Here is a 144,179-nt window from a genome sequence, read left to right on the forward strand (position 1 = left end):
AAAGACTTTGTTTCCATTTTTTCATTTTCTCAGCTTAATTCCATTCCCTTCTTTCCTTTCCCTTACCCCTCCCACTTCTCCTTCCCCTTGGCCCCTTTTCTTCCTATTTCACATTATCTATTATACCTTTTAGCCCTTATTTACACTTTCAGTTTCTCACACTAGAGAAACTATTTAGTATTTACACATGTGTGTCCTATTTATTTCACTTCAGAGTATCGCATCAATGTGCATCTCTTTAGCTATCAGTGTCTCTAATTTCTCATTTTTATGGCTCAGTAGTACTCCATTTTATATATATAAAAAAAAAAACACATTTGCTTTATCCAGTTTCCAGTTGATGGGCAATTGACCTGCTTCCAAGTTTTAGCTATTATAAATTGTGCTGCTATGAACATGGGTACACATATATCACAGTGGTATGATTCTTTTAATTCTTTGGGGAAGATACCCAGGAGGGGAATACCTCGGTCCAATGGGACTTCCAGTCCTAGTTCTTTGAGGTATGTCCATACTGACCTCCACAGTGGTTGCACCAGTCTACACTCCCACCAGCAGGGGAGCACTGTTCCTCTTTCCCCACTGTCCCCCCAGCATTTGTTATTGGTTGATTTCTAGATAGCAGCCATTCTTTCTGGGGTGAGGTGGAATCTCAGCATTGTTTTCATTTGCGTCTCTCGAATGACCATTGATGTTGAACATTTTTTCATATGTTCATTTGCTATTTTTTCTTTGTCTGAGAAATGTCTGTTCATTTCAGATGCCTATTTTTGGAATGGGTCTTTAAATTTGGGAGGTCTGATTTTTTTAAGTTCTGTATAGATTCAAAATAGTAGACCTTTATCTGAGGGACAGCTGGTGAAAATTTTTTCCCACATTGTGGGTTGTCTCTTCATACTGTTGGTAGTTTCTCTTGCAGTGCAGAAGCTTTTTAATAAGAAGAGATCCCACTTGTTGATTGTGCAAGTTTACAGGCAACTGAGGTTTTGTTCATAAAATCTTTTCTCGCACCAATGTCTTCAAGTGTTCTTCCTAAACTCTCTTCCAGCCAGTTTAGTGTTTCTGTTTTAATATTTAGATCTTTAATCCATTTAGATTTTAATTTAGTGCATAGTGAGAGATATAGGTCTAATTGTAGTCTTTGCCAAATTGAAACTCAGTTTTTCCAGCACCATTTGTTGAAGAGGCTATCTTTCCTCCAGTGAGGGTGTTTGGCTCCTTTGTCAAAGAATAGGTGGCTGAGTGTGTCTGGAGTTGTTTTTGTGTCTTCTAATCTGTTCCACTGTTTTTCAGGTCTGTTTCTTTGCCATTACCATGCTGTTTTTATCACAGTAGCTTTGTAGTATAATTTTAAGTTGGTGGTTGTGATACTCCCTGTCATTTCTCTGTTACCTAGAATTGCTTTTGCTATTCTAGGTCTCTTCTTGTTCCAAATGAATTTTTGGATTGTTTTCTCCATGTCTGTGAAGAATGTTGCTGGGATTTCAATTGGGATTGCATTGAATCTATATGGCAGTTTTGGAAGTATGGCCCTTTTCACTACATTGATCATTCCTACCCAGGAGCAAGGGATGTCTTTCCATGTTCTGATACCAACTTCAATCTTTCTTTTCAGAGTGCTATAGTTTTCAGAAAAGAGGTCTTTGATTTCTTTTGTTAGCTTGATTTCTAGGTATTTCAGTTTTTTGGATGCTATTGTGAAAGGAATTGTTTGTCCTATTTCTCTCTCAGTGAGTGTTGTTCATGTAGAGGAAATCTATTGATTTTTGTGTGTTGACCTTGTATCCAGCTACTTTACTGAATTTTGTTATTAAGTCTAGAAGAAGACTTTTGGTGGAGTTCTTGGGGTCTTCTATATAGAGTATCATGTCATCTGCAAATAACGACAATTTGACTTCTCAATTTCCTATCTTTATTCCTTTCATTTCTTTCTTTTGCCTAATTGGCATGGCTAATTTTTCCAAAAGTATGTTGAACAGTAGTGGTCATAATGGACATCCTTGTCTTGTTCCTGATTTTAGTGTGAAGGATTTCAATTTTTTGACCATTTAAGATGATATTGGCTGCTAGCTTTTCATAGATGGGTTTTATCAGATTGAGGTAGAGACAGTCTATTCCAATTTTTTTGTCAGGGTTTATCATAAATGCATGTTGGATTTTGTGAAATGCTTTCTCTGCATCTGTGGAGAGAATCATATGGTTTTTGTCCTTGGCTCTATTGATATAGTGTATTACTTTGGTTGATTTGCGTATATTGAACCATCCCTGCATCCCTGGGATGAATCCCACTTGACCAGGGTGTATGATCTTCTTGATGATCTTCTGCATTCTGTTTGCCAGTATCTTATTAAGGATTTTTGCATCTATGTTCATTAGTGAGATTGGCCTATAGTTCTCTTTTTTGGTTGGGTCTTTCTCTGCTTTGGGCATCAAGGTGATGCTTGCTTCCAGGAATGAATTTGGAAGCACTGGTTCTCTTTCAATTTCACTGAACAGTTTAAACAGTAGTGGGAGTAGTTCTTCTCTAAATTTCTTGTAGAATTCAGCAGTGAAGCTATCAGGAGCAGGGCTTTTATTAGTTGTTAAGTTTTTAATTACATTTGCAATTTTATTGATTGATATTGGATTGTTCAGAATTTTTAGGTCTTCTTTGTTCCACTTTGTTAATTCATATGTATCTAGGAATCTGTCCATTTCTTTTTAACTGGAAGTATTTATAGATCCAATTAATTGTTTATGGCCATATATTTCAGTGCAAACCCAAAACAGTAAAAAATTGATCAGTATAATTTGGCTCATTGTCCCCATAGCCAAGTGTTTAACATGGAGTTTGTTCAATGATGAGTTACATTGTGGCCATTGTAGTTAAGAACAAATGGTTCAAGTGAATTAATTTTGTTATCCTGTTGGACAAATGTTAACTGGTTTATTTTTGAATAGCTCATTATGAGTGTAGACTAGCTGCCCATGTATATGATTAAGAATCTAAAATTTCTTGATAGCAAAAGAGATTGAAAGGGTGAGAAGTGTTAGTTCTAGTGTTAGTTCCCCATACTCTGGAGATATATTTAATAACAAAGGAATATTAGTCTTGGAGAGAGGCATACCTGGTTAAGTTTGGTTCATAATTAAGGTAAACAGTGGTTTGAAGCACAGGGAGATCAGTCTTGATAGATTCTTTAAACAAGGAGGGTGAATAATTCTAGTTTCAGACCTCGAAGTCAGGTTTCCTGAATATGAGAATGGAAAGTTCAGAGACAACCTAGAATCCAAAAGGATTCTTTTCTTATTGTTCAAGGTGGTGGGCTGGCCTGCAGAGATGACTGATTTTCTGGAGAGGAAAAAGTAATTAATTATCCCTTTTGTATATATGCTGAGACTTCTAAATGTTATTTTCTTGAGCCAAGATTTCCCCAGGGTTCGTTTCTCTCCAGTCTCATTCCCACTTGCTTACATGTATTTTCTTTTTTTTTTTTTTTGGTACTGGGGATCAAACTCAGGTCCTTGGACTTGCACAGCAGGTGGTGAAACCACTGAGCTAAATCCCCGGCCAACTTACATGTATTTTCACTGGGATGTCCAATAGGCAGAGCAACATGGACACTGCTTTTGTCACAGTCAGGGTCTCAGCATGGAATAGCTGCATACTCAAATGGATTAACTGGAAGTTTAATGAGGTACAATTTCAAGTGTGAATAGAATTAGAGAAGCCAAATCAGAAACCTAAAGTACTGTGGGATTAACACATAGGATAACACTGGAAAGCTGCTGTCTCCTTTAATCCTGTAGGGAAAAGGAGGAAGAAGCCCAGAGAAAGCACAGAGCTGTGGAATGAGTTCCACAGGATTGAAGCAGTCATCCCAGCAATGCATCACTGGCAGAACTGGAGGAATCAGAAGGAATACATTGAATCCGTCGTCTCTTCTCTCTCCTCCTGCTGGTCCTACCTACTCCTTCCTTAATTCAAATGAAAGTCGCTTGTTAGGAGTATTCCTGGTCTTAACACAGGGCAGGAAATAGATTTGCTTTTTCAACAAATGCACCCACCTGTGTGTGTGTGTGTGTGTGTGTGTGTGTGTGTGTGTGTGTGTGCTTGTTGTGGTAGGGAATGACTCTTCAATTATCAATCCCGATTCTTACAAATTAACACACAGCCTATTCTTTCCTTATCCTATTCCACTAAAAGTACCACTATATACCTGTCTTCTCACATGAAAGAAAAAAAGAGAATCTTTATTCTTCCCACTTTTTCTTGTTTCACTCATTCAAACTGTTACCAAACTCAGTCGCTTTTTTCCATTTGAGAGGCCACAAATCTCACTCAAACCACCTTTACCTCACCCTTGGACCATGGTGGGAACTGCCTAACTCTTTCCCTGTCTCTTGCCCCTATTCTTCTCCAATCTACCTCCCCAATTTTATTTGGAGACTTTCAGGTGATGACAAGAAGTGTTCACAACACAAACAGCTGTCAATAAAGCAATATCTCACTTCATCATTTTATTTCATGTTCATCTCCTGGGACTAGGCCACTGTAATAACTGTTTGTTCACATGTCTAAGCCTTGCAGACCTATCTGTGAACAAAACAAAGGCCCTCCTCTAATGGAGCTTTCCATTCTTGTAGGAGGAAACAGACAACAAACAAGTATAAAATATACCAGGTGTTCAAGTTATACTATGAAGAAAATAAGACAAGCAGCTAGACGGTAACAGAGCTGCTATTTTGGTCAAGAGTCCTTGCTAATGAGATATTTGAACAGAGCTGTGAATGAAATGACAGGGAACCATGTATCCAGAGTTCTAAGCAGAGGAAGAGCAAGTGTTAAGGCCTGGATGCAGAGTTATGCTTCAAAATTTTGAGGAATTGTGAGCAGGTATCTGGCAAGGCAGAGTGAGGAAGGAGGAAAGTGAGAGGAAGCCAGGTCAGAAAAGAAGCAAGGGGCTAGATCATGGATTCTTCATGCTGGTGATAGCAATTTAAACTAGGTGTGTGATGGATGTGAAGTATCAGCATAGCAGGAGCTGAGTTACTTTTCTAAATCGTCACTGCTGCTATTATATGGTTAATTGTTAAGAACTTGAAGACTAGAGTAGGGATAAGCTGAGAAGTAGAGAGACTAATGAGAAGATTGTGTTTATAATCTAGGAAAGACATAGAATGTAGGGGAAACAGTGGGGTGTTGTAAATTCTTAGGATTTGGGGTATATTTTGAAGTAGAATTTGCTAATGAATTTACAGGTTATAAAAACAACCAAGTTGTGTGAACTCTGAAATGTGGCCTGAATGTCAGCTGCCTCAAAATATCTGTGTCTTTTATGAATTGTTTGCAATTTACTAATTTAAGGTAAGGACTGTTGGCAGCCTTCCCTTTATAACATTTAGTATTTTCTTAATGTTTTATGTTTTCTTACCTAATATATTAAAGTATTTTAATATAGCTTTTCTCTTTGACTCATTAAGAATGAAATAATTATATTTTGATTAAGAAAATAAAATTCAGTAAATTGTAGCATCTTAAAAGTTGTCTGCTAACTTTTGTGTGTTAGAATCCTGAGTGATTAATCACACTGACTCTAAAGCTAAGGGGTCCTTCTTAAAACACATGTTTTTCTCAGGTAAACTTATCCTGACCCAAACAAACTTCCCTTCCACTCTGCTTTGCTTTTAAAAGTCAAAGTCAGCTTAAAAGTAGAAATGTCTTCTTTATATCAATTATGCAAAATACTTTTGGGTAAAGAAAACACATGGGATCAAAAGAATGTTATTAAGAACCTGAAAATTGTGAATGGTTAGAAAATTTGCAGTTTATTGGTGAAGCCAGGAACCCAGAAAAACACTATCTCTCCTTTGTTATTTTGGAACTATGTTATTGGGCTATATAGCAGAAACTCAATAAGATTGTGTCTTTGAATTAAGAAAATACAATAAATTGGGAGGCAAATAAAGAAGTTATAACTTGGAGGGAAAGGATATAATTTATAAAAGCTATAGGAAAAAATTAATTCCCTTTTGTATGATGCTAGGACTTAAAATATCATTGCTACAAAAGGAAACAAAGAAGCTCATATTTTGGTGGGTCCAGGAAAGACCTAAAATTAGCCACTCACTTCCAGATTACACAGGTAGGTCGATATGTTTTAGTAATGTTGATATCAGGTATATATTCTAAACAGTAGTCCTTTGTCTGAGGTACAGCTGCAAAAATTTTTTTCCCATATTGTAGGTTGTCTGTTAGCTCTGTTGGTGGTTTCTTTTGCAGTGCAGAAGCTTTTTAAAAAGATGAGATCCCAGTTGTTGATTCTTTCTGCTAGTTCTCATGCTGCTGAGGTTTTGTTCATGAAGTCTTTTCCTATGGCAATGTCTTCAAGAGTTCTACCTAACTTATCTTCTGCAAGTTTAATGTTTCTGTCTTAATATTTATATCTTTAATCCACTTCAATCTTCGTTTAGTGCATGGTGATAGGTATGGGTCTAGGTTTTATCTTTGGCAGGTTGAAATACAGTTTTTCCAACACCATTTATTAAATAGGCTATCTTTCCTCCCATGAGGGTGGTTGGCTCCTTTGTCAAAGATGAGGTTGGCTGAGCATGTCTGGAGTTGTTTCTGCATCTTCTAATCTATTCCACTGATCCTCAGGTCTGCTCCTTTGCCAGTACCATGCTGATTTTATCACAGTAGCTTTGTAGTATAGTTTCAAGTTGAGGATTTTGATACCCCCAGCCATGTCTCTGTTGCTTAGAATTGCTTTAGCTATTCTAGGTCTCTTATGGTTCCAAATGAATTTTTGGATTGTTTTCTCTAGTTCTGTGAAGTATATTGTTGGAATTTCAATTGGCATTGCATTGAATCTATATAGTAGTTTTGGAAGTATGGCCATTTTCACTATATTGGTTCTTCCCACCCAGGAGCAAGGGATGTCTTTCCATTTTCTTGTATCCTCTTCCATCTCTTTTTTCAGAGTGCTGTAGTTTTCAGTGTAGAGGTCTTTTGCTTCCTTTGTTAGATTGATTCCTAGATATTTCATTTTTTTGGATGCTATTGTGAAAGGAATTATTTCCCTAATTTCTCTCTCAGTGACTCTATTATTTGCATACAAGAAAATCAGACCCTGCAAATTGAAAGACCCAATTCAAAAATGGGCATCTGAAATGAACAGACATTTCTCAGACAAGGAAGTAAAAGCAGCAAACAAATATATGAAAAAATGTTCAACATCACTCATCATTCGAGAGATGCAGATGAAAACAACACTGAGATTCCACCTCACCCCAGAAAGAATGGCTGCTATCAAGAAATCAACAAATAACAAATGCCGGCAGGGTTGTGGGGAGAAAGGAACCCTTCTCCATTGCTGGTGGTAGTGTAGACTGGTGCAACCACTGTGGAAGTCAGTATGGAGATACCTCAAAGAACTAGGACTAGAGGTTCCATTTGATCCAGCTATTCCCCTGCTGGGTATCTTCCCAAAAGAATTAAAAGAATCATACCACAGTGATATATGCGCACCCATGTTCATAGTGGCACAGTTTGTAATAGCTAAAGCTTGGAAGCAGCCCAAGTGCCCATCAACTGGAAACTGGATAAAGAAAATGTGGGTTTTTTTATAAAATGGAGTACTACTCACCATAAAGAACAAGAAACTAGAGACATTTATAGCTAAGTGGATACATATTGAGGCCATACTCTTAAGTGAAAAAAATAGGACACACATGTGTAAATACCGAAGTTTCACTAGTGTGAGAAACTGATAGTGTAAACAAGGGTTAAAATGATTAAAATGAATAATTGATAATTTGAAATAGGAGAAAAGGTCCAAAGATGAAGGAGTGAAGGGAGGGGAAGGGGAAAGGAAAAGAGGGAAAGGAAAAACTCTGAGAAAAGAAAAAAAAATGGAAATAAAATCTAAGTAAATAGGGAAGGGCGGGGGTGAGGGTGAAGGGTGCACAGGTAATGGGGAAAAAAAATAAGAACCAAGATATATCATGTACAGGTACAAACACCCAATGATAAATGTAAATGAATTGTGTACCTAAAATGTACCAATAAAAGAACTAAAAAAAAAATAAAAAAATAAAAAGATATCAGGTAAATTTAATTTTAAAGAGTTAAATTATATTTTTTCTATGTAGGATTAAAAATATAAAAATACTCAACCTGGATCATAAAGAGAAATGAAATTAAAACTACAATAAGAATATTTCTTACCAATAGATTTCCAAAAAAAAAAAAGTACAACTTCATATTTTTTGGATAGGGCTGGTGGAGGTTAGGGAAAATAATCCTTTTTTATATTGCTGGTAGAAACTAAAATAGTACACTCTATAAGAAAAAGAGTTTGGTACTATTTGACAAAATCACACATTCATTTCCACTATGATAGGCAATCTCACTGTTAGAAATCTATCCCAATGATTCATTGTAGCAAGGTGACTCATTGTAACAAGGCAATTCATTGTAATATTACTCCTCTAATATCAAAATGCTTGCTATCTAGGTCAATAGAACAGTGATGCAGCAGGAAGATAGTGTGGCTAAAACTAGCTGGGATAGGAGATGTGACAAGATCCTCGAACACATGCTTAGAACAGCTCTCAGAACCAGGCATGTGGACTTCTTGCAACAACTCCAACATGTTTTGGATAGGACGACCTAATTGAGAGCCACTGTGGGAAACATGAGGAGGTAGTAGCTATTAAGTGTTTGCTATTGTGGCTCTTCAGGATAGGCCACCCTACACTGTAGGGTGTATTTTTATTTTTTCCTCCTTTTTTTTACCCTGCCCAAACTTGTTCTGCAGTGCACATTTTTATCCTTCCCTTCTGTTATTTTTTCCTCCACCTTTAGTAATTGTGAAATTTTTCCACTGTTTATGTATGTTTTATTCAGTTCTTTGCCTGGGAAAGAATAAACCTAGAAATCACCTTTAAAAGGAGACTCCCACAGCCCAGAGCATGGTAACAGTGACATACATACTTACTTTTCTTCAGGTTGTTTTTCAGTAGGACCGTCTAAAGATTCCTTCAAAGTGCAGTGTTTGGATTTGTGTGGGGAAAGAGAGATATTGATACAGAGTCAGAGATAAAGACAGAGAGACTCTTCATTTCTATATATTTTTGATCAAGGCTATTTGGAGTCCAATATGCGTCACTTATCTGTATGTCAAGCTCTTTTCCCCTGCTTGGGAAGTTTTCTGCCATTATTTCTGTGAAGAGATTTTTTATGTCATCGCCACTCTCTCCTGTTTCTTCATTGACTCCAGTCAGTCTTATGTTATTCTTCTTTGCATCATCAAGCAGCTGCTGGATTGATTTCTCATGTTCCCTTATAATTTTGAAGCAATTTTTCTTTTCCTGGTCACCAATTGCAATCTTATCTTCTATATCTGAAGTTCTGTTCTCACATTGGCTCATTCTGCTGTGTAGACTTTCTATGGAGTTTTTCATGTCCTGGAAATCTATTTACATCTGTTTTATGGATTCCATTTGTTTCCTATGTTGGGATACCATCATGTTCCTGAGCTCCTCTCTAGATTTATTAATCGTGTCTTGCACTAGGGGCACAATTTCTCCTGTTATCTGAGAAATTATTTCTGATTTCATTTTTTCCAGGTCCCCTTTTGTTGCCAGTTCAGTGGGTCCAGGTGGTTTAGTATCAGAGTATTCCATCTCATTTCCCTTTGGGGTTGCTGTAGGTAATCTGGAAGTCTGGTCTTGAGACTTATTTACATGTTTTCTCATTTCGACTGGGGTGGGGTGCTGTTAGTGCCTGCACGGATTACCTCCTCTGAGCTGGGAGAGGTGGGACAGGGGCTGGGAGCAGAGGTAGGGATGGTGGCCCAAAAGCCCTTTCCTGTGGGCTGGGAGCAGCGGGAGGGATGGTGGCTGGGAAGCCCCTTCCTCTGGTCCAGAAGCAGTGGGATGGCAGCTCAGAATCCCCTACCTCTGGGCTGGGAGCAACAGGACTCAATACCGTGGTCTGTTGGTCCAGTGTCCTCTGAGTCTTTGTAGTGTGGAACCAGGTGGCTGCCTGTCTGTAGCAGGCTGATTCGGCGTGTTCCACACAACTCGCAACCTCAGTAGGGTGTCCGCAGACCTGCCTGTCTGCAACGGGCTCATTTCTATATACTTTATATACATGTGTATATATATATATATATGTGTGTGTGTGTGTGTGTGTGTGTGTGTGTGTGTGTGTGTGTGTGTGTGTGTGTGTGTGTGTACGTCATTTTTGTTCTGTATTTCCAGTAAAAATGAGAATCAATATTTTTAACTAGTTAATTTAGACATCTGAGCTGGATAATCATTGTATGAGCCAAGTGACTTTGAACTCTTGCTTATCCTACGGTTCCTCTCTCTCTTGAATTGTGAATATCCTCACAGGCTTAGTGCTCAGTGCTGTGGCTCCTTCTAATTACAGTCTATTCTCAGAATTCAACCATTGCTTGTGGGGTCTGCCCTGAGGACACAAGAAATAATTCACTGAGAGGACATAAGATGAGAATTGCAGAATTAAAAAAGAGTTCTCTTTTTTGCTATAAAAACATGAAATTAAAAATTAAAGAAGACCACTTATTCACTTTCTTGATTAAAATTGAAACAACCTAAATAGAAATAAACAAAAAAAAGGGGCAAGCAGTCCATCAAGTTAACAGTAAGGCGTCTAAGTCTAAATTACACTTGTAACACTAGACTCTTTTTCTGCAATCATATGTAATCCTTGATCTAATGTGGTTTAAGTCAAAGTAACCCAAATGTTTCCAGAACTCACTAGCTATAACTCTTGGGAAAAAAATCATCAAAAGATTTTTTTTCAAGTCTCTCAGTACAATGTTTGTCCCATATAAAACTGACTCTCTCCCTTCCATGTTTGAGAATCACTGATTTTGCAATAACTGGCCTTCTGCAGAAGCCTCTTGACTACTAATTAGTGGATGACCACCTCTAGAAATGCCTTGTTGGCAGATTCCTCCTGACAAGCACCAGAACAGTGGGAGCTGCCACTTCTGGGATGACCATCTTTGGAAATGCCTGGATTGCAGATTCTCAAATGACCATCTCAAGAAATTTCAGGGCTACAGATTTCTCTCTGATCATCTCCAAATTTCTTGGGCAGCCAATTCCCAGATGACCATCTCCAGGAGTGCCTGGACTGCACATTTGCAGGTGACTATCACCAGAAATGCCAGGAATGTAGATTAGCGGATGCCCATCCCCAGAGTTCCTGACTCTTGTCTCATATAACCTTCTCTAGAATTGTCTCCACTGAAGACTCCTGGCTGACTATCCCTGGAAGTGTAAGGTGCAGATTTGCAGATGATGATCTCCAGATGTGCCTAGACTGCTGAGTTCTGATGACCATCTCTGGAAATACTGGAACTTCAGATTTCTGGGTGACCAAAGTTCCTACAATGTTCATTCCCAGATGAACATATTTGGAAGTGCCTAGATTGTAGAATCCCAAATGATGATCTCTATAACTGGTGGCACTACAGATTCCCAGATGATCATCTCCAAAGTGCCTAAACTGAAGATTCTTGGATGACCATCTGTGAAATTGCCTACACTTCAGATTCCTAAATGACCTTCTATAAAGTTCTTGTACTGCCAATTCTTGGTGATCTCCAAGAATGCTGGCACTACAGATTCCACTTGACCATCTTCAGAACTCCCCAGGTTGCACCTTCTTGGATGATCATCTCTGGAAGTGTCTGTACGATGGATTCCTAGATGACCATCTCCAGAAGTACCTGTACTGCAGATTCCTGGAAGACCATCTGGGGGAACAACTTGTGCAGCAGATTCCAGGTCCTTACTCGAGCTGTTCACATGATAATATTGATCAACCACTGACAAGTAAACCTCCATCACCAATTCCCTTTGCCAATAGGAAATTGCCCTAGCCTTTCACATCCCATTCTCATTCCAGTGGCTGAGTGCCTGTTTCCCCTATTGTAAGCTGGTTTTAATACATACCCCAATTATGTAGGATCCTTTGGTTGAGGGGGTTTCAGAAAAATCTCAGAGCATGCAAGAGCTCTCCTCCCTCACAAAATCAGAATTCTTCATGACTTTTGTTAGTGATTTCTGCCCCTCTTGTCAGTGTCTTTCTTATCATTTATCTCCCTACTGTGAGTGGAATTCAATTTTCTTTTTTAGGTTAATGGATCTCCCACAAATCTGGGAAGCATGGCCATGTCTACTAGTTTGGAATGTTCAGAGCAGAAAGTTTAAGGAAGAATAAATGACCTCTTTTTCTCTGAAGGCAGGGGGTGTGTTTTGGTAGTTCCATATAAGGTGGGACTGGAGTATGTGTGGGAGGCAAGGGCTTGAGAGGTTAGAGGTATGTGGGAAGGGAGCTACCATCTGCCCTCCATGTAGTATATCCAGTCCTACACTCTGACCTTAATATACCTTGAGAGACGCATTCTGTCAACTACACAAAGACTGTCATTTATTATAATAAATAGTTAATTCCATTTAATATATTTTCATGTATGGCTAAAATTTCAACTCTTAGTAGTTATAGAAAGTGATAAAATTTGTCCTGAACGTTCCATCTCAAAATTGTATTGAGTGGATTCATAAAGGTTGATTTTTGAAGCTTCTTAAATCTCTTATAAAAGTATCACTGTCTATTAGTCTACTCCCTGCTATTTCCATTCACCATTCCTCACTTATTTTACCATTATAACTTTGGGAATTTGTTGTTGCTCTTGTTAGAAGGCCACCAGCTTGACAAAAGTTAGCAATATAGCAGAAGTCATGTTGACATATGATTTATTTTCAAGGCTCTATGGGAAACAAAGGTAACATTGGTGTAATTCTTGGATTTGGGGCTTGTTAAAAAATCCATTTTTGCTGCATTGGGGGCTTTGAAAATATGAAGCAAGAAGAACTGCAGTCAATTTCATGCTCAATACAAAATATTATGAGCTGGAAAATTCTGTCCCAGAGGCTTTAAATAAAATAAAAATAAAAAACTATATACCTCATTTTAAAAGCATAAAGCTTACTTGTTCCATTAGGTAATTTGGAGAGTCTAAATGGCTTCAACCATTGCTGTGCTGTCTCTACAATTTTCTGCAGAAAGTTCCTCTTCAAACTATAACTGCTGTTCAATAAAAAGAAAAGATGTTTTGATCATGATATTTGTGCAATATTTCTGCATTATCAAGTTTTGATTCAAAAAAGGGGAAAAATACACCCTTAGTTTCCCCAAGGAAAATCTGTACCAATCCATTAATGAAGCTAACATTGCACCTTCCTGAGAGTTCAGAAATAGTTTCACAGAAAAATTGCATTGCTTTTATTTACAGCTTCGTAGGTTATCTCCAGAATCTGACTGCTGTACAGCAAAATATAGAAATCCCTTAGCGTTGCTGCACACCACCCTTTCTTTGTTTTTTTCTTTAGGACTTACAGAACAAAGGTGCTAGATTAACAATGAAGATATTTCAAGAGCTTTCTTCTACTTTGATTTTGAGAAGTGTTACACAAAGTATGAAAACCACCTATGGACAAACACAGGAGCCTTGCAACAAATTAGGGCTCTGAATTTTGGTTGTATAGTATGATTTTAAATGCACACACGTACACACACGCACACATGCACACTTACATGGGTACAAGACACTGCTTTGTGTAGTCTGGTTTATCTTCTGAAAAACTTTAATTGAAAACCTTTCAGACATAAGCCAGGTCTTCTTGTACAATCTCTTGTGAGTACAATGTCAAGATGGTAGGATAATCAGACCATGAAATCGGTTACCTTTGCTGAGAACCTAACATAATAAATGCAAAAGGGAATAACTTCTTGAGTCAGGGAGGAATATCTTCCAGTTAAGTTTGTGCAGTTGTACTTTCTACTAGAATCTCCAAGTAAGATTTTAAAAGTCAATTTTGTGCCATAATAAACTTAAAGATTGGGAATGAGTAGTACTCTATCCTCACTCTAGAACCTAGGTTCCCCACTAGATTTCAAAGAGATGATAAGAATTAGGTATGGCTTTCCCCATTGTGTATAAGACTCAGCCCTCAGTAGGCAGGCGGTAAAAACTAGTTGGTAGTCTATTCTCTTCCCCAGTTATTCCCTTACTACTGGCAATTGTACCATGGAGGTAATTATTTGACGTTTTAAAAATAAACTTCTTCTGTGATAATGAGAAATACTTCAGATAAAATTCTGGCTATTGCACTAATCAATTCAAGCTGCCAACATAAGATATCACAGACCTAATCACTTAAAAAAACAGGTACTTATTTCACCACAGTTATGGAGGCTGGAAGTTCAAGATCAAGATGCCACTAAAGTTGACTTCAGGTGAGGTTTTTCTTCCTGGCTTGTGAAGTGCTGCCTTCTCACTATGTCCTCACATAGCCTTTTCTCTGCTCACACAGAGAAGGGTGGGGGGGGGAGAATGAATCTCTTGTCTCTTCCTAAAAGGAGCTCAGTTTTAATAGATTAGGGCTTCACCTTTATAACCTCATTTGCCCCAATGGCTTCCTCAGAGGTCCTGCGTCCAAATATACAGTGGTACCTCAGTTCACGAACACTTTCATTTGTGAACAATTTGGTTTGCAAACAGAAGTGTTTGGCAAAATTTTATTTTTGTGAACTCTGCGTTAGGTGATGAACATGAAACTATGGTCATCTTTCCCACATGAACACGAATGTGACCATCTTTTTCAGAATTGTAGAATGAATCAAATTCATGAACCGAGGTACCACTGTAGTTACATTGTGAGGTAGGGCTTCACTGTATGGATTTTTTTGGGGTGGGGCACAATTCAGCTCATAACATTCTGCTCTCATAGCCCTTAAGTTATGAACTATCAAGGAGAAGAATAAACTTCCCTCAAGGACTTTGTATCCTCCTCTGAGGAGTTAGTATGTTCTTGGTTGTAGGCAGGATAATTTTATCATGTGGAGGTAGTATGACTTTCTTATTTTCCTCTTGTGGAGGTTATACATGTTTTAAGGAGGTGTGTAAGGTACCAAGTCGAAAAGGGTGGGTTTAGAATGATTGATTTGTGTTTCGTTTGACCTGGCCGTTGAATGGTCACACATTATTCTAGATGTTTCTGCAACAATGTTTTTGACTGAGATTAACATTTGAACTGGTGGACTGAGTAAAGCAACTTGTCCTCCATAATGTAACCACTTAGCACCTGCAATAAATTCAAGATCTAACTTGAACAAAAGACTATCTTTCCCTCAAGTGAAAGAGGTTTCTTTTGCCAGGTATCATTTAAACTGAAAACAGTCAGTTTTCACCTGAAAGCCTTTGAATTGAGACACATAGTGTCTTCCTGGCAGCCTCTCAGCCTTCAACCACAAACTGGGTTTAGGCTCCACACATTTTGCAGAATCCTTTTGATTCTATTTTTCTGAAGAACTCTGACTAACGCATACATGCATTTCAAAGGCTGGCTATCTCCCACATGTCACTTAATTATGTGTATTGTGAATGTCTTCTATTTAGTGAAGGAATCTGACTGACTCCACCATCCTGATCAGACCACTTCCTCCCAGCACAGCTGCACCTGGGCACTCTTAACATTAACAGCCCTGCTACTGACAGCATCTGCTACTCCCTGGACTTCCCCAAGCCTCGTCCTGGGCAACATTATCACTTGTGCTCTCGAAAGCCTTGTTCCTAGCAAGTAGCCACAACCCCCTTTCACTGAACTTCTCCTTCCCCCATGACCTTACAAAGACCCCATAGGCTGTAGGAGATGCCAGAGCAGTCCCTCTCAGGTTTGTTCTGAAATAAACCCTTTCTGTTGAGCTCATACTCTGTTTCTTCTTTTCCTTTTTCCTAATATTCAGGAATGTTTGCATTTCCTTGTTGCAAAATTTAGGAATCAGAAAATCTCAGTCATAGTTCATACAGTTTTCTGATTCCTAATGTGAGTCAGAAGCTTGAGTGATTACAAAATATTTAAATGACAGTAAAGTATTTCCTAAATTCTCTAGCATACTAGCTGCATGACCTCTGGTGAATCACTCATCTGCTGTGAAATCCAGTTCCTTATTTGTCACATGGGGATCAAAATGCATCCTCTTTTTACCTCATATAATCACTTTCAGATCTCATGAGATGGCATATGTAAAAGTTTTTTTAAATGTACAAAATCCCATCATGTGATTTAGTTTAGTACAATTATTGTGTAGTATACACATGCATTCGTTACTATCATTTTATCTTGAATTAAAAATTTTCAAACCTGGACTGGGGGTGGAGCTCAATGGTAAAGCACTTGCCTACCATATATAAGACTCTGAGTTTGATTTCTAACACTCCCAAAACAAATATAAGCAAACAGTTCTAAACTTTAGGAAAAAGATCTTTTGATGACACATTCCTTAGGTTAAATCCTGGATGACAATTAAGAGCATACATGCAGCAATTGTCCCTTTCTACTGCCCTGGCAAACATCTGAAATCCACTAAGGAGACCCTTCCCAATGAGATGTCAAGGACTTTGGAATCCTGCCAATGCCAACTGTTCCTGGCAACCACCACCAGTAGGCACACACGTTGATATATTGTTGCCATCTCTAAATTACGTAGTAACTGATCAATTTATTTTTTATTTTATTTATTTATTTTTTTGGTACCTGAGATCAAACTCAGGTCCTTGTGCTTGCAAGGCAGGTGGCAGGTGACAGCACCACTGAGCTAAATCCCAGGCCCCAACTGATCAATTTAGTAAGTCAGTCTGTTCTGTCAAAGTAAAGTCTAAATTACTATTAACTGAGTACCCAGAAGCAAGCTCCCCCACCGCCATCCCATGCTCCTAGGGCAGAGAAGGTGAGCCATGCAGGCGGTAGAAGCACCACCCCGCCGTGGAAATGAGAAGACATGTAAACAAGCCTCAAAAACAGACTTCCGGATCACCTACAGCAACCCCAAAGGGAAATGAGATGGAACAATCTGATACTCAACCACCTGGACTCTCTGAACTGGCAACAAAAGAGGATCTGGGAAAAATGAAATGAGAAATAATTACTCAGATAATGGCAAAGATTGTGCTCATGGTGCAAGACATGATTAATAAATCTAGACAGATCACAGATAAAAAAATAGAGGAGCTGAGGAACATGATGGAATCCCAACACTAATGGAATCCATAAAACATATGCAAACAGATTTCCAGGAGAGTAAAAACACCATCAAACGTCTGCGCAGCAGAATGAACCAATGTGAGGATAGAATTTCAGATATAGAAGATAAGATTGCAATTAGTGACCAGAAATAGAAAAATTGCTTTAAAATTGTAAGGGAACATGAGAAATCAATCCAGCAGCTGCTAGATGATGCAAAGAAGAATAACATAAGACTGATTGGAGTCAATGAAGAAACAGGAGAGAGTGCAGATGACATAAAAAAACTGTTCACAGAAGTGATGGCAGAAAACTTCCCAAGGAGGGGAAAAGAACTTGACATACAGATAAGTGAGGCATATAGGACTCCAGCTAGCCTTGATCAAAAAATATCTACACATAGGCATATAATAGTTAGGATTCCAGAAATCCAACAGAAGAACAAAATTCTACAAGCAGTGAGAGAACAGAAACAAATCATATACAAAGGAAAGCCCATCAGAATCACAGCAGACTTCTCAGTGCAAACCCTCAAGGCAAGAAGAGCTTGGAGTGATGTATTTCAAGCCCTAAATAAAAACAGCCTCCAACCCAGACTGATGTACCCTGCAAAACTATCTTTCAAAATTGATGGAGAAGTAAGATACTTTCATGATAAAGAGCACCTCAGGAACTTCATGAATACCAAATCGGCACTCTAAAAAGTTTAGACAATACCCTAAGAAAAGACAATGAGGTTCACAACCCCAGGAAGCCCCGTAGAATGAATCCATTGGGTGTGACAAATTAAACGCAAAGGGGGAGAATCCAACAAAAAGAAAAAGTCATGACAAGGCTTTTAAAACTTTTAACTTCATCTCCCTAATGAGTATATAATTCAATCTTGTTATTATACTGATTAGTATTTTTCTGATTCTAGAGTTGCACACCTTTCCTTGTACTATACTGCCTATTTATCATCTTCTTATGTCTACTTTTTAATTGGGTATTCTATTAATGATCTGTAAGAGTTCTTTATATATTCTGGTCATAGGTTATATGCATTGTGAATATGGTCTGTTTAAGGACTACTTTTCAGTTTAATGATGTCATTTAAAGTTCTAAATTTTGATGGAATCTCATTTATCAATTTTTTGTTTCTTTTATACATGTTTTCCTTATCCTAGGTAGTTCTTGCCTACCCTGAATTCACAAACATTTTCCCTTATAATTTCTTCTTAAAGGTTTATACTTCTATGCTTTCATATTTAGGTTCATAGATCCCTTCAAGTTATTTTCATGTATAGAAATAAGGGATTGAAATTAATTTTTTATATATGGATACCAGGTGTTCTAGTGCCATTTGCTGAAAACACTATTGCTTCCTTGACTCTTGAATTTAGTTTATATTCTATAAAATGCTAGTGTTAACTAATCTTTCAAAACTCAGTGGACCATATATGTGTGATTTTACTTCTAGATTCTCTGTTTTATTCAAATGATCTATATGTCTTTCCTTATACCAACACTGCCTTGATTATTGTAGCTTTAGAAGAAGTCTTAAAATTAGATACTAAATGTTTTCCAACACTGTTTTTGTTTTTTTCTTATTAACTTTTCTAGGTCCTTTGTACTCTTACATAACTTTTAAATTTCAATATCCAATTCTTCATTTATAGCAAGTATACATAGACCTGAATTTTTATATATACCTTATGTTTTCTAATCCTGCTAAATTCAAATACAAGTTCTAGGGGTTCCTAGAGATTTCTTAGCATTTTCTCTGTAGATGATCATTTCATCTACATATAAAGATTTTGCTTCTACCTTGCCAATCCTATCCTAATTGTGTCATCTTATTGCCAGACTATTTTGGTTGGGCCTAGGTTTCAAAGTTTAATGGACAGATAAAAAGTAAGCATATCTGCCTTTGTTCCCCACCTTAAGGAGAAAGGTGCCTTCCATATAAGGCATTCTCACTGGAAATATAGAGTACATGTCTTAATCTGCTGAGAAGGTTCTGTTCTACTTCTAGTCGTCTCCTGATAGCTCTTACCATGAACAGCTGTAGAATTTAGTCCAATACTTTTTCTCCAACTAGTGACAAGATCATATGGCTTTTTCCTTTCCTCTGTTAAAACAATGACTTTTAGGGGTGGATCTTCCAAAACTGAACCAACACTGCCATCCCTATAACAAAACCACTTTCTACATACTGCCAGATATGACTTCTAATAGTTTGTTTCGTTAAACCAATTTTTATCTATGTTCATACTTTTTTCTTCTATTTTCTTTATCCAGTTTTAGAATTAGCACAGTGTTGATTTCCTAAAATGAGGGGAGAAGTGTTCCTTCTTTTTTCTCCTTTAAATGTTTGATGTAATTTATCAGTTAAAATGTATATGAGCCTGCTGTTGTCATATAGGTAGTTTTTCAAGCTAGGAATATACTTTCTTTAGTAGGTGCTATTCAAATGTTATATTTCCTCCAGAGTTAGTTTCATTAATTTGTCTTCCAAGGTACTTCTTAGAAGTTGTCAAATTTATTTCAGAAAAGATTTTTGTAATATGCTTTCTATACCCTTTTAAATTCTGTAAAATCTGTGATAATGTCTCCTAGATCTTGATATTATAATTTAAAAAATGTATAATTGATAATGTGTAATAGGAAGAAAGGTCTAAAGGAGCAGGGGAAGTCGGAAGGGTAGGGGAAAGGAAAAAAGGGAAAAGAAAAAATATGAGAAAAGAAAAAAATGGAAACAAAGTCTTTGCAAATCGGGAAGAGTGGAGCGGGTGAAGGGAGGGCAAGGAAAGGGGAATAAAATAAGAACCAAGTTACTCATGTAATGGTACAAGATCCCAATGATGAATGTAACTGTATTTTATACCTAAAATGAACCAATAAACTTAATGGGGAAAAAATTACTGTTAACTTATGTAATGCAACACCAACATGTGAATGTGGTAGAGAACAAATGTACAGTCTTAACTGAAACAGTTATCAGTGGAAATCATGACTTCCTCCTCATCAAACTTTTAAAATCATGTCCAACAAATTTCAGCATTTTAGATATTTGTGGTCAGAAATATAGACATTTCTTCTATGCTTTGAAAATTCCCATGAACTCTAGTTTCTGAGAGTTGCCTCTGCAAAAGAGAGTGATTTGAAAGGAGATAAAAAAATCAGAAAGACCGCGTGCCAAGAGAAGAAAATCGGCTAAATTATCTACCTTCTCCATCTCCCTTTTCCACCTTCCTCCCACCAAAATGGGCACAACTAGTCCTTCTGAGAACATTGTCTTCATTCTCAGGTTACTTAGAAGAAACCAGAGTTCTCTGATTCAAGTAAGCAGAAGGTTTTATGTTTCCTTTTGTCACTGAGTCATAAAAACGAAACAAAACAAAACACATTCAGCTCAATCAAAATCTAACCAATCACATAGCTTTATTAAACATAGCATCCCAGAAAGAAAATATGTAGTTCTTGCCCAGTAAGGATGGATGCCAAGAACAGAGTAATTTTCTGGCTTTGTCTTTGATATCTATAAATTTTATTCTTTGTGCAACTCACTATGTTACTGAATAGCTGTTGATATTAAACATGAGGAGAAACTCACAAATGGACAGTGAAATTCATTAGAGATCACCAGATGTTAACTAGCCACACTCCATGAAGACCCTACTTACATCTGCTTTGGGCTGCAGAATGCATAAGGCATTTTCGTTTCTCATCTATTATTCTCTTTCCTTATTTTTTTGTGGCCAAGTATATATTGGATAGAAAACTTGTTCAGACCAAAACTTGGCATGTGAACTCTTGATTTGGCTGCAGTTGGGTTACCACCAATTTGCAAAATAAAGTATGAATAATAATCTAAACTGTAAGAGTGCAAAGTAAAATAAATCTTTACCATCTTATCAGGGAGTATAAATCAATCCGGCATGTAAGTCAACCTTAATTTCTATGTAAAAGTTCCAGATGTAGTTATGATTCTATTTTATAAATATAACCAGCATGTTAGACATAATGAGAATTAAAGACACCATGGATCTCATAAATGGTCTTTTCTTCATAAACTTAATCCAAGCCTAGGGACCTGGAATTCAATTGAGTACACTTGACAACTCTGCCTCTATCCAGGTTCTCCTCATTTAATCATTCCCTTCCCTTACTCAATTCAACTTCTTTCTGCTCTATTTTCTGTCACATATTTGCCTCCTTCCTACCTAAAGGCAATAGGTTGGCTCTTTATGGAGCAGTGGAGTTGGTTTTAGAACACATATCTATAGTAGTGATTTGGGACAATGATTTCTATCATTTGTTGTTCTCAAAGCACGCTACAAAATTAGACTTGCTATTATTTCAAGCCTCATGGAAGCCCGTAGCCGTACCAGACCCCCATTGTTGCCCTGCCTATTTGGTATGAGGGTGCCTTTAGCCCTCTTACCACAGTGTGAAGGCCTCACATAGCCTATCAAAACCATCCAGGACCCTCAGCCACAAAATTGAGAACAAGCCACTGGCTCTCATTTATTACATGCCTACCACACACTATGGTATCCTTACACTACTCAATCTTAATGCCATAGCAGCCTGTTAAAATGAGATAAGGGGTGCTTAGAGGCATTAATGTACTTGTTTATGGTTGCATAATCCTGTCAACCTGATACCAAAGCCTATACCTGGTGTAGCTGTTCTTCCTGCCGTATTAAAGGCCACCTACTCCAATCATTTATCTCATTGTGTGATCCGTGGTCACTAAACAGAAGGCTTCCCTACCCCATCTCTGTTCACTGGTGTGCTTTCATCCTTTACTGCTTTGCAATTCTGCACCTCTAATGACTCCAATATCCCAGGATGAATTTATTCTCTTGGCGCTCAATTGAGCTCCTTCCTTTTTCTAAGTGTGTCCTCTTTTGAAGTCGGTGGCATCTGGCTTTAATATCCTGTACTTCTCTTTAGCCCTCAGATATCTCCTTTTATTCAAAGCTTTGCAAAAAAAATTTAACAGCTTAGTTTCAAGAGAGTTTTACTTTTCCATAGTCTTATAGAGGCACTCAATTTCTTGTCTCTATTTTCTTTGAGTTTGTTTACTTCCTCCTTTTCCTTTTTGCCCTGCCCCTCCAAGACTTTCCAGCTGATATTGGGACAATTGATACCCGCATCTTTGGCTGCCCTAGATTCTCATACTGTGCTGACTCTGCCTGAGAAGAGAGAATCCTCAGAGAATGCTACAGTCTACTTTCTCTACAATTGGATAGCTGAAGGCTGCTGGAGGAAATGGCATATTCTCACACTTTGGTGCTAACTCCAGCTCAGAATTGCTCAGCAGCCTTTTATTTGCTTTTGCTTAGTTTTTACTCTCTTTTCTCTGAAAGACAGGACCAAATCATTGTTACTCTCCACAAGTTTTTCACCCAATACCCACCCCTCACTCTCACTGCATGGCCTCATAACCTACTTTGCTGTGATGACTGAGGTCATCAGGTCTGATCCATGACAATTTCCTGTCTCCCTTTAGCCCTTACCTTATCTAATTTCACACCCTTCCTTCCTCACTGCAATCTCAGAGCACAAGATGCCTGTCTCCTGCCTAGTATCCTTTCCCCTGTCTCTCCATTGGCTAACCCCTCACTCATCCTTTAAGGCCCCTCAAGTGGTCAGTCTTCTAGGAAGGATCCCTTAAATTCAGTCTCACAGTTGGATTATGCACCTCTCTTTGTAGCTAAAGACAGGCAGTTATTTACCTTCTAGACCAGACTGTGAGGTCCTCAAAGTGAGAGAAGATCATGCTTACCTGCAAATCCTAAATACCTAGGACAGACTCTCTACTTATGTTTTTGTGATTGACCTTTCTTCCTTAACTGAGCCTGATATATATATTTTTAACCACCTAGATCAAAAAGAGAAAGAAAATAAAACAACCCACAAAAAGAGAAACTAGCTGGAAGGTGGTGCTCAGTGATACAACACTTGTGTAGCATGTGGGAGATCCAGAGTCAGTCCCTAGCAACACACACACACACACACACACACACACACACAAATCCAGACCAATAGATCCACAAAACAAAATGTCTTATGCTTTTACATTTCTATTAAAGATATACATATGTGTTCATATATATGGATTCATATACACAATGTACTATATATATATGTTTATATATATATATGTTTTCCTACTATTTTATGTGCAATAAAAATATCCTTTGTTTCATATTCATTTTGTTTGCTTTGTTTTTTGAGATAGTGTCTTACTATGTAGTTCAGGCTGGCCTTGAAGTCACTATGTAGTCAGGCTTGTCTCAAACTCCCAGAAATCTTCCTGCCTCAGCCTCCTGAGTGCTGGGACTATAGGCATGCACCACCACTCGTGGATCTTTGTTTCATGTTCTTAAAGTTATCAGAAACCAAATAGATTATGACTATACAAATCATCTGCCCTTTCTGGGCCTCAGTTTGTAAAGTCAGAAGGCTACACTAGGTGCATTAATTCCTTCCCTTGTATTTCTAAAAGATTTTAATTTATAAATTGCTTTTGAGTGAAGTGAAATTACCAAATAAAATCTTATATGATTGGCCCTTCACATCCATGGGTTTATCATCTGTGGATTGAACAAAGTATGGATGAAAAATAATTTTGAAAAACTCCAGAACATTCTTCAAGGCAAATGTTGAAGTTTCCACATGCCAAGCACTATGCTTGGAAGGAAGGAAGTGATGTGTAGCAGACCCTGCTTTAGCTTCCTGTTGTGTCACAGATCCTTTAGTTTCTCTCCCAACTTGTGAGGGCGTTGTTTGATTCACATCTCTTCTTATACCATGAGGTTGTGCCTACCATAGTTGCATCTGTGCTAACCATGACAGACATTTTTTCTTGTCATTCCATAAATAACACCACAATCATTCACATAGTATTTACATTATATTAGGTGTCATAAGTAATCTAGACATATTTTAAAAATATATGAGAGGATATTTTTCTTAGTTACTTTCTCTTTGCTGAGACAAATACTCAACACCCACAAGTTAAAGGAGGAAAGGTTCATTTCAGTTCACAGTTTGTAGAGGTTTCAGTCCATAATGGGCTGTCTCCAAGGCAGGGTACCACGGCAGAGGGGCATCACAGAGGAGAAATGGTCCATGGCAGAACAGGCATGAGGCAGTGAAGCAGCGAAGAGGCAAGCTTCCCTTTACCATTTATCTCTTTGGGCTACAAGCCTTTTGAGTGTTGCCACCCATACCCAGTGTAGGGCCTCCAGTATCCACACCCAGATCTATGCTAAACCAATTTAACTGTCACACATCCTTAATCCCAGTATCACAAGCCTAATCCAGCATCACACATCCATGATCCAGCCACCTCCCCAAAGCCCCACCTATGATCACATGAGGCTCTGGGGAGACATCTAGGTACAAGCCATAACAATTTTAATCAGTTATATGCAAACATAGTTATATGCAAACAATAATGTACTATATTATTTAAAGGAACTTAAGCATACAGGGGTTTTGGTTCCCCTGTCCTGGAACCCATCCTTTGTGGATATAAAGACAACTGTGTTTATATATCAATTTACTTTTTAGAAAATTAAACCTTTTAATTTTATAATAGCTTTAAATTTATAAAATTTGAGAAAATAGTAGAGAGTTCCTATATATCTACACTCTTTTTCTTTTGCTTACATCCTATATTACTATGTTACAATTGTCACAAATATGAAATGAACATACTATTATTATATGAACCAAATTCTAGATTTGTTTTGGATTTCCACATTTTTACACTGACATCCTCTTGGAGGGCATCAAAGATAGCAAAGTACATTGACTCATTATGTCTCCTCAGATTCTTCTGATCCCAAATATTTCTCAGTCCTTGCTTGTTTTTTATGACCTTGATGATTTTGAAGAGTACTTGTCAGATATCCAGAAAAAATGGCCTTCAATTTAATCTGTGTTTTCCTCATGGTTTGACTGAGGTTTTAGATTTTTGAGAGGAAGCTCACAGAGGTAGAGTGGCATTCTCTAAGCATCATAGCACAGGTACATACCACCAATATGACCCATCTCTGGTGATATTAACCTTGACCTCAAGGTATAAAGCATTTTCATATTTATTTTTCATCTGAGTCTTTTAATGATCATGAAATAGATAAGACTGGCATCCTCAGATCTATTTTGCACTAAGGAACCTTGAGCTAGGGCTAAAAGGCTGATTGCTCACCTCTGTTTTCTTTATAGCACTGTGACCACCTCTTCTAAATTATACATGAAAGAAGCATTTATAAGAAGCAACATCTTACAGTCTTTTCTAGTTTAAACTCATTGTAATGTTCCTGTGGTTAGCAATGTTCATGATTAAATGATACATGTTATCTTTATAGCTATAACCATAGGGTTTTTAAAAAATCACATTGAGATAAAAATGATAACCAATCAAGTAGCAAACAAAAAATTATACAAAATAAACATCGTGATTTAAGTTTATGTTTAAAATATACTTCATATTTTCAGACTGATTATGTTGTGTTAGTTATATATTATTTTCTTAGGAATCAAGTATTTTTCATGACCCCAAAAGTTACTTAAAAGTTTATTTCTTCATCTAGAAAGCAGAATTGTGACTACAGAAAGACACAATATTTTGGGTATGTGAGGATGTTGTTCACTTTTCAATAACATAGGGAGGGGCACTGATAACTGTCTCTGTGGATATGATTACAACACAATAATAATTGTTATAATTTTATTATATATATACATGTTATATGTACATTTCTACATTTTGAAATTTTACTTTAGCAATGATAATAGCTAATATATTTAGCCCTTACTGAGAAGCAGGCTTTATGCTAAGTGATGATCTCACTCCATCTTCTAAAACCTATAATAGGTTAAATCCCACTAATATCTTCATGCTTTGAGTGCAGAAACTGAGGCTCAGAGAGATTAGGAACCTCACTCAAGTTTGCATAGATCATGTGTTTAGAGATATATTAGTTTGCTAGCGCTGCAATAACAAAATACAAAGACAGAATGGCTTAATCAACAGAAATTCACTTTCTCACATTATGGGAGCTAAAGGTCCAAGATAAAGACGTTACAGGTTTGGTTTCCTTTGCAGGGGCCTCTCATTACTTTGCAGACAGCTGACTTCTCACTTTGTCCTCCATGGCCTTTTAACTATACACATCCCTAGCATCTGTCTGAGTATCAAATTTCCTCTTAAGGACACGTGTCAGCTGCCTGCCTTGCAAGCACAAGGTCCCAAGTTTGATCCTCGGTACCAAAAAAAAAAAAAAAAAAAAAAGGACACGTGTCAGATTGGAATAGGGCCTGACATAAGGATCTCTATGGCTTGAAAGTATACCTTCTGAGATTCAGGTATTGCTAATATAATAGTATTAAGATATGGAGCATTTATGCAGTGATTAGACCATGAGGACTCCTCTCTCATGAACAGAATTAAGTGGGCTGGTAAAAGGATTTGACTAAGAAGTTTCTTTTGCCTTTCTGCCTTCTGCTATTGGAGGACACTGTGTTCTCTCCTCAGGGAAACTCAGTATGCATCAGATAACCAAATCTGCCAGTGCCTTGATCTTGGATTTCTCTAGCCTCCAGAACAATGAGAAATACATTTCTGCTTTTTATACATAACCCATTATTGAGTTTACAAATTGACTGAGACAGGGGTCTCATTTTAAAGTTTTAAAGACCTTTTTCCTAAATTAGAGGTATGGTAAAGCAAAAATGACAGTGAATGATGCTACCAAGTGCCCTTCAATAGAAAGACAGGGATCAAGAACCTGAAAAGGGGCATGTTGAACCTCAGTAAGAGCAGATGAGAAGTTTAATCTTGTTTGGTGTGGTCATTTGGCTGTGACATAGGATCAAGAGGTGTGTTTTAAATCATGCTATAAATCATGGATGATGAACAACACATTAACATGAAATTTTGTCAACTTCATTGAGGTGGCACGATTGTGCTGCTTTGGATTCCAGTTTTTAAAGAAATTTCATCACAGGAGATAAAACCTGGTTCTACAGTTAAGATCCTGAGACCAGGTTTCAGAGTTCTAAATGAAAATCACTCTGGTGTCCTTATGTAAAAATGTGTCAATCAAGATCCAACATCAAGGTGATGTTGATAGTTTTTTACCTTAATGGAACTGTGTGAGCTGAGCTTGTAGCCAGGAACAATACAGTGAATTCTGAATATCATAAAGATTTTAGAGAGTTTAAGAAATGAAGTAGATAGAAAACAGCCTAAACCTTGGGAAAATGGTTTAATCCTCCATCATAAGAAAGCCCTGTGTCACACATCCCTTCTGCTATGACAATGTCTGTCAAATAAAACATTATAGTGTGCCCTCTGATCTTACCAGATCTGGCACTGTGCAACTTCTGCCTTTTCCTCAAAGTTAAAGTGACTTTGAAAGGAAAACATTCTGAACTGAATGAGAACATCAAGACAGCCACAACAATGCAACTAAAGACAAGAAAGAGAACTTCTAAAACTGCTTCACAAAGTGGCAAGAATTATAGGGTGAATGTGTTTGAAGTGAGGGGGGTATTTTGATGGGGATTAACAGCAATGTGTGTCTTACTGTAATTTTAAAAATTTAAGCATTCACTCTCATTTATGATCATACCTCATATAGTTACATTCTGAAATACAGTTAATGCCTCAGTTCACGAACATTTCTGTTTGCAAACAATTTAGTTTTCAAATAAAAGGATTCCACAAAATCTTCCTTCTGTCACAAACTCTTCACTGGGTGACAAATATGACCAAGGCTATCTTCCTCACACCAACACAAACACAACCATCTTTCCCCAAATCATAAAGCACATTAACTTCATAAACCAAAGCACCACTGTGCTGGGGGTTAGGACTTCAACGTATAATTAAGAAGAGGCACAATCAACCTACAACAGGGACCTTGGTTAAAATGAAGCCAGCCATATGACTCTAAGGCTAAAATTGTAACTCTTCTGCTATTCTGAGAGTGGAATCTCACACTATTCAGACCAGTAAAAACACTACCATTTTTAGTTGTCCTTACTATCACAGAAAATGAAGAAAGATTTCTACTGATCAATGATCTTCCTTCATATGATAAAAAAGGCATTGAGCTCACAGTAACAAAATTTATTAGCATTATTCTTTACTGTATCTGTTATAAGCAGCTGGCCTTAGAAGAAGACTCAGTGATGGGGAATTAATACATTTCTGTTTTGGATGTTGTTCATTCAAACCTCCCTTTTATATTTATTTATTTATTTAGCAAATATTTAAGGAGTGCCTGCCATATTCCAGACACTTTTCTAATCACTTTTGAATTGTCAGCAAATTTAATCCTAACAGTAGACTTTTTTTATATACGTGAGAAACCAAAACTTGAAAAATTACATAATCTGCCAACATTTACATCATTTAAGTAGAGCCAACACTGAAAGAAGGCAGCCTCCTCTAGGTCTTCTACATGTACTTTAGCTTTCTTTTCTGGCTTTTGTGATGTCTGAGATTGATAATTTCAGCTGACCTTTAAAGTTTTTTAAGGAGAGTGGTTACTACAGTTGCTGCTAGCTTAATAAATTTTTGTTTGCCTCCATTTTATATAGAATGTGAGATAGCTGTATTTACAGTTCCTATGTAAACTGCATATTTTATAAGAAAAATGAAATCTATGTTTTTTAATTGTTTGAACTAGAAGCTAAGACTCTTTGAAACAACAGAGAAGATTTTTAAAACCCAGGAGGATACATTAAAAGCAGTGATAGAAAACCTGAGTGATAGAAAACATGGGTGGGACAGGAATTTTGAGGAATTCCAGGAAGACAGAATACAGATAAAATTGGTCAATGGAAAAAATAGACCAGAAGAAAAGGGTGTGAGATAGCAGAGGTGAACACAGTTTCTTCTATGAGAGCCCCCCAAAAAGCTAGTCATAATGAACAAGCAGAAAGAACAATAATGCTCAAGTTATTTATTCTATATCAATATTGAGAACAGTAGAAATGGCTGGAGAATATCTCTGCTGCCTTATGGAGGTCTTTAGAAATAGTATTTCTCCTAAAAATAAAACCTGAGAGCTGTCCTTAAAGAGAGGAGTAGGGGAGAAGCTTCTATTAAGAGTGTAGTCAAAATCAGAGCACCACTGTGGGTAGATATCAATATTCACAGCAGCTAGAGCTGAGGAATGAGGTAGAGGAACTGAGTCAAAGCAGGTCTACCAGGGACTGAATGAGATGCACTAAGCACCCACCCTAAGAGGAACTTTCCTACCTCGACACCTCCATCTGCTCCTCCTTATTGGGTTCCACAGGGAATCTGATCTGACAAGTGTTCCATGCTCTGGTATTGAAAGACCACAGCCTGCTCACCAGACAAATAGCAACCTAGAACACCTACTTCAAATAAATCTTACAGTCAGGCTAGCTCTTGACTTGCAAGAGTGAATGGACAATAAAGAATCACCAGACTGTTTGAGGATCACTAGATTATAAACCCTGAGAGTCAAGGATACATTTGAATAAACTGAGCAACCAACACAATGAAAACAAATAATTCAGGAAGACAAAACAATTAAAAAGCTATAAATAATATTCATCAAGATAATTTAAAAGGTTCTTGTATCTACCAAAAACGACTTAGCTACTGTGAAAAAAATACAATATCCATAATTAAGCCTTATGGCAAAAAAAAAATTGGAGATCAACAATAAAATAATCCAAAGATTAACCTAGACATCTGGAAGATAAATTTAAGAAATGTTATCAGAACATAGATAAAAAAATGAAAAATATAAGGCATTCCAGAAGGAGAGAATGGAAACAATAGAGAAGAAATGATCAGAGAACTAGCAAAAGAAAATTTTACTCAATTAAATACAAACACAAGACTACTATGCTAGGGAGGGTGTATGTAAAGAAAAGTCTGATATCTAGACATAGTCAAATGATAAGCATTCTGTGATAAAGAAAAAAAATATTCCACACACTAAAATGTACTTAGCTATAAGGAGAAAACATTGAGACATATATAAATATCAGACTTATTAATAGTGCTGGATTCTAGAAAATAGTAGAAAAATGTTTCCTAAATTCAGAGGAAAACACAAGCTAAAAACACATTGAATAACAATTATATATTTAAGTCATTTATTCATCTTCAATGATTAGAATCAACCAATTAAAATGGTTTGTAATTAGAGCTAGAGAATAGAATGCTATTATGATAGTATGATTAACAGAGGTGGAGTGAGAAATAAAACATTATAGAATTAATAGATACCCTACATTTCAAACTGAGACTTCAAGTACTGCGAGTTGGTAAATCAAGAAGTGGAGGAATGTAAAATACATTTTTAAATTTATAGTTGTAACCAGCAGAAAAAACAAAAATGGAAGGTGAATAATTGTGAAAATTCCTCTAAGGACTACACCTGTACCTGCCTGTAGTGGTGGATTTTTCCATTCATTGTATTACACAAACATGAGCACAAATTCATGCACATACACACACATACACATGTATACACACACACACACACACACACAGAATAATGATGTCTGAATAGGATCAAAATGAATCTAAGAGGATTGATGATCACCAAAAGATTGTGGCTTCTGAGACCAACCTCTAGCTTTCCTGCTCTGTGGATGGAGGTGTGACTTTGGATTGCATCCCTGTTGTTAGGCCATAAGTAGATGCACAATTGCATGTTAGTTTTTAGAAGGCACTAGTCATAGCATGGATGTGTTCATGTCAACCCACAGCTGGCTGGTACTGGCTATGTCAGTCAATATGTCTGCCATCCTCATTCCTCTCCTTCTCAAACTTGTCTCCCCAGAGTCCCATGTTGAAGCATGGAAAAAGCAACACTGGTCTTTTCATGGGGACAGCCAAGGACCATGCTGCAGTCCATCCACAGCCACCTGTGCAGTGGCTCATGAAGTGACCTGGTATCTAAAGTTAATTTCTCTGGAATTGAAACTGTGTTTGGAGAAATCTAGCTAGAGGCTAACAGTGTGAGAGTTGCTCTGCAAAAAGCCATGAACTGCAAACATGAGATCCCTAGTGCCACTGAGTGCACAACTGGCCTCGAGCTCCAGTTGACTGTCGCCCTTTTATTATACTGCTGCTCATGATTCCAAGGGATTCCATGTCCATTTTTAGACCAAGCACTCCCTTCCAATATCTACTACTTTTATTTGTGCTAGCTTGAGAAGGTCTCCTTCTTGAGACCCAAATCACTGCAATGCAGAGAAGCCTGACAATGCATGATGTTCACCTTGTATTCAGAAGGGAAGAGAGGTCCAGTGACTGGTGGCCTCTGAGATAGTACTTCTGCTTTAGGGTAACCCAGCCTGTACCACAAGAACTGGTTGCATGTGACTGAGATTGCTTTTTCAACAAGAGTAGACTTTTCTTAATTGCTTATTTTTTTTCTTCTTTTTAAAAGATTATTGAGCTATTAGGTTGGAAGTCTCAAGATATTTCTCAAAGCCTCCAGTCTTTTTAAATGGACTTAGGAGAAAATTAAAAAGAAATAACCTTTAAATTCGCTTTAATCATCTTTGTTTTTCTGATTCTGAGACAAGAGAACCTATTCTGCATTTTAACCTTCAAAATATATAAAAACAATGATTTCTGGAAGATGTCAAATAGATCTCTCTACTTCTTCTAGGAAGCCCATCCTAATAGGCATGAGGAAGACCAAATCCGGACAGTAGGAAACTGATTTAGCACCATCCATCAGGACTTGGAAACCTTCTCTTGAACTTAAAAATGTCTCACAACACCAGGCAGGGTCAAGTCTATGATTGTGACAGATCAAGACACTAATAAGACTGCTTCATAGACATGTTTGAAAACAGTCAAAACATGAATATGGTACAAGACTCAAAAGTGTTCAAACATTTCTCTATCTAAATTAGATTTATCAAGACACCTAGTCATAAAATTCTTTCCAGTTTTTGATAGCATCAAATCTAAAGTCCCACTCTCTTGAACCTTGAGATGACCTAATCAAGGGCCGGGGATTTAGCTAAGGGGTTCCACTGCCTGCCCCAAAAGCACAAGTACCTGAGTTTGATCCCCGGTACAAAAAAAAAATTACCTGATCAAAGCTCAAATACTTTCTTGCAAGTAATTTCTAACATTTTTCTATAATACTTTCTTACTGTGATACCCTATGATTCCCCATGTCTCTGTGTCCCACTCCTTTAAAAAGTAGTAAATCCCACCTGTTTCTGATGTTAGGCTGGAGAGTTTGACAGGCCTTAGGAATGTCATGTTCTGTGGCTCCAACTCCTAATTTTTCTTCTCTCAGATCATCAAGAAAAACAGCAGCTCCTTGGACTGACTTTCTTGGGTCTAGCAATAATCATCAATGTCTACCAAATACTTCTTACTAGATACTTTACATGGATTAATCCATCTGATCCTCCAATGACCCCAGGAGTAGATAGGATTAATGCTCAATTTACACAGAGAAAATGGGTATAAAAGCCACAGCTTTATTTAGTGATGGAACTGAGTTAGCACTGGGGTTCTGACTACCCAGTGCTGCTGCCCCCTCTTCCTTTGTCCTCCAGGCTCTGCTCTTGGGGTGCACACAATGCTGTGTGATCACTGTGCCCTCTGTGGCATTCAAAGGCATTGTAATAAACTGCCCAGGAAGTGATTGCTGGGTTTCTTGTAATATGTGGGAGAATGCAGATTCTGACCAAGAAATACAAACAAATAAATCCTCCTGGGTCTCAGTACCAAAAACAACTTCTAAGCTTTTTTGGAGCAGTTAGATTTCTTTTTCACCTAATGGAGACAATCATATAACTCAGACTTTCAACTTGATTTCTAGAAGGTGAATAGACCTACCCAGGAAGACATTCTCTTTACATTTTGCTGTCAGTATTACTAATGTGGGCAAGATTCCTATTGGTAATAATGTGACTATCATTTCTTTAACTCCTTGTATAGCAAAAAAAGGGGAATCTGAGGCCCAGAGCTTTGGATGTGATAATAGCTAGTGAGAGTTCATTTTATTTTTATTACTTTTGTGATTAGCTTCCACCTATAGACAACTATACAGTCTTTGCATTTACAAATAATAGAAACTTTCTTTTAAAAACAAATTTGCTTCTGTAAAAACTTGAGTTCCTTTAGAGAAAATGATAGATAAATTGTAGTAGAGCTGGTATAGCACACCAAACAAGGAAACAAATGTCATGAAGATGATTTGGGAAACTGACTTCAGTCTCCTCTTACTTTAGATCTGGAAAGACCGGAGTTAAACTCATGGATCATTGATCTCATGGGTGTGGGCCCTTAACTGTGAATGCCACCTTCTAATTTTATTCATGAATTTATCTTCTGTCTCCTCCCTCACTTTCCCCTCTGTTCTGTGACTTGCTACCCTCATCTGGTCAGGGAGGGGGACAGTAGTGTAATGAAGGACACCTCTTTTAATAATACGGTGTCGGAAGACTAAAAATGAGTGATTCCATCTACCCATTCCTCGAGTGGGTAGCAAGAAAGTCTGGGAAAGCCCAGCTCCTCCGGCTCTGTCAGGTCTCGGAAAGTTTCAGTTCTTCAAATTGGGCAGGAACTGCGTTTCTAAAACTGCCTGGACAGCGGATTCCTTAGCTCCTTTGCCTCCCAGCTTCGAATCACCCGAGAGCGTGTTCCAGCGAAACGTGGGAGCGGATCAGAGAAAGTACTTGGGTGGGAAAGCGAGGAGGCGGTGCCTCAGGGGCGCTGCCCACCCCCCACCCCCCTTTCCTGGCTGCAACACCTTGACCTTCAGTCCACCTCCCTCCTCTTCGCCCCGGGAGTGGGGCAATTCTCGCAGACCCCGGGGGGTCTGAGGGAGGAGATAGCGCATGGTGATGGACACAGCCCGCGGGAGTGGGAGGGGGTAGGCAGGGCCCAGGAGCCTGGGAGGCACCGCTCCTGCCGCCCAGCAAAGCTCAGCAATCTGGAAAAGCTGGGTTTGGATTCCCCCCTCTTTAAAGAGTTCTCGGGAAGTTTGGGGGAGGGGCGAGCCAAGCTCTCCTGTCCTACGGGCGGCTGGGCAAGCAGGGAGGGCAGCAGCCTCGGGTCTTACGGCTGACAGGGTCCTGCCCTCGAGCGGGCTCCGAGTGCTGCTGGCAGGCGAGGGCCACGGGGCGCCGGCGAGGCGCGCTGGGCAGCGGGCCGCGCGGGACAGGCATGGAGGGTCTGGTCCTCTTCAATGCCCTGGTCACCCGGCTGCTTTTCCTGCTGCACTCGCTGGTCGGGGTCTGGCGAGTGGCCGTGGTGATGAAAGAGTCGCGGTACTGGCTGCTCGCGCTGCTCAACCTTTTGCTCGTCCTGGAGACTGCGCTCACTCTCAAGCTCAAGCGTGGCAGAGGCTACAAATGGTGAGAATGCCTCGGGAAAGGGAGGGTGCGCGGGGCCCTGGGCAGTGCTCCCAGTGGCACTCGGAAGCAGCTTTAGAGCTCATCTCACCGTAGCCCGCCGTTTCTGGGCTCCTCTCGGACCCTTTTGTCCTCCCAGGAGCTTGGAAGGAGCGTGAGAGAGATGCCCGCGCGTCCGCGGCGCGTCTGTGGTACCCGTGGGTCCCAGGGCGTCCCTGGGAAGCCGGGAGCCCTGTGGGCAGCCCTGCGTCACCCCTCCCCGTTCGGGAACTTGGAACACTGGGAAAAGAAGTGGGGGAGAGTTCATCTGCTTAGCAGAAAGCGCCCCCAGATAGGGGCTACAAGGGGCAAGGAGGCTGCTGTGTGCCTCGCTGGGGAAATGTAGGGTGTGTGGTGTGCCCGTGTTACTCCGCTTGCGCGCAGGTGTGGGAATGCTTTTCTCTGGGCATCAACTATCCTTGCAAGAGACGCGCGCGGTGGGCACCTTCGCCCAGAGAAGAGCTACTGGCCACGCATCTTTGGTTTCAGCGGCTTCCCTTCTGCCTAGCCCCTGGCTCATCTGGGTTTCTGCCACTTCTCAGCCTTCTAGCCGCAAGGATTGTGGTAGGGAACCAGCGCTTCAGGTGTCTGCATTGGTGGCTGAGGAACTTATCTTGGTTAAGATAAGTTGGTTGAGGAGCCTTAACCCCAAAGTGCAAGAGCTACAGGCTCTGACTGTGCTTTATTTCCTCCCCAGAGCCTTGAATGCCAGTAGAATAGAGAAAAAGACTAGCCATTTTCAAAGCCCCTCCCCCAAGCTCATCCATAAGCTCCCAGTGTATTTTCATCCAAAACTTCTCCAAGTTAGTCCCTTTCCCGTGTGAATTTAACAACAGCAAGGCTGTGTTTTCATATATTTCAATGCTTTAAAAATACCTAAGGCCAAAAGAAAGGAGGAATTCGTATTAGTCAATTTAAAAATTGCATTCTGATGTTACAGTTTACCATCAAATTCAGAGAAGAAAAAACCCCCAAACCTTCTACAGTTTTACATAGTAAACTACAAAAGGGTATGTATTTCGTGACAGACCATAGAAGAAAATGTGTTACCTCTGAAGATGATGGGAATCTCACCTAAATATTCCCCTGCTGAAAAATTTCATCAATGACCATTTAAGAGCAAATTCATCAATGCTCATTTAAGAGCAATATTAATGTAATACAATGAGATTGTATTTCATAAACAGCTCATTAAGCAAGGTACTCTCCAGTATACCTTCTGGAAAACTCAAAGGAAAATGCTATTAGCTTCCCAAATAAACCACAGAGTTCAAAAAACTAAAGAGAAGAAAAGTGTTTGTTCATCTGCCAGGTCCTGTAACATTTAGTTTTTACTGAATAGCTTTAGTACATTACATATAAATATCTTTCATAATAGGAAGATGAAGTTTGAGGTTGAAAACTGTTTTGTGTAAAGTAATCCTGCCACCAACCATCAGAGTTTCTAGGACAAATGTCAACTGCAGAAGAGGAGCCAGCTCAGCAGGACCTGAGATAACCCCCTCCACGCCAAGACCAGACCAGATTTATTCCAGTTGTGTAGAAGTACTATAGCCAAAGGAACTTTAGCTTCATGTCTGTGTCATTACTGACTGGTGATTCAAACTGACATGTAACTTATATCCAAGAATGTTTGGAGCCAAAATGGGTTATGGTCAATGAGTGAGTCAAATAGAGAATTAGATATGCCAGTATTTAGAGTACGGACCTCAAAATCAGACATAAATGGGACTTTCCTACTCACTTTCTGTGATACTTTGAACAAGTTACTCCATGTCTCTGATCCTCAGACTCTGATCTGTAAACACTTATTTCATAGGTTGTTGAAGAATTATATGAAATAATAACATTGATAGTCATGAATAAAAAGGGAATGGTCTTCTTTAGATCCCCTTGCTATCTTTAGCTTTGTTCTTATTAAAATATTATTGTAGCAACTAGACACATTTTATGCCTGTACCAGTCAAACAACTTTGCTTGAGAGACTAATCAATAAGTCATTGGTTTAGAATAAAAAAAATCTTATTTCATAAAACAGACTTACTGTAGCACTAATTCAAGTAAAGTCTTACTGTCTCAATACAGTAACTCAGCATATATTTGAAAATAATCAGAGAAGTTGATAGATATGGGTTATTACAAAACTTCAAGAACAAATGTAAGTGGTCTAAATAGAAGTGTGACTAGCAATGCTTTGTTCTACCAGACGTATTTGTAGTGCTTTGATGTTACCAGATACAAATAAATGTGCAATTATGGTAATTTGTACTGTAGATGAATCTCACACAGTATTGTTATAAATTTTAGAAAAAGCAATCAAAAGTTTCACTGCTAAAACATACAGTAAATTATCCTTGAAATAACACAGTAACAATGGAAATGAATTTTGATTTGGGGCATATTTCATTTCTCAGTTGAAGTTTTCTAAGTAAAAAAGGCATGGTTTGTTGCTCTTGAATATTAAGAACAATTTTCCATCAGAAAAATATAAACTGATAGAATCATTAAAATATACATTATGGCACTATTTCTACTACCTCTATGAAGAAAAATATTGATATAGATCTGTGTTTCCTAACTATATAATACTGATACATCTTTGACTCACAAGTCTTATATTTCATATTTAACCCCATGGAACCAAAATCCCCATATGAAAATATACATACAAAAATACTAACTCCATCATGTTCAGCAAAGCTGAAAACAATCTGGTTATCCATCAAAGCAATAGGTGAAAAATTACAATATAATCATATTATATAATATTGTGATGATTTTAAAATTAATGGCTAGATTTGAACCATTTGGTATGTCCACGATATATCATCAGCACAGAGTGATGTTACTATGGTTCCTTTTTAAAGAAATGGACTTGGAATAGAATTGTTCTTTGTGTCAATTAGAAATGATTTTTTCAACAATTTGAAAAATAAGAATGAGGAGAAGGAGGAGAGGGAGGAGAAGGAAAAGAAGGCAAAGGAGAAGAAGGGAAAGAAGAGCAGCACCAAAAGGAGGGGCAGGAGGTGGAGGGGAAGAACAAGGGAGCAGCAGCGGCAACAGTCACCTCCCACTTTGAAAATGGATAGAATAGAATGGCACTGGAATGATAGACTAAAATGTGTATGCATATGGGATGAAAAATCTCTTTTCCTTCAACATCAGATTCATGAACCTCCCTTGTACCATTTTGAGTTATTTTAAACATTGTTCTTTTTACTAAAATTTATACCTGGACCCAAGCAAATAAAATCCGTAGAAATAATGGCTCAAGAAACACTCCTATAAAGGAAAATGTGAACCAAATTTCTTGAAATGTAGCAAACATATTACATGTGCTCAAGGAATGTTTCTTTAGCTATCCTTTGGAAAGGAAAAATGGAACGAGAGTTGCTGAGCTCAGCTGTCCAGGGACAAGCAACATTACATCAACACTCTTAACTTGCCAGTTGGAGAAGTTGAATTTGCTGGAATCCTATAGGTTTGAGAGGGTGAGCCAATGACACAACTCTTGTTAGATTTAACAAATATACACAAGAAGAGTTTGCTCTTTTTCTACCTAGTATTTATTTCACCTGCATAATCACTTATGTTTCTGTAAGATGGAAATGAGTATTACTTAGCTTAATATTTTTCTTGATTTTATTTTCAGTTGTCTGGGCAACAATCCAATGGATCTGTGAATTACCATTTAGGTAAAGTAAAATGCAAGACAATATTTCAGTTGCTTTCCAGCCAATAGTGATAAAATATTCCTGAGAGGATAGAAAGATTACCAAGATTGTGACAAGCTTGAAGCCTATTCACTTGAAAGCAGGCGGTCTCTGAGAATAACTAGAAATATAAGTTGAATTTACTGGCAAAATCATAGAATATTAAGCACTGAACTTGTTCATCAATGTTTTAAAACTACAAGGATTAATTTTTTAATTAATGAGTAATAACTGACCTATTTGGTTATCTCTCTTTACTTTTTCCTTTATTACATTCAGTCAGGCGACTATATATTGAACTGATAAATAAGCAAACATACTATACCAAACATTGTGTGACCTGGCAGGAAAAAAAAACATAAACACAACTAAAATTTTAAAATAAAAGATAATATTTGGAGTGAGTGCTCACATGTATGGAAATAAGAATAATAATAAATAGCACTTACTATGTTCCTGGTTCTTCCAAGTGTTTCACATGGAAGTCTAGTTTGATCTTGACATTTGTAACCATTTTCTGCCTCTCCGTCCTTCCTATTTTTAGATAAGGAAAGAGAGGCACAGAGTTGTTAAAGCTTTTAACCCAGGATCATACAGTTAGCAAGAGGGAGAGAGAACAAAAAGACTCTAAATTCTTACTCATTGCATTCAGAGTGCTGGGTGGAGGAAAGGGGCTTCAGTTGGTAGCATTTCAATTGTAACAGAAAAATTGATGAGATCTGCATCTGGAGAGAGGCTGCACAGGCTGGAGACTGGAAGTAGATAAAATAGGTACATTCCTGTCTTCAAAAGAACCCTCATATTTTAAGCTAGGGACTCAGAAAATCACCAAAAAGGCAAATAATAAACAAATGGCCTAATATAGACCAATAAGAGAGTAAAGAAATGAATGAGGGCCTCAGCAGCATGGGTACTGAGCAAGGGAGCATGCAGAGAAAGGTTCCACTGCATGATCAGAGAGGCTGACTGGGAAGGTGACATTTGAGCTCAAGCTTTAGAAATGAGAAGGAGCTGAATATAGGAAGCATAGAAAAGAAAAAAGCCAGGGAGAAGAAAAAAGCCAGAGAAGGGGAAAAAGTTGATGTGCTTTGAGACGTTTCTGATATACTCCCAAATTATATATATTGATATATATAAATATATATATAGACTTTCTTTTCTGCTGTTTCTTCTTCTTTCACCTGTGTCCCCTGACTCCACATGAAACATTCTTCCTACTTTTACAAACTTTACCATATCTCATTTTAATCACTGCATGTTAGAAATTGTCTAGATGGCTCACAGCTGAGAACAGAAAAGACAAATTAGGAATCAGAAGCAATTGTATCTTAAATTGATCTCAAATTAGACCAATTTTGTAAAAAACCTCAAAGAAATCTATTTTGATTATTAAACTACATTTGGAGAGTTAAACAGCGAAATTAAAAAACCTTGATTTGACAGATACTTACTGTACGAAATCTGATCTTGATTGAGAAGTTTTGAGCAGTACAGGAGAACATGGTATGATATAATTCTGTAGAATTCGAAAATATGTACTTTCCTTCACTAAAAATGTTTTTAAAATGCCAGAGAAAAAGTTGGAAAATAATCACATACACCCCACCCCCACTGATCTCTTTGGTCCCTAGAGAGGAATTTGGAAGGGCATCCTAGAAATCCATATGGTCAACTGAGGCACTGGAAATTCTCCCAGAAGACAGACTATTTCTTTTCCTCTTCATGATTTCTTTCCAGATTTCCTGAAATCTAGCCTTTTTTTTAGTCATTCCAGTAACATTGTCCACTGTGCATGGCATTTATCAGCCCTGCTTGCGATATGTGTCTGTAGTTTTATAGTATTATCTTCCAGTAAGTTTGTAGATATGTGTGCTTTGTATCCTGAGCCTTTACCTCAGTGCAAAATGTGACTTGAGTTTGCATTTTTTGGGAAGCAAACTTTGAATGTTACCAGTAAATGTCTCTGTTTGAGTAATTAAAGTCATGGTTGAGAAAGAAGACTCTTGTCCTTAAATTAGTCTTATGCTACATTCTCAACAAGAAGTCTATGTTTTCTTCTTTTACTTCTCAATGGACTTGGGACCAATATAATTATTATATCTGGATTTAGCTTAGGCTCCCCAAGAAAATGAACTGTTGAGCAATAACCACGCTTTTTCTTCATGAGTATATTCAACGAAGTCCTTTAGAACTGAAAATTAAACTTAGTACTGTTTTACAGCTTTTTGCTCTTGACTGAGAAAAAAAAAAGTAAAAATTATTGTGAACAGCTCAAATAGATCAGTATAAATATATCCCTACCTCTAAGTTCCACACATTTCTCCTTCTCATGGCAGTGACACGATGTTGCATACAGTATCAGAATAAATGTGAGTTGTTTAATTTTTTTTCCAACAATGAAAAGTTTACATGTCCATCAAAGTTTATTCTCTCCTAGAGTCTGCCCCGTCTGCTCTGGAAGTTCCTATGAAGGGCTGTTATGTAGGAGAGTGAAGCCTCAGGTGTACAAATCACTTTGTTAAAGATACTTCTTAATGTATGTACCACAAAACATATTTTTTTGAAAATCACCCTGAAATAATATTAAGGACATAGGGATTATGAATATAAAAAGTCAAGGTGGGTACTGATTTTACTATTTTTCTCAGAGTATATACCTGCTACCCATAGGTATTTAAGGAAGGGGTTATATTTTATCTTCAGTTTATCTGATGGCCCTCAAAGAGTAGATAATATGGAACTGACTTAATATTATACACTTATTAGAATAATGATTAGTTATCCTTAAGAAAAGAGAGAAATCTGCTAACATCAGTTCTGCTGGCAGTCCAGGCTGGTTCTGCAGTGCAGTATTCCTTTGCTTTTTTATTTCCCATATTGAGCCTCCTGTTTTAGTTTACCTGGAATAACATGCTAATAAATTGGCTGTGTCATTGTTTGGCATTTTGCTGATAATAGTGATGAGCATGATGTTGAAGGTAATGGTAACTGTGATAATGATAATGGAATGGTAATATTTATCAATTACTGTGCACTGACAGTACTCCATGCCCACTTGATAGCCATTATCTTATGTCATCCTCATGATGACCCTTTGAATTAGTTCTCATGTGTGTATATTGCCATTTTAGGATGAGGACACTGATGCACAACAAGTCACTTAAAGTCACAACTACTAATAATAAATCATAAAAGCAATTCTAAGCATCTGGTGGGCACTGCCATTTATTGAGCCACACGTTTACATTGCATGTATGACCTTACTCTGTCTTCATGTAGGCCTGGTGGTGCTATTTCTCCTCTTTTCAGATAGGGAACCCAAGACTTAGGAGGCTTGGGCAAGGGTTTCCCTTCCTAGGATTGAAACCTTGATAATCCCATGTTGAGTCCTCCCCTTAGTGCATCACCGTATTTGTTGTGCTCTCCACTCAATAATCAAATTGGATTTTGTCTGTAGCTTAGAGTCAAGGATTTTCCTTGGTGGATAAATGGTCAAAAGTTTTGCTTTTCTTTCTCAAAATTTGGGTAGGTAAATCCCAGGTAAACTACTAATGGAAGACGAGGGTGGTTTTTTGAGGAAGATGAGGATAACATAGAAAACTTTATATAAACATGTGGCCCAGAGACATTCTTGCACAAGTAGATTTCCTTGTAAGAACAGAAGCAGGTTGTAAAGAAGCAGAAAAAAATGGAAAAATTCCAGACTGTCTTCACTTTGGGTCCCAGTGAAGAAACTACCTCTTCTCCAGAACAGAAATCAAAATATTGTCTTTATAAAAAAAGAAATAAAGCAAGGCATTACATAAATAACCTTCACAATGCATTTTATATTCTCAGAGAGACTTAAAATTCCTAGTCACCAGCAATGTAAGTTCACTTATTCAATGAACAAGTATGTATTATACTAGGTGCTCTGATGATGTTCTTGAAGGAACATAAAATGCATGCAGCTATATGAGAATAGTACAAAATAACATTCTGAGGTCAAAATAATTTTCCACAAGTTAAGTCCCAGAGTAAAGAAAAGCTGCAGCATGAAGATACAATCAGCAAGGTTGGTATTTTATACAAGGAGAATGTCAGAGGTAAGTAATTTCTGTACTAGTCTTTCTAGTAGCAGGAGGTATACAAGAGTAAAGACGTGGGTTTTTCAGGTTGAGAAAGTATCATGATAGGGATACTTAGGGTTTCCAGTGGAACCAATTCATTTAGGAAAATGTCATGACTTTTTTTGTCTCAGAAATATTTTATGAGAAAAATAGTACAGTAGATCTTAAAATTGATTCAGGTTTTCTCCCTATAACTACTGTAGTAGTGAAGCACACTGCTAACATTGAAATGGGAGCTTTTCAATTGTAGTAAAGCTTGTGCTGGTTTCAGACACATTCTTATGAAATTTTAGGTTAAGTAAGATATATGGAGTACAAAATTTGCTTTTGGCTTATATCATAATTTAAGAATATGGCTTTATTTTAAAAACTGATGACAACAACAACAAAAAAAAAACAATGAAAATTACACTAAAGAATCCTAACATTCGTCTTTAGAAGTATTTCTCTTTAAAATCACTAGATGTAAGCATTCCTTAGAGGCTTTGGAAGTACTAAGAATGATTGCATTGCAGTGGATATTCCTGACTCATTTGAAATTTCTCCCTGACTCTTGTGTTATTATTTGTCTACTTTCCCATAGGATCAATGAGAAAACATACTTATCATCTGATCTTGGCACCTGTTAAAACATACCCAGTCCATATCTAATTTTCCATTTCTTTGGGATTCTGATGAGCTTATGGCCATTTAGTAGTGGCCTCCCTTGAACATGGGCAGGCACGTACAAAGGGCTCTCAGAGGGCAGGTGGTGGTGAGGGAGCTGCTAATTAAGAAGATAAAAGGGTGGAGGCTGGGATCAGGCTAGTGCCTTTCTAGGCATCCAGAGACTATGTGTTCTACAGAAGTGTTTGGTTCACTGGGAGGAGTTCCAGAAAGGTAGGTGAAATTCAGAGGCTGTTATATTGGCCACCAGGTTGTCCCCGCACACAGACAGAGAAAAGCCTTTGCTGAGCAGCCTCCATAGAAATCGTGTATGCTAAAGCTAACTTAGAGAAACCACTCGATACATAAGGAGGACAGACAGTCTTGAATTCTTACACTGGGCTTAGGGCCTCAGGAGAGGGTATCTTGACTTCATTTCTTTATTTCTGTATAAAGAAACCCATACACATAGAATGTTGCAGAGAATATATTGAGGATACTTAAGGTGGTTTAAATGAGATTTTGAATCTTAGATCTAGCAACCCCACTGTTTTTTGTTTGTTTTTGTTTTGGTACCAGGGATCAAACTCAGAACCTTGTGCTTGCGAGGCAGGCGGTGGCACCACTGAGCTACATCCCTGGCCCCCAACTGTGTTTTGTAGAGTAGAAAATATTGAGGAATGAAATACAAATAAAATCTGGATTCATGTGGAAGGAACTTTTGAATATCATGTTTGCTTTACTTACATACTGTCCATTTTCAGGATTATATATAGTTAGAAATCAGAAAGAGAAAAACTAAACAGGGTAGTGGGTGATATAATGGTTAATTTTTTCTGTTTATTTACATTGTTATGTGTTTCTAAAAATGAATGTTACTTTTACAATAAGAAAATAACAATAATTGTAATTTTTACAAAGAACTAAATGGAAACTTAATTCTAGACCAATGGTGAATTGAAGTAAAATCCATTGCAAGACTAAATTGCTAAGTGTCATGACATAATTATTTTGTGAACACATAATTTGTTGTAAATAATAGTTATTTTGGGGTAAAATGAAATTAGAAAAAGTACAAGTATAGCTCTTAAAGAGCTCAGAGCAGCATTTGGTGTGTAGCAAGACCTATACACATTTAATTAATGAGCAGACAAAATAAAACAGATGAATTTAACAAATAAATACATAAACAAAGAAAATTACCTTTAAGATATTGCTTGTGTACCTTGGAAACAATTATTAGGTTTGATTAATGGTTGTAGAACTTAACACTCCCAGAATTAATGTGGAATGAAAGAATTATTTAGGAAGATTTTAATCTAGAGAAAGCAGCTGAGCAAAGTAATTTGGTATTAAAGTATTAACACTGGGCAACTTTAGTATTCTGATAGAGTAGTAATTGAAATTTTAATAAATCTGAATTTCTCAGGGCAGTTGGCTCATTAGTAATAGGTATTACCAGTTTTGCAAACATTTTCCACTTGGATGTGACCTATTCATTAAATATGTACACACACACACACACACACACACACACACACACATATATATATTTCCGAGTATCCAGAAAGCAGAGGTAAGTTATTTCTGAGTTGTCCAGATTCTTCTATGGTATTCACCTTCAAATAAGGTGCTTGGCATCTACTGACTCCTGATACCAACTAGACAAATACTGACGTGAAGTGATTTTTCCTAAGAAAAGGCTTGTAATTACACAGCAAAAGGTGAGAACAGAGGTGATTTACCAATTTTTGGAATTCATACTTTTCTTGGTTCATAAAATGAATCACATGGATAATAATCAAGAATACTATAAACCCTCAAAATAATAAATGTTAGTTATAATGTCAGAATGAAATATTAAAACTATCATAGGAGCAGAACAATATTAAATTAATTTACTTCAGTGAGACTTCCAATGAAAATCAACATATGATATTTCACGATAAGATTTCTAGTTAAACCAGCACAAAACATGGAGAAGGTGGACAGTGGTAGGTCAACTAGGGCCTTATTAAATCACAAGATATTTGTAGGAAGGAGAAAAGGCTATAATTATGAGCACACAGACACAGTTCCTGTGCTTATGTTGCTTAAAATTATTATAGGACAGCAATTCAATGGCAATAAATGTCCACACACTCATACATATACGTAATTTTAAATTTTGAAAATCTCTGGAATAAAAGTGAACAAGGAAAGATAATTTTGACTTGAGGGACAGGGAGAGTTCTCTACGGCAATCATATACCTGACCTGAATTGGCTGAGACTGGGGGAAAGGTATTTCTAGGAAGACAAATGTGTGTGTGAAGGTCTGAGCTAGGAGGCATTTAGCTTCTTTTCCAGAACTTGAAGAACACTCTTATGGGAGCACAGTGAGGAAAAGGGCAAGTAACACAGCCCAAGAGGTAGGCAGGCCCCTGGGCGTGCAGAATCTTGAAAGCTCTGATGGGCAAATGGCCCATGGAAACTGTGGCTGTATAATCGCCTTGCCATTGAATATGAAGTCAGATATAATGATGATCTCAGCATTGCAAACACCCCTTCTTTAAGTCATCTGAAATAGGTTTGGTATTGAGACTCACAGGTCAGAAACAGAATCTATCATAGGCCATTTGAAGAAATCATCTTTGAAGCTGGTATCTGTAGTCATCTTGAAGCATATACACCAAACCTGTTGTCATGAGTAAATTTGCAGATCTGAGCCCAGGAAAGGGAGCGACTACATCTATTGAGGACCCATAACATTGGCTACATGGTACACATGGTCTCATTTAATCTTCATATTATTTTCCTCCATTTTATAGGGAATACTAAGTCACAGGCAAGGTAGTGAAAGAAAGAGGAATAATTCAAATTTGAGTCTTTAAAGTTTGTGAAATTTCTACTAGGACATACGATTCTTTAATAGTCAAAGCACAATGAACATGTGTGATACTGGACCTCCTGAGATAAAAGTCCTTACAGGTACTAGTAGTCTTCACTTCTTTCATGGGTTCAGTCTGTCCTTTAGTCATAAATTTAGACATTTAAACATTCACTTAATAAACATTAACTGAAAGTTTAGTAAAACACTGTGATATTATGGGGAAGAAGAGATAAAGAAATAGAGAAAGGGAAGAGATATAAAGAAACATAAGACCCAGGGTCTGCCATCAAGGAACTTGCATGAGGGGAGCTTATATATACAAACTTATAAACTAATACAACACGTGTCTGGTCACTAGAGCAATGCAGGGTAAGAGTAATTCCTGCCATGCCCCGAAAATGCAAGTGGGATGTGGATGGGCAGTCATGGGCAAAGGATATTCCCCAAAAAGCCTTTAATGTGCAGAGATATTTGCTATAAAACCATTTCAGACACTTTCTTCTCACACTAGTCAAACTGGAAGAATATGGAGCATGCGCTTCTGAACAGGGACCCATGGTGAGTTCAAGAATGTTATGGATTGAGTGAAATATAATTCATTTCTGGAGTCTCCTAATTCCTTCTTCCTATCTCCTTCTTTGTTTACCTCAAATCTAATAATAAAGGATTGAAGTCAGATAATTCTATAATCCATTTTTTTTTGCAATACTAGAGCTCATACCAAACCCTCTACCACTGAGCTACAACCCTAGCATTCATTTTTGTTTTGTTTTAAATACACAGTCCAATTCACAGGACCAAGTTGCTCCGCTTGATAAGATGCCATAGGGGAAAAGGAAAAGGAAATGGAGATAAAACCAGATAATGGGTGCTTTGAATATCAAAGTACATAGTTTAGATTTTCTATACTAGATAACAGAAAATCTTGAGGCTTGTGCTGTATGTGTGTTTGTATATCCAGTTTCTTAGGAATAAACACATTGAAATGCGAGAGTATTTTTTCCAATTATAGAAATAAACCTTATGAATTGAACATATTTATGCTCATTGTTTTATTTCTAGTTTCTTTCAATAGCCAATATGTGTTCAGACTATTGTTTCCCCAGATTATTGTAGCACTACTGTTAGGGGAGTTAATTTCAAAATTAATCCTGAGAGTCAACAAAATTTCGTCCAGCCAACATTTGATGTGTCCAAACAAAAATTTGCATATTCCAACTGTCTCTCTGACTATAATTTACTTTCTTCTCAATTCCACACAGCAAATATTCTTTCCTAGTGTTTCCTTTGACATGTAAGGTCAAAGAGTTAATTATGCCTTTTTTAAAAAAGAGCTTGCTCAACATGGGCTTTTGATATTTCCCTACAGCCCAGTCATCTTCCAAGTCAGATTTTAATAATATTGACCCATAACCTTTATTTCAAAATTGATTTTGTCAAGAAATCAAAGGTTGGAGAGTAACTATATTAAATATTGATTTTTTTAAAGACTTTTTTTCCTCTTGCCCTTTCTCTCAGAAGCTGAAAGAAGATATTAATGAAAGGGTTAATAGCCTTTGAAAATCCACACTGATGTTTCCTTTTTCATTTATCTTCAGTAGTTTTATCTCAGGATTATAATATAGTTTTAGTAGCATTTCATTTTGAAAGTATTAGTGTGGCTTGACATGTGGCATAATCCTGTAATCCCAGCACTCTGGGAGACTGAGGCAGGAGGACCACAAGTTTGAGTCAGACTGACTTAGAGAGACCCTGTCTAAAACAAACAAACAAACAAACGAACAGCTGAGGATGAAGCTCATTGAAAAGGTCCTGGGTTCCATCTCCAGTACCACACACACACACACACACACACACACACACACACACATACACACAGTAGAGATGTGTCCTAAAAGCATTTTAATAAAATACATCTACTTACAATATTAACTTTAGCAGACTCTAGAGCACGATTTAAAATAAAATGGAAATTGAAGAAATAAATCCAGAAGGTATATTATTTTTATCTTATTTTAAATTTTAAGAATACATTTTAATTGCACAATGTCTCTTGATAATACCATCTGCCTTTTATTGAATGCTGTCCTCTGTCAGGTACTGCTTTACAGAAAGTGTAATAAAACCCCTATCAGATCAATGGGACTGAATGGTGGCCCCCTCCAGATTCATATAATGAAGACTTAACCTCAAATGAGACAGGATTTGGAGACTAATTTGGTAATTAACATTAACTGAAGTAATAATTGTAGGTTTCTAAAGCAGTAAAATTGGTGACCTTGGGAGGAGGAGGGGGAGGAGGAGGAGGGAGAAGAAGAAGAAGAAAGAAGAAGAAGAAGAGGAGGAGGAGGAGGAGGAGGAGGAGGAGGAGGAAGAAGAAGAAGAAGGAGAAGAAGAAGAAGAGGAAGAAGAAGAAGAAGAAGAAGAAGAAGAAGAAGAAGAAGAAAAGAAAGAGAGAGAGAGTGTTAGTTTCCCTGCACATGTGAGAACAAATGGAGAAGGTGTCATCAACAAGCTAATGAAGAGCCCTCACCAGGACTCCACCACCCCACCATCCTGATCTTGGACTCCCTCCAGAAATATGAGAACAGTCAGTTTCCCTTTTTAAGCCATGTAGACTATGGTACTTTGGATGGCAGCCCATGTTGACTGATATGGTGACTATACCCATTTACAATTAGGAAACAAATTAAGAGGTCAATGTTAGCATGGCATTTGAACCCCTGGGAGTCTGACCTCAAAATCCTGCTCTTAAGATTCCCCTGTGAATTTTGATCCAGAAAATAATGAATGGATAGTTATCCTTTTAAAAAAATCCAAAACCCTTCAGCCACCTTTTTGTATTTTTATTTTTCAGGTTTAGCAAATCAACACAAAACCAGTGAGCTTTCCTTATTTCTCATCCTTGTCATCTGATATTTTTGTGTTCTAGCAGGATGTTATTATTTAAGCTTTCTGAATTCCAGGTTAATGCAGAAAAATGTAGCCAATCTTTCTGAAATTACAATGTTGAAAAATCAGATATTTACTATTGCTGTATTTGCGTTTTGTAAAACATATTAAATACAAAATATTCACTGTTGTGCCTCTAACTAATTGGCAGTGTCCCATTAAACCATATTAAAATTAACATCTATTAATTGGATTAGTAATTCAGTGAGAATGACAGCTGCTAGTGCCTTTTACAGTTACTGTGTTTCTCTATAATCCATATGGCAGAAATCACATAATGCTTTCTTCCCCATGGAAATAAACAGTTAAGATAAAAAGGATTGATTTGATGTGATCAGGGTGTATGCATTTATTTTCTTTCTTTTCTTTTGTTCTTCAATTTTTTTTTTGTAAAAGTTGGATTATCTCTTTTTCTCCTTTCACAGGTTTTCACCAGCCATATTTTTATATCTGATCAGCATTGTTCCACCACTATGGCTCCTTGAAATGCATCGGAAGACCCAGGTACTTCCTTTTAGAAAAAAGGAAATTGGAATATTCAGCTATAAACTACTTCAACAATATGATTTGACTTATTGAAGAAATGTACTTTTCTAAGGGACTGGAGTCATCAAGAATTGAATAAATAAAAGGCCACTCACTGGCAAAAAGAAATGACTCCAAGATCTGTCAAAAAACTAAAATTATTCAATTTGTTTCAGACTTAGGATAACCTAATTAATTAATATTTTGTGTTAGTAATTTTGTTCCTAAGAATCCCTCCCCCACCTACAATATATTAATGTTTTCATAGGATTGTGGAAATTTGATTTTAACCTTTGCAGTTTCAATGAGTTCCTCTGTTGTGCTAAGAATGAGCAGGCCTCAATAATCTGAAATACTGTAAAATGACATTTTTAGAAACTATAAATAAAAAAAAACTTTATCTGTGCTATATAAATAATTTAAAACTCAAAATGACTATTTAAAATACAGGTTATGCAGTTTATAGGAGATTCATTTTTGGGAGTCTTGTGGGCTGTCTTAGTTAATGGGTAATGCTATTACAGAGCCCTGAAATTAAAGTTAAAGGAGAGAAGTTGGGGAAAGGTGGGCTTGTATGTATTAGCCTACATTGACTTAGAAAATAAACTGTGGCTTTCAATAAGTGTCTATAATTTTTATGTAGTGACTTTAATTGATCTTTTTCCTATATAGACAACGCTGCTTAGCAGGCTCTAGGCTGGGTTCAGCCCTTTCCGGTTATTCCTGCCCCTAAACAACTCCAGGGAGGCCAGTCAGCAGTCATTGCATTCCAGCTTGGACCTCAAGGTTGAGATTATAGGATGGTATTACAGATGATTGTAGTTATATAATATTTCTTACCATTGTTGATAAAATATTTAGGCAAAATCTATGGGAATTTGATCCTATACCATTTTTATAACAAACATAAGCCTTCGATATATGGCTTCTGCTTGCCCCAAATTTTAGGTAGAAAGAAGAAAAAATATTTTCTCAAGTCTCCTTCTGAAAAACATTAAAGTCAGGCTATTTCTACGTCTGTACCAAAAGTATTTTTGTAAGTGTAGACTGGTTGGTTTAAGTTATCATGACTTTTAAAGAAAGTGGCATGAGGAATTAGAGGACTGCTTCCACCTCCTAACTCTTACTACTTTTTGGGGTATGAAAATAAGCTCTAGTGATTTGGATCTAATTATTCCCCTGTACATTCCAGTCTATGATATGGCTATTATCCACAATAACAACTCATTTCCCCACATGCTTTTATAATATAACTGCATTGCACAGATAATTGATATACAGGTCAAATCCCATTACAACAAATCACATGCAACCAAGAGCTCCCTTTTTTAATAAAAAGAGATTTTTGAGCCCCGGGCAGTACTTCTCTAATTTTCATACTACAAAAGAAATTGAACCTTTAGTAGTAATGGATTTGACACTGAGAATTAAAATGAATGCTCAGAGATTGAAATGGGCAGGGTAAGCAGAGATAAAAGTAGAAAAAGTGAGAAAAACAAAAAAATATTGGGATTACACTTTAAAAAATAAGAAATGACAGAATAAAGTAAGGTAGAGCAATTCCCTTGGTCCATTAAGGAATTTTGGTTGTGATAATCAGTTTTCTTTCTATAGAATCCTGTATTTCAGAGTGCTTTCAGAAACATTTTCTCATATATAGACTCAACTCATTGTTAGTTATGGTGCATACATTTTTGTATGATAGAAGAGAACCTTAAGGTTTGGGAAGATAACTCCTTTTCTTAAGGCCACGCAGCTAATCAACTGCAGTGTTGGAGCTTAAAACCTAATAGACACCTAGTCCATCGAGCCATTGTGTCTTTCATATATACACACACACATGTGTGTGTGTGTGTGTGTGTGTGTGTGTTTTAGAGGAGTTTGTATTATCTGAATTTTTCATGATGGAAAAGAGTAATGTTCTTTTTTGCATTTGTTCTCCATCCTAAATGTTCTAAGCTATGACTTGGCATTAGGAAAACATCCTGACCTATTTCATGAAGACATTTCTCTTTGATGACCAGTTTGGTGTCTTAATTTCTGAATCTCCTAGAAGGCATGGGTCAAAATGGTTATGATGAGTGTAACCTTAAGCACTGAAGAGATCTGTTTATGAAATGGCACAATTAAAGTAGTGGAAATGTTCTGGTCTTGATGGTGTCATAGACTGGTTTGATCCAAAGAGACATTTTTGAAGGCATTGAAAATTTTAAAGACATAGCCCATGAAAAGTTTGCATATTGCTGCTCAAATCATCTTTAAAAAATTACATGCACACTGATGAACACAAACAATATAAGAAAAAAAAATACAAGTTGGGTTAGGTATAAGGAGTAAATCACCTGTTCATTACAATTCTAATGTAGTTGTCACAAAAAAGAAAGTTTATCAATTGATAAAAGAATAATAGTGGAGAGGAATTTGGATAAATCACACTATAAAAAGGACTGGAAAACTGTTTGCTCCCAAATTAGCTTATATTGCACTAAAATGATTTTTTTCCTAAATAATAAGATGCTGATGATTTTTTTTAGTAATAAAGATGCCAACAACTTATCAAAGTTACCATTGTCAATATACATCTGATTTCAAACCTTGGAACAAAGTGGTAAAAATGTGTTGCCTTTTGACCTTAAATTCTTAGCTAGGTCATAAAACTACTCGGCAACCAGTATTTGTGGTTTTGTTCAAAGATTTTTTTTAAAATCTTCATTTTCTTTATTGGAGCCTTAGCTGCACATACACACACAGCAAGTGTGCAAACAGCTGTATTTTCACTTGTAGAGATGTAGCACATGGCCATTTTTCTTAATTATTCTTGTCATTTCAGCCATAACCTAGTTATTTGGATGGAAAGTAGAAAAAAAATAGCTTCTTGCCAGACTTTATATCTTACCTTTTCAAGTAGTGCATAGAATGATCAATGAAATACCCAGAATAATTAAGATAAAATATTTATAGGTTTTTTCTTTTTAATAATTTCTCCCTAAAAACAAATGCGTGCATGTGGCTGCATGGTGGTTATGCTAGTGGCATATATGTATATGTGTATCGAAAATATATCAACACTGCAAATGTTTTAAAACTTCAACCATTTAAAAACTCAGTTTGTAAAATATGCCTTGGCTATAGCTACATTTTCAAGTTGCTGTTTCTATCCTCTCCTATATTCTGCTCCTTCTTCTACTCTGCCTCAGATTCCCAGCATCTAGCTTGAAAAACATAATGTAGAATTCATTTGTAGAAATTCATATGCCCAATGAGGAAAGGGAACAAAACATGTCATTTCTTTAAGTCAATTGTCAAAGTTTTTGTAAACCTAAATTGACTTGTGAACTGACTCTTAAATTTGTGTAATACCGAACATGCTAATTTTTTGCTTATTACACTGCTGGACAGCAAGATGGAAAGAAATTGGATTATTTATTTAAGCAGAATGGTATTTTAGATAATGAGGCTTCAGGGTAAGACAAATAAATGCTTTGGCCTAGATCATTAATATTCTATTGTTGTCACTGAGTGTTTCTTTTTATTACAATAGTTGCAGGGTTCAAAATGGAACCTCTACTGTCTATCTGTAAATTCTATAGTTCTTCATAATGATTGAGTGCATCTACATCCTCAGAGGGCAATGAAATGAGTCATGAATTGTTGACAGTCTTCTCACTTTAATTGAAAAGTACTTTGCTTTTTGTTTGTTTTACCTCCAGTCTATATTCTGATCCTGGTAAATACATATGTGCTCTATGTAAACTTCACATATTTGTTTATAATCTCTTGAGTAGACTGAAGCCTTATTGTAGTAATTTTTTGTCATACCTCCTCAATTCTTAGGATTGCAGCATACAGTCTGAAAGAATGTCACAGAATACCAGCAGAAAAGATGACTTCAAACAGTCACTGATGTTCAATGAAGAAACCAAAGGAGTGGAAGATATCATTGAGACAGTGAGAGCTATTCCCTTTCATGAACTGATTTAGCAAATTGGAGATTTGGTGAAGAAAATTTGCTTTACATCTCAGCTTATTCTTCCCTAAAGAAAATTTCTAATTTAACTGTTTGTTTCAGGAGTTCATAAAATAGTCATATTCTTATATATTAGTAAGTATATATTACTTGCATGACAGGTATTATATACAGATATTCTTTGTGTAACAACTGAGTTATAGTCTGACGACTAGATCATTAAATGAATTGGTTGCTAAATGAGGAACTGTATATAGTGTGTACAGTGCAATATTCAGAACAAATGGTCAAAGGAAATTCCAATTTGATAACTTTTGCTTTTATTTTCATTACTGTTACATGTAATACTTTAATGTATAATGAACATAAAAATATATCACTGTACTATACAGTACAATCAGCAAAACTATACTACTTTATAAACAAGGTGTACTGTACAAAAAAGACATTGAGGATCTATAAATAAGATGTACTGAACTGTAAAAGAAAAAAAGAAGACAGATAGTAAGTCCTAGTGGTGGGTTGTAAGACTGAACAGCACACCTTAGTCATAAATCTGAACTGTTGTTAAGCAGGTAGGTCACTAATCAAGGAATATCTGTATGTATGTATGTATGGTATTATATTTTAGTAAATATAGGTAACTTACAGTATTAAGAAACACAATTCAGATAATATGTGCATAGAGTACATACACTAAAATATATAATATTTCTTTTTTTTGAGACAAGGTCTCACCACATAGTTCAGGCTGGCCTTAAACTCACTATGTAGCTCAGGCTGACCTCAAACTCACAGAAATCCTCCTGCCTCAGCCTCCCAAGTGCTGGGATTACAGGCATGCACCACCACACTCTGCTATCAATACTTTAATTATATCATTCACAAATTTATGAGTTCTAAATATATATAAATATATGAATTATATATATGCATATGTAAACTGTGGACAATGGAATATTATTCAACATTAAAAAGAAATGAACTATAAAACCATGAAAATATGTGAAGAAACTTTAAATGTTTTTTACTAAGTAAAGGAATCCAGTTTTAGCTCCTCATGGTGGCTCACACCTGTAATCCCAGCACTTGGAGGCCAGGGGAGAATGATCACAACAAGTTGGAGGCCAGCCTGGCCACAGAATGAGTTCAAACCCAGTCTGAACTACAGCAAGACTGTGTCTCAAAAAAAAGTGTCTAGTACGAAATGAAAAAAATAAAGACTTTATATATAGTTTACATTCACAGAACAACTTGAGAGGAAGATCGAGATTTCTTGCATGCTCCATGTCCTCACAAGTGCATAGCTGCCCCTACCATTAGCATTTTGCATCAGAATTGTTAATTGGTTAAAAAAAACTGATGAATTTACATTGATTATCAATAAAAGTCTGTGGTTTACATTAAGGTTAATTCTTGGTATTGTACATTTTATAGGTTTTGACCAATGTATTATAACATGTACACATCATCATAATACCATGTAGAGTACCATGGAGAGTATTTTCACTGCTATAAAAAAGAAAACTGTGCTCACGTATTTGTCCCTCCTCATCCCCTCAGCCACTGGCAATTGTTGGTTCGTTTATTGTCTCTTTAGTTTTTTATCTTTTGCATTTATTACAATGGGGGAATCCTCAAGAGTATAGCTTTTTCAGACTGGATTCTTTTGCTTAGTAATATACATGAAGCTTCCTCCATGTCTTTTCATAGCTTGTAGTTCTTTTATTTTTAGTGCTGAATAACATTCCATTGTCCACAATTTGTTATTCTTCTGCCTATTAAATAATATCTTGGTTGCTTCCATGTTTTGGCAAATATGAATAAAGCTGCTATAAATACCCATGTGCATTTTTAAAAATGTGAACAGAAGTTTTCAATGCTGAGTAAATAGGAAGCAACATGATTGCTGGATTGTATGGCTAGACTATGGTTAAGTTTGTAAGAAACTGCCAACTGTCTTCCAAATTGGCTATATCAACTTATCTTTCTACCACCAGTGATCCAGATCTCCTCTGGCTTTACATCCTTACTAGCACTGGGTGTTGTCAGTGCTCTGGTTTCAGTCATCTAATGTGTGTGTAGGTAACAACTGACTGCTGTTTTAATTTGCATTTCCTTGATTACATATGAAATGGAGCATCTCTTTCTTATCTTCATTTGCTATTTTTATATCTTCTTTGGAGAGGTATCTGTTAAGACCTTGTCTCCTTTAGTAGATGTGTCATTTGCATCTTTTCTCCCAGTCCATGGTTGTCTTTTTCTTCTCTTGTCATTGTCTTTTGCAGAGCAGAAAATTTTAACTTAAATGAAGTCTAGTTTATTATTTTTTTAATGGGTCATTTCTCTGATATTCTATCTAAAAAGACATTGTCGTACACACAGTCATGATCATTTTCTTCTATATTATCTTCTAAGTTTTGCATCTTTCATTTAGTTCTATGATCTATTTTGATTTAACGTCTGTGAGGGGTAGGAGTTCTGGGGTGAGATTCATTATTTCCTTTCTACTTTTGGGTGTCCAGTTGTGCCAGCATCATTTGTTGAAAAAAAAATACTTCTTTTCCATTGTATTGCTTTTGATAATTTGTTAAAAATGAATTGTGGAAGGGCCAGGGATTTAGCTCAGTGGTTTCGCCGCCTGCTGGGCAAGCACAAGGACCCGAGTTCGATCCCCCGTACCAAAAAAAAAAAAAAAAAAGAAATTAAAAAGAAAATTAAAAATTAATTAAATTAAAAAACTGAATTGTGGGTTTATGTGAATCTATTTCAGGGCTGCTAATTCTGTTTTATGCATCTATTTGTCTATTCTTTCACTGTCTTATTTACTGTAGTTTATAGTAAATCTTGAAGTCAGGTAGAGTCAGTTCTGTGGCTTTTTCTCTGATATTGTGTGGCCTATTGCAGATCTTTTGCATTCCATATAAACTTCAGAATCACTTTGTCAATATCCACAAAATATCTTGCTGGGATTTTGAATGGGATTGCATCAAATTTACAGACAGACGAGGAAGAACTGACATCTTGACAATACTCAGTTTTGTTGTCCATGAACATGTAATATCTCTCATTCAATTTATTTTATTCTTTTGTAGTTTTCTTCATATGTTTTCCTCCATTTTTGAGGGTACAACTGTAAATAATACCGCATTTTTAATTTCCACTTCTTCACTAATATATAGGAAACAGGTTGACTTTTGTGTATCAACCTTTATTCTACAAACCTGCTTACTATTTCCAGGGTTTTGTTTTGTTTTTGTCAATTTTTTAGAATTTGCTACATGGTAATTATGTTATCTGTGAGCAAGAACAGTTTCATATCTTCCTTTCCCATTAGTATACCTTTTTTTATTTGTTTGTTTATTAAGCTAGCTAAACTTCTACTCTATATATTTTAGGTATTAATTGATAAAATAGAAAAAGTTTTAGCCAGAATAGAATGACTTTCTTTTTCTTCTCATGTGTGATATTGAACAGGCTGAGCATGACCTCTGTTAAAACATTGTACAAGAGAGATTGAAGGCAAGGCCCACATGTTTTCAAAAATGGATAGGCTATTGATTCTGTGAAGTAGAATAGATTGAATCTTCAGGTTTTTTTCAGGTTCTGGTCACAACTTATCTTTGTCATTTAATTCTCTTTCTCCGTGTTTTGTCCGACAGTTAAAATATTAATATTTATTTTACTAATGTGTTTCCTCTGTGAATTAAATAAGATATATATATATATATATATATATATATGAAGTTTCATAGAAGGAAGAAACATAAAGAAGTGTGGAAATGAAAGATCTGTGTATGGGTTGCATGTCTTTTATCCTTTTCTTCTTGTACTTGTGCATTTGATATCAGCAAATGGTCAAGTAGGGTAAATAGATTTGGCACAAATATAGTTAAGTCACTTGCATAAATGAATTGGAATCATTATCACACCCTCTTGAGATATAAGCCCTTGACTTTAAAAGGTTGTAGCCTATGGGTTCTGTAATATACTTTGAAATTTATTTAGAAGGTAAATGGACAAGAGATGTCATTGAGAATATATTAGTGGGATGTAAATTTTTCTCATAGTCCGAGAATGAAGGCAGAGAAAAATTTGCTTTTGAGATTATGAATTATTGGATATGTTGAACATTTGTAATAAAATGATAATTTTACAGTTATTATCTTTCTGTAGGTGAATGGGCAACCATGATTACATTTCCCATGGTTAGATATAACAGAATTTTAAGGCAATAATAAACAAAAGGAAAGATTGTTTCATGCTAAAAATAATCCCATTAGTAAATTTAGATTTAAAACCTACAAAGCACAAATATAGGATTGTTTTTTGTGCTTTTTATAGAGTTTATAAAATTTTGTTATGTGTTATACTTTGCTATAGCATATAATAAAATGAGTAATGATCTTTACAAGATTGTAAAATTGACTTTTTAAGTTTTGGGTGCAGTCTCACTAGCAAGTGTAAAGTTTAAATTACTTGCCAGTTGTAGCCCCATCTTAAGGATCAAATTAAAATTTTTTTAGAGTGTTCAGCTGAAAGAAGTGTTACTTTTGTTAATAATTGCAGAATAACTCTGGAAAACATCCACAGAAATAAACTCTTGATTGAAAGCCACGGTAAGGAAGGCATCTTTCTACAAGGTGGCAGCTCATAATCCTTCCTTCTCTGTAACACTTCTGTTAAACAGGCCAAAGTTTTTGTAAATAACCTGTCTACAGTGTGTGAGAAGTATTGGACTCTGGGACTCCATCAGACATTCCTGCTAATGCTAATCATTGGAAGATGGCTTCTCCCCATTGGGGGCACCATCACTCGAGACCAACTCTCAGAACTCCTCCTCATGTTTGTGGGGACAGCTGCTGACATCCTGGAATTCACCAGCGAGACTCTGGACTTGGAAAATGTGAGGTGAGCTCTGCAATGAAAAGACCTTTTCAGGGTCAGGACCACACACCTGTCTCTTTGTTCTGTTAATTATGTTTTGCATGAATAAACAACTTAGTGTAGCATATGCCAATTGTTAAGTCTGTAGCTTTGCTGCTGTTTAGACACATACTGGGAAACAGCACAGTCCTTATAATAAAAAAAAAAATGAATAAATGAGGTTGCTGTTAGAGAAAGGGACACATGATACCCCTTGGAGTGAGAACGGAAACGCTGTGCGTATTTGCATGACTACAGGTCAGGTGGGCCCATGGTTATCTGGAAATCTGCAGTGGGTTTCACACCTAGCTCCTCTACAACAGTCTCAAGTGTCATGAACAGAGACAATTGTGAAATCTTCTAGAGCACAACATAGCTACAATTTCAAGAGACATGGAGAAATCTCTCCTTTCTCCAGTTAGAGAATTTACACTCCCTGGTGTGAATGGAGAATGGAGCGGATGAAGTTTTATTTCATTAAAATTTACTTTTAGTCAGTTTTGTTCAAAGTACCCCAAGGCTTTTTGATGTAGATGCTTATAAATTAAAACTTATTGAGTTGGTACTTTTATTTTTGCCACTACCAAATAAACTCAGAATCCATGATCACATCTGTTTATGGAACTACTTTCTTCCCATTAGGGATTTAAGTTTCAGTGCCTGAATGTACTTTAAGCTTGAGTTGTTTTGCACTATGCTATAAAAATAAATTGGAATGAGGCTGCCTTTTAATGCTACAGTTTACTTTATGCCGTGTTTCTCAAACAACATAACATAAAGCTGAGCAAAATACATTAACTTATTGAGTAACCTTAATATCTCAATTATAGAATGAATTATATTTATAAACATGTGTTATCTCAACATGATCATTTCTTGTTTCATTCATACTAATTTTTCTTTTAGCTTATTAAGGTGACATTCTTTTAAAAATAATCAAATCTAAATTGATTCATTGTCTTCAAAATGTTTTAGTTTGTACTTTGAATGCCTTATCATTGATCAGTGTTTTATGTTGTATTATGTATTTTCAAATACTTTTATGATAATTATAATCCTATGCAATTACAATAAAATCATGAACAAATCATGACAGAGCACATAAAAATAATGAATATCTATAATAAGAAGGAATGATAATATAATCATAACAAATTACACTTCTCTATAAATAAATACATAACTGTTGAATACCTCAAGAGATGGAGGAAACTTAGGATAGTAAAATAGTGAGTAGGGTTATGTTCTATGGGTCTGGTCATAAAATGTGAGGTGTGCCAAACTTCGTTATCTTAATGAACTCTTTCTTCATCTATTCCATCCAGAAGTAACACCATGGGGAAGTTTATAGATCTATGTTTACCAACAAATGTTGATTATTAAATAATTTTAATTGCATAGCCAACAAAAAACAATAACAACAAAATACACACCCTTGAAAGTCATGAGGTATTCTTTCACTTGCCAACTATGAATTTGTTTTCTAATCTGGCCGGCACTCTTCTAGGCAGAGATTGGGGAACAAATATTGAGCAAATGAAGAACAAAAAGACATTCAGTTCTATCCCCCGCCAGAAATGATTATTCAATTCAGTAAGAAGTTAAAGAGCATTTAATGTTTCGAGACATCGTAAATCCCCATTTCTTCTGCCAACTACCAATTAATCTGAGTGCTTCATGAATATATATTATTAAAATTTTAAACTTATATCATATTCTAAGCAAGATTATACTTAAACAACAGTTGGCCCTATATATTTCTGGTTCTCTGTGCATAGATAGAAAGCACTACAAAAAACTCTCATGTACTGAACATATACAGAGCTTTCTCTTGTCATTTTCCCTAAGTAATATACTGAAGTTCATTTGGTTAGTTTGTATGAATTCACATCGGTATCAAAATCCTATGATTCTGCAATTCTTTCTTAATAGAATTAACAGACTTAAACAACAAAAAAACCCAAGTTTTGTGATTCTACAGTTAGTAAATTACTGATTATATTGATGTTTAGTAAATTATGGATTTGTGTCACCATAACTGTAACTGAGATTTAGAATATTCCCATCACTCCAAAAAGATTTCTTAAAACTATTTGTAGTCAATTTTCACTTCTGCCACCAACCCTAGACAACCAATATAGACTTTCTATATAAATTTTCTTTTTTTAGACATTCATGTAAATTCGCCTGTGCTATTACATGTTTCACTCCTTCTGATTTTTAAATAGTATTTCACTGAGCATATGAACCATACTTACTTTGTTTATAGTAGTAGATGCGTATGTGAATTACTTATAATTTTGTGTTATTAAAATGACGATGTAAGTAGCGTTCATTTACAATGGGTGGGTATGTTTTCATTTTTCTTGGGTAAATACCTAAGAGTATAATGGCTAGAATTATGTTAAGTACACATTTAACTTTTAAGAAACAGTCAGCCAAACTATTTCTAAAGTAGTTTTACCATTTTGTATTCCCAGCTAGCAATGTATGACTGTTAAAGTTTCTTCATATACTTACTAATACTTTTTCTTTTTTTAGTAGAGGATGTACAAGTGGTATCTCATTGTACATTTAATTTGCTTTGAATCCAAAAACCATATTAAACTTGTTTATTTGTTAATTTCAGTCACTATTTCTGTAAATCTTTTCTCTGCTGTGATTCCTTTCTTCTGAGGTTCCTATTTAAAAGTGTTGGATCATGTTCCATAGGTCTCTTAGGCACTATTGATTTTTCCTCAAACTTTTCTACTCACTGAACTTCAAATTATATAACTAGTATGTGGCTGGTGAATAATTTTGGCAGAAATTGTGATCAAATACTTTGAGACCTTTGGATTTCTATCCCATGATGATCTATGTATGGATTGAGTAGCACATTTAAAAGTTCAAGATGTTTTCATATATTTTTCAGTTATTAATTTAAATTAGGCCCTTTTGGGTCTTCTCTGCATATAATTTTCCAATCAGCCAAGCACACAAGAGAACTCACCCAGCCCCTCTGTAGTTCTCTCATTTTTAAAATCTCTCCATGAAATTTAAAATGAGTTCATCACTCACCCCAATTCAGATTGCAATCTCAAGTAGAAGCTGTGAATTTTCTCTTTCATTTCCAACTAGGTTTGTTACTTTTATTGACCGCATCTCTTAGTGTGAGATTCCATACTCCTTTCCAAATCAAGTCAGTAACTTTTCGCCACAAGAAGCCTTTGTTTTTCATCACCAAGCCCTTCCTAGTAAAACTGTCATGCTGACAGATCAAGATATCCCTAACATATTCATAACTTGAATAAACTTTAGACAGAGTTTTGTCTGACTCTTAGTCCTTGGTTTCCTTTTTCTTAGAACATATACTTTAGAAAATTTGAAATTATAAATTATTTATTTGGATCTTTGAGATGTAAATCTTTTGCCAGCCTCTTGTCTATTGACAACCCAAGAATATCTTTCTCAAAGGACCTATGAGCCGTATCTTTGAAACATAATTAAGAATGTAAGTAATATTAAGAATGTCATGAAGAAAGATAGGGTCTCTATCTTCCAGTCTCTTTTGGAGGGTAGATGTCTCACTTAGATCTGTGCCAATTACCAAACACAGATGACCTAATTACTTCCACCCTAAGATCCTTCAGTATTTTTCACCAGCTCACCCCAATGTTTAAATCTCTCCCATCTTTTGTTTTACAGAGTTGAGTTTTATCTTATTGCCTTATTGAAACAGTCTCTCTCCCATATTGCAATAGTCATGAATAAATTCTTCCTTACCTGTTTGAAATTCCTGATTCAGTGGAATTTTTAAGTTAAGGGCATAACAATATCCAGGTGAAAGAGTGCTGTAGACTCTTGCTGTGGTTACCAACTATTTTGGCAGCTTTCCATGAATAAATTTTACTCAATTTATTGTTTTCCTCTGCTTGATTTCTAGAGCATTGAATGGTTGTTTTTGACAATTTTTCCAGTGTTATATATGTTTGATGGGAGGAGTAGTTACTATTTCATTTTGTTATAGCTACCTTTCATGATTTCACAAGTCTGAATTTCAACATCACTGCTAGAAACAGTTTACTGGTTATCTGCATCTATGGAGATTACTCAGAGCAATATGTTTTCTGAGCCCAAATCATTTATTAAAAAGAAAAATCTGTTTCCATAGCATTAATGATATTTTATTGTATTTGACTACAAAAAAAGGGAATCTTTCTATGTTTTCATTTTGCTTGATGAAACTTTTCTTTCAGGATGGGTTAAAACTCTGTTTTCTTTTTTAAACTTATTTATCACTTTTTCTTTCTCTTAATGTGTTGATCAATATTTTTTAAAAAAATAGTTAGCTGAATTCTATTCACTGGTTATTTCTTCCAAAAAGAAATAGCCAAGCAAGTTGGCAAAGTGTGACTTTTTATTTTTAATTTTCACCCATCTGGTTGGGTGTGCTAATTCACCAAATGCCACAAGCATAAAAGTATTACATAGATAATCATATTTCTACTGATCTTTTGTCTCCTTATGAATAAAATCCACTTTCTACCATGTATCTCCTTTGACATTTGTGAAGGCAGATTTTACAAATGTCATACTGGTGCATAAACCACCCCAAAATTCCTTTGCATATCTTGACTGTTAGGCATTTAAGCTCAGTGATTTATTTTACATTCCAACATTTAACCTTCCTGAGTAATTCCACTGTCTAATTTAACAATTCATATTTGTCTGCTTCAAAATTTTGACCTAGTTTTATAAAACTATTTTTGTTCATTTTACCAGTATCTTTCCCAAAATACATATTCTTCTATAGTTTGTGTTTGGATAAACAATACTTAAATATAAAACACATATACATTCAGTATTGTATTTTAGAATTGGGGGCACCTAGGCTAGAGGTAGGCTATAATTTGCTCCTACTCTTTAAGAGGATGAAGCTGAGACACAAAAAATTTAAGGAGCATGTTAAAATTCATTAGTAACAATAGTTTTAGCTAATTTATTTATCACTTAATTCTGTATCAAATACTGTAATGCCTTCAATTTAATGAGTTGCTCTTTAACATTATAAAGCAGATACTATTATTATTACCATTTTATAATCAGAAGAGTTTTAGAAACTCTCAAGATTACATGTAACAAAAAGTAACTAACTTACAGTATTCTCCCATGTTTAGCCTGTGTCAGGTGCTTTTCCAACATCTTCATATGCTCAATAGATTAAAGTAACACACTCAGAATTGTCACATAAAATCCAATAAGTACTGTAATTTTCACTTCATAGTACAGATGGGTAAACTAAAGTATTCAGATGTTAAACTACTTGTTCCCTTTTTCTAGAGCTGGTAAATGATCAATCTGGGATTAGAGCTCCACATTCCATTTCTCTAGAGAGAGTGGGAGCTTGTTTTGGAATTCTGGTTACTTGGTACCTGATTGCATGCATTACTATTGCATTATACTGCCTTGCAGTCAAATAGCAAGTTGGTTTTTATTGAATTATTGAAGTTTCAGATCATAAGAAACATCACAAGTGGGTGTCTTAGGAAAAATCCATTTTATAAGTATTGGAAAATCCTCTCCAAAATATTAACAAGTTTTATTTTTTTGTGGGCAGGCTCTGTTTGAAAAATCCTAATAGAGGATATACCAAGTAAATACTTGTTGTGTTTTGAGGTAATATTATTAGAAAGTACTTTATTCTATTATGGAGAAATGTAGATGCTTACAAATGCAAGTAAAATCCTTTGAGCCTGAATTGGTCTTCTGAAGTCACAAGATACAAATGTAATTTCTTTTCCCCAATATAGCCATTTAAACACATAAAACAAAGCCTTTAAGGAATTTTCTCAGTTTTCAGTTTGTTGAGCTATCCCACATGTAATATGACTTTAGTCTCTGCCACAAATACATTTATAAAAGTGTCTCATAAACATAATATATAATATAATACATAACATTTCAGGTATGTTATGAACATTGTTGAATAGACTAGGCTAAAATTTTCCATTTCATTCTAGAAAATAGTACGGTGTAATGGTTGAAAAGATGTCTGCTGAAATCAGTCATTTCGTTTTGATTTCTGCTCCCAGTTCTTATAATCACATTACTTTGTACACATTTTCTCAGCTCCCTATGCCTCAGTTTCCTTTTTAGCCAACAAAAATAATAATTATGTCTAATTTGTCAAGTTGATAGGAAGACTATGTGTGATCATGGATTTAAACATTTAGAAAACTTCTTGTTACATAGATGGAGATCAGAAACTATAACATTATTTAAAATTCCAGACATCTATTCAAGGTCTACTGTGTATAGACATTGATATTGTAGAGAAAGAAAGGTATAGTCTTGAGACCCAAGACATTTTCATTAAAATTTCTAGACTTTATATTTCTCATGATCTATGATTGCACATGATTTTAGACAATCATTAATCATGTCACATTCTGGACTCATAGTTAGATAATAGGGAAAATCCTTGAGGCATCTTTACTATCTTACTGCATCCTAATTTATGATATCCAGCTTTCTGGAATCCACTTTCTGGAATCTTGATTGTGTTCTCCAGGTGCTGGTTTTCTATCCAAGCTTCACATCGTATGTGCATGAGAAGTCTTTGATGGTATTATTATCCAGTTCACTGATGAAATGTGAAGTAGAAGAGAATCATAGATAGAGCCTACAGCAATACATTAGACAACTCACTCCCCTTGATGAGTCACTCACACAGTTAGAAATCAACTTAGTATTCACACTCAGAATATTTCTTAATTTTCCTACTAAGGACGCTATAGAATTTTTTTCAGGAGGCTTATTTAAATTCATGTGTCTGTCATCAATTTATGTAGTATTACCTGCTTGGTAATCTCAATTCTGTTTTTAAAAGGGAAGAAGAAATAACCCTAGTTGAGTACAATTGTTCTTAGAAAACCTGTGCTGATTCTTAATAATTACTGCCTTCTTCCATAAGGACTCTCAGAAATCATTTGAAGAATCACTTATATACTCTGGGCATTAATAGTAATATATCTTTTGTACTTTCAGATATATTTCTGCTTCTTTTTGAAAGTTAAGACTTCATTTTTCTGTCTTCAATCTTGTGTCCACTGTTAACTGCCTAGACAGATAATGATGGCTTAGAAATCTCATTTACAAATTCTCTGAGGCTTGAGGTTTAATTTTTTAGGATCTGAACACTTGAAGCATTTACAGATATCCCTTACAATCTCTCCATTTAGTTTGGTTTCAATTACTCTGGCCTCATAGTTTCTGAGCCCTCTCCAGTTGAAAATCCCTCTTGACAGAAGATGGAAAAAGAAATCTGTTGTTGCACCACTGACCTCAAGTTGATTCCCTCCTTGGTATATTTACAAAAAATAAATGTGACTTTGGTAGTTATTTAATATCCTTTACATTTCTGTAACCTCTATGCCTTTGGACTTAGTATTCCAGACCCTTCTTTGAGATTTGTGACAATTGTATGCTTGCCCAAGCAACCATTCTTTCCATAAATGTATGTTGAGTACCCTGGTGTGGATGTAGATAAGAGAAGAGCACATGCCTAGCATTCAAGAGACCATGGGTTTGATCCCTAGTTTTCAAAAAGATGAAACCAAACAAAACAAAAAAAAACCCCAACCAAACATGAACACACTCACATGCACACAACAGCATAGTTTATCTAGTGTAAACTCTCTTTATTGCATTTATCTCTCCACTTTTTTTCCATTTAAGACGAGTTTTCTTTTGCATGCTGAGATTCTGATTTTGGAGTATCATCTTGCCCTTTTGAGATTTCTTTTCAATTAGTCTTGGATTCTGGGAAGAATTATCAGTCCTTCCTCCTACATATTTTGAAATTAGACTCTGAATATGCATGTCAATATCTAACTTTTTCCCCTAGTATTTCTCTCTTGTAATGTTTTTATTATTTTGGAAAACTGAAGAAAACAATATGAGACCAAGAAGCTTTGCTATAATTTATGCTTATCCTAGGCTTAAGTGTTTGATTTCTCGTGTTTCATTTCTTTTTCTTCACCTCACTAGGATCATGCATGGCTTATTTTCATGTATTTATTATGTCACTAAAATACTTTGCCAACTCACAAGAAATTTATTAAAAGTACACTCAAATATGGGTTGAGATTTCTCTCTTCTGAATATGATCATGCTTTTAATTACTAATTTAAAATGTGGTCCACATTCTAGGAACAACACTCCGCTAGTCTGTGCCATCCTTGTGATATGGACATGGAGCATGCTTCAGTTTCCACTTGACCTGGCAGGTAAATGGCTTCATATCTGTGCAAAGACGTGGGTGTGGTGGCACACACCTGTGATCCCAGCATTTGGGCGGCTGAGGCAGGAGGATCACCACAAATTCGACATCAGACTGTGCTACATAGTGAGCTCAAGGCCAGCCTGACCTATATAGTGAGACTCTGTCCCCAAACCAAACCACACCAAACCAAACACCAGATTCTCATGGACATAACCTGTGTCTTACAGATTCATCTTCAATATTTGTGCAAAGAAACAGAAAATTACAACTCTTGATTACAAATTATACTAAAGGTATAGAAGCAATTGAGGGGATTATCCTTTTTATATCCCCATGTTAGTTCCAATTCTTAGAGGGAAGAAAGACTGAAACTTAGGAAACCTTTGACTGGTTTCATTCTGGTGTAATCACCTCAAGATACTTGATTGGATAGTGTCATAGATATGAATTCACCTCAAACACTGGTTCTACCACTTATGACCTGTGAAACTTCCTGAGAATTAACATATCTGTGCCTCCATTGTTTCATCCATGCAATGGAATGGTAATCACAATAGCTAGGGTTGATGATTCAATAAGCTGTAATTTGGAAAAGGCTTACTAAATTTTTTCCCCTTCTCTTCCCTTCCCTTTCCTTCCCTTCCCTTTCTTTTCCTCCCCCCAACCCCCTGCCCCATGGTACCAGGGATTGAATCCTGTACTTTCACACTGACCTACAACCCCAAACTATTTAATTTTTATTTTGAGATAATGTCTTACTAAATAGCTAAATTGCCCATGCTGAGCTCCAATTTGCAATCCTCCTTCCTTAGCCTCCCAAGAAGCTGGAATTACAAGAGTGTGCCGACACATCCAATGTCTCTTGATGTTTATAAGTAATCATTTTTATTCCTTTATCAGACCATGTATTAAGGTAATAAGAGCAGTTTCAGGGCCCCATATGGAAAATTAAACTTTCCTTCAGAAGTAGCCATTGGAATCTCATTTGTTTTTACTTCAAAGATACAAATTTTTAAGACTTTCAAAGAAGTAAACTATTTCCTAGGAATTTCATACCAGTGATGCTCTACAGTTGCATTGCCCAGTATAGTACCCGCTAACCACATGTAACTTTTCAAATTCAAGTTAAAGCTAAATGAAACTAGAGGCTCAAATCCTCAGTCACACTAGTCACATGTGAAATGCTCAGTTGCCACTGATGACTACCATATCTGACAGGAAAGATATGTCACATTTTTACTTCCATAGAAAGTTCAACTGGACATTGTTGACCTAGAGCAATGGTGGCAAGCCTATGGCACACATGCTGCAGTGAGCTGTTTATATCATTGGATGCTCTAGAAGGTTCGCCCTCATTGACCTAGAGCTATACCATAGGTTCATGATATCCTGGAATTTTGATTTGCGAATTTTCCTGGGTGCCACTTTACTTTGATGAAATTTTAGACTTTAATTATTACATTTTTCTTGGTCTGGCTTACTTTTTGAGAACCTACATGCTGGGCTCAGGATTAGAATTAATCCTTGGGACAGGAATATTTAACATTTTTCTATATCTTTTTTGTTTCACTTCGATAGATTCAGAAATTTGAAACATTTTAAATCTTAGATTCCACTTTCTGAAACAAAATTGTCAACAGAAGTGACAGAAAGAGTCACTGTGGCTTTTTCAAAATACCAAAAACCTGATTACTGGTTACAAACAAATATAAGCTAATAATATATCATGAATTAGAAAATAAATCATACTCATTAGTCAACTGGTAGAATAATAATAGCTAGTTAGTGGTCCACTGATAAAATATTAGGTGTAATCCCTGTACATGTCACTTTATACCTTTGGGGGCCCTTTGTGAGCTCTTTCAGGCCCCTGACTTCTTAGGAAAAGCAGTTACCAATCCTAAAATGCTTTGCTGCTGTCATTCACTCTGCTGATTCTCACCCTCTGGTATCTTGTGGTTTATTGCTTTGCTAAGAAAATTTTTATTTAAGAAAGAAATTTTGTAAACTTTGAGGGGTGATAATGTTGTGCAGCTGTTTGAAAAACAAAGACCAAATGTTACTTCTGACTAAATCAGTATTATATTTTCCAACAAACAGTACATTATGTTCACCCATATCAAAGCAGCTTCATAATATTTTCAGGCTCCAGTGAGAAGAAGGCATTCTTTGTTTAAGAACTCCAAATGGAAGGCTTTATTATTATAAAAGGATTATTTTCTGCCCCTGACCTTGAATTAAATTTACATTTTAGAAATTTTAAAAAGTTTATCTGTTGATTAGACTTTCTTTTTGTTCAGCTGTAAAATCAGTAATTATATCCAGTCTTTCTTGTAAATTGTGAAACAAAGGCATAAGGAATTAGGGTAAAACAAATAACAATGATATTTATTTGGGGTTCCCCTCCCCACCATTAGAAAAAGAAACTTGACATGAATTGAATTTAAATTTGAATATAAGCATTTGGATTTACACAGCACAGTTAGCAAGCATGACTTAGTGAGTGAAGCACTAAGTACGTTGATCCTAAAGAGAGTATCTAGGAGGAGCTGGGCCAAGTGCATGTAGCTCCATCTGCCTCATTTAGCAGTCAAGCAAGTCACCGTTATCCCCAGGGAAGATTGAAAAGAAAGTGGAGAAAAGGGCGGAGTGTTATTCCAGTGGAAGGAAAAGGAGCCAATGAACTGAGAACCCTCGCCTCCCAGATATTTATATCACAGTCTTCAAAAGAAAAACCCGAGTCCTAGAGCAGTGAAGTCACATGGCACCTCCCTGCTAGATTTAAGGCATCTGGGGTCCCTGACTTCAGGCCTTGAGCCCACTTCTGTGCTGTCTCCCCACACCACAGACTCTAAAAGGCACCTGGCATCTCCCTTACTCTTTCTAATCTATTTAACAGTGTCCTCCCCAGAGTGAGAACGATCTGAAATGTTTTTAGTGGATGGAAAGCAGGTGGTAAGGAGGTGGGAAAGGTTTCACCTGTTCCCACCACTCAGGATCAGGGCCCCCAGGGTTAAGGACTTGTCCAATCTCATCTGTCTCGCATGTGCATGTGCAGATGAGAGTGTTAACTGGCCTGTCTGGCGCTTTCAGTGCAGCAGGTCGTGTGCCCCTCGTCGGTAACAGCCAGGGGATTCCCCAGCCTGTTCTTCTGCCAGTACAGCTCTGACCTGTGGAACATCGGGATCAGCATTTTCATCCAAGACGGCCCCTTCCTCACCGTGCGCCTCATCCTGATGACTCATTTCAGCGTCATCAATCAGATGCTGGTGTTCTTTGCCGTCAAGAACCTCCTCGTGGTGCTGCTGCACCTGTACCGCTTGGCGGTCCTGGCGTCGGCTTTCCGAGCTTCCCGGCGACGGCAGTCAGAAGGCCTCAAAGCAGAGCACGGCTGTCCGTGCGGACCCCCTCAGAGTGGGCCAGGGACCGGCGAGGGAACCGTGAGGGTGGGCCTGGCTATGCCTTTGCAAACCTCACCAGCCTCCTCTGATGCCTCGGAGCCCACACCATAGCCACTTATTCCCAGCAGGATGCAGCTGGAAGGATGAACTTTGTAGGCTCGTACACAGTTCTCCCTCTTTTTTTTTTTTTTCCTTTCCATCTTGGCATATAATAATTTTCAAAGAAACATCATGAAAAGATGATCTTAAACTAAAGCCAAGGAATTTCCTTTTGTCAGTGGAATGGAAGGAACTTTGATTAGTGGTGATGGCTACAATTTCTTTTTGATGGTGTAAGTTGTTATAGTCATTCAACAACCGATTTGTTTCTGCTTGGACAAGGTTGCCGTGACATGTCCCCCTCGAAAGATTCAGTGCGACCTGTCACGGCTGTTACCTGAAAATATAGACACTTTGACCTTTGGCTCCATTGTCTGACTGTCTCAACTGATCTTTTCTGCGATGTCCCTCCGACGACAAAAATGTACAGTCAGTGAATGCAGAACAAATGAGGGAAAAGTGTCTTTAAAATTACCTCACTGGGAGCTGGCAGCAGTGAACATACCTCCTCAGCTTCCAGATCACAGAGACCCCTCCCTCCCCCTCCGTTTACCACTGCATGGACCTTCCCAGGGAAACCTTTTTTCTGAGCAGATGTGGTATTCTGTCCTGGTGCATATGCTCTTACAGAAATTTTATTGTTTTTGGCTTGGGCACAACACTCACAGCAAACCATTCGGTTACCTGTCTATTGGTGGCAAGGCAGGAAACACTGGAGAAACGCTAGCAGTCAGTTTCATTTTGAATATGATTTGCGGTGTTCATCAACCCCACATGACCATTTTCTACATTGGCAAGTTAAATTGCCCTAGCTGATGCAGGGATGCTCTGGAGCATGGATGAAGGTGTTCACGCCCTTCAAGGTTACCACAGTTTCTGGTGTCTGCCAGCAACAGCAAACATAGGTGCATCTGCTCCAAACTGGTTCCCCTGGAACTGGCCCTTGGGTCTTGGGCCAGGAGAATGGATGAACCTCGGTGAGGGACGGAGGAGGTCGGAGCCAGCTTCTGCATCATGGGAATCAGGCAATGCGCTTCATCCTCCTGAGTTAAGACTTAATTTTCTCACAGTTTAGGTAGTCATTTTGTCCCCTTTACACACCTCTGTACTTTCAAGATGGAGGTGATTCTGAACCTTTTAAAGTGATTTTTGTTTTTAAAGATACAGTGGAAAAATTTGCTTGGTTGTGTAGCAGTAATTATATAGGAAGCAAAGAGTTTCAAAAATATAAGGGTCAAAGCATCATTCTTCCTATGTTAATAGGCTCAGGAATTCAATGGGGCATTTTCAGGCAGGAGTGCCTCTAATTGGTTGTGACCTATTGTCAACCATTTGGGACAGTTTTACCTATAAATTTCTGTGTAATATAATATCCACTCACAAATTTAATACAAAGTTTTACAAATACATTCTGCTTTTACATAGAGTAATGTATTTTTTCAATAAATCTTTCTTTTCTTCCTATGCTTCTTATTTTAACAATATAATGATTATAAAATTACACATGAAATGAGTAGAATACATTTATAATTATACATAATAATTTTATGCAAGTTAAGATCAGGAAATTCTATTTATATGAAATAAAGAACTTGACAACTTTTAAGGGCATGTTATTTCAAATGCTTAGCAATGGAAAGCAAAATAATAACTGCTATTTATAAAAATGCCTCCACAGAATCTGTTTTTATGCTGACTGTTTTATGTTGACTTTTTTCTTCCACAACATGTATGTGCTGCTTATTATTGCAGATTTGCTCATGGCATACTTTTCATGTTTGAATTTTTTTTCTTCCAGCAAAACAAACACTGAGCCTCTATTTTTAGTATAAAGTAGTAAGGCTGTTGCAAGGATATTTTAAAGTGCTTTTAAATCTGAGACTTGGCTTGGATTTGTGAATGAGTTTCTAGTGTTTAAGTGAAGTATTTTGTAATTAGCACTCTTCCAAAGGCCTGGGAAAGCAAAAGCTGTCCAAAATCTGGCTTTATTTAGAAAGCTAGGAAGTCAGAGAGTACCCGGGACCATCTTGGTAATTAATGGCAATAAAATAGACATATATTCTGTAAGATTTTCCAGAGAAAACTGCTAAGGGCAACGTTTTTTAATCTAACTGCCAGTACTTCCATTCTCTTAGACTGGCTGTTTTTATAGGTTTTTTTTTTTTAAATCTGGTTTTGTTTAGTTTACTTCAAAAGAACCCTAAGTACAGCTTGTATCCCTGATAAAAAATTTATAAACGTATTCAGTTAATTGTATATTTCTACTGTGAACACATAAACATTGTAATGTTTAAAAACATCCAAGAATTTGCTCTAAAGTGGTTAGAACATGAGTTATCTCCCGTATGTTGGGATCCTGGGACTTGCATTTTATTTGTAATAAGCTGAGTGATTCATATCGTCTGGATAATGTGATATACGCCATAGCCTCTAGGCCCACACCATCCAGCCCCCAGCTCTCAGACACAACACATGCCTATTTCCAACCACTAAAGAGAGTGGTTTATTTGTGATTATTGGATCTGTTTTATTGCTATCATTGTGATTTTATCATTTGATTAAAGCTCAATCAAATGTCATCCCTATAAACAGCATTCTATTTGTGAGAAAATACAGTGTTAATGATACTGTGTAGAAATACACTGTATTTCTTGTGACTATCTTATGTGTTTCATTTGCCCTAATTGGATGAGCCTCAGATGATATGACAACGTGGTAAAATGAGTTAACCATTCTTATCTTTGATTATTCTGTGAATTTTTAGTTAAACTGTGATAGCATAAGAAAATAAAAGCTTGAATGGGCAAATAGCATTCATTCAAATCTTTCAGTGAAGAGTCTCAGACAAATTTATCCACTGGATTAGTTGTACTTTCATTAACCCTTAATAGCTATATAGATATAGGGAAAAATTTTCAAGATTTGCTACCAATATTAACCATTAACTCATTTATTAATAAAAATTTTCAAAGCAATAAGATGTTCATGGTTTGGAATTTCCACCAGGTTTCAGAGTTGAGCATTGACTCTTTTCATCTTTGGTATTTAATAGTAATGTCTCTTAATAGTTATTCTATTAAAAGAGAAAAAGAATGGCAAAAGGCAGGCCTCTGTTTACCTTTGCTCTGCTCCAAAAAAGGCTACTTAAAATATGCTGCATAGGCTCAGAGACACAAGAGAAAAATCAAACAATCTTGAATTTTAGAGGAAAAAAAAGACCATTACTTTTTCTAATTCTACATTTTGCTTTTTACTTAAGGAATATTCTGGTCTACTCTTGGAAATATCTAATAAGGTTAAACCAGGCAACTAGAGGATGTTTACAGCTTTGAGACTTCAAATAACTTTCTGTATAATGAGAGTAACCAAAGAATATTTGAATAATTAACTGCTGCAACCTCATATTTTATAGGTGCTTATTTTCAGAATCTTTCTTACTAGAACATTGTATAAGACTATTTTTTGAAGTATTTGTATTCGCTATGATTCATCTATGTATTTCATTGTATATATTAAATAGTGAGTGAAAAATTTTATCTCAGTGTCTACTATTTTTTACCTACTTTTCATGTCTTTGTTCTCTGCTATAATTTTATTTCCTTTTAGGTTTTAACCTGTAAGTTGAAAAATAAAACTATTCCGCTTAGAATATGATTAAAGTGGCATTTCAAGCCAATGAGACAAGGATGACCAATTTTATAAATGATGTTGGGAAATTTTGCAATCCATCTGGAAAAAATAAAGTTAGATTATTATCTCATATAATATATAGAAATAAATTCCAGATGGATTAAAGACCTCAGTGTAAAATGAAAACTATAAATATTAGAAGAAAATATGGAATGTGTCTTAGGAGCATTTTGGGGTTGAGAAAGATCTTCTGAAGCAAGACATGAAACCCAGAAGCTAAAGAACAGATTGGCAGATTTTCCTACATCATCGTTTAATATTTCTGAAGAGCAAAACGTATCATAAATATATCACCACTATCTTCTTTACTGGAGCAAAAAGGTTAGTGAAATCAGACAAAAGAACTGAGAACTATAGAAATTGAAAGAAGAAGCCAAATTCATCATTTATTCACATAAGATTAGATATCTTACATATTAAAATTTAAGTAACTATTAATAGTTAACCTGAAATAACACAAAAGCAATAACTTTTCTATACACAAATATAACAGAATACATATTTGAAGAAGATATTTCTTTTATGATATAAACTAAAATTATAAAATACATAAGAATGAACTTAAAATGTACAAGATCTATGAGAAGAAAGCTATAAAATGATTTTGAGAATCATAAATAATTTAACAAATAAATATATTCTTTGCTTAGTGGTAAGACATCTTGATATTTTAAGAAGCAGCAACTTCTCCTAAATTGATCTAGAAATGTAACACAATCTCCATAATCAACAAGATACTAATTTTTAGTCACTACACAAGCAGATTCTAAATTTCATGCTAAAATAAATAGGAAAGAAAGCTGGAAAATATTAAAAGAAAGAAGAAAATGAGAGGGAGTTTTCAATATATTTAACTGTATTATACAGCTAAAATAACCAAGATAATTTAGTTCTAGCACATGAGCAGGCAGGCAAGAAGATGAGCAAAATAAAGTTAATAAATAGACTGAACTACATAAGAGATTCTGATATACAATAAATCATAAAGCAGGGGTAAAATATTATAAATAGTTTAGATTTTGGAAAATATTAAATTGGATTTCTACCTCAATTCTTATGTCCAAAATGGACATGATGTCCTTATGTCCAGATGGATCACATAATTAAACAATAAATGAAAAACAAGCATAGCAAGCATTGATTATATAATTGCAATGGTGAGAATGCTCTTTGAATAAGATATAAAACAAGAAAGCATAGAAGACTCATAAATTTTAGCTCATTGAATATTTTAGCATCATAAAAAAGCTATCAGAATTTCAAAAGTGGAACAATAAACAATAAATATAACAATAGAACAACAAACCAGATAAATATGTTACTAACAAATCTACACAAGCATTAGTATTTTAGTGAACAAACAGTTCTTTGAAGTAAGAATAAAGGTGAAAAGCCACAGGGAAAATGTGCAAAAGACATAAGTATATGATTCACTGCAAAAGAAATAAAAATGCAAATCAAGCAGCAATGCAATACCATTTTTCAAATGCAGACAAAACTACACTATAACTAAATTTCTCTTATTGAATTGACAAAGACGCAAAAGGGTTTTTAGAATGCTATACTAGAGGGGAATCAAAGGAAGTAGATATTCTTATTCATGGCCATCGAGGGTAAGGATTTGTGTAAGTCCTTTGGAGACAATTTAGCAATATCAGTTACAGATAAAAATGGATTTACTATTTGACCTAGTAAATCAGCTTCTAAGATTGTATTCTACAAATGCATGTGCACAAAAATGAGTGTATAAAGTTACTTAGTAATTTCTACAATATTAGTATAGTATTATCAACAAAGTCATGGTTAAATAATGGAATCTATTGCATAATACCATTTAGACATTCCTGCATTTTTTTACATTTATGCTTTGTATATCTTGGATCTTAAAAATTATGCATTTCTTTTGTAATGTATAAAGCAATTATCAATAACAAGAAGTCTCACTAACATATAAACTTTACTTGAACTTGTTGTCATGTATAGAAGCTTTAAAATAATTTTCATCTGAAGTGAAAACATCATTTATTTTTCATCCAAGAATATAGATTTTTCCTTACTTTAACTAAGGACGAACTGCTGAAGCTTGAGATAAATCAAGGCAAACTGTCTAATTGACCTGCATTATGAAACATCAGATGCTTGGGAAATGAAATCATGAGTAGGTCTGTAAGAGTACAAAAAAATCAAAAAGATTCATCTGGTCTTTCCTGATGAGTAATACACAGACTGTCTTAGAACTGTCATTCTGATACTTCTTTACTTGCTGACACTTATGGAGTCACCAAGCCCAAATGTTGAGGAATTTAACTCTGAACTGCATAGTCAAACTGATTTTCACAGGAAATATTGAGAACTGAATGGGCCCCTGAAAGAAAAAAAACAAAACTCAGAAAGAATCTGTGCATCCATTTCCAAATCCATATTCATAGCTCGTCTAATTTGTGTATATAAACGTTTTGAATTTTGTCAAGTCATTACTACTAAATGTACAATTGATTGTAGTAAATGATCAGATGGGTCATATGCAAATCTGATCAAATTACTGAGGAAAACAAAAATTCCTAAACCAACAATATGTCAACTATCATATAGTCTTCATATCCAAACTAAGAATTTTGGCCTAGGAATATTGGATCTAGAAGACAAAATATGTTTTCTCTGTGGATGCTGGTGTTCAGCTGCTGCCAAATGCATAGCTGGAGAGTTCAGATGGCTGTGGTTTTGAGATTTTGGGGTTGTTTCTACTTTCTGGCAAAAAATGTTCTCCATTATTTGAGGTTCCCATATGACTTGAACGACAGCTAACAACTGGGGTCAAAAACTATAATTATGGTTTCAACTAATCTCTATAACTAGTGGTTGCCATTGGTATCTCCAACCGCAATCTCTCTCTCTCTCTCTTTTCCTTTGAACTCTATGCCTGGATTTCCATCTCCACCTGTATATTTGCAAGTATCATAGACCCAATATATACATATATTTTACATGTAGAATATATTTGGTCTCCAGCCACTCAGGCACCATATATATCCATGACCCTGGCCTCTTCTTTCTTGTACTTCCAAAGCAACCCCCAAAGTCTTTGTTATGCTGCTTATACCTCTTTTCTATCTTTATTCTTCCATTTCCATTTCAAGTGGCACTTTCTTAATTTAGTGTTGCGATCTTTCTTAACTCAGGGATTATAATCATCTTCCAATTGGTCTTCCAACCTCCTGGGTTAATTCAACCATAATGATTTTCTAAACTGTATTGTGAGCTGGCTTTTTCAAAGCACATATTAGATCATGAATTTCCTCTTTTTCTTTTTTTATTAATTTTATTGGTACATTTTAGGTACACAATACAGTTACATCCATCACTGGAAATTTGCACCTTTACATAACCTATCTTGATTCTTATTTTTCCCCATTCCTCTGCCCTCCCTTCAACCCCTCCATCCCTCCCTAATTTCTTTTTCATGTGCTTCAGTTGATGATGCCAATAAGATCAAAATAAATTTCCAAGAAAATTATTTGAGACCTCAGTGTAACTCTTCAACTTTGTTTCCCATCACTGAAATGCCCCCTACAAAACACAAACACACAGAGCAGCCAGCACTGGAAACTACTCATTTTCCCTTAATCTGCCATTACACAGTGTATTTGCAAAGACTGTTTAGCAATACTCCCTCTTGCCACCACACCATTAGTGATTCCTTGTCTATTCATCCATCTTCTCTCATAGATAGCCCAATGTTCCCATCTAGAGTTGATGTCTTGGGGAGAAAGAACAATTCCAGCAGCCAAAATTATTCTACATCCTATAGGAACCCCAAGAGAATGAATATAAACATCTTTCAGTTCTGAGAGCAGAGACATCCATGGAGTTCTGATTTCTAGTATTTCCTTTGAAGCAACAATCCTGAGGAGAACATCAGGGAAGACAAAGTGGGTGGAGCACTTTATTACTTATCGTGGACCCCAACTGGAGTCTGCAGGAAAAGCAACAGATCAACTGACCCCAGAAGTTCCTTCTTCTTCTCATGTCTAGATAAACTATCTACTTTCTCTGGTATCTGACAGCTTCTACTTATATTGCCTTGGTGATGGCCTCCCCACCTCCTTACAAAGATCCAGCTTTCTACTATCTCGCTCTTAAAATTTCCATCCTTTATTTAAGGAAAAAAACTATAAAAACTTCAGAAAGTTTACCTCACATTTCACCTCTTTGCTTCTAGAACAGTGACTCATTTTTACTCTGTGTTTGTAACCTTCTGTATTTATACTTTATATATATGCCATCAGACTGAATGTCTGAGGAAATAGGCCATGTGTGATATTCAGTTATAAAAACCACAGGATTCTAGACAAACTGAAATTTTTTCATTTCCCAGAACTCATAAAGCTTTTTTCTCTCTGGGACTTGGTTTTGCTTGTGCTTCTTCTTGGAACGTTCCAGTCCCAAACCCCAGATTCCCCTAGCCAGCTCTTCATGTGAATTGCATTTTGGAGGCAAAGTTCTCAGACAACTTGTCATTTTTTTTCTTCCCCCAAAATGCTATCACATTGATCTTTATTTTTCTTTTCTATCATTTTGGCTAGTCAACATTACTTTTCCTTGATATGTTTATTTCTATCTCACTTATAATGATGATGTAAAGGCCAAGGATATCTATCTTGTTCACTGCTGTGATAGTAGGTGCTCAAAACTACTATTGGATGTGTTATGCCTTTCTGTACTTATTTGCACCATTAATTCTTTTATGAAATAAACTCACACCTCATATGTAAGTGTATATCATACTATGTTCATGTGTTACCATTGCTTGCTAAAGTTAACCATTCCTTGACAGCATAATGTTTACCTAGTTTGACAGGTGAACACAGAAAAAGACCTAATTACCAAGAAGTATACATTTCCCATACATCAACCTTCTGATGTACCACAGCCTTTTCATTGTGGTCTTCTTACTCCATAGTGATGTGAGAAACATCACATTCCCAGTCTCATGTTTTCTCACCATCAGCTCCTTCTGTACCTCTGGGTCTGTCTATCCTTTCTCTCTCTAAATGTACACACTCTGTCTTGCCTGTGTGGACCAAGTTCTCCCTTTTCAACTCCACTATCATAGATGACTCGTGCATTTGCATCTCCAGCTATCTCCAAAACTCCTCTTCCACATTTCCATGTAGTAGAAGCCTTTCAAGAACTCCTAGGTGTACAGTTGGATTAAAAACTTCTTTGAAATCTGTTCCTTTTCTTAATGCTTCCATTTCTGTTAACAGAAGTAGCAGATATTTCAGTTTGCATTAAGGAGTCACTTTTGACTAATGCTCCTCATTCACACATTTGCCGAATGCTTGATCTTGTTTTGCATAATGAATACATTACTTTTTCTGATTATATAAGTCATATGTAAATTCAATATAATGATTTCAAATATCCACAAAAGTAAGAGAAGCATGAGGAAAAGGGTAAAAATCACATGAAAGTCTGCCTTGTTATAATGTTCATCATCAACAAATTGGAGTTAATTCATATTTTTTCAATCTTTTATTGCAGGAAAAATAAATGATATAGACAGAGAGATAGATGCTATGTTGATAGAAATATGATAATGTTATTTTTAAAGACAAAAATGCAATGAAACAATACAGAAGTGATAGTTTAATTTAATTTTGTATTCTGAACAACTTTGGTTCTCATTCTTATTGGTATTGCCCCTATGAAGGCATATATAACTTCACTAGGTAAAAATGAAAAATGTTTCAGGTCTTTTGTGAATTTGAAAGCTGGACAAAATGGTATTCCCTGTGGTAAACACTGAAATTGAGACCTCATTTTATTTATATTTCTGTGCCCTATATTTTCATAGAATGTGCAGAATAATTTTTTACTCTCTGAATGATCAATAGCACCAACAAATATCTTTTAATACCAATCACCACATACAAGCCACTGCTAGCTATGAGAAGGATATACAAATGAATAAGATATTGCCCTTGCTTTTGAGGAGATTTATATCAATGGCCTTTTAAAAATGCTGCTCTAACCTCCGTAAACTTCATTCCCAACCACCCATCCTGCTGCCTGTGAAGGGCTCATTTTGGTTCCCTACAGGTGTGTAGAACTGGGAGCGCCTGGCCTTGCTCCCAGCATCGACTTTGAAATATGAACAGGAATGCAAAAAGGAAAGGAGATCTTAGAAGGCTGGTATAAAAGAGATGAAAGTTTTTTGTTTTTTGAAAACACATTTTTGTTGTTGATGGCACTTGATCTGTGTGGGATGGCCACTGTAGGACCTCAAACAGTGCAAGAACGCATCTTGGACCTATAACAATTTGGGCTATAATCTGCTATCTTCTTTTCAAAGGGTGCAGCTCTTCTGGAGAGGCTTCCATCTGAACTCAGCCATATTTCTATGCTCAAAGTGGTAAGGTGTCATTCATGTGAGAAAGCCTTATGGAAGACTTGAAAGCATTGTACAAACCTTCAGAATAATCTGAAATGTATGCTTGGTAGGTGTGCAGGGCAGATGATGCTCATTTGTTACATATGATTGAGTAAAAATTTATTTTTATAGGATAAAAAGAATATTAACAGAAATAATAAATAGTGGGGGTCATCACATTTTAGCAATCTCAGTTACAGCAAAACAATCTTATTTGAGAAGTAAAACCTCTTTCTTTAACTTTCTCCAATTACTTCTCAAAAAGGTTAAAATTATACTCGATGTGTGGCATAAAAATCTTAAGGAAACTACTAGTCTGGGGAACATGTCAGTCATTTATGCGGGCAGATGTCCATCATTTCTCTCTTTGGGGAAGCATCTCATTAAGCTGCATGCTGCTGAATTGAATATGATAAAAGTTGCTTGGCTCTGTTTATTTTGGCTTAGGAGTCAACAACAGAAGAGGCAATGGGTGATATTTCTGGGTCTGGTTTTCTTCCACTTGTGAGTCTACTGGATCAGACTTGACTGAACTCACAGACATCTGTGGTTCTGCTGCACACATACATCCTCACAGCCTGAGCACTGTTGGGTCTATAGCGTCTTAGTAATTTGTGTGTTAAAACTGCACACCTACCTGAACAGACGTGAAATCAGTACCAACTAAAATCAGCTCACCCTGGAGTCTTTGTGGTCTGTGCTCTTCCACAGAAGACTAAACATCCAGACACACATCCATTTACTATACCATACATAGCATCTCTGGGGTGACAGCCACATTCATCAAAGCTCCAGCCCCTCCAAAGGGGTAATGTTCAGGAAATATTTGAGCAGCTATCAGAGAATTCATTCCTGCCTTATGGCTTTTTTAAAACTTAATAAAAAATCCTCCTTTCAATCAGAACCTTCCAAAGAACACAGATCTCATTTCTCCAACTTCTTGGAGAAACCAAAGCAAACATAAACTATTATAACTTCTATTTTTTACTTTCAAGTCCTTCAAATATGCTGTTTCACTTAGTGTCAGGCTGTTGACTTCCTTTCAGAGGTTTCCTGCATGAGGATTTTACTCATGATAGATTTTGCTCTTTATTTGTCCTTTGAATTACATTCTTCTAGAGTGTGTGTACTTAAAAAGATGTTGGGTCTCCTTACTTTTTGGAAAAGAAAGAAACGAAAGCTAAAAGAAGAATAATCCTACACATTTGTGTCCTCTTCTAGATATACTTTAGTGAATGGCAAACTTATGACCAAAATGACCTATACACAAAGGCAAACTATAAACAAAAATATTCAACAAGGAACAATTAAGTGCCTTTATTTTACCACTCATAATTCATAATATTTATAATTTCTTGAAATAATCTTGGCTACCATTTTAGAGTTCACATACCACTTTCCATCTTTACTTGAATTTTCATAGTCACCTTAGAAGAAAATTCTAAACAGTAACAAGAAAATGAAAATTTGGAGAGTTGGGAAGCTTACATAAGATGATATTTGGGGGTCTGAGGAGCCTGAGTGCTAAGGTTTAGCTCCTGAGGTAGGAATGCTTTATGAAATCACTGTACTCCATTGGGAGCAGTAGTGAGTACAAACCAATCAGAAAACTAACAGATTTGCTTTTCCTATTGTTAAGAAATTTCTCAAACGTGGCTTTGCCTACCAAAGTTGCCCTGCTATCCTTGGGATTGGTGATGAAGCGACTTCTATAAAAGTGACAACTACACCTGCCAGCATAATCAGAATGGGATTAAATTACCATTCTAGCTCTTTGGCCTTGAACTGGTTTGCTCCCCGAAACTCCCATCCTCTGGAATAGTCTAATACTCATCAAAAATAAGAAAAGTGATTTGACTGGCTCTTACCTAACAGTGATTTGTATTGTGCACATTTCTTCAGAGAAAACCTTTGCTGTTGTTTCTGTGTTACTGGGATTAATTATGGCCTAACACTCTTTTGATTCCCTCCTTTTCCATATTTAGTGGAACTGGAAAAAATAAAGCTTATTTTTCCTTCTTTCCACAGTGAAATCCTTACCGCATTTTCTAAGACAGTTGAAAGAACATAAAAAAGACACAGGGCCAGGGAATATGTGGGGCTCTGTTACAGAAGATCTCTGGAGTCTCCCTGACACAGACTCCCCTTCCTTCCCTCCCTAGGTTTTCCTCGTTCCATATGAGCACTTCAGGTCAAAGGGACAGGAGTCTACAGCAGGTAAAAGTGAAAATGGAACAGCAAGTTTTTCTCTTCTTTCTCTGACTTCTTCATTTGCATAAATTAAAATCTGTTCTAAACTGGCTTTGTCTGTCTGCTTTGGCATGGAGCTCTTCAGTACTCATTAAATGGCTGGTCCTGGGGGTCTCACCTCATCGTGTCTTCCTCAACTTTTTGTCCCTCAACTTTTCCCAGACATCTCTTGTCAGACTGGTATAATTCTCTCTGTAAAACCTCAGTTGGTAACCTTGGAAAGTCTGAATCGCATCCAAAAGGAATTCATTACTGCATGGGGGTGACTTTGACTTTCATGAAAATGAATGCTCTGAAACCATCAGCTTTGGAAAATAATTCATTACACTTTTTTTGGTGAGGAGGGGGAAAAATGTCTTACATAAAAGCACCTCTTGTATGGGTATTCTGCATGACCTATCTCTTATGAAAGAAAATGTTAGGACAGTCAGCTATTTGGAAACATTATACATGTAAGCTTTTATGCTGACTTTCAGTGAGAACAAGATGAATCATGAATACTTTAAAAAATTTCCCCATGGTTTTGCTTAAATCCTAATTTAATTGTTTCAGAGTGTGCACTGGGGAGACTGTATACGACATGGTTATGGAGGTCTCAGCTTCCAAAAACTGTTCAGTTTAGTGGCCAGTGGGAATGCAGCCCCTAGAGCTTTTCATTTCAGTCCTCCCTTCTCTCATGATTTGGGTAGATACTTTCATATCTTTCTTTCTCCACTACTAAAAGAATACTTGACACTGTCCCTGATATTTGAAAATTGGCAAAATACCTTCAAAGACTTTTCCTTAATTTTGAAAAACTACAGAAAAGTATTTTTTAAAAGAAACATGAGCTTCATGTAACTAACTTCCAAATTTATTTATAATTTTTACTTTAAAATAAATTTTATTTTGTCCCATTCCTCCCTCCCTTTACACTTACACCCCTCCACTCCCTATGTACAAAAGCTTCATTTCTATTTTTTCCTGCTATTTCCACTTTTTTTTCTTGTCCCTCCCTTCCTTTCTCCCTCCATCCTCCCTTGTTCCCCTTCTCATTTGAACATTTTCTTCCCTAACATCCAAATTTAGAACTTTATTATTTTTCCCATTGGCTTCAATTCTTTTTTCCATATGAATATATAAATATAATAGAGACTAAGAGAAAATCTTCTTTGTACTCCTTCTTGACTATATTCCTCTCTCTTCCTCCCTAGAGGTACACACATTCATAAATTTGCTAAGTATTTCTGTCCACATTTTTATATCATTACTACATATCTTTAAATAATATGTAACTTTTGAGACAGACAGCTCTAACTGGACAACTTTTTTGTTCTTATTCCCTCTTCCATTCTATCAAAACCCTGGTCTTATTCAGGAAGCAGTGGCTCAGCAAGTTACACTTATTCCCCTCCCCAACTTTGTGGCTACAAGCTCAAGAGTAGTAAGGAACAATATAACCTAGTTTTGGTCAGGGAGCAATAAGCAGAAGAGTAAAAGTTGTGGCTTCTAGAAAACTATTGTTTTCTTGGAACAAGGCAGCAGGCTCAAATTCAGATTCCTCTTTTATCCTCTTTCTCTTTGGGTCTAAGCAAGGATGCATTGTTGGACGTAGGAGCTATCATCTTGTAAACCTGAACATGAGAAGATGGCAGAGAAGAAGATGGGATAAACTATGAATCTTGGGGATGGGACCCTGGTTATAGCTTTCAGTCTCTATGAAAATAAATGTTTGAATCCTCTAGATGAACTAATTAAATATATTTGTACATCTTACATCTGCTCCCCTTCAGGAACACCAGATAGGTTTAATTGCAAGAGCATCCCCTCCTTCACTTTGTCAGACCTATTTGATGGCTTCTGGAAGCCATCTTCATCTGGACCACCTTCAGCTGAGCTATGAAGGGACAAAATTGCAAACCCCTATTTGGTTAAGTCATGATCATTACATTTCTTTAAAGGCAGACAAACATAATCCTAAGTGGTAATGTGCTGTTTTATTTTTCAGATCTCTATAGACATGATGTTATCCTAGCAAGTTGTTCTGCAACTTGTCTTTTCTACTTAATATTGTTTGACTTCTATATCCCTTGATACATAAATAACTCATGAGCTTTCAGATTCATTTTTGCTGTCTACTTCTTTTTTATGAGTATTATACATAACATGTCACTGTCACCAATGATATTGCTCTGCAGGACCAGTACAAAGGTGGAAAGAAGTTTCTGTAATACGTTTGCTAGATGTGTACTCTGATGAATCCCTTTGAGATTCTTAACTTGGCTTTAACTGGCTTTTTTATTGACAGATAATAATTGTACATCTCTATGGAGTATAACGTGATGTTTCAGTACATTAATACATAGTATAATGATCAATTGAGAATATGTAGGTCATCCTTTATCTCAAACATTTATCATTTCTTCATGAAGAGAACATTCAAAATCCCTCCTTCTAACTATTTTGAATTATATAACACAATATTGCAGACGATAATCACCCTTGCATTTAATAGAACACCATTTCTTACTGCTTTTTTCTGTCCATGGCTTTTGTTCCCATTACCCAATCTCTATACTCTCTCTCCTCAGGTGGGTTTTAAAAAACGGAATTATTTGTGAATGTACAGGTAGGTGGGTAATGGTAGTTTCAGAACTCTTTAAACTATAATCTGTAAACTATTACCTTTTTTTTCCTACTGCATTTGTTAAGCTTCTCACAGAAATGGAACAAAACTCTGAGAAAAATAATCCATAAACAGCAGTACCTGAGTAAGAAAGATTTTTATTTCCACCAGTTTTATGACATTTTTTTTTCTGCAAGTAAAACTCTACATCAAGAAGTTTCAACTGTGGTGCTATTGACATTTTGGGCCAGGCTGCTATAGTATTTGGCTTAAGGAAACATATTTCTAACCTTTAAGTTAGAGGAATTAATCTAAGATAGTTGAGGAGCTTTGTAAAATAAAGATATAAAAGTAATAAAATATTGCATTTAGTCTGGGAATTTTCCTAAATGTGCTACATACGCCTACCTGTTTAACTCTCACAACCTAATTATGACATAAATACTACTTAATAGCCATTTTACTGATGAGAACATGGAGGGAGAGCAAGGTTATGGCTTGTTCTTCATGCAGATTCTCTTTAATTCTCACAACAAACCTTCAAGATATGTGCTATTGTCATCATTTTATAAATGAATAAATTCAAAGAGATGAAGAAACCTGACAAAGATCCCAAAGTTCACATTATGAAATAGTATTCAATGTGGATTAATATGGATCTATCCATGAATATAATGCAAATTAAAACTAATATTTACCTATCAAAGCTGTTTTTCCTTAGAGATAATAGATCCTTGAAGTGGAATTTAACTACCCTTTTATACATATGGAATAATTAGATCTTATGGTTTGCCGTAGATTATGTCTCAGTTTACAAGTTTCAACTTACTTCTTTCTCTCTCTTCTTCAACTCCTACATTTTTCCCAGTAAAGATTAAAGTAAGGCAGCTAAACAGATGCATAAAGCTAACAAAACATAATAAAACATGGTATATAAATACATGGTGAGTTCAGAAATAATGAGAAAAACACTTGTAAGGACCTGTATGCTACTATGAGAAGGGTATAAATTAGAATTTGGCCCTCTCACAGCCAGGGTGCAAAAGAAGACCTGGACAATCACACAGTTCCCATGCTCCCTGGCTCACTCAGAAGTCCTGAGCTCTTCTCATTGGGCCTGAAAACGTCACGTTACACACAGCATACTGAGCAGCATCCTCAGCAGCTTTCCAGAGTGTTCCAGAGTTCATACAGTAAATCCAGGGGTGAACTTCCCAAGACCCGAGGGGGTCGTAGGTACAATTCAAGAAAAGCATGATTAGTAAGTTTGAGATGTCCTTTCATAATGTTTGTAATTTGTTTCTCTCTTGAATACTAGAGTATTCTAGAGTCTTAAAAATATTAAATTTTGAGAATTTTACAAATTATACTAGTTTTTTGGTCTTTTGAGTCTTCACTTGACATTCTATATTTTGACATATTTACTTATTTTTGACTTGTTTTCACTCTTCTAGATTTTTAGAAATTTGATTTTGCCCCAACTTTCAAAACTATTGCATTGAACCATCGTAGGGTCACTGGTTGCACTATTAACTTAATAGTGATTTATGTAACTTCATTTTCCCTGCCTGCTCAGCTGCTTATATTCTGTAAGGCTCAGGGCACTTTATAAATTAATAATTTTTAAAAAAGCCTACGATAATAGTTGCAATACCAGCGAAACCCACACTGGGAAGATTTCATTTTCTGTTTTAAATTGCTAGCACAGGTCTATTAGCAACTAGAACAATGGTGAAGATTATAATGACTTTTCTTGCATTACATCCTTAAAAGAAGATTTGGAGAGTAGGTCCAGGTGTAAAAAGCTAAGATTTCTAGTTCCTGTTGTAATTCATAAAGTATTGATATTTATCATTATCATTATTATTATTATCATTATCATTACAAATATTAAAAGTAGGGATGCATAAATAAAGTCTGCCCTAGGGGCAGCCTGAAGCTATATTCCAGCAAGTTACTGTGCTACAGTATTATGAGAATTTTTATCCATCATCAATAAAAAATGAGCATAGCAGCTATTATGGCAGTTTCCACAGTGAAGACTGTTTCTGCTATTACATCTTTTAGTAAAAGGGTGGTGGACTTTCCATTATATGATGTCAACTCATCCACCTTTCCGACATTAAAGTACAATGTACAATCTTTACATGGATTCTTCCCTAGTGAAGTCACATTTCCATGAACCCGGGGCAAGGACACAATAGGACTAAATTAACTGTGGGCAGAAAGTAAGGCAAATTATATATATATATATATATATATATATATATATATATATATCAATAGTAGCAATGAGATATATCCATTTCTTTTTCAGAAAGGAATGGAGTTGAAATAAATTTGATAAAATGAATATTTTACAGAGTAGGCCTGTGCTCTCCAGTGGTGGAACAGGCTAGAGTGATACTCTTGAAGCTGGAGCCGGCACACTGTCTGGAACCACAAAAAAAGCACACATCTCCAAGCACCAGGCTCCCTAGGATCAGGGCTGTGAATAAGAGCAACAGCAAACTGGCTGCTGTAGTCATCTTCTGAGCAGCATGGAATTTGGGGCTGGATTCTCTGATTACTAAATTTCCATTTCTACATCCTTCTTTTCTTTTTCTTCCCCTCAACACTTTCATTTCATTTTGTCCTATTGTTTTAACCTAATTGCTCCTTGTGTTTGTCAAAAGGACTCCTGGTTTACTCGCTAGGGAGTAGGTGTGGGAAAATTGAAGAAGCCCAAGATTTGGAACAGAAAACTTCAGTTCAAGTACATTCCTTGCCCCTTCTTATATGTTTAGGTTTGGGCAAATTTCTTCTCCTCTTTTACTAGGTAGCTGGTATCTGACCAGCTCAAAATGATTTTCACTTCTCTAGGAAGCAATGCTGTCTGATTTTCATAGTCTTTACTTATAGTTAATTGGACTCTTCTAATAAGATTTTCTCAGAAGGGTAAGGAAACAGTTAGTTGTAAAAAGCTCCATTCTTCATTATGGACAAAGGAACGGAAAAAGCTAGTTTGCCGAGGATTTAGCTCAGTGGTTTCGCCACCTGCTGCTCAAGCACAAGGACCCGAGTTCGATCCCTGGTACCAAAAAAAAATAAAAGCTAATTTGCAAGGAAATAAAGAATGTAGATTAAAGGAAGAAAGGGGGAAATACAAGAAAAGTAAACATTAATGCATTTGTAAGCTATCCTGGGGGAAAAAGAAAGAATCATCCTGGCAGCTTTCCCATTCCATTTAGATCCCACCTGACGCTTCATTGCATACCTGTCCTCTGGTCCTATGAGACATGCAATGTCTTACTGCTGGAGTTCTCTCTGCTTCTTTTCTGGGTTTTTTTTTCCTCTAAGATAGTCTTTGAAGTCTTGGTTTCTAAGGACTAGACATTCCCCAGCCATTAGCCCATCATAGGCATATTGTGAAGGGAAAGTGAGTTGATGACAACAACATGCTTCATTATTAGCCTCTTACAAGCTCATTCATTTGGTCAACAAATGTGTACTGGGCATTTACTATGGGCCTTACACTGACCTAGATGTGAGAATAGGACACTGAATTTTTTAAAAAAGCAGTCAAATAGAATTTATACTATAGGAAAGGGAACAAAAAAGCAAAAACTTTTAGAAACAAAGAAATATATTGTATAATAGAAAATAAAAGGAAGGGGAAACAGTATTGTAAAGGTGGCAGAGAGGGTTGGAGGCCATGGGTTGCTGCTTTAAGTAGATTGGTGGGAGTATCCTCAATAGTCCAGTAGCATTCGCAACCTAAAGGAAATGAGGGGGAGAGATGGGAGGATTTCTGGAAAACAGTGAACCGGGAAGCAAAGAACAAGAGTCCTGAAGAAGGAGTGGACATTTCATGTTTGAAGAACAAAACAATCAGAGAGACATAGGAGAAGATCAACCATAGAGTGACCCATATATTATGGGGAAGACTTTACTCTGGATGAGATAGGAAATGTTGGAGATTCTTAAACAGCAATGCTACATGATTTGACTTCCATTTACAATATATTACTGAGGGGTTGTGTCAAGAATTGACAATAGAGGAAAGAGCTAAAGTAAAGAAACCAGTGAGGAAGCTACTATAGCAATCCAGGTGAGAGGTGGTCATGGTCTGAGTAAGAATGTTACCTCTAGAGGGGTAAAGAGGTGCCAGATTTTCATTTTATTTGAAGGCAGAAGCTATAGGGTTGGTTGATTTCAAGATGAGTTTCAATGTAGACAAGGATCAAGAAAGATTAAAAGCTTTGTCTAAATAGGAATTTAGACCTGTCATTGATGAAATGAGGAAGGTTACGTGTACATCAGTTATTTAAGTGGAAAAATTAAGAATTTAACTATGAATGTGGTAAATTTCAAGTGGTACAAGAGGTAGAAGTAGTCAAGTCTGATAAGATCTTGGATACATGAGTCTGGAGATCAGGAGCAAGTTCTAGACTAGAGTTTACATTTTTGCCTCTACTCTTTCCTAGGCCCTTTGCCCCTTCAAAGTAACATTCCATTTGAGGCTCCTAGAAAACTGGATTTTTTTTCAATAACTAGGATTAAGAATTAAGGAGCTTATAGGTGATGAGTTACTTTCAAATCAAAGATTTGAAAGAGAAGCAAGAGAATGTCTTACAGCCCTAATTGACATTTTTGGTTTTCTGTAATTAGTTTAGGTCAACGTATCTTTTGTCTTTGAACAAAACATGATCAGCATCAAAACATCATCTCTATAAATAAATTTATTGGAAACACTTGGGGCTTATGATTCAGAAAGTAAGTATAGAGATTACTGTGGTAATAATTAACAAATTATTCTTTGATACATGAACTGTTGGAAAAGCATATCAGTGATGGAATATTTATTAAGCTCTGAATTTGTGCTGTTGTGCACAGGTTAATACAGGCTAAAGCTAATAAAAGTAAGTCCTGATAAGTAAATTAAAATAAAATAAATATGTAAAAGTTAAAGTTTAATTAAAGGGAAAACAAGTCCCTGTCTTGGGGTGTTTTCCTACCACCATTTCCTAAAGTCCCTCCTTTAAACCCCTGTCTTGGGGTTTTTTCCTACCACCATTTTCAAAATTTAACTTATCCTATAGCCCAACTACTCTCCTAACCAAGCCAGAGGGATTACATAATAGGGCATACCTTGAAAATACATGCAAAGAAAAAGATCCTACTTCTAGCACATCTCAACTATTGGAATGCATTTGGAACCAGGAAGGTAATGCAGCTTTCTGTATAAAGCACCAAAATGGAGCTAACTTCATTTCTACTCAGCATGTCACTATTCAACCACGTTATGTTGGCAAAGTCATTTATATGGAACACTCTAATGCCTCACTGGTCCAAGAGATATGGCAATTATCCTGCCCCAAAATCTCAAGCATATCCATTTCCAATTCTTCAGCCTTCTTCATTGCTTTACAATAGCTTTATTCTTTAATCTTTATTTAGTGAAGTTTACATACCTAAACTCAATATATATTAATGTTTAATTATCACAGATGGCACTCAGGAACCCAGTAAACATTCAGGTCATCTACCTATTAGATACCATTCTACATGCTGGTGACACAAAATATAAAATGCAGCCCCTCTTCAACCAGGGAGAAACCACATAAATATATAAATTATGAAAATTTCAAAGAAAGTATTATGAGAGCCCAGAAAAAGCTACTTATCAAATCAGAAATGTCAGCAGTGTTCTTTGCCAAATCTTAGAAGACAAGTAGATGTCTATCTACTAGCTGAGAGATGTGATCGGCATGGGTAGGAGACAAGACCATCCCCGGTAGCTAAACCAAGAGTATCTTTCTTATGTGAACCTAATTCTACTCTTTCTAGGGAGTCATTCTTTTCAAAGACAACTCAAATCTTTTCTGAGGGGCTGGAAGGAGAAAAAGTATAATAAGTAACTAAGAACTAAATAAATAATTTTTTACAACTACAGAGATTTCTTCTTTTATGTTATCCAGATGCCTGGGGAGAAATGATGCATAAAGCAGGAACATAAATATTATGGAAACTAATTAATTAGCATATTGCTGATTATATTTAAAAATCATCAGAAATAATCATACATGCTACAAAACATCTTTTAAATGGTTATTAAAGATTACAAGAGGAAAGCATAAATATTAAGTTAATGACCTCTGAGGTCTCTTATAACGGGTTTAAAATTTTATAATTATGATCTTGCTTTGATTCTTGCATCTGAGGAATTGCCAGAGGGGAAGTATTTCTAAAGAAGGAATTAAGAACCCAGTCTCAGCCTGGATTACAACATCTCTCTGTTCTTAGTGCTCAGTTCATGGCAAACAAACAGGATATTCACCAAGGATTTCTCAGAAATCATTTCAAATTTCAATAAAATACATTATGACATCTCAGAAAATTGTATAAAATGCTTATAAAAAGATGCAAAATGTAAAAATATTAATTTAAGTAAGACAAACAGTTTACTAAAGGTACATAAGGATAGATACTTGTAATATGTAAACTGAACCTCATTAAAGCTCTTTATAATGTGTATCTGAGCCTATAACTAGAAATATAATCTCTAAGGCACATGTTTTTGGGTCTGGTACATTTTCATTTTAAAAATTGTTTCTCAAATCCTATAATTATTGAGATTGCTGACTAGTGCTATTTGAAAACTCTTTGTAATCCAGGTCAATCATCATGTTGGATAAAAATAGGCAAATGACATATGCTCCCTTTTAAAAACTAGAGTTCCTGGCTTCATCTAACCTAATTAAGTGGTTAAAGTAGCCATCCATAAAAACAGAAGCTAGCACTTCAGGGCCCATTAGCATCACCCCATGAAGCTGTCCTCCTTAGCTGGCTGATTTCTCTCTTTCCAAGCCTGCAGATACTAACCCTTAATATGTGGTAGAATCCATCCAAATTTACTTTTCCCTTTAGTCCTGTAAGTGGTTAAAGTAGGTTGCTAACAGGTTAAATAATGTGCTACAGTCCAAGATGGTTCCCCTGCCCCATGGTTGTTCTTTGTGTTTACACTTTGCTACAGTTAGTGCCATCAAAACTAAGATGGCAGAGAAGTTGTAGGTCTACCTACGCATTCTCTTTTAGAAAGCACACTGTAACTGTTTTGGAAAAATGGATTTTAAACATTTGTTTTATAGAGCACTAATTCAAAATAAAAACAATTCCCTAAGTAGCAAAGATTCCAAGGTAAACTCTTGCAGGTCATGTGATGCACATTGACTTTACATTCCAAGACCAAAACTTAAACTGCGGCCTCAATGGCTCCCTCGTGCAGGCTCACAGCCGTGAACACAGTAAAAGGTCTCAAACTTCCACCTGGAAATAAATCAGAATAGTTAAACTTACATGATCCTCTTTGTTCCCTTATGAAATGCTTTAACATCCCATTGAGTTCCACAATTTTGAAACTTGTTATTGAAAGATAATAGGTAAGAATTTTGGAATCTGCAGTGTTCAAATAAATTTATTCACTAGACACCTATAAATTCAGGATAAAAAATAGAAAAAAATGATGAGAAAATTCTGAACAAATGTAACAGAATTTTCCAAAAGTAAAGAAAGACAAAAATATTCACAATGAATTTTGAATTCTGAGTAGTATGAAAGACAAATATGACTAAAATCAAAATTAATACTTTAAAGATATTTACATATTTGAGGTGCCGAACATAAAAGCTATGATTTAGAATTATATACCTGGTTAAATGAGAGAAAAAATTAAGACATTTTCTCACATATACTAATCAAGAGTGTTTACCACATATATTCAGCTTAAAGATTAATTATAAATTGTCAAGCAAATGTGAACTCAGAATTGACAGAATTTCCCTGAATGTAATAATTCATTGACTGCAAAACAATTTGCTGTTTTATATATTTTAAAAAGGTAAAATTATAATTTTCATTGAAAATAACAAGATGATAAGTTGAAATGATTAATGCATGGAAGTAGTGTGATAAGCCCTGTGTTATGTAAGGAGAGAAATGTCACATTGCATTAGAACTTGTTAGAAAATAGTCCTACCTACATATCTTTTAAAATCTAGAATACCTACTAAAATAGTAATACAATTAGACCTTTTAAGCCTGTAAGGGAAAATAAAGGAACCTATTGAAATTTTTATTAATTCAAAAGAATATAGGAGAAAAAGCAAAGGAAAATAATGTGAACAGAAAACACTAAACAAGAAATTAAAAATCAGTCTAAATAGATCAATACATAAAAGTAATTAAGTCCACAACAAAAGACTATAATTTCCTAACTTGATTTAGTAATCAAAATCCAAGCCAAGAGCACAATGACAATTGAAACTATACACATGGAAAAAGATGCCATAAAACATCAACAAAGATGAAGAAAGCTAGGAGGAAATTACTGTTTCCAGATAAATAAAAACTCAGGAACTAAATTTAAACAAAAACTAATAAAGAAGAATAATTCACAAAGAAAGTGTAAGAATCATGAGTTTTTTCTTTATCTATATTTAGTTTTTACCCATACTAGACAATAACTGGCAGAATTAAAAGGTAAATTTCAAAAACTATTATGATGGGATATTTAAACTCAACTGTCAGAAACTTCCTAAATAAACTTCCAGAAATGAAATAGTTAAGATGTAGAAATTTGAATGAAAAACAAATACAGAGAGAGAGCAAAGGTAGAGGGTAATATTACACCAAGGAAATAAAAATTATACTTTCATTTTAAGTACCCAGGAAACATTTACTTAAGTTCATACATTCTACACTGTCTGAATCTCTAGAATTAAATCAAATTAATAATTAAACAGTAAATTGATCATTCATATTAAATCAGGCATTTAGAAAGATAGGTCTAAATTAATTTTAGAAATATTAAGATGTTTAAAGTTGAACAATGAGAAAATGTAATGATTAAAATGTATAATAGTTAAGGTTTTGTTTAGAATAAATTAGAGTCATATACTTTTGGTAAGAAGCAAGAATACTTGAAAATAAGTGAATTGAGCATTTGAATCAGTCTAGAAAATAACAAAAAACTTTCAATTAAGGAAAAGAAATTTTCAAAAATGAGATAAAAATTAATGCCAAATGAATGTAAGAAACTATCAGCAAAACTAAATATAGTTCTTTAGTGAACTAACAAATTAGTCACATTTCCAATAGGAAGAATAAAAAAACTTAAGCATTGTGAACTAACAGGACATAACAATGGATATTGTATTGATTTTAAAGGTCACAAGAGAACATTCTAACAGTGAGAAAAAATTGAAACCTAGATGAAATATATATATTTCCAAAAATATAATTTTCCAAGTTAAAAACAGAAACCTATAATAAACAACTGGCTAGAAAAGAAATGGAATTTAAAATCAAAATTACTTTCCTTCTTTCTCATTTTCCCCATTTCCAGCAAAACAAAAAATTCAGAAACCTGACTATTATTGAGTTACTTTGTCTAACCTTCAAAAAGAAAATTCGTACAAAATATTTAGCAGAACAGGAAAACAGGAATGCACAAATTCATTTCACGATGCAAGTAATGACCTTAAAAGTAAAATCAGACAAAGACAGGGGAAAAAAGTGAAAATTATGAATGTAAATAGAAAGCTCCTAAATAAAATACTGCAGAGGACATGAGCAGGCAATTTATAGAAAACTTATAAACATATTAACGGATAACAAACCTTAATATTCAGGGGAAATATATAATTACTACCAACATAAAAATGAGGAACATGTTTGCATACACACAAGGCTGGTAAAATTGAAGATGCCTGACAACATAATATATTGACCAAAAGAGAGAATCTTGACAAAACTTAAAATTTCCAACTCTAGTGGGAAAATTGTAAATTGTTACAACTATTAACATTTTTGTTTAGTAATTGGACAATATCCAATATAATTGAAGGAGTGTACACTTACTGATGCCTCAATTCCTCTTTCAGCCATATTTTTAAGGAAAATATTTGTAAAAATGCACAAAATTATATGTACAATATGTAGATTTTAGCACTTTTTGTCATAGCAATAAAAGTGGAAATAGCCTAAAAATCTTCCAAATGGAAAATGAATAAATTGTAGCTAATATTACTATGAAATTAAAGTTATTATTACCACTATTTCTAGAAGTTAAAGTGAATGAACTAGAACCTCACGTGTCAATATTAATAAACCTCAAAATCTTAAAGAGAAGCAGAAGAAGGGACAGAAGGATGCAATCAATTATGTGTATAAAATCGAAATCACAAAGACAATATCATATATTGTTTAGGAACCTATATATTTGTAGTAATAGTCTGCAAGCAGTCATGGAATAAGCTATTGCTAATAAAGGCAAATTAACAATTTTAATCCATATAAAGAATGTTTGTATGTATGTATTCTGTTTAAGGCCTTTGAGCTGTAATTTAAAGAAAAAAAATCAAAAGGAGAAAGAAACTAAATTAATATATTTGAATCAGTGGTAATAATAATGAAAGTCCTATATATCAAAACTTGTTTCAGCACTCAATATCTATGCCAGAAAAGGAAAAACATTCAATATCCATGAGCTAAAAACCTCTATCTCAAGAAATTAGAAAAAAATATTAAAAATTAAATCCATAGAAAATATAGGAAAAGAAAGAAAAAGAACAAAAGCAGAAATTTTAATGGGACTAGAAAAAAAGAAAGACTTTTTTCAACTCATTATCTGAGGCCAAAATAGATGATTTTCGAAGAAACTGTCCAGAACATCAAAAGAAAAAATTATAATTCAATTTACTTATAAAAATAGATGTAAAATTGCTGAGCAAAAACAGATGGTTGCTTCATTCTACAATGTTTTGACTTTATAATGGTACAAAACCAAAAGGCATTCAATAGTACTCATACTTGGAATTTTGAATTTTGATCTTTTCCTCAAGTAGTGATAGGCAGCATTTATGCTGGTCAGTGAGTCCCAGTCACCCGATTTTAAGGTAAAACCTCCAGTACTATACAGTATACTGCATTGTCAGCATTTTCTGGTACAGATATTCAATGAATTACATGAACATAAAATGAGCTTTATGTTAGATGTCGTTTCCTAGCTATATAGGCTAATGTAAGTGTTCTAAGTGTACTTAAGGTAGGCTAGGCTAGGCTATACTTTGTAGTATGTTAAATATATTAGATTCATTTTTGACTTACAATATTTTCAACATACCATGAGTTTAAAGGGACACAACCGCATAATAAGTCGAGGTACATCAGTCTCAGCAACTAGAATCTAACAACATGTACAAGAGGTAGCACATCACCAAGAAATCAAGTTATTTCAGAATGCAAGGTTAATAAGAGAATATTAAAATAAAGTCGCCACTTGTAGAGAATAAAGATGATCTATGAACATCTCAGTTGGTGAAGAAAATTCATTTGATAACATTTATTTTCTCTAATAGGCTAAAAAAAACCCACCCTCTGCGAATGATGTACATGACTTAATTCTCAGAGCCTGTGATTATAATTCCTTGTAGATTAAAAGGGACTTTGGGTATGTGGTTAATTTAAGGATGTTAAAGTGAAGGTATTACCCTTGACTACCCTGGTCGGACCATTGTAATCTTATGGTTTCTTACAAGAAGGAGGCAGAAGGGCCCATGTCAGAAAAAAAGACACATGACAAAAGCAGGGTTGGGGGGTATAGGGTCATAAGTGAGTGGAAGCAGCCTCTAGATCTCAAAAAGGCGAGGAGCATACTCTCTGGAGCTTCCAACTGGAATATAGCTCTGCTTACATATTTTGGACTTCTGCCGTCCTGAACTATAAGATAATAAACTCATACTACCTTCAACTACTAAGTTTCTGGCAATTTGATTTAAAAAAAAGGGGGCATAGAAGACCAATACTTTATAATGCACAAGGAAAAAACCTTATAATCTTATCTACGGCAAATATTATAATGAAAATGAGAACAGAAGAAGTCAAAAGGAACTGGTTTCCTTGAAGATTTGACTAATTGCAAAACCATCACAATAAAGGATGAGCTAGGGGCATCTTGTCATGTTATAAATTTAATAAACACTCATCAAATGAAGATAATGTGTCAAAATCATACAAAGCCATAAAGGCTCTCTCTGGCGATAAAGATGACTTGTTTTTCCTTTACTGGGGAATGAATTCAATATCTTCACACTGAGCTACATTGCCATGTCTTTCTTTATTTTTTTGAGACAAGATTTTGCTAAATTGTCCAAGATGGGTTTAAGCTTGCAGTCCTCTTTCCCCATCCTGCCAGAGTGCTGAGCGTACAAGTATGCACCACCTGGCTTAAGGCAAATCTAACCTCAAAATGAACAATTACAGTTGTTACCACTAAATAAAATAAGAATCTGTAAGTCCATAAAGATGGCAAATAAATAAATCTATAAGTATGTAATAATAACAAATAAATAAAGAAGAGAAAGCTTCCTAGTAGGATAATTGTTAATTTAAAGAAGAATCATAAATGAATGTTTAAATGATTAACTGAATTTTTGAAGAACACAGGATATTTATTTTGTCCTCAAGTATCTGTAGCTCATTTGCTAGTTAAAAAGAAATTGTAATAAAAATAAATGATAATTTTAAATTTGAAAATTTAGTGGATACCATCTTAATCAGGTGATCAAGTAACCTGACTTTAAAAACTTATATTATTTGCCTTTGATGTATGCCCTGATGAGGAGAAACTATATAGATAGCAGATAGATCAATAGATGGGTAAATAAAGAGATACACAAGTGTGTGTGTGTGTGTGTGTGTGATGTTAGCAATTGCTAAACCAGGTGAAGAATAAACAGGAATTGTTTGTATTAAGTAAAATATATGAAAGATCCTGCACATGGAAAATTAAGAAAAATTAAAGAAGATCTAAATAAGTACACATATATATCATGTTCATGAGTTAGAATACTCACTATTGCAAGATTAATTATTAAATATATTTGGCTTCAAGTGACAACATTCCAGTCATTTGTTTTAAAAGAAAAAAAAGTTTTAAAAAGATTGATGATAGTCTAAAATACATACAGAAATGTAAATTTTAAGAATAGTCAAAATATTTATGTTAAGTTCTCTCCCTTTGTTTCTTGAGAAAAATATGAGACAAATTATAAATTACTCCATTGTGGATCGAGTCTTATTAATAAAGCAACAACAGCTAGTTAAATACTGTGTGATTTACACAAAGATGAACAAATCGTTCAGAACAAAAAAAGCAAATCCTCTCATCTGTAATTTATGATAAACATGCACTGATGGACACTGGATAAAAGCTAGTCTTTTTAATAAATGTCGCTGAATCAGTGAATATCCATATGGTGGAAAAGCAAAACCGGCCTTACCACACCCTATGGGCAAAAATCAATTCCAAGTAGATTAATGATCTTAACGTGAAAAGTGAAGCAATACAGTTCTAACAGACTTAAGGGAATTTTTTCATGACATTAGTGCAAGGAAATATTTCTTAAGGCAGAAAAGCCCACATCCATAAAGGAAACTACTATGAATTGTACACATTAAAATTAAGAACTTCTGTTTATCAAATAGAAAAAATATTAAAGGAAAAGCAGATATGCAAATATATTTGTAACATTTATGTTTTGCAAAAGGGCTCAGGTATATAATCTATAAAAAAATGAATTCATATACAAATCAATAAGAGAATGAAAACAACCCAATAGTATACTGGGCAAAACCCTTGAATAGAAGCATCATCTGAATGGAAAAATAAACAAAAAAATTCATTCAACCACATTAGTCATCAGAAAAATGCAAATAAAAATCACAGCAACACCTTATAATCATCAGGCCAAAACTAAAAGACAGCTAATGTCAGTTACATTGGCAAGTATACAGAACAATGGCAATCCTCATCTACTGCTGGTAGAAGAATGGTTGTTACCTTCTGTGTGGTATGAATGAACAAATATACATGACGTAAGAACTAACTGAAGGGCAAGAGGCCATGGGTTTCTTTTCCAGTAACAAATAGTTACTCTCTGTTCAAAATACAAAATCTTGGTGACTCTAAGAAGAAAGAGCAGATTTACAAACTCCTCATTGTACTCACCAGCCATTCTGAATGGAGAAAGTTTGGACATACATATATACTTTTCTGATTCTCTTTTCTGACTATCTTCAATAGTGCATTGAAGCCTTGTTTGCATTTTTATTACATTGAAATTGTTATTTTATTTTACTATGATTGTATTATATCTTATTCCATTGATTTACTATAATTAAATTACAAATGATTTTGATAGTCTCTTGTTTCTGTTTCCCTTTTATTCTTTGGCTCTGTATATAAATACACACACATCTTTCAAAACAAAATAAATGATTTGTAAATGACTTTGCACCCTATTTTCCATTCCAGTCTCACTAAAACCTCCAAAGTCTACTCCAGAGTTCAAGTTTCCTCAAAAATCAATGCAGATGTCACTTACTGTTGAGTTTTCCTGATCCAACCCTGGAGGAGCTAATTTAAACTTCTTCCCACTAAGGAATGTGGTAAGTCACCGCTCTGTGTCAATATTTGCTTTAAGTTCTTTTCCACTTGATGGAGTTCATAACATGTATAAAGCATTTTCTTGGCTCTTTAAGAGTGGATTACATATGTATGCAAAAGTAAAAAGTGAGTGTAAACTTTTCCAAAAAATCTCCCTAAAATGAACGATCTTTGTATTATTTTTCTCAGATAAAATTAACTCAGTCACTTGAAAGAAATACAACACTCATATTTAATGCAAAGTATTGAGAGAATGAAATATATCTATATTTATAATTCATCATAACATTTTATATTCAATTTTCACTTTGCCAAAATGCATCCATCATTGTATTTTAGAAAAATACAGGAATTCTTAATACATCATGAATAAAAGTAGAGGGGAGTAGAATTCCCTCTAGTAGTAATTTTATTTCAACACAAGTTATATTTTCAATTCTCTGATGAAGGAAAAAATCTCAAAGAAAAAATGTAAATGTTTCAACATATTCTCTTAATATATAAAATATAAAGAAATAACTCCCTATACTTAGAAATATAGCTAAATAGCAACTCCCCACCTCTGAGCCATCAACTTTAGGTCCTGCCTGTAAGATGACAGGAGTTGGCCAGTGAAAGAATAACATTTCTGAGAGTTCATTTTACCCTTGAGTCACTTTTGCATGAAATGGTAGCATCCCTCTTAGGACTGGTCTCAATGTATCTTTCTGTAAATTACTTACCATATATCAATCTTGATTCAATGGACTATAAAATATAGGTGCTTTTTATTGGCAAGAACTTACGGCATTTTTACAATGGAAAATAATGCTCTTCAGTAGGAAAACTTCAAAGAATTAAGAGTTATGAGCCTACAATGAGAAAATAACTACTTCATCCCTTGCAAAATCCCTTCCATTATCTGTTCTTTAAGCTCTTTTATGTGCAACCTCCCAATTTTTCTATCAAAGAAGACTGAAGTAATAAATATAATTTCAACCAAAACTTATTTTATTCGACTCAAATAATTGATCAACAATATCTCAAGGTTTTTTTTCCTTTGAACTATTTTGCCCTAATTGCCTGACTTTTTTAAATAAATTGGAATCTTCATTTGAGTTCTCTGAGTATGCTTACAGACTGATTTCATCTCAGTCATAATACTGGAGACCAGAGAACTGTATTTCATGGCAGACCTATTCCACTTTAGTAGTCCTTAAATTTGGTCCTCTTGAATATTAGATTCCTTCAGTAGCTAAGACACAAAATGGGATCTGTACCTCCATCATTAACCATTATGGATTGCTTTTCTCTGAAAAGCTGTATATTTGCTGAATAACTCTATTTTAAATTTTATTACTTTGTTTATAAAATTCAGATGATTTTTGCAGGATTAAAAATTGAAAGTGGCCTCCTCACCCTTCAGGGAAACTGTGGCCTAAATCTGCACATGCAGAAACAAAATCAAAAGACAGGTTCAACAAAAAATCATTTAGTGCAGATAATTTCTTAATATTTATAAATAATAAATGAGTTTGGCAATTAAAAAATATAGTAATGTGGTTCGCAGAGGAAAATCTTCACTATTGGAAAAAGATCATCATGGAAAAGTCACACTGCTGAGCAAACTAAGTTGCCTGACTCTCCTTTCCACTCCCTCCCCTACTACTTCTGTTGTGATGAATTGAGGTAGGGGGGTGAGTAGAAACCAAATAAGAGATAAATAAAGCTGAGGACCTAAAGTTGAGAGAGAAAGAAAGAAAGTTAGAATTTCCAGAACCAGATAGTGAAACAAAAGTGTTCACACAAATATAATTACTAAATATCTTCATTTTAACATGGGCTTTGGTCAGTGAATGGTCTAGAGCTGTGAATAAAATACATAGCTATAAAAGATAATGTTATTTTTTTTGTTTATAACTGCAAAAAACAGCACTGACTTTAGTGAAGAGATACCGGTGATGGGAAAGCCTCTAGCAGACCCTATCACCAAAGAGGACTGATGATGAGAAGGATTAAATGACATGCCCAAGTTTACATGGCTTGTCAATAGTGGGGGCTAACTGGAGTAAACATCCCCTGGAACTTTCACTCACATCCATAGTACTGCCCCAAAATTGTATATTTTTAAGCTTTTCATTAATTTGCATTCATTCCACAGTTATATACTGAGCATTTCCTAGGTGCTGGGAATCATGTTTGATGCTGAAAATACAAGATACAGAAGTATTATACAAAAGGCACAATCTTTACATTCATGGAGCTTATGGTTTTTGAGGGAAGCCGATATCAAATTATTACATACAAAAGTAATTACAACTGTAATGAGGGCCAGAAAGGAGTAGATGGTGATATAAAAACATTTGAAAATATCAGATACTTATCTTGGGTGCTCTTCTACTGCTCTGCTCTCACTAGATTATTAAAATATATGTCTTTTCTCATTTCACTTGAACACTCTTGAACTTTTGACATTATTGCTAATAGTTCCTTCCTTTTTATAGTTTCTATTCTCTTGACACTACTTGGGTGGTGTCCTCATCAACCTTTCCAAATAGGGTATTGACAGGGTTTGGGATTCAGACCATGTTATAGAGTGATTGTAGGATGGAATTGTGACTGCAAACCTTGGACAAGGCAAGAGCTAAAACACAGATTTGGGAACTAATTCCTCAATGGAGTCAAAAGTTGGTTCCAGAAGTTTTTTACCCACAACACTTTGAAGGAGTCATAATGAACAAAGCCAAGAGAAGGATAGACAACCTGGAGAGCATGTGTATGAGACATACAAACCCAAGTAAAAGTTTCTGAGATCCTTACTTTGACAGATATTTTAAAAATGCATGTTTTTTAATAGTACAATACTTCCTAAAGTAAATTAAGTATAAAATAACCAATTAATTAAGAAACACAATTCACCTTACATAGACTGCTGTTAGAGGAGTAAGAAGACAAATTAATATTTAAAATATTAAACTTACATGTTTCACTTCACCCTGAATCATACTTCCCTCTGGCCCCTCAGTTTTATGGCTTCAAGAAAGAAAGGCAAAGTTTCTTTTCCGTGAAAGACAATGTCAAGAGAATGAAAATATGAGCCACAGACTGGGAGAAAATATTTGTAAAAGATGCAGCTGATAAAGGACTATTATTCAAAATGCACAAAGAATTTTCAAAGTTCAACAATTAAAAACAACTTGATTTAAAAATAGGTCAAAAACCTTTACTGACACTTCACTACAGAAGATATGAATATAAGTCAAATGAGCATATGAAAATATGCTCCACGTCATATGTTATCAGAGAGATGCAAATTAAAACAATAGTGAGATATAACTATACACCTATTAGAATAGCTGAAATCATGAACATCAAGTGTTGACAAGGGTGTGGACTAAAAAGAACTCTCATTTACTCTTAAGCCATAAAAAAACACAGAAGAAATTGAAAAGCTTATTACTAAATGAAAGAACTTAATCTGAAAAGGCTACATTCTATGTGACACAATTACATGACATTCTGAAAAAGACAAAACTATAGAGACAGTAAAAATCAATAGTTACCTGGGAATAAAGACAGAAAGGAACTAACAGAAACCCAGTAAGGAAGTAAATAAACTCTGTATGACAGTTTATCAGTGGATCTATGCCACTGTATATTTGTACAAACACATAGAATATGCAACACCAAGAATAAACAGTTTTGTAAATTATGAGTTTGATAATAATGACGTGTCATTATTATTGTATGTTCATCAAGTAACATGTAACAAGTGTCTGACTCTGGTAGGAGATGTTAATAATGGTTGAGCTTGTATGTTTGGGTCAGGGACATATGACATATCTGTATCTCTCAATTTTCCTGTGACTCTAAAACTGTTCTAAAACATAGTCTAAAAAAGAAAAGAAAAGTGTGAGTAATACCCTATGAAAAAATAAGATGTAGTTTAATAGAACTCCCTGTTAGTCAGGAAGTAAAAATGCTTCCAGTTATAGTATGAAAAAAAAAAGAAAAGAGAAAAGAGATCAGAACCAGGCAGAGGAAAATACCTTGTACTCTTCAGAGTTGAGGTAGCCTATCATGTAGGACAAGTAGAAACACCCAAACAGGCCATGTGTGTGTGTATTTGTTGAAAAATAATTTTTGTCAAAATTGTCAGAATAGTAAGGTAGATATTTAATCATCACAGCACATCTAATAAGGGTCAAAAGCAGCAAAATGGCCTAGAAAAAGCAAGGTAAGAGATGAGCCTCAGGGTGTCCTGCAGATCTAGTACACCTTCATGTGGTACACAAGAGGTTCAGAAATTTCCGAGTGCCTCTCCCCATCCAGAAGGCTGTTTCAACCTTGCAGACCCACCAAGGAGCTTCTAAGGAGAGAGAAAGTGACCTCAGAATGAAAATTGTGGGATTGATGTGATCAATCAAGCTGAGATGAAATGTCTGAGAATGAGAGGACATGCGTGCCAGCAAGAATAAAGTAGATAAAGAATTATCACACAACTTAGCAATTCTATTCTGATGATTTCACCAAAAACAATTGGAAATATACTTCACATGGCAAGGAGATACCATAATCACCAAGGTGATTTTCCCAGGACCTATCCATTGAACTCTGTTTGCATTCATCCTTGGGATTTCTCCCAAATGTAGTAAACTCAACCACATAATTTTTGAATGTGGAGGACTGCAATTTACACTCTCCTCTGGTGGGAGAGAGGGAGTATCTTCAAAGAAACCCACCCATAATTACTTACAGTAGCTTTATTCATGGTGCCTGAAGGGTAGGAAAAAGCCAAATTTCCATCAAGAGATAAATAGATAAACAAAATGTGGTATATCTATACAATGGAGCATTTTTTCCATAAAAATAATAGAGCACTGACACATGGAATAGCATGGATGAACCTTGAAAATATGTTGAGTAAGAGAAGCCAGGTATCTCCCAAAGGCCTCTCTGTGTGAAAAGCTTACTCCTCAGAATGGTAAACCTTTAAGAGATGAGACACAGTGGGAGGTCATTAGGTCATTGGGAGTCTACCCTTGAACTGTAGGACTCTGGTCCCTTCCTTGTTCTTTCTTTTGTTTCCTGGCTAAGAGGTAATTACTTTTGCTTCACCATGAGCTTCGGCTATGTTGTGCCACCACAGGCCTGAAGCAATGAGGCCAGTTGAACATGGACTGAACTCCAACTCTGTGAGACAAAGTAAAGCTTTATTCCTTATAAATCATATCAGGATTTTGTTGTAACACTGGAAAGCTAACACATCAGCTGACTAACTGCTAACTCCACAGCGGAATTCTCAACAAGCTTTATACAATCCAAAGAAACGGAATATGAATTTCACTAACAGCACTGTTATTGGGTACTGGATGTAAACACAAATGGTCAATGGAGACTGAGCATGAAAACCCTTAACCCTAACTGTCTCAACATAAGAAGAGAGGTAACTCTTGAAGCCAGGTGTTGTCTTGGGGAGTAGGAGGAAAGATGAAGGCAAGGTCCTATCTGTTTATGGTTTTCTTGCTGCCAGAAGCCCAAGGTGGCTTAGGGAATTACATGATAGAGGCATGGAGTGTGCATTAGTGTGTATCTTCTGATCAATCTCATTCTCTTCTGAAACTACCAGGATTCAATCACAGGGTTTATCTAACCTTTCTCAAAGGCCTTACCTCTAAACACCATAGTCAGATTAAGTTCTCACACTGAGTATCTCACAAAGGGAATTAAACTTCAATATGAGTTTCAGAGGAAACAACCATATTCAAACCATAGTAGTATGTATATTTCAGATTTTAATGAGATGGAAACCAATGTACATGGAGATTGTGTTTATAACCCCTAACTTTTGTTTGAGTTACTTTGTGCATTATGTTAACAGCAAAGAGGAAAGTGATAGACATGGTAAGAAGTGCGGTGCTGATAATAGCATTTCTGGTAACAGATGATGTTACGCTGAGCAAAAATCTACATGAAGTCAATATTCTGTGATGTTTAGATATTACAGGGCCACATTTACCATTCTAAAGGCCACCATGGTTGAGAAATCCCCATAGGCTAAAGACTTGCATTATAAAGACTGAAATGCTCAAGCATTTAATTGCTACTTTCCCAGTAAAGCAATAGTTTTTAAAAATAAACTTCTTGGTAATGTGAGATTTCTAGTAGTGGGATTGTCATGTCATAACACAGAGATCTCTCACAGGTTTCTCAAAAGTGTTTTGAAAACTTGGGATATACTAAACATATGTACAGGTTTCGTATTTTTTCTTAAAAAGTTTACAGGGTCTGTTCTTAAGTTTGAGTTTCCACCTGGCAAGAATCAGTACATTCAGGACTTGATCCAGTCCAAACCCTCTTACTGTCTGTCCAGCACTGAATTTCATTTCACTCATTTTAGATATTATGAATGCTATGGGCATTAAAATTCACACCTCTTGCCATAGCCAAATGTATGATATTCTACCCAATGTAGATGATTTGAACTGATGAATCTTATGGATTGGGTTAGGTGTCAAAATCTTAGACATCTCTGGATGGCAAATTTCATCCATTCCCCAACTCTGAAGAATGAAAGTCATATCAGTGTATCATCACTCTTCAAAAAGAATCTTTTTCTAACCAAGAGAGCATTATGTGAATTAAAATGGATCATAGAGTGAAAATGAAAATGCATGCATAAAGCATTATTATAATGCTGCTATTAAGAGGTACTTTGGAGTTTAGACAAATTTTCTAGAAGTGTTTTTGATGACCATGATAATTTTGGTACAAAAAACACAGTTGAGATCTTAGAAAAGCTGAAAACCATTCTGAGAAATCTGAAAGACCTTCAAGACACTCATTAAAAAATAACATTGAAATTTCTTTGTATTAGATGCCCTAACACATAGATAAGTAAAACCTTAATTTGAAATATGGGTTTTTAATTTTAGAGCATGCATATATGTTTCTTAGCAGCTGAACATGCTTTTAAGAAAAATTGTATCTTCGGGACTTCTGGCATCTCTGCTGATTTAGTACTTTCATTTACCTGAAATTATAAAAGAAACAGAGACATTAAGCAACTGAAGGTAACACAGTGACTCATTGAAGAGAAAAATTAATCAAGGCTTGCTTTGTTTTTTATTGTGATTTGATTTTTTTCAAGGTACCAAGGCCTAGTTAAATAACCTTTTCAATTTTCATTTTATAAAAATTGATTAAATAATGGCTCAAGATTGTCATTGAACTATTGTTATTTTAATTGCATAGCTGTCAATAGCTTTGAAGAGATTCATTAAAGATTGTGATGCAATGTAAGAAATGACTTTCTTTCAGACAATTGATCACTGAGGAGTTTTGAGTGTGGAATTCTTTTAGAACTGTTCTTGGATTGCTTAATAGGAGTACAGCTAATCTCTTGAATGATAATGCAGAATTTTATTCTTAACTTCATGTTTTGTAATAGTTCATTTTGTTACACTGTTATTTTATGTTTTCTTTGCTCTGTCAATAAGTACAAATATTTCTCAGTCTAAAGAGCTCTCTTACTGCTCTCAGTCCAGTCAGAATAAAATGAAATGAAAAAATACTATTTGATATAAAATGAATTCACTCTGGAAAATAAAAAGAGGTGATTTGAAAGATTTACTTGAAAAATCCATTTTCCTGAACATTTTTGCCCAGGGATAGGCTATACAGTGATTTATCATCTCAGTGTCCTGCAGATTATTTACAAATTTCTGGTAAGAAATAAAAATGGGACAGTGGGAAATAATGATTGAGATGATAATAAAAACTGAAATTTGGAGCTGTGGCTTGTCTTTGTTTCAACTGAGACATAGCTGAGGTTTTTTTCTAAGTGTTTTGGAAGATAAAGGAAAGAAGAATTATGGCCAAAAAAGTAAATACAATGATAGGTGAATATATATATTAAATTATTTTCCAAGGAGCTTTTGTGCAAAAGCTTGTCTGATAGTGCACTTCAATACATTTACATCTTGGAATTTTAAAGGATCTATCAGTAAGCTTTCTGAATGAGTTTTCAATTGCACAAATGGTCTCTATTGCATAAAAAGCAATACTGTTTTTTGAAAGGCAGTGTACTTATTGTGCTACCCACATGGGACTATCAGTGCCTATTGGCTACCAACAATTACCTTTGAAATGAAAAATATTGTTTGTATCAAAGAACTGTTTGAGTCTAAAGGAAAAGCTTTGCAGCCTGCCAATCATCACCATATCCTGAGGATTATATTGTTGCGAGTTTTATACAATTTACATGCAGAACCTGAAAATGACTCCAGTGAGTTATAGAACCCCATGAGGTGTTTTCATTCTGGTTAGGTTGCATTTCCTGACACTGCTGACATCAGATTCTCTTTTGTGGAGGTAGAAACCAATGTCTTTGTGCTTTTAGATGTCTAAAGTCTGTCCAGCAATTGTTATCACCAGTGATTACTCCAAATGCCTCTTTCTTCCTGGTTCCAGAAGAATCACCTTTACTAGTCCAGCAGAGAGTAAAGAAAACAGTTATAAATGTCTCCCCAGATTATTGATTTGGAAAAACAGCAAATAGAACATGTCACCTAGATTATAAGAATTAAGTTACTAGAGCTACTAATTTCCAGTAACTAAAACAAGTCTAATAATCTTTGTAAATCAGCATTTTAGAAATTTTAAACCAAAAATTTCTTTGAAAAATCTAAATCTTTCATCATTTATTTTGAAATCATGGATACAAGCCAGGTTGTCATTTCAAAATACATTTTTTTGTTTCAAAATACATCTATAATGTCTTTATAGTACATAGATGTGATGGCAGCAAACTACACTGGAGGCATAAGACATGCTAATGTCATTAAACAATCTATACATCTGCCTAACACATGAAAGTGAGTTATTATAAAGTTTGATATAAACAGATATGTTATTTGATAAATTTATAATAGGATATGTAGTGGAGGTTTAAGTGTTACCAGACATTCATGGGCTCACCAAGGCATTTTTTCCAGGGAAATTTTGTCTGAAATTAATTCTGATTATTAGCGGACAGAGACGCTTTTTATTTTAATCAAAAACACACAGATTTGTATTTCAAAAGCAAAAAGAAATAAAGAGGGAAAGGATTAGGGTGATGTAGAGACCATTATTGCTCTCCTTTATAAAGAAACACATGGAGATTATAAATATTGACTAGTGGAAGAATTCATGCCATAAGTAATACTTGTGTGTGTGTGTGTGTGTGTGTGTGTGTGTTTTGGGGAGAGTGTATTTGTTTATTTTTATTTTGTATACATTCGTGAATGTATGTATAGAATAATTACATCTAGTATAATATATAATGTAGATATAGTAGCTTTTTATTTTATTAGCTTTTTGTTCTATCCCCACATTGTTAGGAGACCACACTGTGACCACAAAAAGCCCCAGCATGCTTTATTCTTTGGGAGCCTACTTTTAATTTCATATAAGTCCCAAACAAATGTTAGTTCAGTAAAATCAGTGACTACTTACTTCTTGGACTGTCGAGTATTTAGGCTTTTACTGTGTGCTCCGAATAACAGAAATATTGACGGGCATAAAAATGGGAAAAGTGATTCTATTTATTTAATTTTTCTGTGTAACAGGAAAATATTCCCCTTATTTGTAGTTTGCGGGAATATCTAGGTGCCAGTGAGAAACACTGTATAATTTGAAAGTCATGTTAAACGGTTGAATTTTGCGAGTTCTTAAATGAAGATGAAACAAAATGATGAAAGGAGAGTTTTTAGAATAAAAAGTGTGTGTAGCTGTTGCAGATCTGGGTGGGTGGTAAATAGAGAAAAATGCAAGATGGTGCCTGGAGGGGTCAAGTCCTGGTCATGGACTGAAGCAGCTGTCAGCGACAAGTAGGTCAGCTCTGGCTCGGCATGGACACAAGCAAATCAGAGAATTCTCGGCTGTGTTTTCCTTTTTAAAATTTACTTATCTACTTATGATAGTCCTGATTCCTGAAAGAAATTAGGATATTTACAAAAGAATAAGGTCAAAGTAGTGGGGGGAGGGGCAGAGGTGAATGAAAAGACTAGGAACGTTTAAAGACTGTATTCAAGCCAATGAAGAGTCAGTGAAATTCAGCATCTGGTCAGGATACTGTAACCAAGTAGATGACAAGAATGGAAGAACAAAGACAAGAAAAACCAGGGAGATTTCCTCACATTTAGAAGCCTGTGTAAGTGGCTGGATCCAAATACGATGAGAAACAAGGCTGGATTGCAAGAATATGCAAGATCCCTTTCAACCTGTGTCTTTTGGGAAAGAAAGAAACCTGAGGCAGAATCACTCCAATGGTTCGATCTAGTGTATTTGATATACTTCCTGTTATGTTATGAAGGTGGGATTCACAGGGGAGTCAAATTGATGAACTTGGCTGAAGTGAGGAGGGAGAAGGAAGTGCATGAGAATATTCCCAGGAAGAAGATAAACAGGGACAGGAAGACAAGGACACTGACATGAACTGATGGCAGCATAAACCAAGGGGTGAGAAGGAAGAATGGAGTAGGAAGGAAGGAAAACATAATATTGGCACTGAAATATTACTTTATATGCCTGGAAAAAGGACAAGAAACAAGCTCATCTTTTGCTTATTTTCAGCACTTCTGACTTTTATCCCCACTAGGGTTGTCCTAGAAGTAATGCTGCTCTTCTTATCTTTTCTTCCACATGTTTTCTTCTTCCTCTGTTCTCTAGGACTTTCCAAGAATCTCAGTGCTGCTGGCATTTTAACATCAGAGTATGTATGTTGCAGAGTCTGTACTGGAACTGCCAGAATCATACTGTAAAATGGTAATTTTTGGAATGCTGAGTATGAATAGTGCCTTGCAATTCTTCACAAGGGTGACACTAAAAAGAAAATGACAAATAAATACAGCTTTGTTTTTATTAGTAGGAAAAAAAATGTTTCATGCCCTTTTTTCTCTTCTTTGCCAGTATTGTTTTCCATCATGACCCATAGGCCTAAGAAACAGAATCTTTTTTCATCTTTTTCTATATGAGCATCATAATTCCCATGAAAACAGAAAATGCTGAGCCTAATTAAAAGAAATGTAAGCTTTGCCCTGGTCAGGGTTACCACAGAAATTTGTGTTGAAGATGGTCTTGCTTTCCCACTCCAGATTCTCTTTCCTTTTCTTTCTTTCTTCCTTTCCTTCCTTCCTTCCTTTCATTTTTTCTTCCCTTCCTTCCACCCTTCAACATTTATGGATTTCTTCTAGTATTCTAGGGATATAGAGGAAAGTTTAGTGAAAAACATCTAATATCTTCTCCCACTGAGTGTAAAGTATATTTTAGATAAGAACAAAATTAAACATGTAATCACAATTTAATCTAAGTGCTATCAAAGGACTAGTAGTGGGTGTTCTAAGGAGTAGGGTATATCTAAATAAACTTTCTCCAAGAAAGTGTTAAGTGTAGTAGACCATAATATGACAAAGTGGGTGTGTTGGGGGAAAGAAAAGCATGGAAGACTAGTCAGGGGAGAAAAAAATATCATATTTGATGTATGAAAAAAAATTACTCAAAGAACTAGATGAAATTTAACTAGGACCAGGCTATTGATTATGATCTTAGGGAAACTGACAAGAGATGTTACCCAAGAGTAAGTGAAAATCAGCCTTGTACCAGCCATGTGAGGATGGTTCAATCTCCAAAAGTATATTTATGCATACACAGTCAATACATAGTAAGAGAAAACCCAATATATTCATATAAATAGATACAGGAAAAAGCATTAAGGTTAACACCATTCACAAAAGTTTCTTGGCAAACTGGGATAAAAAAGGACACTTTGTTATTCTTCCTCAAATTTAAAGAAACATCCTACTTGATAAAATAGGAAGCATTTCCTTTAAAGTCAGTAAAAATATGCCGCTATCACCACTTTTCTTTCACATTTTAATGGCATTTGTAGGCAAAAAATTAAGACAAAAAAGGAAATGAGTTTTAAAAATTGAAAAATAATAGGGATCATGCTCTGCTGAGAAAATCTCCCTCCAAGCTACTAAACAAATAATTGAACTGTAAAGGATTAATTCAACCTATATCAACTAAAATATTGGTTAAAGCAAATATTTCAACTCACCAAACATCCTAGTTGGTAATATAACTTAAATGTGGCAATAGCTTTGTGTCAGTGAATTATTGACCAAAGTAAATGGTCCATGTTTATCTTTCCTCAGTATCTTTTATTATCCAATCTGTCTTCAATTTTCTTGTCAGTTGCACTTCAGTAGTTACTTGATGTGTGCATGGAATTTGTAAATGACTGGGAACATGCCCTGTGAGAGTCTTTTTTTTCCTTTTAATTGTGCCTAGTATCCAGTAGTTAAAAGCTATAATGACCAGATTTTGTTATAATAAGGACTTTTAGATGTTGCACAAGGAATTTGATAGCGATGTCCTCTCTCCTATGAAAACAAACATTTTGAACAATGGTTTTGAATATTAACTATTATGTTGAATATGCAAACAGCACAAAATGTATTTCTCTAGGCATCACTGGCTCTTTGGCCTCTAATTAGTTTCCTTCACTTTGTTAACTCTGTTTGCTGGCATCTGTCACAATGAGGCCAAACTTCACAAGAAACATTCTAAATCTTAATGTTTCATGTACTCTACATTTTATATAAATAATGTTAGGCTTATAAAAATTGCAGGCAGTATTTTTTTAAGCACACAGGTTTATGTATTTCAACTCCTTGCTCAACAAAGAAAATCTGCAATCTAAGTAAGATTTACTTAATTTTTTAAGTCTTAGTTTGTCAGTACAATTTGCATGATAGCACCAAATTTACATATGCTGTGGATTAAATGAGCTAAGGAGAATCAATTAGATAAGACTGCTACTTGGAGCTGAGGAAATGTTGGTCATATCCCTTTACTTTTTCCTTTTACAGTATCAACAATGTATGCCATAGCACAAGACTCTTAGCATGTTTTCTGACCTCTCAAACTATCCATTGACTTAAAGGTATCAAAACTAATACTTCAAACAAAGGGAACAAACAAGAAGGCAAACTCTTAAATAAAATGTTCATTAGGTTAGGAACTTTATTAGACAATTTTCTGCTGCTATAACAAAATGTTCAACACCGAGTACTTTGTAAAGAAAGGAGATTTATTTACCTTGCAGTTTTTGAAATTAAAAGTTCAAGACTGGGTGGGTGCCTGTGTTTGGCCATTGGTGAGAGCCTTCTAGCTATGTTCCAATATGGAAGATGGCATCATGGTGGGATTGTATGCAAGAGAGAAAGAGAAAGAGAGCACTCATATGATGAGACATGAAGCAAGAGAGATTCAGGGCTTGGTCTTTTTAGAACAACTCACTGTCACAGGAACTAATTGGGATCCAGTGAGAACTGCATTCATTCTTTCTAAGAGTAGCAACTTCATTGTCCTACCCACTTTTTACTAGGCCTCAGCTCCTAATGGTTCTGCCACCTTTTAATGCTGCTACAGAGGAGCTCATGCTTCCAGTACAACATCTTTTGGGAGTACACATTCATATTATATTCAAACCATTACGGAGATTATGTTTATTCTGTTCATTACCATGTCTTCACAGGAGAGGGCATTGCCTGTTACACAGGAAAGCTCAATAAAAATGCATTCAATTAATGAATGAAATACAAGGGATCATGAATATCAACTAGTTGAACCACCTTATGCTTTTTAATGAAATAAAATTCACATATCATAAAATTTACCATTTTAACCATTTTGAGGTATTGTATATAGTCCTTTCTAATATGAGGTGTAACTAAAATATATGGTGAATATTTAAATTAAAATTTTCTTTTTACAGTAAGACATATTGCCATTAATATCCCTCAAAATACTCCACTTAACTGTAAGCTCATTTATTCCATCATTTTTGTCACTTTTTGAAGCAGTTCTGGAAGTTTTCTTGAGTGTTTTTATGAGGAGTAATCAAAAATATGTATGAATATTTACAGTGAATGCCACTGTTGAGTGCCATCCAACAGAAATGCAGGCTCTTAAAAACATTATGGTGTGCCCTTGCCCACCTTATTCATGCGGTCTGGTACTGTGTGACCTCTGACTTTTCCTTAAAGTCAAAATGACCACAAAAGGTAAACATTTGAATTGATCAGGCCATTGGAGCAGCCATGACAGCACAACTGAAAACACTCACAAAAGAAGACTTCTAGAGCTGCTTCAGAAAATGGTAAGAACAATTGAATAAGTGCATTTGATGTGAAGGGGAGTATTTCAGAAGGGTTACTATCAGTGTTCATTTTACTGTGATGAACTTTTAAACATTTAAATGCCACTGTTTCAATTACATGCTGTACATGCATACCTTTGTATAGCCATCACCACCATCTAATTCTAAACATTTTGATCGCACCCCCCCAAAGAACTTTACCTTATACTATTCCCCTATCCCATGTACATGTAACAGTGAATCCATTTCCTGTCCCTATCAATCATCTTATTAAAAGGGAAGCTGAAGTTAGGGACAAGACATGACTTCCCATGTCACACACCCAATAATTACACTTCAGAGCTGGGTGTGAACTCTAGTGTGATTTCCTCTCCAGAGCATCATTATGGACTGTGCCACATGTAGATCACATAGGACAATAATATGCATAATACGCATTCTGATTTCACCTGTTTGAATAGACTATTGAGGAAAGGCTCCAGGAGTAGCTGACATTGGTGGAGTTCGTGCTAGGCACTGCTCTAAATGCATTGTAGATATTAGCTTATGTCATCTTCACTACAGCTATGAGAGAGGAGTTAATATGCCATTTTTCAGGTGAAAAAATTGGGGTACAAAGAATTTAAGTGATTCACTTATGGTCACACAGCTGATTAATAATTCATTTATGTTAATATAATTTCATTTTAGAAATAAGAAGGGTTGAAAATAACATAGATTTAGGGACTGTGTAAACCAAGTTAGTATTATACAGCATAGTATTTCTTTTAATAATCATTGAAAGTGTGTGAATTATCTTAATGCATTAATAGTTTTAATTAATTACTTATGAATTTCTGAAAAGAGAATGTAGTATGAAACACTTCTCAAACATTTGAACAAAGACGCTTTTAAAACCAAATTACTGAGTTATAATTTAAGTGCAGGATTTAGCTCAGTGGCACCATGCCTGACTCACAACCTCAAGGTCATGAGTTTGATCCCTGTTACCAAAAAAATAAAAAATTCAAAGGAAATAAACCCACTTTAAGAGAACAACTCCATGAGTTATGAGCTTTCACTATAAGCAAGGTAAAGACCAATTCTGTTAGCTTCTTTCCCAGAAGTTTCCCCACCTCTCACTTCAGGCAACTGCTTTCCATCACTGCAAGCTATATTCATCTCTTCTAGAGTTTCATATATCAATTTATACAGAGTATTCTCTGTATCTGTCTTTCTGCACTCAGCATAAAGACTTTGAAGCTTATACATGTTGCTTCATATCATATCAGTATATCTGCTTTTATTGTTGAGTAATATTCCATTGTATGGATTATATTTATTCACGTTTTCCACTTTGGAAACCACTGACATGAATCCCTACTAAAGGCAGAGTTTTAGATGCTTATAGATTCTTTGAAGGAAGTATAAACCAAAGATGTGATATAGTCAGCAACTCTCTTGGTCATAAGGCAGCTATGACATGAAAGGGGAAAATAGAGCTGTCCAGAACCTCCATCATATTATACATTTTGTTGACTATTTAACATACCTTACTTCATCTAAGAACCACAAAGTATTTTGGGGAATGGATAATTGTGTGTGTGTCCACATGTATGCATGTGTGTATGTGTGTGTGTATTTTATTAAATACAACAGAGAAGTACAAGAAATCTTAATTTCTCCTTAGATGAATCAAGAGGGATTTGTGACAAAATATTAACCGAGCTTCAGGCTATAGATTGATAGCAAGTGTTTTGTTAAATAAAATTATAAATATGAAGGATTAGATGTTGTCTGATTTCTGTTGACCTGGTAATTGTACAGAACTTACAAGCAATAAAATGTTCCTCTATTGTACTGAATCTGTGTCTTGTTTGCACAATTATCTTTGTAACCAGTCTCAGTCATTATTGCAGAGATCGCCTCTTCCCTATTACAGTACTAATCAATTAGGGGTTCCATAAGTGCCTTTGTTCAGATTCATTTTCTTCCTTCAGTTAATGAACAGCCATCTGCAGCTGCTCCTCAGTCTTAATCCATCTGCATGGAGATGCCATTGTTACACACAGCATTCTATAAATATTTCTATGCTGACAAGTTGACTGTAGATGGGGGGGTATCTTTATTATTATTATCCCTTATTAAGAGAGAGCAGATTGACAACAAAAGGGCTCTGAGGTCCCTTCTCTTCTGTAAATTGTCTGTTCACATAATTATATTTCTAGTAACAATATTACAATATGTGCTGCAATAATCATTGTGGTTGTTTGTTATTTGCTGTGTACCACTTCTCAATTCTATGTTGTGTAAGACACCGTATGAGGAAAGACAGGGTTCAGACTTGAAAATATTATATGTTATTATTCTAAGAAGAAATCTCATCAATCTGACAGAACTGAGGTGTTAAAGTAGGTTGGTGTCTTGTGCCATATTTACACGCTATGGATTATACAAAGGTTTTTACCACATATATGTCAGCACCCTACTTACACAGTGAGAATTGTCTAAAGTTTCTATGTTAAAGCAATACATTAGAAGAGAAACATCTTCATTTAAATTCAGAGAATGAATGCCTTTTTAATGAGACATCTTGACAGATGACAAGTTCCCAATTAGTGGAAGGAACTTTCATTACCAATTACTTTGGCTATTTCTACTGTAAAAAGTGAGAGAGAAAACTTGGTTGAGTTTGTTGGGATAAAAATCCATTTATTAGGTGCCTAATATATGCAAATAATTATGTCAGGTAATGGGAATACTGTTGTGAACAAGATCAACATAGCTCCTACCTGTGGCAAGGTTGTGCTCTAGTGGATATTGAATTACTTGCGATTAAGCTAGGGAAGCACGGGATGCAGTGGAGCATGTAATAAGAAGACCCATGGGGGAGAGACATTTTTTGTGTTAGTTGGCTTGCTGTCGTAGTGACAAAAAATATCTGAAAAAATCGATTTAAGAGGAAAGATTTATTTTGGCTCACAGTTTCAGAGATTTCAGTCCTAAGGAACTTAGCCTCTTGTTTTTTGGATGTGGTGATTAAGAACACCATGGCAGAGATCATGTGGTAGAACAAAGCAGCTCAACTCATGGAGAGAGAGAGAGAGAAGGGTAAAGAGTCAGGGAGATGATACACCCTTCCAGGACATACCTATTAGTGACCTGCTTCCATCTAGGTACCACCTCTTACAGTTTCCAGCACCTCCCCATAGTTCATTCAATGAAGCAATTCATTCCTGAGGTTAGCTATCATTATCCAATCACCTCTGAATATTAAGAGTCAATCCTTCAATGGGTGAGACTTTGGCAGATATTTTAAATCAAACTACAAGAGCACTTAGGTAGTTGCCTGATAGTATGTGAATGGTGGCCCCACAAATTAAGTCCCCATCCCAACCATTACATCTGCATTACAATCATTACATTACTGTAAATGTAACCTAATTTGGAAAAAAGATCTTTCAATCCTTCTTTTTAATCTTTTCTAACAATCCTGAGGCAGGGAGACCAATCTGAATTACTGTGTGACCTCTAAATTCAATGGCAGATGTCTTTATAAGACAAAGACAAAGGTCTGTTTGAGACAGACCAAAGAGACGATGCAGAGACAATGAAGAGCCAACAAAACCATGAATGCAGCGATTGGAGTGATGTAGCCACAAGTCAAGAACTGTTGATAGCCAATATAAAATGGAAGAGGCAAAAAATGGATTCTCTTCTACCAAGAACCTTTAGAGCAAGTGTGGCCTTGATGACACCTTAATTTTAGACTTTGTTTTTGGAACACTGAGAGAATAAATTTCTGTTGTTTTAATTTATCCAATTTCTGATTTTTATAGTAGCTGTTAGGGCACAAATAAATTATTTCTCCTCCAATTGCCAGAAGGCAATTTTTAGGAGACAAATTAAAATAGATGATGCTTTGAATTTTCTAATCTCCATTAAACATGAAACTACACCTCCAAGCAAACAGCCCAATGGCAGGAGAGTCCTAACATAGAGATACTTAGAAGGATGTTCTGGTTTAGTATTGTTCATGGTAAAGAAATCTAAATATATGGATTTACAAGTCATGGATCTTCAGAAAATGTACGTTCTCAAAGACTCTAACCTGAACCATTTCATATATTAAATATAAGTCTCGCATGTAGACCACATCTAACATTCTGAGTCCAAGGCTGCATGTGTGAGGCTTGAAGGAAGAAAGGCCCTGGGGTGTGTCAGGTATCTCTGACCTTTCTCTGACTTCTACATATGCCTTTTGATTGCTTGCATTTCAGAAATTATCAGTAAGTCTTGATAGTTGGTAAAATCAATGACTTATGTGAAATTCATTTGACCATCTAAAATCGAATAAAATGGGGACAAGGGCATTCTGAGAATCTTCTCTGAAAAAAAAATCATGTGTGCTGAGATCTGGTAGAGATGCTAGTTTATGCAGTAGGCAAAATTATAAATGATCCCCCCAGTATTTTCTCACCCTCACTATGTACAACCTGAAAATACCCCCACTTTTGGATATGAGCAAGACCTGTGAATATGATGAGATCAGGTTATGTTAGATGGCAAAGATGATGTGATAATTAGTGCTAGTATCATGACATATTTTGCAAGATTTCATCTGAGTTGACCAAAGAAAGATTTCCCTATTGGCCCTGAAAAAAATAAGCAGCACTGTTATGAGAAGACCTGGGACAGCACCATGTGGCAAAGACCTGAGGATGGCCTCTAGCTGTTGAGAGCAAGTCCAACTAGCAAGAAAACAGGAACCTCAGTTATACAATTGCCAGGAGCTGAATTGTGCCTTTGTGAGTTTGGAAGGAGGTTCTTCTGTATTGTCCAGATCAGAATGGACTCTCTGACAACTTGTTTGCTGTTTGCTATGATCCTAAGAAGAGGTCCCAGCTGGGTGGTTCTTGAAGACATGCCCCACAGACATGGTAATATTAATAAATGTGTTATTCTATGTTGCTAAATCTGTAGTAATTTGTCACATAGAAATAGGAGAAAACAATACATTCATTGAAAAAGTGTGCTGCTGGGTAGTGTTCTGGCTAAAAGTTTCTTTGAGTATAAGAAGAGGACATGATAGAAGAATTTAAGGAAGTCTGCAATGAGGAAAAAGGGCAGGCACAGATTATACAGGCTTCAGTTTAAGGTTTTTTACATCTTATCAGGATACATTATAGGCAAGCATTTGAAAGTTTTAAAGCATGGGAGTGACATAATCAAATTCAGATTTTTGTTTGCAAGATCACTTTGCTAATGTGCTATTCATGCTGTAACAGACTGACTGTAGCAGTGGTTTAAAGCAACACCAACTTATTTTCTTACATTTCTTTGCTTTATAATGCCTGACATGGCTCAGAGTATACTAATATCACAGTGATGTCAGAGCCATGCTCCTTCTGGGCATACCAGGTGGAAGTTACTTGCTTGCTCTGTGAAGGTTCATAGGCCAACTGAATTCCTTGGCTTGTGTTGCCTTTCCTTTGTCCTCAAAGCCAATAAAGTTACAACTCATTTCTATACTCTTATTTCTCTCTGACCATAGCCAGGAAAGGTTATCCAGATTTAGAATTCATGCTTTGATTGGGTCCATCCAGATAAGTCAGCATGACCTCCCCTCTCAAGTTCCTTAATGTAATTACATCTACAAGTTCCCTTCAACATGTAACATATGCTCTCAAGTTTCGTGGATTTGGGTACAGACTTTTTGCTCAGTATTGTGCATCCCATAATGACTGAGTGCCCTTGGGGTATGGAATAGAGACAAAAGTGGCTGAGGGGGACAGAGTAAGAGTCCATTCTGGAGTCCAGGTGTCATCAGAGAACCATCTACAGTAAGACAGGAATAGAGAGTTGGTCAAATTTGTAAGATATTTGGGTCGTATTTACAGTACTTGATGTAGATACAGGAGCAGGAAGAAAGAAATAAAAAGTGACTAAAATTTTTTGGCTTCAGGATCTATGTAGAAGGTGGCCATATTTGCTGAACTAGGAATTGCTAGAGATGGAGGTGGACTTATGGTTTATGATCTATGCCTTCTATACAAAGAGGCTTTCTTTTGCACTATTAGAGTTAATCTCTGTTCACTACCCTACTCTCAGCCCCAGGAGAATGACCTTTATGCTTTACCTTAATAGGTTTCTCTTGTTTCCAGTTTGGTTCAGAGAATAAGGTAAAAGAAAGAGATCAAAGGAAAAGAGGAAAGTAAGAAGCACATACAGTAAGTCCTCCACTCCAGAATGAATTGCATTCTGGGAGAATGTTTCTAAGTCAGATTCATTTGTAAGTCTGACAAAGTGAGTCTTTACACCTTTGACACAGGTATACAATGTAAAAAACCAAACTCTGCACACAAAAATACAGTAAGTCTCCAACTGTACTGTACTACTTTATACTATTGCACTGTACAGTAAGCACATAGCAGCACAACTGTGACAAGGACCTACTTCTGCAATTTGTTCACATCTATGAACGTTTGTAATGGGAGGTCCATTCATGTCTGTGAAAGCTTGCAACTCAAATGTTTTAAGTCGAGGACTTACTGTATTTACTCCGATGCATCTCTTCCTGTGGGGTTATCTTGTGTTGGCTTTGTCCCACTCTCTGCCAGATGACCCTCTTTTTCATTCTCTTCCTAGTCCTCCTCTCCCTCCTTGTCATCACTTTCTTCCCTTGCCCTTCAGACTGTTAGGAGTGCTAACAGCTTGCTGTTGTTATTAGGCTCACGTTAAGACACCAACCCGTGTTGCTTTTTCTCACCTTGTTCACAATTTTGTGAATAGAGCTTTCATTAAAATGTCTGCAGTTTCCTGACAGAAGCCTAAACGATACACATTCAGTATAAAACATATTGATTTAAAGGTGACTTTAAGACAACCTAGTGGAAATTTGGATGACCTAAAAGGATCTTAATGATGATAAGCAAAGTGTGAATTGGGATTGTGGAGGTGGATGTTACCAGTGTAGACAGAATAACTGGAACTTTCTCTTTTTTTTTTTTTGTATTAAATTCTTTTATTGGTACATTGTAGGTATACAACACAATTACATTTCTCATTGGGAATTGTACCTTTATATAATGCATCTTAGTTCTTATTTTTTCCCCATTCCTAGCCCTCCCTTCACGCCCTCCACCCTTCCCTACTTAAAAAGACTTTATTTCCGTTTTTCCCATTTCTCATCATTTTTTCCTTTCCCTTTTTTCCTTTCCCCTGTCCCTCCCACTACCCCTACCCCTTTGGACCTTTTCTTCTTATTTTACATTATCGATTATTCATTCTAATCATTGGTACATTTTAGGTATACAATATAATGGCATTCATGATTGGAAATTTGCACCTTTACATAATCTCTCTTGGTTCTTATTTTTCACCCTTGCCCAGCCCTCCCTTCAACCCCTAAAGTCCTCCCTATTTACAAAGATTTTGTTCCTATTTTTCCATTTTCTCATATTAATCCCATTCCCTTCTATCCTTTCCCCTAGCCCTCCCACTTCCTTCCCCTTTGCCCCTTTTCTTCCTATTTCACATGACCTATTATACATTTAGTCCTTATTTACACTTTCAGTTTCTCACACCAGAGAAACTATTCGGTATTTACACGTGTGTCCTATTTATTTCACTTAAGAGTATCACCTTAATGTGCATCCACTTAGCTATAAATGTCTCTAATTTCTCATTTTTTATGGCTGAGTAGTACTCCATTTTATAAAAAAACACATTTTCTTTATCCAGTCTCCAGTTGATGGGCATTTGGGCTGTTTCCAAGTTTTAGCTATTACAAACTGTGCTGCTATGAACATGGGTGCACATATATCACTGTGGTATGATTCTTTTAATTCTTTGGGGAAGATCCCCAGCAGTAGAATAGCGGGGTCAAATGGGACTTCCAGTCCTAGTTCTTTGAGGTATCTCCATACTGATTTCCACAGTGGTTGCACCAGTCTACACTCCCACCAGCAGTGGAGCAGGGTTCCTCTTTCCCCACAGCCCCACCAGCATTGGTTATTGGTTGATGTCATGATAGCAGCCATTCTTTCTGGAGTGAAGTGGAATCTCAGCATTGTTTTCATTTGTATCTCTCCAATGACCAGAGATGTTGAACATTTTTTCATGTATTTATATGCTATTTCTACTTCTTTGTGTGAGAAATGTCTGATCATTTCAGATGCCCATTTTTGGATTGGGTCTTTAAATTTGGGAGGTCTGATCTTTTGAAGTTCTTTATAGATTTGAGATAGTAGACCTTTGTCTGAGGAAGAGCAGGTGAAGATGTTTTCCCACATTGTGGGTTGTCTCTTCACACTGCTAGTGGTTTCTCTGGCTGTGCAGAAGTTTTTTAATAAGAAGAGATCCCATTTGTTGATTATTTGTGCTAGTTCACGAGCAACTGAGGTTTTGCTCATAAAATCTTTTCCTACACCGATGTCTTCAAGGGTTCTACCTAACCTCTGGTCCAACTGGTTCAGAGTTTCTATTTTAATATTTAGATCTTTAATCCATTTTGATTTTAGTTTAGTGCATGGTGAGAGATATAGGTCTAGTTTTAATCTTTGGCAAGTTGAAGCCCAGTTTTTCCAGCACCATTTATTAAAGAGGCTATCTTTCCTCCAGTGAGGGTGTTTGGCTCCTTTGTTGAAGATGAGATGGCTGAGTGTGTCTGGCGTTGTTTCTGCATCTTCTAATCTGTTCTACTGGTCCTCAGGTCTGTTTCTTTGCCAGTACCATGCTGTTTTTATCACAGTAGCTTTGTAGTAGAGTTGCAGGTTGGGGATTGTGATACCCCCTGCCATGTCTCTGTTACCTAGAATTGCTTTTGCTATTCTGGGTCTCTTCTTGCTCCAAATGAATTTTTGGATTGTTTTCTCGAGGTCTATGAAGTATGCTGCTGGGATCTTAACTGGAATTGCATGAAATCTATATAGCAGTTTTGGAAGTATGGCCATTTTCACTATATTAATCCTTCCTACCCAGGAGCAGGGGATGTCTGTCCATTTTCTGATATCATCTTCAATCTCTCTTTTCAGAGTGCCATAGTTTTCAGAGAAGAGGTCTTTGATTTCTATCATTAGGATGATTCCTAGGTATTTCAGATTTTTGGATGCTATTGTGAAAGGAATTATTTGCCCTATTTCTCTCTCAGTGAGTCTGTCATTGGTGTAGAGGAAAGCTATTGATTTTTGTGTGTTGACCTTGTAACTAGCTACTTGACTGAATTTGGTTATTAAGTCTAGAAGACTTTTGGTGGAGTTCTTGGGGTCTTCTATATAGAGTATCATGTCATCTGCAAATAATGACAATTTGACTTCTTCATTACCTATCTTTATTCCTTTTATTTCTTTCTCTTTTCTAATTGCCTTGGCTAATGTTTCCAAAACTATATTAAACAAGAGTGGTGATAGTGGACATCCTTGTCTTGTTCCTGATTTGAGTGTGAAGGATTTCAGTTTTTGACCATTTAGTATGCTATTGGCTGTTGGTTTTTCATAGATGGCTTCTATCAGTTTGAGGTAGAGACCATCTATTCCAATTTTTTGTAGGGTTTTTATCATAAATGCATGTTGGATTTTGTCAAATGCTTTTTCTGCATCTATGGAGATAATCATATGGTTTTTGTCCTTGGCTCTGTTGATATAGTGTGTTACATTAATTGATTTTCATATATTGAACCATCCCTGCATCCCTGGGATGAATCCCACTTGAGCAGGGTGTATGATCTTCTTGATGATCTTCTGCATTCTGTTTGCCATTATCTTATTAAGGATTTTTGCATCTATGTTCATTAGTGAGATTGGCCTATAGTTCTCTTTTTTGGTTGGGTCTTTCTCTGCTTTGGGGATCAAGGTGATGCTTGCTTCCAGGAATGAATTTGGGAGTATTGCTTCCCTTTCAATTTCATTGAAGGGTTTAAACAGTAGTGGCAGTAGTTCCTCTCTAAATGTCTTGTAGAATTCAGCAATGAAGCCATCAGGGCCCGGCTTTTCTTAGTTGATAAATTTTTAATTACATTTTCAATTTCATTGGTTGATATTGGGTTGTTCAGAATTTTTAGGTCTTCTTCATTCAACTTTGGTAATTCATATGTATCCAGGAATCTGTCCATTTCTTCTGTGTTGTCCATCTTATTGGTGTATAGGTTTTGGAAGTAGGTATTGATGATCCTCTGTATTTCTGCTGGGTCTGTTGTAGTTTCACCCTTTTCATTCCTAATTGCATGGATTTGGGCCTTTTCTTTCCTTTTTCTGACAAGGTTGGCTAAAGGTTTGTCAATTTTGTTGATTCTTTCGAAGAACCAACTCTCGGCTTCATTGATTTTTTGTATTGTTCTCTTAGTCTCCATTGCACTGATTTCTCCTCTGATCTTTATAATTTCCTCCCTTGTATGAGCTTTGGGGTTGTCCTGCTCTTCTTTTTCTAGAAGCTTGAGGTTCAGCATCAGGTTGTTTAATTGGGCTCGTTCTGTTTTCCTAATATGCATATTCACTGCTATGAATTTCCCTCGTAAGACAGCTTTCATTGTGTCCTATAGATTCCTATATGTTGTATTGTCATTGTCATTTAATTGAAGGAACTGTCTGATTTCTTCTTTAATTTCCTCTGTGACCCATTGGTTATTCAGAAGTGTGTTGTTCAATTTCCACATGTTTATGAAATTTTTTGAGTTTCTTTTGCTATGGATCTCCAATTTCCTGGCACTATGGTCTGATAATGTACAGGGGATGACTTCAATTCCTTTGCACTTAAACATGTTCTATGTGTGAGTATGTGGTCTATTTTTGAGAATGACCCATGTGCAGCTGAGAAGAATGTGTATTCTGATTTTGTGGGGTGGAAGACTCTGTAAACATCTGTCAAGTTCATTTGTTCAAGAGTTTGATTGAGTTCTAGTATTTCATTACTTATTTTTAGTCTAGTTGATCTATCTATTTGTGACAGTGGGGTGTTGAGGTCCCCCACTACAATTGTATTAGTGCATATATGACTTTTCATGTCTGTTAGTATTTGTTTTATATAGTTGGGTGCACTAGTGTTTGGTGCATAGATATTTATGATTGTCATCTCTTCCTCTTGGATTGTTCCCTTTACAAGGATGTAATGCTCTTCTTCATCTCTCTTAATTAGTGTTGGTTTGAAATCTACTTGATCTGCCAAGAGGCTAGCTACTCCTGCTTTTTTTCGGGTTCCTGTCGCATGCAGTATTGTTTTCCACCCTTTAAGTTTCAGTCTATGAGTTTCCTTTTGAATTAAGTATGTTTCTTGTATGTAGCATATTGTTGAATTTTGCTTCTTGACCCATTCTGCCAGTCTATTTCTTTTGATTGGTGAATTGAGACCATTAACATTGATGGTTATAACTGAAACGTATTGACTTGTCATTGCCATGTCTTTTTCTTTTTGTTGGGTTCTCCCCCTTTACATTTAGTTTCTTGTCATGCCAAATGGGTTCATTCTGCTTTGCTTCCTGGGGTTGTGATCTTCAGTGTCTGTTCCTAGGCTATTGTGTAAAATTCTTTGGAGCGCTGGTTTGGTATACACGAAGTTCCTAAGGTGCTCTTTGTCATGAAAGTATCTTATTTCTCCATCCATTTTGAAAGATAGTTTTGCAGGGTACATCAGTCTGGGTTGGAGGCTGTTTTCTTTTAGGGCTTGGAATATGTCACTCCAAGCTCTTCTTGCCTTGATGGTTTGTGTTGAGAAGTCTGCTGTGATTCTGATGGGCTTTCCTTTGTATGTGATTTGTTTCTTTTCTCTGACTGCTTGGAGAATTTTGTTCTTCTGTTGTGTTTCTGGAATCTTAACAATTATATGCCTATGTGTAGATATTTTTTGATCAAGGCTATTTGGAGTCCTACATGCCTCACTTATCTGTATGTCAAGCTCTTTTCCCCTGCTTGGGAAGTTTTCTGCCATTATTTCTGTGAAGATATTTTTCTATATCATCTCCACTCTCTCCTGTTTCTTCATTGAGCCCAATCAGTCTTATGTTATTCTTTTTTGCATCATCTAGCAGCTGCTGGATTGATTTCTCATGTTCCCTTATAATTTTGAAGCAATTTTTCTTTTCCTGGTCACTAATTGCAATCTTATCTTGTATATCTGAAATTCTGTCCTCACATTGGCTCATTCTGCTATGTAGACTTTCAATGGAGTTTTTCATGTCCTGGAAATCTATTTGCATCTGTTTTATGGATTCCATTTGTTTCTTATGTTGGGATTCCATCATGTTCCTCAGCTCCCCTCTAGATTTATTAATCATGTCTTCCACTAGGGGCACAATTTCTCCTGTTATCTGAGAAATTATTTCTGATTTCATTTTTTCCAGATCCCCTTTTGTTGCCAGTTCAGTGGGTCCAGGTGGTTGAGTATCAGAGTATTCCATCTCATTTCCCTTTGGGGTTGCTGTAGGTGATCTGGAAGTCTGGTTTTGAGACTTATTTACATGTTTTCTCATTTTGACTGGGGCGGGGGGCTCTTAGCGCCTGCACGGATTATCTCCTCTGAGCTGGGTGAGGTGGGACAGGGGCCTGAGCAGCGGTAGGGATGGTGACCCAAAAGCCCTTTCCTGTGGGCTGGGAGCAGCCAGAGGGATGGTGGCCGGGAAACCCCTTCCTCTGGTCCAGGAGCAGTGGGATGGTGGCTCAGAAGCCCCTCCCTCTGGGCCGGGAATGGTGGGAGGGATGGTGGCCCGGAAGTCCCTTCCTCTTGGCCAGGAGCAGCGGGATAGTAGGTGGCCCAAAAGCCCTTTCCTCTGGGCTGGGAGCAGCGGGAGGGATGGTGACCGGGAAGCCCCTACCTCTGGGCCGGGAGCAGCGGGACTCAGTACCTTGGTCTGGTGGTCTGGTGTCCTCTGCGTCTTTGTAGTGTGGAATCAGGTGGCTGCTTGTCTGCAGCGGAGTGATTCGTTGTCTTCAGCAGGACTCAGGACCTCGGTAGGGTGTGCACAGACCTGCCTGTCTGCAGCGGGCTGATTAGGAGTGTGTTCTGCACGACTGGGGACCTGAGTAGGGTGTAGCTGGAACTTTCTCAATTGGTCAGATCATTTAGGAAGTAACTATAGACTTAAAAGGGAAGGAAATAATGCCTACAGTAGAGCAAAGAGGAGCCCTAATGTTTAAATTTGAGGTCAAAAGCAAAGCAGAACAAGTAGACTTAGGAAAAAAAGGTAAAAGAGAAACCTAAAATAAAAGAATGACATGAAAAGAACAAGAAATTTAAAATGAAAAAGTGACTGACTGTATCAAATGTTGCTAGGATGCAATTTCTAGAGGGGACTGAAAAGTGATCATTGAATTATAAAATACAGATTATGCATTTTATATGTACATAGTAACAATTTACTTTTATGTGATAACTCGCTAGGCACAAATTGTATCAAAATTATAACTCAGTTTCTCATCCAGCTGGACAATTAAGTCCAAAACATACATCAATTTAAATGCAGTAGTAAAAGAAATCAATAATACGGAACTCGGTAAAACTCTGAAGGAAGAAAATAATATCACTTACCATTTATTTGATTATATTTATGTGTCAAATACTCCAGTATGCAAAACACACATATTATCTTCTTGTAATCTTTGCAAAAATAGTAGACAGTAGATACTATCATTAAATCCATGTTTATTCTTAACAGAAAAGGAAATTGAGACTTGAAGACTGTAAGAAATTTCCTCAAACCTATGTTTAGTAAATGAATGAGCTGAGATTTAAATGTTTTTGACAACAAAACTCAAGATTTTAAACTGTATATAAAGGACACTTGCTAAAACAGTTTTTCACTCTATCAAGAATAATTAGTACATATCCTTTGGATCTTATAAATTCTTCAAGATTTTAAGTAAAATGTTTGGATTCACAGTTACTCATAGTTGCAAAAGAACACAAAAATCTCAGGTGCTTTTTATTCATTTTTCCCCAGCCAGTATATTTTAAGAGCTACCATACAATACCAAACCAGGAAATTGACATTGTGTGCACAAGTCTGTCATTTTATTACATATGTATGTTGTGCAACCATCACAACAATCAAGACACAAAACCACAGTGGTTATAGGAAGGCATGACTGTGGGCCAAAAAATAAAGGCTGTTAGTTGAAAAGTGAAAAAAAAAGGCACAAAACTATTCCAACATTTCAAATATTTCTTTCATACTACTCCATTGTAGTCACATCCACCCTCCACTCCCCCATTTCCAACCCCTAGCACCCACTAATCTGCTATCATTTCTAAACTTTTGTCATTTTTAAAATGCCATGTAAACAGAATCAAGCAGTATATGGCCTTTTGGTATTGAGTTTTTTCATTGCATACAGCGTTCTTAAAAGCCAGCCATACTGTCACAGGTATTAACAACCCATCCTTTTTTTTATTGCTGAGTAGTATTTCATGGTATAGACATACTACTAATTCAAAGGTATTTTGGTCATTTTGAGTTTGAGACTATTACAAGTAAAGTAGCTGTGAAAAGTTGTGTAATTCTTATGGATGTAAGTTTTTGTTTTTCTAACATAAAGTTCCAGAAGAGCGATTGCTGAGTTGTATGATAAATCTATATTTGTAAGAAACTGCCAAACCATTTCCCAAAGTGATGATATGGTATAACATTCCCATTGATAATGTATGTGAGATGCAGTTTTTCAGCTTCATCAGGAGCATTTAGAATTCCCAGAATTTTTTATTTTTATTATTCAAATAGATACGTGACATCTCATTAAGGACTTCATTCACATTTGCCCAGTAGCTGGTGATGCTGAATGTCTTTCCATGTGCTTTGTTGCCATGTCGTCTGTATTTTTTTGTGACATATTTCTTCATTTCTAGTGTTCATTTGTTAACTGAATTGTTTGGTTTTTATTACTGTTCAGTTTTGAGAGTGCTTTACATACTCTAGGTATGAGTTCTTTGTCAGATTTTTTTTACAAATATTTCTCCCAGTCTGAAGCTTATCTTTTCTTGTCTTCACAGGGTCTTTCACTGAGCAAGGCTTTTAATTATTTATATGTGTCTGTGGTGGGTGTGCATGTGTATATACACATTTTGTACATATTCTATATGTACATGTTGTTTTCATATATAATAAAAATTTTATCTATAAACTGTAGAGACATCAACTTCAAGCCTTTCATAAGGATGTAATTGTCTGGGTCAGATATTCTGCTGTTTATAACTGTGTCTTGGTGATAGCGCATGAGATAGTATATATCATGGCTTATTCCGCATCAGGCACTTTAGAATGATATTCATCCAAAAATGGAGAAGCATGTGGGCAAGCTGCTGCTAATCCATGGGAATTGTATATTAAGATGGCCTATACTTTAAAAGATTTTCAAAACAGTTTCATTTAAGATGGTAACTGTTTCATAAGCAGCTTGAGAAGGATTTCAGAGTTAGAGATTAAGAACATTTGAAGGTGGTATTCAAAGAAATAAAAGTTATACACTACAATTTGGGGCAATTTCTTAAGATCAACATGTGTAAGAAATATCTGTGCTACATTGCATAGTCATTTAAGCTAAATACATACATTGGAATGTATAATGAAAACTTTGAAGGACTGTGTTTTATAATGTGTATGTGAAAAAATCCTTTAAAAAGTGTAACTCTGTGGGATAACTAGGTTTATTCTAGGATTAAAGTGAAAATAGAGACAACTTTCTAACTTTTAAAATTTTCTGGGTTTGGGTTATTTTTCTTAATTGATTTAAATTTCATTGGGAGTATTAACATAAAACAAGAAGATGCATATTTATCCTTTAAATATCAGATTCAATATTATTAATTCTAGGTTTCTATTAGTATGTGAACCATATATTTTAATAATATATGGTTTTACTTTAGTTATTCTCCTGCTAGAGAATAGGGTGACTTAAGTCTCTGCATGTCAAATTTCTTAATATCTATTAGCTGAGGGGAAGTGGTTGTCCTTGGCCTTTTTATTTTTTGACAGTTGCAAAAAAATTCCATAAATAACAAAATAATCTAATTTATAAAATCAGTTTGTCTCTACCACTTTAGTATTTTAATAGAAATCTTTTCTTAATATGGATCTAGAAGATATGGTTAAATTTTCAATTCAATAAAATGTCCTAAAGTATTCAGAGCTTTCTTCCCAGGAAACATTTTTTATTTAAAAAAAAAAAGATGATTGTTTCAAGTGTGAAAAGGATGTTATTTTGAAGCTAATGAATTATGGCTTATAGAACAGTCTTACACTGCTTTCCCTGTCCCCCATAAGCTGTCAGCTTTGGATGGAAAAAAAAAAAACTTCCGGTGGTAATGAATTTGTGGATCATCCAAGACCACCCTTTCACTGAGGAAGCAATCAGCAATTAGAGAAGAGGTTGGTGGGTTAACCTTAACACTTGGGTCTGTCCAACTGTGGCTTAGTGTACATTTCATTCTTTCAATTAAGTTCCTAAAAGATTCTTGAGGAAATAAGGGGGAAAGGGCAAATTTCCTAGAAAATCAGAACATGCAACAGAGGGCAAGCAGTGCAGTAACAGAAATATATTCCAGATTCATCTTTCTACCATTGAGAGAACAATGTGTAGACTGAGGAATGACAAAAAATTCTCTCAGTCCAGTGATATAATTATTTATTGTGGTGATCATGCTGCCAGAAATATATTTTATTAAACATTTATAATAAAACATTAATGTAATTTATCCCAAGAATGTCTATTCAATATCTCTTTCTCTTTAATGGCAGAGAGAGTGACATTAGTGGCAGTTTGCCATGGTTATGTGATATCCTAGCAAGAAAATTCTTTGTGTTATATCACAAACATATGGTCTGGTAATGGTTTTATATTATATTCATTTAGTACTTTATTCCCATTTTTAGAAGACCTCTTCTAGACCAGAGCAATATGTTTTCTTGTCAACCTATGACATAGACTAACACATGTCTCTACTTTTAGAGTTCATAATGGTTAAAAAGTTAAAACTTAACCTCATGTTTCTTGTGACCTAAATTTTGATTATGAAGTAAAAATGATCACTAGAGCTCATCTGTACGGAAGATAGTCTGTTTTATTTTCAGTCAAGAAATTCTCTTTGTTTGCAATAGTTAATGTCTCTCAAGTTACAACTTTTTAAAATTAGAATGTTACAAAATATGGCAAGCAGAACAGTAAAATGACTTGAAACTTAAGGTCACAAACTAGCCTCTCATAAAGCAGATCTGGCTCACAGATGTGTTTTGTTTAGCTTACACAGCATTTAAACAGTTTTTGAATTAATTTCCAACATTTAAAATTTAAGATATTTAATATAAAAATCTTAATTTTCAGATTTTTCTTTAAAAAAATCACAGTCAGCCCTGATCCATATTTTCACACAGCAGCAGCACCTGATAGGTGCTGGATAGCTTCTGCCTCTTCCCTGGAGTGTTCTCTCTCTCTCTCTCTCTCTCTCTCACACACACACACACACACACACACACACACAGTACTTTAGTCTTACCCAACATACTTTTTCCTTATCCACATGGGGTGTCCCATACTTGCCTATGTATCAGTTGGAGACGCTTCTCTCAACTATGTTATATGTTCTTTCTTTGGAAAGAATTGATAATGTGTGGCCTTGAGAGATAAATAATCATAGAAGATAAGCAACTGTTCTCAAATGTCTGAAGGACTGATCCTTTGGTGCAATGGTTATATAATCAAGGAACCACCATCTCAGAGGGAAAAAAATCCAAAAGAAAACAAATATTGCTCCCACAAATCAATAACATTCTGAACGGTAAGCTAGTCATGAAAGTGAGCTGATGTAAGACAATGAAAGCCCTCTAACACTGGAAGTATCCAGCAAGTAAGGCACAGTGACCCAGGCAAGAGAACCATGGCCAGTGAGCTGACCACTGATCTCCAAGTTCCCTCCAGCTCCATGAACCTACATAATTGCTTTCCTTTTATCATTCTCTTTGAAGCTCTGAAGTGAAGCATCTGCTAACTGGAACTCCAGTTTGAGTTTAAAAACACTGTATGAACACATAGGTCTTGGGCTGACATAATATTGGACTTCCTGGGAAAAGGGCTTAGAGAATGCCAACATTGTCCATTTGAATCACAGACAACCCCCTAATTAGATTTGTTTTAAAGTGTTACTCTATAGTCATAGGGGATTTGATTTCCTTTCTAATAACACATGGCAATCAGATGTACACTTTGTCTCCTGGGGAAAACATTGATTATTTAAAAAACAATTACATCAGCACAACTGTCACAAAAAAGAGCAGTGCTTTTAAAACTCAGTCTGAAGCTTTTATTTTCTAAAAGGTATATATAGATATATATATACATATATATACACATATATACATATATATATATACACACATATATATATATCTCCCTGAGATATTTGCAAACCACAAAAAATTACAATAATTGCTTTGTAAAGTAACAATAATCTGGAAAGAATAACATTGGTGTAGATAATTAAAGTTTTACATTTTTATATGAGGATTAGCAAACTAAAAGCCCACAGGCCAAATCCACTCCACCTCCTATTTTTATAAATAATGTTTTATTGGAACACAGCTACTATCATTTATTTTTACATTGCTCATGGCTGCTTTCTCACTACTACAGCAGACTTGAGTAGTTCCAACACAGTTTATCTGGTCTGCAGACCTAAAAGATTTACTGTCTGACCCTTAACAAAAAATATCCACTGACCTTTGACTTAAACTAGCTGACATAGGCTATTTATACCACTGCTTCTTGTAAGTAAAACAAAAAGTCAAGTGAAATCTCTATCTTGATGTTGCTGTAGAAGAAAATACGATAGTTTTCCATTTTGACACTTTCATTTTCTAATTATGTCTCTGTTTTCATTTTGCAATGACTGAGACACTAAATTCAAAATCTTTTCATTTTCACATGAAGAATGCATTCACACAGAGGTATTAGTGAGCTACATAGACTTCACTAAGGTGTCTAGGAGACAGTAGGAAGTAGAAGAGAGGTGTCACACTCCCCATAGTAAGCAATTTTAAAATTTCCCCCATAGTTCTTTTTGTCTGAAAGCTTAACAACTCAGTGAAAAAAATTTCTTTACCAACTTTGAATATCCCCAAAGTGAGAAGAAGCAAAGTAGGAATGTTATTTATTGATTTAGGGAGTGTGATCAAAACTGCAATGAATGTTTAAATAAAAAATTATTATGCTGATAGACACATTTCTATTAATCCCCCTCAAATACTCCCTTCCCTTGGAACTTACTTATCGCATCCTTCTTGCCACATTCTGAAGCACTTCTGGAAGTCCTTTTTCCTGAATGTCTTTTAGTTGCTCTGTGAAGTTTGCCTCAAAGTCCTGAATGACTAAAGACTTATTTTTCATGATCCTTTTATTTTGGGGAAGAGCCAGATATTTCACAGTGCCAGATCTGGTGTATAGGACAGATGACCACATATCATAATGTTTTTATTTGACAAAAAATGTGCTAAACATTTTGAGTCAATTCAGGATGCTTGGGCAGCCCCCTTACAACTCTCATGAAAGAAGACTTCCAGAAATGCTTCAGAAAAATGGCAAGAGCCATGGGATATGTGAGTTCAAAGTGAAGGGGACTATTTTGAGGGAGATTAATGATACTGTAGTGATAATTTTACTGTAATAAATATTTTAAAATTTTAATTTAAGCATTCACCATAGTTTGTGATCATGCTTTGTATGTATTGATTTTACTAGACTTGCCTTTATTTTATTTTTCCACTTCTTCTGGAGTTGAGTGGAGGACCACACTATCATAGTTTAGAATCTGTGTGTAATTTCTGGTCAAAATGCAGAGATCCTTGGTCCAAAGAATGCATCTGGTTTGGTAATGTGACAGCTCCTAGTTTGCTTAATAATATATTTCACACACATTCTAGAAAAGTAATGATATTACTTCAGCTACTGGGATTTACAACTCTAACAGTTATCATAAAAATTATATTTTGGATGATGGAAGGAAAATAGACTGTTGCTAAATATAATTTGTATATACAATAAAGTGAATAGCTTTTGCTCAAAATTTGAATATACTGAGTATTTCTGTTGCTGGTAGTATGTCAAAATGATATCACACAAAAAACTTTCCTGCTCCAACACTTTGAAACGGTGGGTAAGATCCAAACATTTCTTTAAAGGCAAAGCTAAGTGTGAAGAAATCTTCAAGGGCCAAAAGCAGGGAGGAACCTCAAGAGTTTTCCTCTCTTACCTTTCTTCTCCACAGGAAGCAGGTTCCTGGATTTCTTCAAGGGAATGGCAAATTCTTTTTTCTATTATGCAGAGCACTTTGCCTCTAATTTGATCTTTACCATCACACTTTCTTTCACGTTTTTCTCAGAAAGAAAAGTTAGGCCCTGAATAAAAGCCCCTCCTTCTCCAGAAGGTTGTTATCTGTCTTTTATCAAACTGTCACCCTGTCATTCCTTAATTTCATCCCAGGAAGTGTTTTCAAAGCTTTCCTATAAACAAATGCAGTGTTCACCTGAAGAAGAAATGACACTGAATTTTTCCCATCTCTTACCAGACTTGGAAAAGGGATCATCTGAATTGGTAGAGTTGGAATGGGTCTTCTGGGAAGCAAAATGAGTATCATATAGCCTTTTCTTTCCCATAAATGGATGAAGGCAGGACAAGTTCCCAGTTGTTCATTACATGCCCAGTGGTTCAGCAGCCATTCCTTCCATCAATGCCAAAGCCTTTCCTTACCTCTTCCAGAAACTCACTGAGAAGTGTCACTGACAATGACTTTATGGTCCTTTGTCCATGAGTAGGCACTTCAAAGCAGAAATTGGTCAGGGAAAAGGAAGAATGAAGAAAGTTTTGAGACTGTATCATAAACACAGAAAGTGATCTGTGTCAAGATAGGCTCTTCCAGAGTCCAAGTGAAACCATGAAATACTTTGAGGTACCAATGGATAAATTGGAAAAATCAAAGAGTTGTGGTAAAATGTTTAAAGTTTCCGAGGCTAAGCTTGGTTCACACTGACTCATCTTTCAGATCTCAGCTGAAAGATCACTTACCTAAGAATTTCCTGACATACTCCAAATCTGTCAGATCCTCATATCATTCACTCTCATAATTCTTGGATTTGTTTTCTTTGTGCCACTTGTGAAGACAATGAGTTAATTATATGATTCACTAACACATAATTCCTCTCTAAATATTCATCCCAGGAAAGAAGAGACCTTTTCCATCTTATGTACTGTTCTATTTTGAGTGCCAAACATGTGGTAGGCATAGATTCGGTTTTGTTAAATGAAAGAGCTATAAAATTATTGCAATTAAAAAAAAGCCTTTGTAATATTACATCCATGTACAATGTCCTTTTAAGCAGTGTTTTCCAAACTTTTGAAAACTACTACTCAGTAAAAGAACACATTGTTCATTCTGACCTGGTTATACATGTCAAATTAAACCAAAAAAATGTTGCTCTAAACACTACTGAAAATTAACACACAAAATTCATTATACAATTATTCAATTAATTTGGTTTAAATTTTCAAAAGTGCTCCTCATGACTCTTTAAATTGATTCCATTACCTACTTATGAATTATAACCTATAGTTTGAAAAATCCTACCCTAAGGCACTTCATAATCATAGACATAATATAATAGTAAATATATTTAAACTTTGCTTTTGTTCATCTATGTATCTCATGGAATTTAGATAAAACATTCTTTATAGATACAGAACAAATATTTCTTGAAGGCTCCAAAACACCTAAAATTAACATTTGTTTGACAATGTCCCACCATAGGAACTTACAAGCAGAGGCCACTGTGGGAAAGATGGCCCAATATGTCAAAGTTCACTTTGTCCCGAGAGAATAATTCACTTGCAAGAAGTGTAATTGTCTGACATTCTGACTGTACGTTTATAATTAGATGTGAATTTCTTGCCCAGTTTTACTTTACATCAGACTAACATATGCTCTACTACAGATGGAACTCTCAGGTTATTTAGCATCAGGGCCCTAGGGTCTTGTGATTCCAAATTAAACTTGGGTGTGCATAGAAACCATACAGATTAGGCTGTGATCACATGTTCAGCTCTGCCAAAAAAAAAAATCAGGCAACAAGTCTAGAATGCACTGAGTGTTGCTTCCTCTTGTTGGGGAAGTTTTTATTGGGCTTGGAAATTGAGAAGTTTTAAAAGTAAACACTGAACTCTAATTGCCAGAACCAGATGCATGTATTTTCTTGGCCACTAGACAGGCTGCGGAAGTGAGACATGCTGGTTTCATGCTCATTTGTGTCAGGATAGTATGGGTAAACTCAGGGAACTGACAAGAATTTTTGTGGGCTCAATATCTGGAGAATATTTTTACATGTGAATAACTGAAGTTGTATTCTTCTGTGGGTTAAGAAAGTTCCGTGTTCCTACTCTCTTTATCCAGTAACATAAAGGTCACCTAATACCTGTATAATACCTGTCTGTCTGGAAGTAATCCCAAGCCTGACCTTATTTAAAAGAGCCCATGCTTTCATAACTTCACAGAGACAAGGGCTCAGTTCACAAGGTGACAGGACACCTCTGTTCTATAGTGTACTGGTTTCCTACTCCTTTTCCCAAAGCCATCATATCTTAAATTTGTAAGAGTAAATTTGTTTAAAAAAAGAAAATCTTGACTATGAACACATCAAGCTTATCTCATATATGCAAGTCTGGTTTGACCTTCAAAAATCAATTAGTGTACTCCATCACAACAACAAGCTAAAGAAGAAAAATTACATAATTATATCAATAAATGCAGAAAAAAATTAACAAGGTCCAGTGCCCCATTTGTAATAAAAAATCTCCATAAGCCAGGAGCAGATGAAACCTCACCCCCTCTTTACAAAAAATACCGAAAGAAAACCTTCAACTAACATCATAGCTACTGATGAGAAGAAACTAAAAGCTTTTTCACTAAGATCAGGAACAATGCATAGGTGTCTTCTCTCAGCGCTACTTTTAAACATTGTACCGGATGTTCTAGTTAATGCAAAGGACAAAAAAAGGGAATTAAAAGTGTACTACCTAAAAAGGAAGAAATAAAACTGTGTGTTCACAGAAGATATGATTCATTATGTAGAAAATCCTCAAAAGTCAAGAAAAAACTCCTGAAATTAATAAATGATTATATTAAACCTCCAGGATATGAAGTAAATATGCATATATCAGTTGTTTTCCTATATGCTGGAAAATAACAAATATGATTTGAAATTAAAACACAGTATCATTTATATGCATATACAAAAAATACTTTGGTATAAACTTCAAAAATATACAAGATCTATATGAATAAGACTAAAACTTTGATGAATGATATACAATAAGTAAATAAATATTCTATGTTCATAAATAGAAATACTCAATATTGTCAAGATATCAGCTCTTCCCCTCTTAATCTAGAGAGTCAATGCAATTTTAATGACAATCACACCATGTTAATTTGTGATTATTAAAACTGATTCCAGAGTTTACATGAAGAGGCAAAAGATCCCAAATAGTCAATATTATATTATAATATAATATTATATTGGTAGAAAAGAACAAAGCTGAATGACTGACTTTAAGACATACTACAAAGCCACTTTAATCAAAACAGTATGGACTTGGTAGAAAAAAGACAAATAGATCAATGAAATAGAATAAAAAGTCCAAAAATAAACTTACATAAATATAGTCAACTTATCATCAACAAAAGAACCAAAAAAAAAAAAAAAAGCCAATGCAATGGAGAAAAGACATTGTTTTCAGTAAAGGATGCTGGGACAACTAGAAATCCTCATGCAGAAGAAAAATTCAAACAGACATTATATACTTTATAAACATTAGCTCCCAATGGATAGATCACAGACCTAAATATAAAATAAAAGCTAAAAAACTCTTAGAAGACACATAGAAGAAAATATAGATGACATCGGCTTAGCAATATCTTATTAGATGCAATATCAAAGACATGACCCATTAAAAAATAATGACATGATTATACAGGAATTCTTTAAAATTAAAACTTTTTGCTCTACCAAAAGAAAATCAAAATAAGAAAAAGGCAAGCCACAGAAGGGAAGACAATATTAACAAAAGGCACATCTGATGAAGAGCTGTTAACCAAAATACACAAAGACCTCTCAAAACTCAACATGAGAAGGGTAACAACCAAAGACCTTACCGGACACCTTATCAAAGAAGGTATAAAACTGAGAGATGTGAGCTTATGAAAACAGGTTCCACATCCCATGTCATCAGCAAATGCACATTGAAATAGTAATCAGATATCACTACATATTGATTAGAATTGATGAAATCAAGAACACTGACCACGCTAAATATTGGTAAGAGTGTAGATCAAAAGGAACTCTCACAGTCAATTTGAAAAATGGCATGATGGATTGTTACAAAACTAATCATAGTCTTACCATACACTTCAGAAAGCACAGTCTTTGATATTTGCCCAAAGGAGTTTAAAACATGTGTCCAGACAAAAACCCACACACAGATGTTTATAACAGCTTTATTCACAACTGCCCAAACTTGAAAACAAGCAAGATGTCCTTCAGTAGGTGAATAGATAAACAATGGTACATCCAGACAATAGAATATTATTTATTACTGAAAGAAATAACTATCAAACCAAGAGGAAACTTAAATGGTCATTACTAAGGAAAGCAGTCAATCTGCAAATGCTACACATTCTGTATGAATCCAACTACATGGCATTCTGGAAAGGTCAAAACTACGAAATAGTAAGAAAACAAAATCAGAGGTTACTAGGGCTTTGGAGCAGGGAGAGATGATTTTAGGGCATCAAAACTGTTCTATGTAATACTACAATTGTAGATACATGTTGTTATTTGTCCAAGTACATAGAATGTTCAACAACACCAAGAATAAGCTCTAATGTAAACTATGGACCTGAAGAGACAATGACAAGTTAACCAGTTGTAACAATATCCCACTCTAGGGGGGAAGAATTGATCTTGGTGCAGGTGATGCATACATGGGGGCAGAGGCTGTGTGGCACATTTCATTGTTTCCTCTCAACTTTGTTGTGAAGCTAAAACTGCTCTAAGATGTATTGTTAAAAATTTAAATCTTGCAAGAAAACTTCATATAGCAAAATTTGGCAATCATAAGTACAAGTTAATATTTGACAAAGTGAACATACTCGTGTAACAGCACTCATAACAAGACTCAGAACATTTCTAGTTATGCCAGATATTCAATTCATATCTTCTTCCAATCATTATCTCTTCCCCAAGGGTAACTATTATTTCACCATCTAATATAATAGTTGACATTTGCCCGTTTTTGAGTTTCATACAAACATCTATCAAATAGACTTTTTAAATACCTACCTTCTTTCTCCTTCTTTCTTTCACTTTATATCTAATATCGTCATCCATGTAGTTGACTGTCATGGGAGTTTCTTCATTTTTAAAGTTGCACAGCACTGCATTGTATGAACATAGTACAATTATTATACACATTCTTCAGATGATAAACATTCTGATTGTTTCTAGTTTAGAGCAAGTATAAATAATTGAGCAATCTATGAATATTCTTACAGAGTTCTTCTAAATCTATGCCATGTATTTCTATTGCTGTGCCTAGAAATGTGGGAATGTAAGATGTGAAGATGGTCAATTTAAGTTCAGGTCTCTAATGTTGCTCCAAAGTGGATTACATTTCCCTAGCAGGGTACTCAAGGTCCAATTGCTCCATGCTTTCATACTATCAGTCCTTTTCATTTTAGCTGCTTTGGTGGATATTTTTAACATGAAGAGGGTGTACTTTGGAATTAGATGTGATATTTATTCCTGTTGTGTTGAGTTCTATCGGTTTATATGTCACATTTCTTCTCTGGTTCTTTCCTCATTTGCAGATTGCACTAAAAACAGTTACCTACTAGGAGACCTGTGAGTGATAAATGCAATGATATATTTGAAATACAGTGGTTTTGTTCCATGATTCTGGGGAAGATGTCCGCATTTGTTTTTCTTGAGGGGGAAGATGGCTGTGGTTGTGTTCATCACCTGAAGCGGAATTCATCAATGGATCCAAAATTTGCCGAACACTTCTGTTTGCCAACCAAGTTGTTTGCAAACAGAAGCATTTGTAAACCAAGGTATTACTGCAATGACTGCTATTTCTTAAGCATCTATCACATACTAATAAGTATGTTAAGTATTTACCTATATTGAGTTGCATACACATTATACTTATGAATAACAACAGTAATAATAGCTATATTGTCCCATATCAAACTTGCAAACATCTAACATTCAGTTGAACAGGGACTATGCTATGCTTAGTCTTGCCATATTCCCAGAAGATTAGGAATACTGGAATTACTATATTTTCTAAGACTGGGGAGGTACAGTCCAGTCCTCTATAGCCATTCTAAAAAAGCACATCCTAATATCATTGAAACACATATAATTTGGTTATTTTTGTCTGCTATTTTGAGGCTCCCAGTCCCCACAGCCTATGAAAGTGTCATGAAAGAAATGGCTGGGACATCAAGGAACAAGCAGGTGAAGACACATACCTTTATTTTTCACCAAATCAAGAACAAGCAATGACTGTTTTGGGCCACCAATCATGCTTTCCAAACACTGTTGTTATAGTGTCTATGTATGAATGCAGTTATTTGTCAAAACTTCACCGCATGTTCTTCTGCAAAGAGGTGTCATGTTGTATTAAGAATCAAAAAGTAAATCTGCTTATAGTCTGTCATTCTGTTCAATTTATATAAGTGAAAGCCCCCCTCAGTTTTAGAAGAATTAGTTCATGATTTTTAGAAGACATGGAAAAAAACCTCCATGTTGGTAGATTTCTTTCAATAACTGGTAAATATACAAGTTCTCCAAAATCCAGAGCTTTATCTCTACTACAGCAAAGTGAACATTTAAGCAGAAAATGAAACATCAGAGAGGCTGAGACTGTGAGTTGAAAATATACCACTCACTTTCCATTATTCTTGTATTGCTGGGGAGGGTAGGCGAGGTGATTTTTGTGAGCTTTCTTGCTGGTTAACAGGGACCCACTCCCACTTGGGTTCACAACCATAAGCCTCTTGGCTCTTACTGAATCATGTACTCACTTGTCTTCAAGTTTAGCAAATAATTGTATTATTCCCCCAATACAAGGCTATTTAGAAACCATGAAGACTGACTCTTAAGCTAATAAACTTAAAACACATTTTTTATAACATAGTTTCTTTAATTTTTAAAGGCTTGTATAATTGAAGGGAATTTAAATCCATGTGTTTTTTATTCACTTACACTGACATCATCAAAGTAGTGTTTTAAACAGCTGGTTGAGCCTTTTTTAATAAAGTTTTCTTATGACATGTTTCTTTTTGAAAACAACTTTTTCTTTGGCCACAGGAAAATGAAGTTAAATGCCAGAGGATTTGGATGTGGATCAAAATTTCAGACCTGCAAATTTAGAGGTTGAAATTTTTGAAAACTGTCTCCTGACTTCCCATTAAAATTAGCTACAAAGAAGGAAAATGTACCATTTGAAGGAAGTTTGTGGTGTCAGATGACTAAAGAAATGTCTTTATTTGCTGCTTAATTTTGTGCCAAATCTGAAACAAATCAATGTTCAATGTGTATTGGATTATTACAGAAATATGATCTACTGCCAAGTAGTTAACTTTTCCACCATCTCTGGTTATCATGAGAAAACCACAATTCCGTACTCTCCAGAGGTTAGAAACTGGGGCTGTCTAAGATTTGTGAGATGTGATTGTTTTAACAGAATTATTTTGGAGAAAGTTTCCTTGCTAAACATTCTGGAGCCCAGTGTATGCCTATATGTATACATGTGTACATATAGTATATGTATTTATATAATATCTATCTATCTATCTATATCCAAGGATTTTTCTTTTGCATTACAAATATTCTCCTCTAAAGGTATACTTAATGATTTAGCAAGTGAAATTATAATCTACACACAAAACATGTAAACAATTTCAGCCTTTAAATAGATCCACATGCTGTATGTAGTTGAAACAAAACTCTTAAAGCTTTTTAGTATTAACAATCAAGACTGTTTTTCTCTTTGTCAAAATGTATATAGCTAAGCACTAATCAGAGAGATGTATGGCTGAGAGAAGTTGAATTTTATGGGAATCTGTGAAGCAAACAGGCATTCCAGTCCCCTGTAGCCCTCCAGCAGAACTGCAGAAATGAATGGTCTATTTGAGAAACAAATTTTTCTGTCATCAAAGAGAAAAAAAAATTCCACAAAGGATAATTCCTCTGAAATAAGAAAATGAAAAGAGAAAGGAAGAGATAAGAAAAGGGGACAAGTTTTCTGATTTTAGTTTGCAATTGAGATTTTAAAAAGGGAAAGCTAAGTATGTGAAAAGAATATTTATGAGTTTATAAAAATCTTTCCTTAAGAAACTTAAGCAAAATGTCTATAGCAAAATCAAGGTTTACAAAAGAAATGTTGCCTTACATATATATCACTCTTCTCTATGCTTTATGATAGATAATTAACTTTTAATACCGGTTAAGGAGGCTACATTGGAGACCATTATCTCAAATGGGTAGATATCGAAAGTTTAGATATCAAGGTATGATAAAATGAAAGAAGTTTCTTATGATTCTAGAATTATGGAATTTTTAATAATTCATGGCAGTGTGCATTTAAATATGAATATTCACTGTTCATTGAATAACTAGGTAAAGATTGGAGAGGAAGTATAGAAATAATGGAGGAAAAAATCTAAAGGAGATATATTATTGAAGATCAAAAAGAAGTTAAAGAGTTGCCAGTGACAAATAGGATTTGATTTAAAAACATTTGGTTTTTATCTTTTAAAGAACTCTTTGATTGCATAACATGAAGTACATCTCTATTTGTATTATTAAGCAATAGAAGCTTTCAGAAGTGTTTCATATATTGACTTTTCAGCATAATCCAGAGAATGATATTTAATATTGGCAGCAAAATTGCTAGATGCTAAAACTAAGCTATGTGACCTTGGCAAGTTAACAAGCTTCCTTTACTGCAGTTTCTTCATTTATAAGATAATGGCAATGATATATAGACATACTGTACAAGAATGAATGTACTGAAATACATGAAAGCATTCTGAATTCCTTCTGACTTAAAATATATCACTGTATTCAATTATAGTTACACATAGAAGTTGCCTTCTTTCAATCCCTCCCTGTCTCCCTCTTCTTTAAAATCCTCCTCTCCCTCTTCTCCCTTTCCACACCCTTCTTCCTCCCTATCTCCCTTTCTCTTTTCCATTCTCCCTCCCAAATATATTCTCACTTTATAGAATCCTAGATTATCAGAACTGGAAAATGCCACAGAGATTATGAATTCTATTAAAGGAAAAAAATAGAGTTACAAATAAATGAAATGATTTATCCAAGCCCACGCTAGTAATGGGGTTTGTAACTCCCAATCCCCAGCCCACTTCCAGCAAAGTGATTAAGATCACAAAATCTGGTGACATATTGAGGTTTGAACTCTACCAATGTTTTGTATCTCTATAATATGGTTAAAAACAATATCTAACTCCTGGCATTGCTGTGAGGCATTAAGTACAGAGGAGAAGGCCTGGAACGTATTAGCACTGAGTGAACAGCATGTATTATTATCATTGTCTCAGTGTGCTTCACGATTCCTCTTGAGATGGATTGGGCTGTAGCCACCTTCATTTGTCAGAGACAGAGCTAGGAGTTAGGAATTGCCTCTTCAATAGCCCTGGTAGATCTACTTGAGAAAATAGTAACTCACTTCAGTGCTAGCAACACAACAAATGAGATAGGTATTAAGATGGTACTACTCTTCATTGCAAGTGAGGAAACTGAGGCAAAGTAACTTGTTCAAGGGACACAACTAAGAAGTGGCTCTAGAAGGCTAGAGACCAGTGCCAAATCTCCAATGGAATCCCACATCCAAGTCCCCACAGATGCTTGTCTAAGCCCAACCTGCTTGGGGCACTCTTCCTGCTGAGAAAGCTTCAACTTAACATTAAAATAGTTGCTTTCCAGAGGGAAAAATCTGCTCAGTTACCCCAACATTCTAGGAAGCTGTACACATCCCTTATTTCTAGAAGCATTAGGTTCATGAGCACATTGGTGTTAAAAAGCTCATTTGGAAACAGAGACCAATGTTTAATTATTGCTTGATTTGGGATTAGAGCCTTTCATTTTTCAAACATCTTAAGAGCAGAGAATGAAAATTGTTACCTAAGAAACTATTGAAATTCTCTTAACTCTTCTGGGTATGTATTATGTATTCTGTGAGTTTTCTGCCAAGGATATAAGTCAGAAACTCTCCCGCTGGTTTTGATTACAGCTGCAAAGTCACAGATTTGAACAGCTCTAGACAATCATTCTTCTGAACCTACACGTAAATATAAAACATTTTCTTTATCCTTATCACATAAACCTTCAATGAGGTTTGCTTCCATCTAAATTTCAGTTTTCTGCCAAATTCTCCCATTATCATTTTAACAATTAGCACACCATATGTTTGCCCACAAAGGTACTC

At 35.7% G+C, this 144,179-nt stretch overlaps 1 protein-coding gene across 1 annotated transcript; it reads left to right on the top strand.

Moving 5' to 3' along the window:
• Positions 1-32,604: 32,604 nt before the first annotated feature.
• Positions 32,605-72,151, top strand: Tmem26 (transmembrane protein 26). The gene is made up of 6 exons (XM_004858266.4): positions 32,605-34,503; positions 49,255-49,333; positions 53,189-53,302; positions 58,012-58,232; positions 66,441-66,517; positions 69,607-72,151. Exons 1-6 carry the CDS (start codon positions 34,313-34,315, stop codon positions 70,023-70,025), a joined length of 1,101 nt encoding a protein of 366 aa, XP_004858323.1. The 5' UTR covers positions 32,605-34,312; the 3' UTR covers positions 70,026-72,151.
• The last annotated feature ends 72,028 nt before the right edge of the window (positions 72,152-144,179 follow it).

Source organism: Heterocephalus glaber, unplaced genomic scaffold (assembly GCF_053883595.1).
Source record: "Heterocephalus glaber isolate CG9 unplaced genomic scaffold, H.glaber_assembly_v1.0 deba00001497, whole genome shotgun sequence".
NCBI classification, from domain to species: Eukaryota; Metazoa; Chordata; class Mammalia; order Rodentia; family Bathyergidae; genus Heterocephalus; species Heterocephalus glaber.

Coding starts and splice junctions, on each gene's coding strand:
- Tmem26 (XM_004858266.4), top strand. CDS start 34,313: ATGGAGGGTCTGGTCCTCTTCAATGCCCTGGTCACCCGGCTGCTTTTC. Junction 34,504..49,254: donor CGTGGCAGAGGCTACAAATG/GTGAGAATGCCT, acceptor CTCCTTTCACAG/GTTTTCACCAGCCATATTTT. Junction 53,303..58,011: donor TGGAAGATATCATTGAGACA/GTGAGAGCTATT, acceptor TCTGTTAAACAG/GCCAAAGTTTTTGTAAATAA.